A 144,179-nucleotide genomic window follows, 5' to 3' on the forward strand; every position below is an offset into this window, starting at 1 on the left:
GTGCCCAAGAGGAAATGGAGAAAAAGCTGTGCAGCATCCTGTAACTCGAATGGGCTGGAGTATTCCACGCGTGGCATCATATTTATTTGGATGCCGTTTAGAATGGCAGAATATTTCTATAGAGTACTGGGTGAAGAAGTTATTAGGACAGACCATCGTTAGCTTTCTATAGATGTTTGGGCATTCAGAAAGTTCAGTGTGGCTCCAGCGGCCATTTTTAGTGAAAATCAAAATTATGTTCAAATATTTACAAGGAAAATATAAAGTTGGATTTAAAGACACACACACAGCTTTGTGAACTGAAAACAGAGCAACGAATGCCTTTTAGCTGCTTCTCCTGGTTTATTCCACCTTTTCCTAGTCTATTTAATGCTCTTTCTATGACTCTAGCGTCACACCAACCCTTACTCGTTGGACCACTGCCATATGCAGAATAAGGGAATTTGCTGTCTATTCCATATGTCTATGGTACCCTGTCTTATATGCATTAGCTACCCCTCACATGGCCGCGTGCAGCTGGGAACCAGAAATATCGCTATAGCCTCACTGCTCATCTCAGCTACTTCTGCGTCTCACTTCCGTTTAGGATGCGTATGATGTCATCGTCAGTCTCAACCAATAGCCACCGGCGGCGGCGCATTCGAACAGAGACTTAGAGGTTGTTACTGACGGATGGTCTGTTGGTTGATCACCTGAGGACTGGGTGAGTCATGACGCTGGACGGGGTCGCCTCTACACACGTATCTCTCCCCTGTCTCTGAGAGGTAACTCTGCCGCTCTTTCTCTCGGTGTTTCTTCAGGGCGCTACTTTTGAGATGGGATTTTGCCGAGATGTGTAGAGTTTTTGCTGCGGAAAGCGCCGGCCTTTTGCTTCCTCTTCGTTCCTCACTAGAGACTTTTACTTTTGTTATGGTGGATTCTGCTATTCTTCTAACGGGGGCGGGGGGAATAGGGAGGACGTTGTTCTTGTAGTGACTCAAACTAAGTGTCGTTAATTTCAAGCGGATATCTTATGTGCTCTTCTGCACCCCCCCCTCACGTGTAGCGGACCAAACCCTACTCAGCCCTAAGACGTGCTCTTAATATTTCTCTTAAAGGGATTAGATCCTCCAGATGTTGTTAAACTACAATTCCCGTCATCCCTAACTAGTGGTTGTACTGGCCAGAGCTGATGAGAACTGAACAACATCTGTTGGGCTACAGGCTCTCCACTTCTAACTCTAGGGTACTCTTTCTGCAGTGATATTTAGTTCATTCTAAAAATTCTGCTACTTATAAATCTAGCCGTGTTAGCAAACTGGAGCCTCCGTGTACAGAGGTAGTATACCTTTGAATACCATCTGGTGGGAATAACAAGGGATAGCCATTAACTTCATGTCTCGCTTATTGGTGCCCAGGGGGATTTGGTTGACAGTTTTTGGAATGAGAACTAGATTTATTTATTTATTATTGCATTTATATCCTGCCTTTCCTCCAAGGAGCTCAAGGTGGCGTAGGCAGTTTGATCTATTGATAGTGGTCTGCCATAATAGAAGATACAAAATTCATATTCTAGTGATAACTCCCTGTCTCCCCTGTTAGTGTTGCCCTGGTATGACTACTATATTTGTTTCCTAGCCATATTCACTAATAAATTACAGAATTCCCACCTCCCTTTCAAATGGCACATATACTGAAATGGTAGAAATATTTATCCTCCTGCCTACGCTCAAACAGGCTGCACGTCCAATCATTCACTTGGTCTATACCTTGCCTTTATTTTCCAATGCTTACTAAGGTGGCTAAAAGCATTAAAACAGCAACAACAAACAAAACAACCCTCCTAGCTGGATGCTGCTGGGTTAGCTCCACCTGTTGAAACCTGCAGCAATCATTGGAAGCACTGTCAGAAAGAAGTTGCTTGAGGGAACTTGCTTGCTGCTCACCCCTACCTGCAAATCAAGTCACCGTAGCCAAGCTGGAATCTCTTCCATCACTTCTAGGCCGGTACCTCGCCCACTTTGCACTGCCCTTTCCCAACAGCTGCAGCTGAATAGGGATGGGATTTGTACAAGTTTCTGAGTAGGATAACCTGAACTGGATTGATGGCTAGAAGTGGGCAGGAAGAATGTGGGTTTCCCTTGGCGACTTTGCACCAGTCTACTCACAGCACCTGATTCTCATATGGGAAGAGAATTTACACAAGATGGGCAGTAACACGTTTTTCCCCTCTGGCAACAATAGTGCCAACTAATGGGAAGGGCTGGATGGGGCAAGAGCTCAGCTACAAATGTTTTAGCAATGTTGTTTCTGGAGTTCTCCTTTCATCACAGATCCTGGAAAGATCCTACCCTCCAACACCAACTGTCAAATAATAATTTAAAGTAATGGATAAGTCTTATTTAAATAATAGATTTAAATCGACCCTTTATCTTAGGAGGATAGTACAAATCTTTTACTCATGTAGTTCAGTTGTCTTTTTTGCACTACAGTATGTATGCTTGGAGGCAAGGAGGCAATGTACAGATTAATTTCTGTGTGGCTTTCTGTATGCATGCAAGGACTCTAAGGAAGATAATTAACTTGATGTCAAAGATCAAGATTTAGATGTTCTGCATTGTAAGCCTAGTACTCAGAACTTTCCTGAACAAAAGCTGATAATGATTTTTGAACAAATCAGTTCTCTATGAGATGGAAAGTAAATGTCCATGCTGCTATTTTTATAGTTGTAAATATTCATAATTTGCTGTAATAACAAATACAATACATGATCTGGTATATCATAATAGAATATAATAGAAAGTAAGTAAAATATTTTTTCTGTTTTCCCACCTTTTCCATAGAAATACATGGTTTCATTCAGTTATATTTGATAGAATGGTATTTAATGGAGTTTTAACTGTAAAATTGATCATGTTTTATGGAATTCAAATTTCATTTTGAAACAAATTGTGCTTTTTAAAAGTAAAATTTTGTGTAACTGAAGTTTAAACAAAATCAATTTGATGTTAAAATATAATCTAAAAATCTATTTAAAGAAATTATTTGAAATGATGCTATAATCCACCCTGCGAAGAAGGCTTCACCTTCTGCATAAGAACAGCCTGCTGGATCAGGCCAGTGACCCATCTAGTCCAGCATCTTGTTCTCACAGTGGCCAACCAGATGCCTACTGAAGCCTCCAAGCAGGACCTGAATGCAACAGCACTCTTTCCTCTTTCTGTGGTTTCCAGCGCTTGGTATTCAGAAACATTGGTATTCGGAAACATACCAACATAGTGGAAGTAGAACATAGCTATCATGGTTAATAGCCACCGATAGCCTTATCCTCTGTTAACTTGACTAATCCTCTTTTAAAGCCATCCAAGTTGGTGGCCATCACCACTTCTTGTGGTGAATATAGGAAACAGGATCTGGTATATTACCCACATGAGAATAGTTGAGTATACACTAGAATAACAATGGTTTCTTCTTCTTTTTAACAGATCCCATGGCAATACACTCTGCCTGTATTATAGAGAAAATAAGCTTAGAAGTTGAGTATACCCTTCAGGAAGAGCTTGTGTGAGATCATTTTGGTCCTTCCGTTGCAGCTTGCTTTAAGCCTCAATGCCTATCTACACTATTCCTAAGAGAAACCATATTAGTGCACTTGATGGTTCTTCACAAAAGTATCCCCCGGAAAATGTCCTGGGTAGAAACAGGTTTGGACAGCAGTGTACCTCACATGTATCTGAGACTGAGAGAGGCAATCTGCTGTCACAGTCCCTGAGTAAGACTAAAGAAATGAATACAACCTATGTGCTTTCTGCCTGTAACAAACTGGTTGGTGCCTCAGCTGTGCCTGCAATTGAAGGCAAGCCAACTCTCCAAAGAAGAACTGTGACAAGCAAAGAACAATCGGATACAAATACAACACACAACAGTGAAAATACACAAACAGAAAAGAGGTTGACACTACAGCGCCGCATGAGGACTGGATCAACTGAGAAGCACAAAACAAATATCCATGAAGCTAGAGTAGAAAATGCAAAGCCTCTTCCACAGAAAAGTGGAAAAACTTTGTTTCAACCAGAAGCCAAGAGCATTGACGCCCCATTTGTTAAGACTAGTCTTCTGTCACTTAAAGGACTTGCAGATGTAAAAAAAACCCCTGATGTGAAAAGGGACCAACTTTTTAATCATAATGGTTCAGATAGTACTGGTAGCTCCACACCTTTGAAATATAGGACAGTTGTTGATAATTCTCAGAGTAAAAACAAGGTTCCTAGATCATCGCTCTTAAAAATAGCAAAACTTGACGACAGGATATCTGCATTAAAACTAGCTGAAAAACATAATTTCATTAAGGAAAATGGAGATGAAAGTCTGCAAAATAGATGCATTAAAAATGAAAATTTGGAAAGACTGAGGACACCAAGAAAAGATTCAACAGAAAGAATTAAATTTGCCAATAGCCCTGCTGTCTCCATCATAAAGAATAAGACACTGTGTCCTCAAACAATATCAACCAAGAAAGCCAGTACTTTTAACGAGTTCCCTCTAAATGGGATGCAAGAAAATACCATGTATGTTCAACAAATAGCTTCACTGAAAGAAGATACTCTAATTCAGAACATGTGTGGTAAAGAAGACCCTTTCAAAATAGAAAACAGCAAAGTGACTGTGGCTGTGAGAGTACGACCCTTTAGTACCAGGTATATCACCATTATTCTTTAGGATTCATGTCTGAAATTATAAAAGTTGTTATGACCTTCTACCAAGATACTGAGTTGCATAACATACTCTCCAAACACTAAATCAGGTGTGGAGAACCTTTGGCGTTCCAGATGTTGCTGAACTACAACTCCCATCATCTCTGGCTATTGACCATTCTTGCTGGGGCTGATGGGAGCTATAGTCCACACTTGCACTACATAATATTACCTAGTTTGATTTCTGTATAAAGATTACTGTGCTGTCTGCTTTGTAAGGCATTGTTTGTTCTGATTAGGGCTGGAGACAACTGAGTAATTATTAGATCTTACATTTTCAAAAATGGGGAGAATAGTTGTTATTACTTCCTTGTCCCAGTAGCCCAGGGTCTATTTTGCATCAAGTGAGGCTAATGCAAGTACCTCTGCATAACTCCTTGACTCTATTTTAATGAACTGCAGACTTTGGGGGCAACAATTTAGGACTATGTGCAATATTACTGTTCCACTAGCACAGCAGACGTGTGCTTGTGCAATGGAACTTCCCCTTCCTCTCTTCTGCAGCTCTCTGCACACACTATAAATCTCCAGAAGGCTGGAGAATCCTTTGGAGCAGATTTTGAGGGCTTGTGGGAGAGGAAGGGGAGGTCTCGTTGCATATGCAGAGCTCTGCGTGTAGAGCGTTGGATACAACCCACAATGTCCAGCTTTTTCTCCCCTTCCCTTATTTTGTTTAATATTTAGCCTGGTGAAGAGTTTTTGAGAACTTGAAAGTTTGCTTACAGTTTGTGAGGTTTTGGTTGATCTTAATTTAAAAAAGGATTGCTTTGAATTTTTTTATGAGCTGTTTTCTGATTTTTAGGTGCCAGGTCTGCAGAAGGCTGAATTATTTCTATAAACTACCAGATGCTAGCTTTGCATTTTAGAAACTTGGCATCTGCAATGCTTTTTCAACCCCAGAGTTTATATTGGTAACTTAGCCTTTGATCTTGGAAAGTATATTCTATATCGAAATTTCTGTTACTGTAATTCTACATGTGGTTATATTGTTGCCAGTCCTACTGATTTCAGTTTTAGTTACACATATGTTAGCATCGGAGTCTAAACAGTATATTAATGAATTATTTCAATCTAGGACTATTTTGTACAGCAGTGCAGTGTCTAAAACTTCAGTATAGCTGATCAATATAACTGTTATACTGACATTTTGTATATAATGAAAATTAAAAACTATTTTAGGAGGTAATTAGCATAGAAAATCCATGTTGGCTAATGCACAATTAACAAATACTATCACACAACATCAATTAGACGATTTAAGATTAACATTGATTTATTAGATGGTTATGAAGCCGAGTATGTTCAGTGTCTTGTTCCTTTGCCTCCGCTATAAGTAACATTTATTTTATGCTTTTATTCAGAGATAAGAATGAAGAAACATTCCAAGTGGTTTCCATGACTGGACAAGATACTGTTGTGCACCATCCAAATACAAAACAAATATACAGTTTCACTTTTGACTTTTCATTCTGGTCTTTTGATAAATGTCATAATTTTGCAAGCCAAGAGATGATATATCAATCCTTGGCAGTACCTCTCTTAGAAAGAGCCTTTGAAGGATACAATACCTGCCTTTTTGCATATGGACAGACTGGTTCTGGAAAGTCATATACGTAAGTTGGATCAGAAGTGTTGCGTTTTTGTTGTTGCTGCTGCTAGCACTGAATATATGTTGCCTCCAAGTGCTTCCTTGTATGTCTGTTAAGTGAATGAAATACTTAATGGAATGTGAAACTGACTTCAGTGAAGCCAAAGTAACAGTATGGAGAGAAATCTACTCAAATCTCTCTGGAAAAAATTATATTAAGTGAATGAAGAGGTTTTAAACTGAAATATCACCTATCTCCCGGACTGTGTTTTTCTAGTGAGCTAGGGTAACACGGTGTCTAATAGACTAAGCTCCAAAGCAGGAATTCCTTGGTTCAAACCTCATGTATGCCATGATCTCACCGGGTACATAGGAAGCTGCCTTATACTGAGTCAGACCATTGGTCCATCTAGCCCAGTGTTTTCTCCACTGACTGGCAGCTGCTTTCCAGGGGTTCAGGCAGGGCTCTCTTCCATCCCTACCTGGAGATGCTGGGGATTGGACCTGGGACCTTCTGCATGCAAAGCAGATGCTCTACCACTGAGCTCTGGCTCTTCCCTCAGACAAGTGACAGCTGTAATATATATATATATATATATATTAAATTTATATACCACCCTTTGGCAAGAGACCCAGGGTGGTGATAATGTTGGTCTATGTAGCAGGGTGGTTGTAATAATTGCTGAGATGATGTATGAAGTGCTTTGAAAGTGCTATATAAAATGTTGTGGGATTATGAATCATATCGCTCCAATATCTTCTGCCAGTAATGTAGCATGGTGTTACATGACCAGAAGCCACATGGTAGCCAAAGTTTACCACATGATGTGGATTGTCAGGACTTCAAACTATGCAATGAAATACACCATAGTCTTCTGTCACCTTTCTTAGAGAGGCTGCAATGGGCTTAACCATGCGGCTATGGGTAAGCGGTAAGTCATACTCTAAGTTATCTAAATCCTCTTAGATATGTACCAGCAAAGTCATATTTAGTAAACTTGGTTGTATATAATTTGACAAATTCTTTCTGTATTGTTTCTAGGGTATGCACATGAACTTTGTTTTTCAAAAGCTCTTATTTTTGCTATTACACCAATTTTCATCAGAGGTGGAGAGAAAGTGGCTAAATATTCCTGGCTGGTCTAATGAACGTGACTAATAAGTTTTCAAAATATTATTGGGTTTTACAACATTTTACACCTGGTGTGGGGAACTTTTAGGCCTCCAGATGTTGCTAAACTATAGCTCCTATCACCACTGGCTGTTGGCCATGCTTGTTGGTTGCCTTTTAAACCTGGTACCTCCTGCATATTAATGCTAGGTTAACAGCAAAAGCAGTCATTTGCAGAGTTAAAATCTGAGTCTGTAATTGCAGTATTTGTCATTCCAGTATGATGGGATTTGATGATGATGAACGAGGAATAATACCAAGATTCTGTGAAGATCTCTTTACTCAAACTGCAGAAAAAGAAACACAACAGGTATTGCTGTGGTATGACCTTTCTTCTTGTACTTACTGAGGACTGTTCCACTTTATCATGGCAGCCCTCAAACTTGCTTCAGGAGCACATGGAGACTCTTTCAGGTTCATGGTTGGGCATCACTGTTGTGGAGGTACTATTAATGTGAATCTATACTTCCTCATAGCTGCTGTTCATGTGACTTATGATTTCCATAATGGCAGCAATGCTTTTTGGAGGTATTCTGCAACCTTTGCATGGGGGCTGTGAGAATAGATTGTTAAAGGCTTACATGGCTGGGGCTGATTGACTCATTGCTTTTCCTGAGAGCAGAGGTGAGGTTGGGGTAGAGAACAGAACTAGTTTTTTATATTCTGCCAGGAGCAATCAGATAGGGTGAAAGAGAAACCTGCAATTTGCCCATCCTTGTGGCTATGTCATTCACCCATGTTCTCTTGCAGAGTGGGATCTCGCCAAGTTAAAGATAGCTTTCACGTGGCTGTGTGTAGATAGCATGTAACCAAAACATTTTTCTAAAGAACATAACTGTTTTTTTAATTAGACTGCTTATCATGTTGAGATGAGCTATTTCGAAGTCTACAATGAAAAGATTCATGATTTGCTAGTCTTCAAAGCTGAAAATGGACCAAAGAAACAACCTGTAAGTAACTACTTATATTCTGCACATTTTAATTCTGACTGTGGGTTAGTCTCATAATTGTCAGGAATTAGATTGTTTCTGTTCAGTGGCTGCAATCATAGAAAGATGTGTATCTGTTCCAAGGCTAACGTTAGAGCTTCAGTGAATTATGTAGACAGATGTAAATAGGATGTCCAGCTTTGGATCTCAGTAGCATTTTTGCTGCACGATGCAACACCCCCATGTGGGTCTTCCAGCTGGCTAGGAGTCAATTTAAAGAGCCCCTACTTGGATGTCAAGATTTTAGCTTTTCTCCTCTATTTTGTTCTAATTTCCTGTTTTTCTTTCTTTGGTTTTGTTTCTTCAAGCTTTGTTTGCATACTACTTGGCCTAATATGATGCTTGAAGTGAAAAGTTTTGGCTGATTTTTTAAAATGTAGTCTACAGCTACATTGCGTTGTTTTGAGGGTTTTCAAAAGTTGCGTTCTAGTATGTAAATTTTTAAAAAATTATTATTTTTTTGTTAGCGATTAGTTTTCACACTGTTATAATAAAACAGCACAGCCTCTTGTTTTCCTCTGTTCCATGCCCCTTTTAGCTACACCATTTTCATTTCAGACATTCGGTCATTTGGCATGGTATTTGGTGCTCAGGTTCACATGCTCAAATAAGGATTAGGCTGTGAGTGTCAGTGCTGTGCTGGGGTCCCAGATTAACAAATACTAAAGAAGATTTGGTCCCTGTGTTGTGCCTTAGTAAAGAGTTCCAAAAATGTGCTCCAGATCTTTTGTAAGCTTGTAAGGCTGATTAATCAGATTTCTAATCAGCATTTTTCTGATTAACAGCTTCGTGTAAGAGAACATCCTGTGTTTGGACCCTACGTGGAAGACCTCACAGTGTAAGCCTTTACACTTTTGTTTTTTCTACAGATGTCTGTGTTCTGACTTGCCTTGGGCTTGTTAGTTATTAACATAACTAAAGGCCTACCGTCAAGGAATATGTTGGTTGTTTCAAATAAATTGTGAAATTAACCCTCACCCAACCAAACTGCCTTTGACCCTACAAGGTTTTTTACAGTATTGTCTCTCATGAACTCTTTCTCGTTTACTACTTTTCTTTCTCCCATATTGTTTCCTCTACCCACTGTCCTCTCAGACTCTTGTTTCCCAGTCGACTGCCTGTGCTGCAACCTTCCTTCAGCCACCCTGTCCCTGCTCTTCTTAACTTCATTTTCTTACTCAGTTTTTCAGTCCTTAGTGTGCCCCACACAGACTCTTCTGCTCTTTTGTCTAATATTAATCCCAGTCATGCCATTTTCCTATAGAAGCAGGACTGCAAACGTTCTGCTCATTCTCACATTTTGTAACACTGCTAGAGATCTCGCCCCACAAACCAAATAGAATATCGATTCCCATGTAATAAGAGCATAAGAATAGCCTGTTGGATCAGGCCAGTGGCCCATCTAGCCCAGCATCCTGTTCTCACAGTGGCCAACCAGATGCCTGTGGAAAGCCCACAAGCAGAACCTGAGCGCAAGAGCACTCTCCCATTTTGCAGTTTCCAAAAGCTGGTATTCATAAGCATGCTGCCTCTGACTATGGAGGCACAGTGTAGCCATCGTGGCTAGACATGAGTATAGCACTCTCCCCTCCTGTGGTTTCCAGCCACTGGTATTCGGAAGCGTATTGCCTGTGACAGTAGAGGAAGAACATAGCTATCATAGTTAGTAGTCATTCATAGCATTGTCTTCCATGTATTTGTCTAATACTCTTTTAAAGCCATCCAGTGGGAGCAAATTCCAAAGTTTAACCAGAGCTTGGAAAAGTTACTTTTTTGAACTACAACGCCCATCAGCCCAATCCAGTGGCCATGCTGGCTGGGGCTGATGGGAGTTGTAGTTCAAAAAAGTAACTTTTCCAAGCTCTTTAACTATGTGCTGCTGAGTGAAGAAATACTTTTATTTGTCCTGAATCATCCAACATTCAGCTTCATAGGATATCCATGAGTTCAAGTGTTTTGAGAGGAGAAAAACTTTTCTCTATCCACTTTCTCCATGCCATACATAATATACACTCATATCATGCCACCTCTTGCTCATCTTTCTCTACAATAAAGAGCCCCAAATGTAAACTCCAGTGAGTTTCTAAGAATGTGTGGGGTGTCATTCTTGGAGGTGTACGTACCTGGGCCATGATACTGCTGGAAATGTGTGGAAAATCCATCTTTTCTGAGGTATCTGTGGGCTTCACTGAAGCTTCTTGGTGTATAAATGTAAGCTGAATGCACTGTAGGTCTGGGTCTGTGTTTATATGCTTAGATCTTGGTTCCCCTCCCAAAAGATTTTTCTTCTTCTTCTTCTAGGAATGTTGTTCACTCTTACTTGGATGTTCAGGTGAGATTTTTGTTGTATGAGTATGTATTAAAGTGTGAAATTATATTACTAGTTTTCAGTGATGGTAAATAAAATATAGAGTAATGGAGTTTTTCAGTGATGGTAAATAAAATATTATAGAGTAATGGAGTTTTTCAGTGATGGTAAATAAAATATTATAGAGTAATGGAGTTTTTCCATACAAGTAACTACTAAAATAGTTGAACTGGCAATTAATTTTTTTGGTAGATCCTTGTACTAATAGATACTTGGAGGATCAATACTTCTGGTTTTACCATTTCCCCCAGCATCCCTGTGAGAAATTATCAACCACTTTGTTTTTATTTATGTGTTGTTCAATTATTTGAGGTGCATCTGTTAATGACAGAAGTGACATTCAACTAATTTAAATACAAATAAAATAGAACCCAATAGAAAGCACCCAGCCATTTCTACAATAAAATCAATATTGCCAAGAGGGTTTTGGGGTTGCAGTTCAGATAGAAATGTCTATTCCAAAATAATGCAGGTTGTAATTTGGCCACCTCTGCACATTTATCACTGTGTGCAGAGCTTTCCCATAAAAGATAGTACAGTCCTTTGCTTCTCCACTGATTCCTACTGGTGTGTAACAAGATGGCCATTCTAAGTCCTTCAAGGTGAGACCTTCTACACCTGCCCTAGACGTATCTAGCAGCTTGCCATTCCCCAGGAACCTGATGTACAAGATACCATTGAAAAAGCAGAAGCAGAGCCATATGCAAGGCTCTGGCGAAGGATGAGTTGCTGGGAGATGTGCAGAAGGCCTCACCTTGGAGTGTACAGTCCAGGCACATGACTAGCAGCTCAGCAGCAACCCAACAGGGGAGGAAAGGGCTGTACTAGTTTCTGTGAGGTTGATCCACTTACTGATTTACATGTGCAAGGTCAGCAAAATTCTACTGCACATTTAGTGGCTGGGGATGAGCAAGGGATTCCATCAATGATTTCAAATGATGTGTTTGTTTTTAATATTTAAGTATCCTACTGTATCAAATGTGTTCAGCCTTTTTAACCTAATGGCAGCTTGAAAATCTAGATAAATCATAGTTATTTTTTTGTTAGCTTGAGCTGTTCTAGAGACTTAAAAAAACCTCATGATGTTCAATGTACTTTTTCAAAATTCTCTCATCCTCTCTTTTTATCAGAATTGGCTCCAGTTAGGAAATAAGCACAGAGCTACTGCTGCTACAGGAATGAATGACAAGAGTTCTCGATCTCATTCTGTTTTTACCCTGGTGATGACACAAGCAAAGGTACTGTGTGGGTGTGTTTTTTTAAACTTATTTTTTTAATGAAGTTTTGTAACGTAGGTTTTATAAACTCCCACAAATTCCCCTTCCCTTTTGCAAAAAGGGAACAATTTTTAATAAAATGGATAATAATCCATTTTAACAGACATTGACTAGAAAATTCACTTATTTTTATATAACCTAGGAAAGAATGCTTTGGATCTCAAGGTGTCTGGGACAAGTGGAAAGGCTACTTGTACTAAGATGCCCCTGCACTCTCATTTTGTGACTGTTCTAAATCTATAATCAATGCAACCTACTGGTTTTTTTATTGCAGTCTTCTCAAATGAGTAATATTTTCCCCATCAATATCAGCCACCAAAAGCAATCTAAATAAGTGATAGGGGAGAGGGAGGGCAGAGTAGGAGAAGGGCTGGCCCTTCATCAATATGGGCACCTCTTACTAATGTAGAAAAATAGTTGGGATCAGCCCAAAATCACACCGGGAGCTCCACATTTGTTTTTCATGCTGCAAGAGTATTGCTCAGGTGCTCACTTTTATCTTCTGGAGCACAAAAGTGATTGCGAGGGACAGGGGAGGAATTGGGCTGTGAGGATGCTTACCCTGTGGGAGCAAAATTCTCACAATTGGCTGAGAAGGAGGGTTACCCCTTTGTCTTGAAAGGCAGCGTCCTCTTTGATCTATGATGGATTATAATTGTGTGTCTTTCTTTTGAAAAAGCAACAATCATTGTTAATTGACTTTATTGAGCATCAACAAAACTTCTTTAATGTGCCAAATGGAAGAATGCATACATGCATTTTATGCATGGGCAGGATGACTGCATTCCATACTTCTAATGTTTCTTTATACTTTCATTTTCTAGTGTAAACATAATGTAAACATTAGCTTCCCGTTGATGCTATTGCTATTTTATGAAAATTTAAACATTGCAGAATTAGAGCATGTTCAGGAGAAATTTGTGCATTCTTTTAGGTTATGAAAATATCCATGGTGATGTTTGGCTTTGATGTTGAATTTACAGACTGCATATAGGGTACAGATATCTAATTGTAGTCATTTCTTTATCTTAGACAGATATCGTGGAAAAGGAAGAACGTGAACATAGAATTATTAGTCGTGTTAATCTAATAGACCTAGCAGGTAGTGAACGGTGTTCTATAGCTCAAACCAGTGGAGAAAGGCTGAAGGTAAAATGCATATATGATATTCTGCTGGGCCTTATATTATCAGAAAATTGGCACTGGGCAACTGCCCAGTGGAATGAGCTGTGTAACTGGTCCCCATGTTTAGCAAAGCTTTCTGTAGCATAACTTGTAATGTTGTGGCATCACCTGAAAGACAAGAAGGAATACTCAAGTCATCTTATACAGAGTCAGACCCCTGAATTGTCTAGCTCAGTAGCATCTACTCTGGCTCTTCAAGGTCTCAGTGGGGTCTTTCCCAGGTCTGCACAACCTAAGATCCTCTTAAATGGAGATGCCAAGGATTACACCTGAAACCTTCTGGCTGCAAAGCATGTGCTTTACCATGCACCTGTGCTCCCTGTTTGAAAATCCACTATATATGCACAGATCAGGAGCATATTTTCTGCAGTGGCAATTGGGTATATCCCTTGTTACAGCTTCCTGGCACTATATCTCATTTCTCAATCAAAATTAGGAAAAACCCTATGGGCCAGTTCAGCTGTCTGAAAATGTTTTTGCACAGAACAGCCCAAGTGTCCCTGGGACACATGTTCCCTGGGCATATAGCCATGGGGAGGAAGTAATGTCCCTAGTTATCTCTACTGTTCTTCAGTAGCAGCTCCTGTCAATACAGTGGCTGAAATATGTGATTCTGTGAATTGGTATGAAGAAACCATAACAAGGGACATGCCAGAGTGCAACTTCAGAATATATGCCCCCTGTTCATGTGCCCATATGTAGTGGATTGTAAGACACTGTTCTTCCTGTACCAAATGTGTGAACAAGATTCATTAAGTGTATTCCATCCGTGCACATTCAAATACAGAAAATAGTATTGTTAGATATAGATAACAAGTTGGGTATTGGAAAATATTGATAGTGAGGTAAGTAGTGGGATGTCTTCATCATATTTAGGCAATAAATTGTGAATAGTAGCCTAGAATTGAATATAAATGGAGGGGATGCTCCACCTCTCTGGACTGAACAGCAAATGGAAATGGATGTCCAATGGCTTGGTGCAATATTGTAGCTGGGTTTAGGCACGTTTGACATGTCTATACTGCAGAAAAGCATGACTATGATAAATATTATGAATAAGAAACATATAGTTGGTATGCCAGTGATGTTAGCCAACCTATTCAGGTCTATGTGCCATAACAAGCGAAGAGAATGGCGACTTGTGGTGCCTGTAGAGAAACTAGGCCATAATATGCTGATGATATTGACGGTTTCTTTCCTCTTCTATTTAGGAAGGTGTAAGTATAAATAAATCCCTATTGACTCTGGGGAAAGTTATTTCTGCACTGTCTGAGCAAAATCAGAGCAGGAAGAAGGTGTTCATTCCATATCGTGAATCTGTCCTTACATGGTATGTACATATTTTATATACTATGGGACAAAAGGGTTTGTTTGTTTCTTTAAAAACTGCTTGGTATTTTGTAATTATCCTTTCTTGGTGGTATTGAATTATTACTGAGACTAGCAGCTCTTCATAGGAACACAGCTTGTGATAGCAAACAGTGGAATTATATACCCTCTAAGGTTTTGATGCAGTTATGACTCATTTAATCAAATCACTCCCCCCCCCGTCATTTTTGCCTGCTCTTTTTCTATTTCCTGACAGCGGAACTGAGCTAATACACAGAAACCATGAATAATTTTACTGTTCCATTTTGCAGTTGGTTGCTGATAAACAGGGAGGTTTATCGTTGAGGAGGGTAATTTTGGGGACATATAGGTGAATTGGAGATCTTGACTGGTGTCTCTCATTGAAAAAAACTAATGAAGAAAAAATGAATACCTCAGTACCTCCAACAGACATGATGCTATCAAACCTAGCACTTGTAAGACTTCTTGATTTCAGTGGAAGAGATAAGCATGTGTTTAACAGCAATCTTTTGCATGTTTGCTCAGAAATAAGCCCCACTCTGTTCTGTAGTCCTAGACTCATTTACCTGGGGGTAACTCCCATTGAACTCCGAATAGACCTATTATAGAATTATATGTTTATTCCCATTTAAATCAGATGGATTTAGGGTTTCAGTTTGATGTAATAGTACACCATGTTTTTAAGGGAAAACAGGTTGCAAGCAAAATAAGTATAGGTTAATGAGTTTGTTTTTTGTGGGTATTACAAATTATACAAAGTAAAACTTTCATAGTAAAAATAGTTTAGTTTGAACTTCAGAGGGCAACTTCTTCAGCACTGAGGACTAGAGCTAATCTTTATATATTAGATACCCAAACATAATTTTCAAAGTGATTGTGAATTATACCAGAAGGCATAAAACTACAGCTGGTAGAGCACAATTATCTTATTCTGAATGGATTATTCGTACACATAACAAAAATGGATAATGCCTTAATATCTGGTAGATGAACTTTAGAGTCGATGCTTGCACCTAACTAGCACTAGCAACCAGCCAATACTTCCTATTTCTGAAGGTTCTTGAAACATTTCTTAAGTGCTGGGAGGGTGAGGCAATGCTCTGTTCAGCCTAGGCTGTGCTGTTTACTGAACAAATTCTTGGGAAGCAGCAGAGGTCAAGTTGAATGAAGTATGCCTAACAGTTGTTCACCAAGTTAGGTTGCTTACCGGCTCCAACTTTCCAGCCTTTTGAAGAGAGATATCCAAGGGCCCTTTGTAATGATGCACAGGCTTCTGGGCATCTGTCTATTCCACTACTGGGAGGGATGCTAACTGAAGTTTAAGAGTCGTCTTAAGAGATGCCCCCAAAACAACCAGATGCCTTTGGCTCATCCTCTTCACTAGCTGACAGGATTCTCTAGTCTGGAGGGCAGTGGAAGATGACATCATGGCTGGGGGGAAGCCACTTATTTATTTATTTATTTATTTATTTGCCGATTTATAACCCGCTTTCGTTCACTGAATTCAAAGTGGCGAACAGTATAGTCTCATACAATATAAATAAACTCATAAAATCGGTTAACATGTCCATTAAAAATCAATTAAAATTTTTAACATTAAATGAAACAGTACCGTTTACATATTAAAAGCTTGGCGAAATAAAAAGGTTTTAACATGTCGACGAAAATCTAAGAGGGAATTAGAAAGCCGTATCTCCAGTGGAAGAGTATTCCACATACTAGGGGCCACCACTGAAAAAGCTCTATTCCTAGTGCCCGATTGACAGATGGTAAAAGCCCCACTTGGGTGGGGAGGTGCAGGGCATGGATCTGATTCCACACTTGAAGAAACTGGGCATCCTTATTCTGATCTACACAAATGACTGTATTCTGTAAACATGTTCAAAACAGGTACTTTGTTGTAACTTCAGAAAATAAATATAGTCTTAAAACAAATTCAGATTGGGAAAAGTCATTGTCCCTTTATTGTCTTCCAAATGAAGGCTGTTAAAGGAAAGTCTTGGTGGAAATTCAAAAACTGCTATGATTGCCACCATTAGCCCTGCTGCCAGCAATATAGAGGAAACGCTTAGTACTCTTCGATATGCTAAGCAAGCTTGTTTCATAATCAACATTGCCAAAGTCAATGAAGACATAAATGCTAAGTTAATCAGAGGTAAGCTTACCAGTAATTTTGTTTCTTACTTAAAGTGCCATTTCACACCCTATGCTAGGATGCTCCCAGATTTCTCCCAAAGTGTACATTCAACAGGGAGTGATCAGAAAGAAGGCTGCATCAATTCATGAACTAAAGTTTGTAGCAAGTATTTAAAGTAACACTTGCTCAATAATTTGCTTTTAATGTTATTTGTTATTTAATTTTGAGAATTGTGTTTTTATTGATGTATTATGTTCTATTGATGTATTGTTATATTCATGTTTTTTTTGTAAGCCGCCTTGAGGGCCTTTTGGCCATAAGGTGGGGTATCAATTTAAATAATAATAATAATAATAATAATAGTTGAAACCAACCAAAAGTGCAAGAACCTTTATTTTATATGATATTGTGATAACACTGCCTCAGTGCAATGCCTGCTCCAAAGACTTTTTATCAAGGGAAAGTATCTAACATGCTCATTGGTAGCCTGCTATGCAAAATACTTTCTGATAGCTTGGAGTTCACCACAGCTCCCTGGCAAGTGTATCTGTGTGATACACATGTTGGCAAAGATGTGTTGTTTACATACATACTTTACATTTTTAGGTGTACAATGGAAATATTGCATTACAATCAAATAATTGGTTTTAATGCAAAGACAACCTTGAAACTGCAAATATAGTGGCTCTAATCAAGTGTACAGCTATGCAAACATAGATTTCCTTGTTGATTTCAATGGGACTTAAATGCAACTGTGCTGGATTATGGCCTATATCATATTCTATGCCCACACAGCTAGATCCTGTGCATTCTTGGAAATAAATCCCAATGTATTCAATTGGACTTAGCTTCCTAGTAAAAATGGTTAGTATTGCAGCTTTAATGTGAGAGTCTACATATCATGATAAGCCATGGTTTGTTATAACCATGGTTTTTTCAACAAGCCATGAGTTGTCTTACAGACAGACAAACAAGCCGTGGTTTGTTCTCTAGCTGCCCTTGCCTTGTGTCTTTGTAAGTTAAGGAAGTGTCTGAAGCAAGGTGGTCAAACAAATCATGGTTAAGGGCAGAGCTTGGAAAAGTTACTTTTTTGAACTACAACTCCCATCAGCCCAATCCAGTGGCCATGCTGGCTGGGGCTGATGGGAGTTGTAGTTTAAAAAAGTAACTTTTCCAAGCTCTGGAAGCAATGTTGTTGTGTTTGGGCATGATGCCAAACCATGGCTTTACATGAGGGGTGGCTAACCTGTGGCCCTCCAGATGTTCTTGGACTACAACTCCCATCAGCCATACCCAGTATGACCATTGGTCTGGGAGGATGGAGTTATATGTCAACCATATCTGGAGAGCCACTACTTAGTTACCCCTGCTTTATATCATGGTTTATTGGCAGAAAACAAGCCACATTGAGTCTGCTGAGCTAGGTTTGCATGGACAAACAGATCATAGTTAAGTTTTGCACACCATGGTATAGCATTATGCACAAGTTGAACAGTAACCAGGGTGATCTAAAATAAAAATGACTTCCAGTGCAATCCTTATCACATCTACTCAGAAGTATTCCCACTGAGTTCAGTGGTGCTTACTTCTGGGTAAGTTGGGTTAGGACTCCATGCTTCCTGTCCCTGCTTAATAACATAAGTGTGGAGCAAAAAGTATATTACGTTGGATCCAATGAACTAAAGGTAGAAGGAAAATAAACTATTAACACTGTGCCAAAGAGTTTGTACAAGAAATCATGCAGTGCTGGTATTCAGTGCTTTTCATACTCAGTCAACACATTGAAGTTAATAGGCATAAGTAACTTAGGTTAATTAATTTTAATGGACCTACTCTGAGGAGGAGTTAGGGTTGTATTCAACTAAGTCATGCTTAATATTATGATGAAAAGCCTATGTGAACCTTGGGCTTGCATACTCCCCCTTCCTCCTGAGCAGCCACAAGGTAGAAATCTGAGGCTTCCACGTCTGCTTCATAAACTACAGTTTGAAGTTTGCTTGTTTTAGTAAATAAGAGTTAAGACAAAATGCAGTTTGTCCATATTTGGATATAACACTAAGTGATTAGTTAAAAATGGAAGCAGCTTCTAAACTCATGGTGACTACTGGGAGGGGAGGAGTCTTGCAGAGGCTAGTCCTTATAGCACTACGCCAACGTTTACTGTTATGTTCAAAGGAGAGCAGTGATTTGTATACAAGCTTTTGCACAAGCATGAGAACATATTTGCATTTAGAGCATAGTCTAAGTTCTGTTGAATTCAGTGGTATAGGTATAGGATTGCAGCCCTTGTTATATTGCTTTGTACAATGTTCGAGGATAAGGTGTGCAGCAGACCTTCTGTGAATAAAAACTGCCTTCTGCATGCAGACGGGCATTTTTTGGAATTAACCCATTCATTGTTTTAATCTTGCAGTAATTATTTTCAGTAGACTTCTTAATAGGATAAATCTTCACATACTTCCCACATATATTAGTAAATCTTCCGGTAAACTTTGACTAGTTGCTGAGCTCTCTTGTTAAATTGTAGAATTGAAAGCTGAAATTGAAAAATTGAAATATGCTCAGAAGAATTTTCAAAATGTTGATCCTGAAAAACAAAGACTTTATATGCAAGAAATAACATCTTTAAGAGTGAAGCTGCACCAGCAAGAGAGGGAAATGGCAGAGATGCAAAGGTAGTAGTACTAATGGTATTCTGAATAACATAGATTGCTAAAGGAAAGTCTCCCCCATATCCTGTTTTTGTACCATTGTAATCTATACAGTTAATTATTATAAATGGATAAAAATTACACATAATTAATAACAAATGCACTGGCTTGGAACTAAACTATTGGTTGCAACTGCATCCCATAGTGAGACTGTAAGTCATGGCTAACTTTCCACATTAATCTCAGTGGCTCTTAAGTGCAACTAAAATTTACTTGTAGTTGTTATGTAGCATAAGGGTGGAGGCTTCCATGAGTGGAAAGTGAACCACTAATTCTCCCCTTTCCTCTGGGCCCCCTGCGAATCTGCTTGCCCATCCATAAGCCTCTGCTGGATAAAAGAGTCTTTTAGCAAAAATGGACACAATTGGATAGGATGTGATTATAGAATGGCCTAGGTCTTGCACCCAAATTCTCATAAAATTCTTCACTTGTTCTATTTAATAATGATGGCTTAGAAAGATCTTACCAGGTTTTGCTATAGTTTTTTTATTGCTCAGTATCTTTTCAAAAAGAGTTGGTTCTCCAAGGCAGAACAGTTCTTGTAAGTTTTGTAGTTTTTAATCTCTAGATAGCGATACTATGTTTTACTCCTATTGACACTTTTAACAGTCTCCCAAGTAAAATATTGGTGCTATTGGCAATTTCAAATTCTCTTTATATTTATCCAATGTTCTTATTAAATTTCCTGTTATGATGATGATCTTTAATTGCTTAAACTTTGTTGCCAATAGTATGTAAGGATATAAAGATTGTTCAGTGTTAACTAGGGTGGAATGATCTGTTGATTTCAAAGAACTGTTTTTCATCTTTCTAACCTTAAATTTAGTTCTCCACATTTCTGCACCAATTTGCATTTTTTTTAAAAAAAAAACCTCATGAAAATTCTTCAACATTTTAGTGTTAATTTCTCCTAATACATTTTTTGTATGCAGTTCTGAATAATGTACACATCTTTTGCAAGCAATTTCTCCTAATATAATGCATTTTTGTATGTTATTTTCACCAATATATTTATTTTGCTCATTCTTTCCCCTAATATATATGTATTTTTGTAAACGCTGCTTGGTTGGGAACTACATCACAAAATCTGTGTGAGTACAAATTTTGAAGGATGGCTGTGTTTCAGTTCTCTCATTGTTTCAGGAAGTGAGAATTTGATAAATTCGGCTTTAAATGCAAAATGAACTGAATTTCTCCTCCATCCCTAGTAGTAACTCCAATCTTCTTTAGATTATGTACTCATTTTGTTAGCCTCAAAATGACATTTGCAAAATAATAACGTTTTCTGTTGGGTAATGCTGAACCACCATTTTATTTCCCTGATAAATAAAGGGCCTGGAAAGAAAAACTTGAACAAGCAGAAAAAAAGAAATTTGAGGAAACAATGGAGTTACAGGTACCATTCTTCAAATAAATTCAGTTGTGGATGCAAAATGCTGGAGTTTTCCAAAGTCTCCTTCCTTGCCTATATTATCTTCCTACAAACAGCAAGTGAACAGAAAGTTCAACTTTCTCTAGCATATACATTTTGGCTACAAACGAAGGGCTCTGCCCCTGCCCACGCCAACCTCTCCCTCAGGTCGCCAAGGTACCTCCCCCCTTTTCTCAGGTTGCTAATGCACCTCCCCCCACGGCCTTGTGGTAGAGACATCAGGGTCTCCCATGAAGTGGCTCCACAGGTTGCCCAGGCCACCGCTTGCTCTCCTGCTGCCCTCCCCTCCATCCTTGGCCACCACCTGCTCACTCTCCTGCTGTCTGCTCACCACCTTCCTTCCCCTCCCCTCAGCCTTGAGCCCAGCATGGCTGTAGCTTGTAGCACCACCTGTCTGTGGCCAACCAAACTGCAGCATGATGGCTTCAGCTCTTACAAAAATATTATATAGTTGTTATTTATTAATTTTACATCCTGCCCTTCCTCCCAGGAGCCCAGGGCAGCAAACAAAAACACTAAAAGCACTGTAAAACATCCTAAAAACAAAAGACTTTAAAACATATTAAAACAAAATATCTTTAAAAACATCTTAAAAAGCAATTCCAGCACAGATGCAGACTAGGATAAAGTCTCTACTGAAAAGTCTTGTTGAGATAGATTAGTTAGATAGATTTGAAATACATGTCTTACTTTATGAACGCTTTATTTTAGAAAGCTGGCATTACATTCAAGGTGGACAACAGTCTACCTAACTTAGTCAATCTCAATGAAGATCCTCAACTCTCGGAGATGTTGCTATACATGATAAAGGAAGGACAAACTACAGTTGGGAAATGCAAGCCAAATACACGTCATGATATTCAGCTGTCTGGTGTCTTGATTGCTGATGACCATTGGTAGGTTTTTCTCTAAATTAGTTTATATAATAATGTGCTATTTGCTCAATTTCTCAGGCTAGTATGGCATCATAGTGCAACCACAGAAGTAAGTATGTGCATTAGCTTGTGTAGCCTTACAACCCAGTCTAAAACAAATTAGCTGGATGTAAATGGGGCAGAATTGCTGTGTGTAGGATGATGATGGCTAAAGGGAGTTAGATTCATGGAGAGATAAGCTGATCAATTACTATTAGTCATGGCCATCGGAAACTTCCATTTTAAGAGGCAGTATGCCTTTCAATACCAATTGCTGGGGAGCAACAATGAACAAGGGATTATTGCCTTCATGTCCTGTTTGTAGATTTTCCACAAACATCTAGTTGGCAACTTCAGGAAACAGGAAGGGCATACAGAGGGAAGACGGAATTGGTGAAAAAAGTCTCCCTCCCTCTGCTCATGTAAGCCTGGTCCAGCATGAGTGCTCTTGTGTTCTCTTGTTATCTTTGTAATGCAACATAATAGTTCATATTCTTTAAGTGTCTTGGTTGTTGTGCTGAAGCTTGAATATGACTATAATCCAAAGAACTGTGAAACTAGTTCTGTGAGTCCAGGGGGAAAAAAAAGACTCTTCTCTCTCTGCTGCCCCAAAGACCGGCTTCCCATGAAACAGAGGCTTGTTTTCAAAGCAGGATATCATGATGTGGCCAAGTCGTCAAAAATTCCACTGAGACAGGCCAGGAACTAAATAGCCGATTCCCAAGTGTGTATCCAAAAGTGATCAACATTTTTCCTTATTGAAAGCTTTATTGAGACAATGTATTTCTTATTTGTAGTGTTATCAAACATGTGGATGGGGTCGTGAGTATTACTCCACTAGGAGAAGCAAAGACATATGTTAATGGGAAATGCGTTTCTGGCCCTACATTTCTGCATCATGTGAGTTGGTTTATTTATTTATTATTTGATTTATATCCCGCCCTTCCTCCCAGCAGGAGCCCAGGGCGGCAAACCGAAATGCTAAAAACATTTTAAAACATCATAAAAAGACCTTAAAATACATTAAAACAAAACAATGTTAAAAACATTTTTAAAAAAGCTTTAAAAGCATCTTTAAAAAAGGGGGAGGTTAAAACATATTAAAGAAAACATATTAAACGCAATTCTAACACAGATGCAGACTGGGATAGGTTGTTGAAAGAGGAAAGTCTTCAAAAGTTGCCGACAAGATAACACAGATGGCGCCTGCCTAATATTTAAGGGAAGGGAATTCCACAGGGTAGGTGCCGCCACACTAAAGGTCCGTTTCCTATATTGTGCAGAACGAACCTCCTGATAAGATGGTATCTGCAGGAGGCCCTCACCTGCAGAGTACAGTGATCGACTGGGTATATAAGGGGTAAGATGGTCTTTCAAGTATCCTGGTCCCAAGCTGTATAGGGCTTTGTACACCAAAACTAGAACCTTGAACTTGACCTGGTAGCAAATGGGCAGCCAGTGCAATTTGTTTTAGCAGCAGGGTGACATGTTGGCGATACCTTGCCCTAGTGAGCAGCCTCGCCACCGCATTTTGCACCAGCTGCAGCTTCCGGACCAACCTCAAGGGCAGCCCCACATAGAGTGCATTATAGTAATCCAGCCTGAAGGTTGCTAGTGCATGGACAACAGTGGTCAGGCTATCCTGGTCCAGAAACAGCTGCAGCTGTCTTATCAGCCGAAGCTGGTAAAAGGCACTCCTAGCCACGGAGGTCACCTGGGCCTCTAGCGACAAAGATGGATCCAGGAGCATCCCCAGACTACGGACCTGCTCTTTTAGAGGGAGTACGACCCCATCCAAAGCAGGCAACTGAACAATTATCTGAACTCGGGAACCACCAACCCACAGCACCTCGATCTTGCTAGAATTCAGGCTCAGTTTATTGGCCCTCATCCAGCCCACCACCGAGTCCAGGCAGCGGTCCAGGGCTTGCACGGCATCTCCTGATTCAGACCCACAGGGAGGCCCGGAGGGTAGTAACAAGATCTAGGGCCTTCTCAGTGGTGGCCCCCGAATTATGGAACAGTCTCCCTGAGGAGGTACGCCTGGCGCCGACACTATTATCTTTTTGGCGCCAGGTTAAAACCTTTCTCTTCTCTGAGGCATTTTAATCTAAGTTATTTATGTAAATGTTGTAATTGTTATTTTAAATGATGTACTTTTATATTTGTTATATTGATCTTGTAATTTTATTATTGTATATGCTTCTATGTTTGCCGCCCAGAGAGCTGTTTGCTAGTCGGGCAAAAATAAAATAAATGTTATGGAGAAATAGAGCTGGGTATCGTCAGCATACTGCTGACACCTCGCCCCAAATCTCCTGATGACCGCTCCCAAGGGCTTCATATAGATGTTAAACAGCATGGGGAACAAGATGGTACCCTGCGGCACCCCACAGCACAGTTGCCGGGAGGCCGAAAGACAGTCACCCAATGCTATTCTCTGAGACCGACCTTGGATCGGAACCACTGTAAAACAGTTCCTCCAATACCCATCTCACCAAGTCGGCCCAGAAGGATACCATGGAATGGTATCAAAAGCTGCTGAGAGATTAAGTAAGAATAACAGGGTTGCACTCCCCCTGTCCTTCTCCCGATAAAGGTCATCCATCAGGTTAGAACAGAGATTTATTTACATGTGGAATTGGGGCAAAAGTTTAAATTCATGTGCCATATAGTGATTTAGTGTTGATTTTGGATGACAAAGCATGATATTACTTGATTTCTCCCCCCCCCAACACATATACACTGAATTCATTTATAATATGAATCAAACATCTATCTTCTGGATTTTATAGGGTGATCGCATCATTCTTGGAGGAGACCACTATTTTCGCTTTAATCATCCAGTAGAAGTTCAGAAAGTAAAAAGTCTTTCTTGTGGTGCTTCCCTTCCTGAGAATGGTCCAAATGGTTTTGAATTTGCAAAAAATGAACTGCTGGCTGCACAGAGGGCTCAGTGAGTAGTAATAGAAATTCTGGCTTAAATAGTAAATGCTTATGGCTTGAATGTTGTGTGCTACTTTCTAGAACTTGATTTTTGTATAGGTTGTAGATATTAAAATGGATAGACATTTGTTTTCTATGTAATAAAGGTGTATTCTGGAATTTTCATCCAATAACTAGAAAACGTGTTGGTGCTGAAAGCTTAGGTTATATAGGCTGTTACTTCTATAGTTAATCCGTAGTTTTCACTGCTGTTCAAGCAAAAATTAGTGTTAAATTTCATTATGGTCCTAACAGAGCTACAGCAAAGCAGACTTGCTGTCAGTGGCAAGATGAGCTACATTATCTGTTAGCCTCTTCATTTTTCTGGAACATGTGAGTCTCCTCATGCCAGAGAACAATTAGGTGAAAATTTGAAAAACTATTTCCTTCTCTTTTGGAAGGATAGTGGGTTTCAGATCTACATTTAAACTGTAATGTAAGAATTGTTTAAAGGTCCTGTACATCATATTCAGAGGATTAAAGCTCCTGCTTTCAGGTTTGTGTGCGATTGGGGGTTGGAAAACACGTTTAGGCTGCAATCCTATACCCCAACTGAATGGGTTTTATTTCAGGGTAGACGTATATAGGACAGTGATGGTAGTGATTTTGAATAACCAGTGTGTTTCTGTAGTTTTTTTCCCTTGTGTCAAAAAAAATTGTATAAAACAGCCATAGCTGCCTTGGGTATAGGTTATAGCAGTTACTTTACTTTTAAAAACACCTGTAGACTTGAATCGGAAATAGAAGAAGCACGGCTGAAAGCTAAAGAAGAAGTGATGCAAAGTATACAAATTGCAAAAGAAATGGCTCAAGAAGAACTTAGTTCTCAGCAAAAAATTTATGAGAGCCAGATAAAATCATTAGAAGCACAGCTGGTAAGTCATTATTAAATAATTTTAAGTAAATAGCCTATTGGAAGTGCACTGAATTGGAGGAGTTGGTTCACATGCCATTTGCGTCAAAAGATGCACCTGCTCTGTTCAAGAGGCATAAATATACATTGGAATCTAGATGAGGATATACATTGAGATGTGTATCCCTATGTACACACACTGTGTGCATATAGATCTTGCGGAAGGGAGAGAACAAATAAAGATGCACTCTGCAGTCTTTTATGGTGTATCGCCTCTGTCCTGAAGCTGAAGACTAGCTGAATGAAATCTGCTTAAATCCAACCGCTTTAATATAACTGGTAATGGATTGGGCTGCTAGTGAATGGCATCTAATTTGTGTAAAAAAAACCCTCTTAAATGAAGCAATCCAGCTATCCAGTCTTCATTTCCCATTATGCCAGCCACTCAGTTGTGCAATATTTAGTTATCCCAGTTATGCCAACATAAGCCCTTCATCCCAGCTCAACCAGAGGTCTGCCAGCAAAGCCCAGCCTGCCACAAGGGGAGCCAGTGGAAGCCAGCAGAAGGGGGTTCTGGAGGCATGTTAGAGGATGGGCTGGGGAGAAGACTTGTGCGATATCCAGGTACTGTTTGGCTCCCTATTGTGGCCCTCCGTCACAGCAGCCGGTACACTGGGAAAAGGGGTGGTGGAAAGAAACATGTATTTTCTTTCCTTTCGCTGTGCCCTGCCTGCGCAGTCACCATTCTGTTCTTCATGAGGCCTCTGAGTGGCATCTGGATGTGGCAGCCCCTTCTGCCAGCTCTGCCTCCATAGATACCCTATTGTCTGTAGGTGGTCCATTTCACTATAGACCTGATAGGCACAGGACCACTGTGCAATATTTAAAAGGAAAGTGGGAAAACAGAGTGAGAGTGGAGATGAAAAAGCTGGCTTCAAACATCCTTGTGAAAATTATATGCATATATATGGTAGAAGATTTATAGTATTTTGACACATTTAAGATGTCTTAAGGAATCATTATTATGGTAAACTAAAAAAAATGAAACAGTGTGACCCATCAGGTTATACAAGACAGAATACTCCCATTTTGTTGTATCAAGATGCATATGAGATAGTTTTCTTACTTTGTTATATTGAGGTGTTTAAAGTTTACCCATAACTTTGTAACAAGTAACATTTGCATGATTATTAGTACATTTTTAAAAAGGAAAGAAATATATGGGAAAAGAGTATTGTTTGTTTCGGGGGCAATGATTTTGGTTCGGTCAAGAATATTTTTTAATTGGCGCATATTATTCAGTCCTTTGTTTTCTTAGGAAGAAGAATCCCATAGGAAACAATTGCAGGAAATGAATAATCAAATGGCTGTAAACAAAATTCAAGAGCTACAGAAAGCAAAGCGAGGCCTTGAGCTAGAGGTACACTTCAACAAGAAGCGCTTAGAAATGGAGACATTGGCTGCCAGAGAGGTAAAGTTAACAAACAAAATAAAATATAAAACCCAGCATCTTGTCTTATCAATAGGACAATGTACCCTGATGTAATATTGCTTCTCTGACTTTATGTTCTGTACAGTATGACTTAAAAAAAAATGTCACAGGTGCCCTCTAGGTCTACCCTTCCATGAAATTGGTATCTATGGAATGAGAGTTTATGTAACTTGGGTGCTCTGCTGATATGCTTGTCACAATTGGGGCATGGAAAGGCATACCTTGAGGCTGTATTGTGTAACCACTCTCTGGAATATTAAAGATTTGTAATAATATTGGAATGAACTAAGTCATCTTTAAAAATTGTTCTTAACAAATGTGAACACCAAAGAAAATAACAAATATCCCTTCCATGTGAATGAAACATTAATTTAGGATTAATAGTTGCAAGTTTGGTTTGAGTCAGATATCTGTAATGCTGAAGTTTAAAAAATTTAGATTTGCTTTGCTGAAACAGATCAGAGTTGGTCATACCTCTGGAAGGTTGTAAGCCAGGAATAAAAGAAACAGCAGTCCTTTTTATTTTGTCCCCATCTTCTGGTACTTAGAAATACAGTGCCTTAGGTAAGATAGTCATAGTTTTAATTAGCTGTTTATAAGTCTGTACATTTTATTTATTTATTGTACTTATATACCGCCCCATAGCCGGAGCTCTCTGGGCAGTTTACATTTTCCCCTCTAACCTGAATGGATGCAGTCTATATGTTCTAAGGATGGTGGATAAGGCAAGGTAATAAATAGAATTTATTTAATTTAGAATCATCAGTCTGTATCAAGGAGAAGTCCAAACAGAATTTTAGATGTATGGTGTTAAATAGCACCCCTCCTTTTCAGAAGCTGTGCAGCTTTTTCTGAACAAGCTCATGAACTCTTGTTTTATGTTAGGTTTTAGAAGATCATGTTATTCGCCGTGCCAAGATTCTTGAAGCTTTGGAAGTTGAGAAGCAGAAAATTGCTCAGGAAATGGAAACTCTTCAGCAGAGTCGTGGAAACAGAAATAAAGGTATGATTACAATATAATATCGCTGCCTATATGGTGGCTGCCCACAAACAAATATTAATGGATTTATATACAGAACATTCTTTCAACAGGAATCCAGGAAGGGCCCCTTCTGTTCCACTCTATACTGAAAATATATATTTTCCCTCGCAACTAGAAAGAGAGTACATCATGACTTCATAAAGATTTATGTATTTGCTTGGATGACAGCCCTTTTTTATATATCTTCTCCATTCACTCCGGAGCTATTGGATGCATTGCTCTTCAACTTCTTTCCAAACCTGTTCTGAAGGCAGACTTGGGAGGGAGGTAGAATTTGCCTGAAATTGTGCCTGCTACTTAGCATGCAGTATGAATGCCCAACGACTAAATCTGTTTTTGTTCATACCTCCATATGCACAAAAATAATCCATCTTTACCCAGCGCATAGTTAAACTATGGAATTTGCTCCCACAAGATGCAGTAATGGCCACCAGCTTGGATGGCTTTAAAAGAAGATTAGACAAATTCATGGAGGACAGGGCTATCAATGGCTACTAGCCATGATGGCTGTGCTCTGCCACCCTAGTCAGAGGCAGCATGCTTCTGAAAACCAGTTGCCAGAAGCCTCAGGAGGGGAGAGTGTTCTTGCACTCGGGTCCTGCTTGCGGGCTTCCCCCAGGCACCTGGTTGGCCACTGTGAGAACAGGATGCTGGACTAGATGGGCCACTGGCCTGATCCAGCAGGCTCTTCTTATGTTCTTATGTTCCATGTTGTCCAGGATCTGTGTGGATTTTTTTTATAATGTCAGAGATTGCCAGTACACTGACTGATTGCATAATTATTAACCAGTAATTCTAGAAAGAAGCTAATTATCTTTCTCTTTAAAAATATATTTTTAGCAGAGACAAACTGGAATTCTTTGAAACTGTCCATTATGATCAAGGAGGCAAACACCATAAGCAGTAAATTAGAGCAACACACTGTTTTTTGTAGGTAAGTATCTAAAATACTAGAAGTTGTACTGTATAAGCTTTTTATATTGCTGTGATTTGATTACTTCCTTTGTATATAGTTCTCAAAGTAAAGGGGAGAAAGCAATTTGATTTTGGCATTTAGGAATCAGATTAATGACAATTCAGTGAGATTCTTAGTGCTCATTATTTTTGAAAATGCTGCCATAATGTTCCTGGCTAATTGCAAGCTTTTTAATTCCAAAATTAAGGACCTGTTTGTAACGTCTTATTTGTGTGTAAAATCCCCCCCCCCCATACATCAAGGGACACATCTGATAATTACTGATACTTCATAGTCTGGAGGTAAATTGTTTGTTCTTGGGAGTAAATTCATTTGTTTTTTCTGTCAGGCATGATGTAATGGATAAAAAAAATGGTGCTCGCCATTCCTTTCAAGTGCAGGTCCGCAACATCAGGCTTGGCGTTGCAACATTCTGGAGTTTGGAGAAATTTGAAGACAAGTTGGCTGCAATGAAAGAAGTCTATGAGGTTTGGTTAGGAATGAAAAATTATTTGCTTCCTAAAATACTGCTTTTATGTAAAACAGGCACTTTCAGACTTTGTCAGTGTAAACCTGGCTTCAGAGCCTTCACATCTGGTCCCACAGTGGAAATGTCCTGTTCATGTTACCTAAGGCTGCTGACACAGAATTGGTGGTTAAACATGGATGCTGGACAGCCATCAGTATTCCTGGAAGCCATTGAGGGGTCCGGTTTGGACAGCTGACAGAACAGTCTAGGGATGGGGGCGTGAGGAGGAAGGTATGGCCTCAGGCAGAGCATCAGGAGAAAAAAAGGAGAGGAGGAGGAGTGGAGGTTGGGGATTTGAAGAAGGACAGGCAAGGAAGTGGTGGAGGAGTAAGCAGCAGTGAAACAGGGTGAAAAGTATGTAGAAGAAAAATGGGATCATTTAGAAAAGATAGTCCAGGTGAGTGTAGAGAAAGAAACTCTTTGCAGGGAAGCCTTGCTGCTGAGGATCTTGCCAAAGGATCTGGTGGGGGTGAGGGTGAGGAAAGAGATAAGAATAGACAGCTTCCCCTTGAGGAACTGGTGAAAACTCTGGTCCCTATCCTGAAGTTAAGGAAAGTGAATGCCTTTTTCTTTCCTATTGCGTGTGGGTACTTGTGAGTTAAAAGTGCTCTGCATTTCCCACACCAAGGCTTAGGGTTGTAGTTGGCAACTTATTTCCAGACTGATGAATGAATGGACCATACACATGGCAGGATTTGGAAAATCCTTCCCCAGAACTTCCGATCACCAGTTTTCTTAAAACCTATTTACTGGTCTTGCATGTAGTATAAGAGTTCTTTATTGAGCTAACTCTTTCTTATTAAATTAACTCACTCTACTAGCCCACATTACCTCAAAGTCGGTACACGTCATTATGTCTTATGTTCACTCTGATTAGTTGCAGTTGCATGCCAATCTCAGATTTAGTTTAGCTGATTCTGATCCATTTGCAGCATAATGTAGAAGCAGCTGCTTCTAGGGTTCTTGATGTATACTCCAGAGGTCTGGGATATTTTTTTCTGTCATATTGTATGAAGCAGTATTTTACCCTTGCTTAGAAAGAGCAAAGAGTATTGAGTAAGACCTGTGCAATTAGTCTATGGGCCTGAAGGGATAGCCTTTTGAAAATAATCTATTACCCTAGAAAAATACCAGCTATATTGGCCATTGGTAATGAGTAGCTTTCACTGAAAACAAAACCTCAAGTAGCCTTAAGCATATAACATCCTGTTGGTGCCTGTGTTTCATACTTTTTGCCCAACCTGGGCCCAAAAGGGCACAAATCTACCAGGAAAGATATACTAAGAACTTGTAGAACAGACAATGCAAAATCTGTAAATGCAAGGGGGGGGGAATTGTGTTTTAGATTTAATTTATGAACTCCATTGTTCATAGAGGCTGAGATGTGTCCTGTCTTCTGCATATTATACATCCACATTTCCTCATTTAGCCTGCTATCTGATACTGATCAGTGACTGATTAGTTCTCTACTGAGATGACATTGCTAGTATAAAACAATACTCTGCTCCCTACATCTGTCAGCACAGTTGTTTCCAATTATGTGGGCCTTATGTGGTGCTCAGTATCATCTTGAGGGCTATTTTTTTTTTTTTAATAGCATATGAACGTAGTAAATCTATTAGCCACAATGGCTGTTAATAAATAGCTCTCACTGAAAAAAAACACCTTCATTTTGTAAAAAAATAAAAAAGCCAAAAATAAATATTTTCAAATGTGAGCAACAGAATGACAAAACAACAAATGCAACATATTCTGCGTGATTAAGTCACAGAAATTAAAATGAAACAACTTGACTCCATATGAATATGTTGTATGTGTCGTTTAATCAGTTTGTTGCTCATATCTGAGTGGAAACATTTTTCAGTGAATGTAAATTACTTCATCCCAGATTTTTAGACCCTGTTTAGGCCCATAAAGTAAGTGTGGTGGAAGAGGCAAATCTTATTAACCAGTGGTTAAAGCTGGTCTTTGTTTTAAACTCTGGAAACCCATTCATTAACTTTAATGAAATGTCTTTCCCCCCCTCCCTTAGATGAACAGCACTAACAAAACTGATGAGATTTTCTATGATCCCACTGATGAATGGGAACCTGATTTCTCAAATGCATCTGTTTCTTCCTTTTCTACAAGGAGGTAAATAATTTCTGGTTTGACTTTAAAGTTAAATACTATCTCTGTGCAAAATGTCTATAGAGAAGAGTATAGTAATGGTGAGTACAAAGGAAACATGACCACATTTTGGAAATGCGGTAATGATGGGAACCTTAGCTTATTAGCCCCTCTCCCTCAAACAGGAAGAAGCAGGAAATGCATGTGAAGAAAGCCCCTCCAAGATAGTCCTTTCCCCGCCCTCTTCAAAGGGCAACCAAAGTGTTTGTTGAGGGAGACAGAACAAGCACTAATTGATATATTTAGCAAGGGATGGTTTCTAGCGTTTTTAGAATTGTTACTGTGTTCATCCAGGAATGTAAATGAATAACACTTATCACTAGAGACTCAGATGTATATACATTTATGCATGAGTTTCAGAAAGTTAGTGGAAGTCATGAAAGTTAAAAAAATTGTCCTGTTTTGTTTTGTCGTCGTCCCCCCCCCCCGCCCGCCCACACCGTTCTTGCTCAATTTCGGTAGAAGTTTGAGGAGAAGCAAAAGAATTTCTGGATGTTTGTCTGAGGTAAAGATGAAACTGCACAATTCATACCTACCAGGTGTGTGTGTATTTATAATACTGTGATCTTCAAAAATTATATTTAATGTATTCATTTTTAGTGGCTTCTGAGTTTTCTTAAACATAGGTGTTTTAAAAACATTTTTGTATTTATAAAGAATAGTATTTTATATAGTTTGTGAAGTGTGTGATATGTGATAACACATGAGAGGGCATTCTCAGTATTGGCACCCTGATTGTGGAATTCGCTCCCTTCAGAGGTTTAACTGGTACCAATCCTGATATATATTTGGCAACAGCTAAAAGCACACTTATGCACCCAGGCTTTTGATTAAACTGGAAGTGGAGTAGGCAGCCTGCCCTAGTTGATTTATCAATTTATTGAATGTAGTGGTAATCTTATGTTTGCTGGTTTTGTATAACTGGTTTTACTGTTAATATGTGCTTACTTTTTATATTGTAACCTGCTCTGGGATTATTTTAAGGACTGATATATATTTTGCTCTCTTTCAAATCATATTTACTTTGGTTTACCGAGGAGCTAAGAGTGATGAAGCAAGAAAGGAGACGGCTGGAGGGTAAATGGAGACGAACTCCCGACGGCTGTAATTATGCACTTGTGAAGGCCTCCACGAAACGCTATGTGAAGGCGGTGAGGATGGCGAAGAAGCAATACTTCGCTACCTCCATTCAGTCATCTTGTAACCGCCCAGCGGAACTTTATAAGGTTGTCCGGAGACTTTTACACTCTGGTTCTCCGGATGCAATATTACCATCAATGGCCCGCTGTAATGAGTTTGCGAGGCATTTTCAAGACAAGATCATAAACATCCGTCGGGACCTTGACTCCAATATTGTAACAGTTGAATCTAATGAGGTGTCCAGAACACAGTCTTGTCCTGTTTTATTGGATGAGTTTCAGTTGGTACAGCTCGAGGATGTGGACAAGGTGCTTGGACAGATACGGGCGACCACTTCCGCTCTGGACCCTTGCCCCTCGTGGCTAATAAAAGCTAGCAGAAATGGAACGGCTGGCTGGGCCAAGGAGGTGATTAATGCCTCATTACGAGAGGGAGTGGTCCCACCTTGCCTGAAACAGGCGATAGTGAGACCGCTCCTAAAAAAGCCCTCCTTGGACCCTGATAACGTTAACAACTATAGGCCGGTAGCAAGTGTTCCATTTCTGGGCAAGGTTCTAGAGCGCATGGTCGCTCGCCAACTCCAGGCTCTCTTGGATGAAACTGATTATCTGGATCCATTTCAATCCGGCTTTCGGCCGGGGTTTGGTACAGAAACATCCTTGGTCGCCCTGTATGATGACCTCTGTCGGGAGAAAGACAGAGGGAGTGTAACTCTGTTGGTTCTTGATCTCTCGGCGGCTTTTGATACCATCGACCATGGTATCCTTCTGGGGCGACTTGCGGATTTAGGAGTTGGAGGCACTGCTTGGCGGTGGCTGTGCTCCTATCTTGGGAATCGTCTCCAGAAGGTGATGTTTCGGGAACATTACTCGAGTCCCTGGGTGCTCCAGTATGGGGTCCCGCAGGACTCAGTTCTGTCCCCCATGCTTTTTAATATCTATATGAAGCCGCTGGGTGAGGTCATCAGGAGTTATGGAGTGCGTTTCCAGCAATATGCTGATGATATGCAGCTCTATTTCTCCTTTTCATCTTCTTCAGGTGAGGCTGTTGCTGTACTGAACCGCTGCCTGGCCGCGATAATGGACTGGATGAGAGCGAACAAACTAAAACTCAATCCTGACAAGACTGAGATGCTGTTAGTTGGAGGGCCCTCTGCTCAGATGGTTGATGTCCGACCTGCCCTAGATGGGGTTACACTCCCCCTAAAGGAACAGGTCCATAGTTTGGGGATCTTATTAGATCCGCTTCTGTCACTTGAGGCTCAGGTAGCCTCGGTGGCACGAAATGCGTTTTACCAGCTTCGGCTGGTAGCCCAACTACGACCCTATCTGGACAGGGAGAACCTAGCCTGTTATTCATGCTCTGGTAACCTCTAGATTGGATTACTGTAATGCTCTCTACGTAGGGTTACCTTTGAAAACGATTCGGAAACTTCAGCTAGTGCAGAATGCTGCGGCCAGAGTTCTTACTGGGACGAAGAAATTCGACCACATAACACCTATTCTGGCCCAACTGCACTGGCTTCCAATATGTTTCCAGGCCAGATTCAAAGTGTTGGTCCTTACCTATAAAGCCCTTAACGGCACTGGACCGCAATATCTGATGGAACGCCTCTCTCGCTATGTTCCTACCTGTTCACTCCGCTCGACGTCTAAGGCCCTTCTCCGGGTCCCAACCCATACAGAGGCCCGGAGAACAGTAACAAGATCCAGGGCCTTTTCGGTGGTGGCCCGCGAATTATGGAATGCCCTCCCAGATGAGATACGCCTGGCGCCTTCCCTGTCATCTTTCCGGCGCCAGGTAAAAACCCACCTCTTCACCCAGGCATTTTAATGTATTTTATGCTTTTAATCTTATTTATTTTATTTCTAGTTTTCTTTTACTTTGTTTATATAATGTTTTATATTGTTTGCGCAATACACACTTGCTGTATTTTAAATATTGTGGTTTTATCATGTTGTACACCGCCCTGGGAGCTGCTAGCTATAGGGCGGTTTAGAAATGCAACTAAATAAAATAAATAAAATAATACTTTTAAATAACAAAAATAATTAAATAGCAAACTTAATTTTTAAGAAGGCTATACTTATTATTTTATTTATTATTTGATTTATATCCCGCCCTACCTCCCAGGAGGAGCCCAGGGTGGCTAGTCATACTAGTCATAACTATGCTCGGTTTTTAAAAAGATATAGGACAAAAGAACCATCAGAATACTGACTTATTCATTCTCAGTCAATGGAGGAGTGAAGCATATAGGAAAGTGTTCTCAGTGGAATTGTTATGTGCCTTCAAGTCGGTATGATAACCTTAATTTCATCATTTTAGCTTCTTTGGATACTCTGTTCATGGGACTTTCGTGGTAAGAGGTATTCAGAGTTGGTTTACCATTGCCTTCCTCTGAGTTTGGATGCCTTAGTCTGGTGTCTCAGCTTTGACCATTCCACCTTGGGTGACCCTGGTAGGAGTCTTACCTTTTGGTCTAGACTCCTGACGACATTGCTCTCAGCTTCAACGCTTTCAAACCTCCTCTCCACGTTAAGGTGTGACCCTCAGGAAACTCTTTCTTTCTGCCTCCTTATATGAGATGTTAACCCTCTCCCATGTACTCCACTCTCCACTGACTAGAGGAACACTGTACTATGTCCAATTTTCCATTTTACCTGTCGGTCTGTCTATGACTTCATGAAGCTCTTTTGTTATCACAGACTCAACAAATAAATTGGGTGGTCTGAGCTCAGACCCACCTGAATCATTTCTCCCTGATATATGTAAGAAACTGATAGATTCAGCTTTGGCCGTCTTGGAAGAGACTCGTGAAGAAGAGGAGAGCATTGCACAAAGCCTTCTAGCAACATTGTTCACCATTTATACTGGAGTCATTGCTTTGACAAAGGCTTATGAGCAAGCTGAACAAAGTCAAGAAAACTGTAAGATTCATTATATTAACAAACTTTTTACTGCTTGCCTTTTTAAAAATGTGAGTACAGGTGTTATGTGATACATAATCTAGTCATTGTTTCCTCAGGACTGACTTGGCTGACAACAGAACACCATGATCTCGTGCAGAGACAGCTTCTGCCTCTGCTTCCTGAGATCCTGTAACTAAATGCATTAGAGACTGAACCCAGGATATTCAAAGTGTTCTGCTACTGAATTAGTAGTCCCTTTTTTGAGTTCTAGCTTCGAACATCATTACATTTATTTAGAAATAATTAGACACATTTTCCTCAATCCAATATAATTTGTTTTCTTTCTATCTTTTTAGTTTTCTCTGTTGATCACACTGCTCAGTCCTGCAGCATCAAGATTAGTTCAGCTTTTGAACAGCTTGTAGTTCTAACCAGGCATTGGCTGAACTATTTTCAAAAAAATGATGAATTTATAAAAATACATGATGAACTAAAGGAAAGTGTAAAGCATTTGGGAACATATCTGCAACTGCTGTTACAGGTAATCAGTCTTATTATGAATGCCCTTTAAAAATGAAAGAAGAATTTATACAGCCACAAGAGTGGCTGTATACTATATCCAGCGTGGATTTTTCACATTCTGCAATGTTAAATTGTGAATTCCCCTCCTTCCCATAAGCTCATTTCAAAACAAAGCCTTACAAAACTTATAGTCCTGAACTCAGAAATGCTTGCTTAACAACCCCTGTAAATTTTCATGGTGATACACAAAACAGTCAGAGGGAATTGAGAGTTCAAAGTCTAAAAAGAGAGGGGAAAAAACCCCAGATCCCTTTTGAACTTTTTTCTGTCAGAGTTCTCATAATCTGCTGAAATTCATTAAAAATCAGCCATGTTCACAGAGTACCTGTAATCCTGATACTGACCTTGCCCCATACTCTGACCTTTATCCTCCGCAGTTTAAAAGTTAAAAAAAAAATGCCTGGCTGATTTTTAATTAATTTAAGAAATTTTGGCTCGAACTCAATGATAATGTCAGGCATGCTTAGTTAGAACCAACTCTCAGTGTTCTAAAAGCCAGATTCCCAGCTGCTGAGCTTAGCTAATTAGGGGGCCACACCCACACCAGATCTTGATTTCACATGAGACAATCTTAGCTTCCCCCAAAGAATCCTGGGAAGTGTAGTTTGTGAAGGGTGCTGAGAGGAGACTCCTATTCCAGTGGCCAGAGTGGTTTAACAGTCAGCCACTCTGACTGAAGCTCTGTGAGGGGAACAGGGCATCTCCTAGCAACTCTCAGCACCCTTCACTAACTACAGGATTCTTTGGGAGAAGCCATGACTGTCTAAAGAGAAATAGTCTGGTGTGGATATGGCCAGGGACTGCTTTGGTTAAATTTAGGTGGGAGGCTTCATGTGCCTGCTGTAGAATAAAAAGGTGGGGGAAATGCTGGAAAGCAATGATACTGTTCACAATGTTTTCCTTTTGGAAAGGAAAAGGGCTTTCCCTTTGCCCAGTGCCCGCCCATGCAATCTCCTCCCCTCCCCACGGTCAGTTTTACCTATCTTAAGCATGATTGCACGGGAGTAAATACCGCTGAACTCAATAAGCATGCATATGATCAAACCTGCCTTCCCATCCCCCTTCCTTTGCCCCTCTCTCTCCAATCCCCCCCTTTCCCCTCCCCCTCCTTCTGCTCTCCTCTCCCCTCCTTTTCTCCTTCTCTCTCCTTACCCTTCTCCACCCCCATGGTCAGTTTTACGTATCCTAACCAAGATTGCATAGAAGTAAATCCCATTTAACTCAATAGGCATGCAAATGATCAGACCCGCCTATCCTCTCCTTCCCCTTTCCTCTCCCTTCCTCCTCCCCTCTGCCTTCTTCCTCCTTCCCTGCCCACTCCAGCTCTCCCTCCCTCCCCCCCGATCAGTTTTACTTATCCTAAGAATGATTGTATGGGAGTAAATCCCACTGAACTCAATAAACATGCAAATCATCAAACCTGCCCTTCTCTTCCCCTCCCCTTCTGCCTGCTCCCATTCCCCTCTGCCCTCCCTCCTCCACCTCCTCCCCTCCTCATCCCCTGTAGTCAGTTTCACCTATTCTAAGAATGATTGCAGGGGGGGGAATAAATCCCACTGAACTCAATAAGCATGCAAATGATCAATCCATTCTCAGCAAACTTGCACAGAATCCCATTTCTTACCTCCTGGATTAAAAAGCAGACAAATTCACTAATAGGCAAAAAAACCCTTGTGGTTTAAGAACGTACCTATAGCCCACAGATATTTCTGTCAAACTTTAAAAGGCAGGGAAATTGGGCAGCTATGGTGAATGCACAAGGGGAGCGGGAGACCTGACCTCCTCTCTCAGATATTGTACTGCTCTACAAATTTGTCAAACAGCAAACACAATTTGAGTTGGTCTTTCACAGTCCAATTGTCAGGCCCAGGATGTGACTCAGGAACTAGACCAACGATTGTAGTTAATTCGTGTTTTATTAGGGTAATGTCCAAACAAAGACTGCGTTTTCTCATGAAGCAATACAGGGATACAGGTCCTGCGGCATTGGGAGAAAGTTGACAGAGCAAGGGACTTCTTCCCGCCTGTTCTTTAAGAAGGGGCCAAACGGGCGCGCAATCTTTCGCTCCTCCTTAACTGCCCCTCAGGTACTGCCCGCCTTTCCCCCCTTCTCTCCTGTCTTTTCAGCTGTCTGCGTGTGCGCGGTGAGGGGGGAAGCATCACCCCCTCCTCTTCTGAAGTTTCCGATTCCAGGATGGGGGATAGGGGAGGGGCTGATGGTAAACTGCCTCCCCGCTTTTCGGCTGTGAGCAGCCCTCCCTCTTCCCCCTCTTGCTCTGAGCCTGAAAGAGGGGGAGGCGTGAGAATGTCCAGGGAGGGCTCAGGCTCCCCGTTGCTAAGCGACCTTATCACTGGCAGTTCCTCTGTTTCGTCTTCGCTCCAAAGGGGGGAAGTTCCTCCCCCTTCCCTCTGCCATCCATCCGAATACTCTTCTCCCAACTCTCCGGGATCCAGCTCCCCGGGATTGGGACCCCAGCTCTGCCTTCTGACACCATCCCCCCTCCCAGGCTGTGCCCCCCTCCCCTTGTCTGGCTTGGGACGGTGGGGAAAACGTTGATGGAAAAGTTTTACCAATTCTGGAGCATGCACATCAGCTGCATCTTCCCATGATCTGTCAGCCACCCCATAGCCTTTCCAGTGAATCAAGTACTGCAGCTTGTGGCGTCTGATCCTGGAATCTAAGATCTCCTCAACTTCAAAATCAAGCTGCTCATTTACCAGGAGTGGAGCTCCGGGAGGTTCCTCCAGCCGTAACTCACTGGGAGAGGCGGCTTTCGTTAAGAGGGATCGATGGAACACAGGATGTATTTTAAACGTGTCAGGCAGCTTCAGTCGGTACGCCACAGGATTGATTTGAGTTTCTATTTCGAAAGGACCCACCCTCTTGTCTTGTAATTTTCTACATTTGCCCGGCATCTGGAGGAAGCGGGTGGACAGCCATACCTGGTCTCCCGGTTGAAGGGGGGGGCCCTCCTTCCTGTGCAGGTCAGCAACTCGCTTGTACTCCGTTTTGGCTTCGTTTAACTGCTGTTTCAGTGTCTGTTGCACCGCTTGCAATTCCTTAAGGAAGTTCTCAGCTGCCGGTACCAGCATTCCTTCTGAGCTGCTTGGAAAGACTTTAGGATGGAATCCATAATTAGCGAAGAACGGGGTTTGTTGAGTGCTGGAGTGCAGAGAATTGTTGTAGGCGAACTCTGCAAAATGCAAATATGATACCCAGTCAGTCTGTTGATAGGACACATAACTTTGTAAATATCTTTCCAAAACGGCGTTCAAGCGTTCCGTCTGCCCATCTGTCTGGGGGTGATGGGCGGAGGAGAGTTTTAATTCCGTCTGCAACTGTTTCCACATTGCTTTCCAAAATTTGGCTGTGAACTGAGTTCCTCGGTCTGAGACTACGCTGTTTGGCAATCCATGCAGCCGGTAGACTTCTTTTATGAATAACTTGGCCGTTTCTTTAGCCTCTAAGGCCCCTGCACAAGGAAGAAAGTGTGCCATTTTGGTAAGTAGATCCACCACTACTAAGATGGCTGTCATTCCTTGGGACTTGGGTAGATCAGTTATAAAATCCATGGAGAGGTCCTTCCAGGGTTCGTGTGGGACAGGCAACGGTTGTAACAGTCCTGCTGGTGTCCCTGTTTGTGTTTTTGTCCGCAGACAGACAGAGCAGGACTTTACATAACTCTCAATATCCCGACGCATTTTAGGCCACCAGAAGTCCTTGGCCACGTTCTGAATGGTCTTGTAAATCCCAAAGTGTCCCGCTGTGATGGAATCATGACACTGGCGTAGGATTCTGAGCCTTAATTCCCCTTCTGGCACATATCTGGCTGTTTTGAACCATAACAGTCCATTTCTCCAGTGAAAGGTTACTTCTGAGTCTTGACCTTGTCCCGTCTCCTGCTGATATTTTAGCATGTCTGCATCTTCTTGTTGTGCCTTTTTGAGTTCCTCTTCCCATGAAGGCTGGCATACTCCCAACGTTAATTTCTCTGGCGGGATTACGTACTGAGGCTGGTCCTCGGATTCACTTTCTTTGTATTGTGGCTGTCTGGATAAGGCATCCGCTCTCTGGTTTTTGGCTTGGGCATGGTAAGTAATCTGGAAGTTAAACCTAGTGAAGAACTGGGACCATCTTATCTGTCTCTGGTTCAGCTTTCTGGCTGTTTGGAGGCTTTCAAGATTCTTGTGGTCGGAGCGCACTTCAATTCGATGAGAGGTCCCCTCTAGGTATTGTCTCCAGTTTTCAAAAGAGTCCTTGATGGCCAGCAGCTCCTTCTCCCAAACTGTGTAGTTCTTCTCTGCAGGCTTTAACTTCCGAGAGAAGTACGCACAGGGGTGCAGCTCCTTCCCTTCTTGGTCTAATTGTAGCAGGACCCCCCGATGGCAAAATCTGAAGCATCTGCTTCCACTACGAAAGGGCGGTTCGGATCAGCAAAGCGCAGAATGGGCTCAGTAGCAAACCTTCTCTTCAGCTCCTCAAAGGCCTCGGTGGCGTTCTCTGTCCATTGAAACTTCTTCTTCCCCCTTAAACAGTCAGTCAGAGGAGCTGTTAATTTGGAAAACCCTGGAATGAACTTTCTGTAATAATTGGCAAACCCCAAAAACCGTTGTACATCCTTTTTGGTGACAGGTTGGCCCCAGTCCAATATGCAGCTTACTTTCCCTGGGTCCATCTCCACGCCTTCCGCTGAGATTCGATATCCAAGGAAGTCTAGAGACTTGAGGTCAAATCCACATTTCTCTAATTTAGCATACAGGTGATTTTCTCTCAGTCTCTTCAACACCGTCTTCACATGCTGGTCGTGGTCTTCCTGGTTCTTTGAGAACACCAGGATATCATCTAAGTAACAGATTACATACGTGTCCAACAAGTCTCTAAACACGTCGTTCATGAATTTTTGAAAAATTCCTGGACTTCCACAAAGCCCGAACGGCATGACCAGGTATTCATACTGTCCGTAAGCGGTCAAGAATCCTGTTTATCATTCATCTCCCTCCTTCATTCTGATCAGATTGTACGCTCCTCTCAAATCCAACTTCGTGAAGATTTTTGCAGAGCGCAGTCGGTCCAGCAACTCTGAGATCAGGGGCAGCGGGTAGCTGTTGGGGATGGTGATCTGGTTCAATGCACGATAGTCGTTACAGGGTCTGAGTTCCCCCCCTTCTTTTTCACAAACAATAGTGGCGCTCCAGCAGGGGATTGTGAGGGGCGTATGAATCCTCGCCTCAGGTTTTTATCCAGGAATTCCTTCAGGGCCTCCCTCTCATTCTCTGTGAGAGAGTAGATTCTCCCTGATGGGATGCTGGCTCCTGGCACTAGATCAATCGCACAGTCGTAAGGGCGGTGGGGGGGTAAAGTCTCTGCCTCTTTTTCATCAAACACATCTTTGAATTCTTCATACTTTGGCGGCAGGGTCACTTGCTCGATCTCTTGCACTGCCCCCGCTAAGGTGTTCTTGATTCCTTCAGGTTGACAGTTCTCCTGGCAATACTGTGAGGTGAACCACACCACCGCCTCCTTCCAACTTATTTTGGGTTCATGCTTTGCTAGCCAGGGCATTCCCAGAATCATCTCAAAGTTCGAGAGATCTGACACGTATAGCGAAATGAACTCTTCGTGCCCAGGGATTTGAAGTTTCACTTCCTCCGTGGCTTGTGTCACCCCTCCTGACTTCAGGGGTCTCCCATCGATAGTCTCCACAGCTAGGGGAGCGTCCAGTTTCCACCGGGAAATTCCATGACGCTTGACTAACTTTGCATCAATAAAATTTGTGGAGGCTCCACTGTCAATTAAGGCAGTGGAATTAAACACCACTCCTCTGGAAGTTGTAATCCGAATAGGCAAGACCAACACCCCCTTTGAGGGAGGTTGGATCGTTGGGGGGCCTTTATACAACGCTGCCCCCAGTCCACCGGCCTGCACGTGGACTGGGTGTTCTAGTTTCCCGACGGCTCGGCTTTCCCTCCTTTCAGTCCACAGTCTCTGGCCACATGGCCCGGCTTTGAACAATAAAAGCATAAACGTTCCCGGCGTCGTCTTTCCTTTTCTTCTTCCGACAGTCTTGGCCTAGCCCCTCCCTGTCCCTCAGTTGCATTACCTGCCATCCCTGCAGTGGGAAGGGTCTTGTTACGGGATGCCGAGGCTGAGTATCTCGGGACCTCCTGCTTCCTTTCCAGGCGCCTTCCTTCCATCCGGTGATCTATCTGTAGGCATAGCCGGATGAGCCCTGGTAGGTCAGCGGGGGGGGAGGTCCTGGCCAACTCATCCAGGATTTCAGCATTTAATCCACTCCGGTACATAAACATCAGGGCGGCGTCATTGTAACCAGTTTCCTGGGACAGAATTTTAAAAGCGTTAGTGTACTCGGAAACAGTCCCTTTAGCTTGCTTCAGAGCGCCTAGTTGCCGCGCTACTGTTTCAGCCCTTTGCGGGTCTTGAAACATCTCGGTCATCTCCTGTATAAATCCTCTGTACCTTCCTAAGACAGTATCCTTTCTCACGAGATACGGAGTCACCCATTTTGCAGCTTCTCCCTCCAGGAGGCTAATCACGAAAGCTACTTTAGCCCCATCGTCTGGAAATTCCGTATGCCTGACATCCAGATATAACTCACATTGAGCCACAAAGGTTGCCAACTGATCACTTTGTCCCGCGTATTTTGGGGACAATCCAATGGGAACCTTTACTACGGCAGCTGGAGGGGCTGTTTGCATTTGGTCTATCGTGGCCTTCAAGGTTTGATTATCCGTCTTCAGCGCCTTGACTGCTGCTAGCAGGGCTTGAACATCCGTCTGCAATTCAGCTACCTTAGTCATCAGGAGTTCCACTTCTTCCATCTCAGAAGTGGGGTTCGTCCCCCCCGCTGCTCCCTTTGACATCTTGTCCCAGTCAAGTGAAGAGAGCGTTGAGGGTGATTTAGGTGGCTCTGTCAAGCTGTCAGGCCCAGGATGTGACTCAGGAACCAGACCAACGATTGTAGTTAATTCGTGTTTTATTAGGGTAATGTCCAAACAAAGACTGCGTTTTCTCATGAAGCAATACAGGGATACAGGTCCTGCGGCATTGGGAGAAAGTTGACAGAGCAAGGGACTTCTTCCCACCTGTTCTTTAAGAAGGGGCCAAACGGGTGCGCAATCTTTCGCTCCTCCTTAACTGCCCCTCAGGTACTGCCCGCCTTCCCCCCTTCTCTCCTGACTTTTCAGCTGTCTGCGTGTGCGCGGTGAGGGGGGAAGCATCACCCCCTCCTCTTCTGAAGTTTCCGATTCCAGGATGGGGGATAGGGGAGGGGCTGATGGTAAACTGCCTCCCCGCTTTTCGGCTGTGAGCAGCCCTCCCTCTTCCCCCTCTTGCTCTGAGCCTGAAAGAGGGGGAGGCGTGAGAATGTCCAGGGAGGGCTCAGGCTCCCCGTTGCTAAGCGACCTTATCACTGGCAGTTCCTCTGTTTCGTCTTCGCTCCAAAGGGGGGAAGTTCCTCCCCCTTCCCTCTGCCATCCATCCGAATACTCTTCTCCCAACTCTCTGGGATCCAGCTCCCCGGGATTGGGACCCCAGCTCTGCCTTCCGACACCAATCCACTTGCTGAGTAGCTTGGAAGAATTTGGTAACATGTGCCTCTGAGCATATGGTGAGTGGTGGCAACACCTGTAATCAGCCCAAATAATAGAAAGAAGGTATGTCCTGTGCTGATCTTGTTTTAGCCAGGAGGAAGCAACATTATTAAGACAGTTGATATAGTTGAGATGGTCACTTTAAATATGTCTGATTTACTTTGCAATTTTAGTGAAGTTTTCTATAGGAAATCATTTTCTTTTGTTTTTTTTCTATGAATATGTGAAGTACAACAACACTTTGCAAAATTTATACTAAAAAAACTCCAAACATAATTGTGGAATAATGGCACTGACTTCTGCAAAATAGTCTCCAGTGGACCTCAGAAGTGTCTCAATTTGCACAAGATAAAACAGTGGGAGGTGAAATATATTCTAGCAAAATTCTAGGTGTGCTCTATGTTTTTAATTGATCGTGAACACCTTGCCTTAAATGAAGTGGTTTAAACATAGCAGGCTGAAAACATGCATCCTCTTTTTTCCAACAACTAGAGTCATTGCTAAAGTAGCAGCATATTGTAATCAGTCTGATTTTACATTAAACTGCAGTTTCAGGTCCAACTGTTTAATGCACCCAAAATAGAAATAGACCATAACCACCTTGTCTTAAATGAAGTGGTTTAAACATAGCAGGCTGAAAACATGCATCTTGTGCAGGCTAAGTTTGTTTTTTCCAACAGCTAGAGTCATTGCTTAAGTAGCAACATATTGTAAGCAGTCTGATTTTACATCAATCTGCAGTTTCAGGTTCAACTGTTAATGCACCCAAAATAGAAATAGAACATAACCTCCAATTTGAAATGCAAAAAGCTGTTTTCACCATCATATGACATTGACCAATAAAAAGGCTTTTGAATTAATAAACATAAATTTGACACAGGTTTCTAGGATCAATAATGAGGGAAATAAAATTTTCTAGATTAGATTCTCTGTAGAAACAATAGTAACAAAGGAAAGAAGCAAAGTAAGAAGAACACCAACAAACATACAAACATGTAATTCTTCATCTTTGGAGATAGCAGGTGTTGCCACCCCTCACCATATGCTCAGAGGCACATGTTACCAAATTCTGCCAAGCTACACAGGAAGTGGATTGGATTGTGAAAGACCAACCCAAATTGTGTTTGCTTTTTGACAAATTTGTAGGGCAGTACAATATCTCAGAGAGGGGGTCATGTCTCCTGTTCCCCTGGTACATTCACCATAGCTGCCCAATGCCCTGCTTTTTAAAGTTTGATAGAAATATCTGTGGGCTGTAGGTACATTCTTAAACTGCAAGGTTTTTTGCCTACTAGTGAATATTAGCTAAAGTTGTGTTATAAGTAGGGGTATATCACAAATATTGTGATGTCATGATGCTGATGCTGGAACAATAACACAGGGTTTTATTCAACTAAGTCCTGTTCAGAGTAGACCCACTGAAATTCATGAACCTACGTTAGTTATATCTGTTAACTTCAGTTGGTGTACTCTGACTAGGATTAGCATTGACCACCCAGGGCATAGTGTACTATTGTCATTGTATTAACTGGAATAGATTATGAAGATGCCTGCAATGAACAATTCCTAACACTGTATTTTTGTGTCTCAGGGTGGTTGTTCAGACTTGTCTTCAATAGTAGCAGAAGCACAAAAGAAAATATTGCAGATGTTGAAACAGATGGCAAAATACGTAGGACACTTGTTGGCAGTTACTGGTTCAGGCCTTCATCTTGCAGCACAAAATCAAACTGATGAAAGCAATCCAAAGGAAAAAGTGAGTAAAAGAGAGAGGTCTGGTCCACATGTCACAGCAAGCCAAACCATGGCTTCACATGAGTGTGCAGGCTCCTCGAGGGGAATTTGAAGTCACTTTGCTCCTCCATGGTCCTTTTTACTGTTGCACTGAATTAAGCTAAGGTTTACTTTAGAGTGTTGCCCAAATCTGGGTTTGTCATTAAGCTCTCTCCAGGCTAACCACAAGTTATAATCAAGGTTTGGCTTGGTGTAATGCACCAATCAGGAGAGAGAGAACAAGAATCTTTAAGATGATTATGGGTATACTAAGGCATGACACCCTAACCAAATAGATTTCTATATCTGGTCTTTGAATCATTCCAAGGGTGTGAAAACTGGAAATCAGAAATGTGAAAATTTGTGATCTGAAAACTGGAAATTTGTGAGCAAGATGGTCATGGTTTTACAACTATCCCTGAATTTAATTGTGGCATATATTCTTAAAATAGCTCCTACCTCTTCAAATTCCTGATGGGGTGGGGTGATAAAATGAATAAAGTACTATAAGACTCTATTGCAAGGATGGGGAATCTGTGGCCCTCCAGTTGTTGGACTTCCATCAGCCCTAGCCAGCATGGCCCATGGTTAGGAATGATGGGGGTTGTAGTCCAACAACATCAGGAGGTTTCCCCCTATCTTTGCTCTGCTGACAAATATAAATACAGAGCAGTAAGGAGCTACAAGGTTTAATGGATGGCTTAAACAGCAGAAACCTGTTTTAATGATTGGGGCTGTGACTTAAGGGCTTCTTTTTTTTGAAACTTTTTTGGTTCTTGTGTGTTGCTGTAACAGAAAGAGAAATAGAGATGGCCTCTTCTTCCAACAATGAGAGGTAATTTAAATTTTAACCAAAACAAATTCTTTTTTAGAGTTCAACAAGGTTGCTGAAAACTCAGGAGTTAATGAAGGAGGCAAGGCCCACGTCCCCAGCAATCACTCTCAAAGAATAGGTCTAGAGGCTCAGCAAACCCTACTACCAGCTGAAGTGACATACAGACAGATATTAACTAAAAATTACTTTATTGATTAACAAAAGAATGATTTATTAGAAGAAAAAAACAGACACACACCCTTTTACACAGTAAGCATTAAACACTCTACTTACCAACTCAGAAGCAAGAGTATACAAGCAAAGATTTCACTGGTGGACCCTCTGCTTAGATCGCAGCTGAATCTGCTCAGAAGCAGGTGTTCAACAAAACCCAGACTTTGTTTTTATACCCTTCAAATTTCATCCTTATTTCATAGCTAATCAATTTCTGTGTCAAATCTACTAATCTAATTGACCAAATAGCATTTCATATTGTAAAAAAGGGTCATATCCTATTAATCTATCTCTATGCCAAAAAAGGTAAACCAACAGGCTAAACGATATCCCTATTCCATATCAGGTAATAAGAGACCCCTAGAGTCAACGTCCTGTTTCCTTATGTCCTTACCACACCATAGGGTCTGACGCATGTTCTTTGACCACAAAATGTTTTAGTAGTCACCAAAGGTACTGTGGTTATGGCTTCTATACTTGTTTTCTGTCACAATTCTCTGAAGCTTTGTATTTTGGGATCTCTTGCAGATGGTATCTCCTTTACCCTCATTTTCACCTATCATAGAGTTGGAAGGGGCCTTGTAGGCCATCGAGTCCAACCCCCTGCTCACAGCAGGAAATCCACAGCTAGAGCATCTCCCACAGATAGCTGTCCAGCCTCTGCTTGAAGACATCCAGCGAAGGGGATCCCACCACCTCCCTAGGCAGTCGGTTCCATTGCCGAACTGCCCTTACTGTCAAGAAGTTCCTTCTAATGTCCAATCTGAATCTACGCTCCTGCAACTTAAAACCATTAGACCTAGTCCTACCCTCTGGGGCAGCAGAGAACAAATCTGTACCCTCCTCTATGTGACGGCCCTTCAGGTACTTAAAGAGTGCAATCATGCCACCCCTCAGCCTTCTCTTCACCAGACTGAACATGCCAAGTTCCTTCAACCTTTCCTCATAAGATTTGTTCTCCATACCGGCTATCACCCTCGTCGCCCTCTTCTGAACCCGCTCTAACTTGTCTATATCTTTCTTAAAATGAGGCGCCCAGAATTGAACGCAGTATTCCAGATGAGGCCTGACCAATGCAGAATATAGTGGGACTATTACTTCCCTCGACCTGGAAACTATAGCTCTGTTTATGCATCCCAAAACGGCGTTTGCCTTTTTTGCCGCAGCATCACACTGCTGGGTCATGTTCAACTTGCGATCCACTACAATTCCAAGATCCTTCTCACACGCACTACTGCTAAGCCGGGTATTTCCCATCCTGTACCTGTGCATTTTGTTTTTGTGGCCTAAATGCAGAATCCTGCATTTGTCTTTATTGAATGTCATTTTATTAATTTCAGCCCAATTTTCTAGTCTATCCAGGTCCCTTTGGATTTTATTCCTGTCTTCCATTGTGTTAGCTATCCCTCCCAGTTTCGTATCATCCGCAAACTTCATAAGGATTCCCTCCACCCCATCATCTAAGTCATTGATAAAAATGTTGAAGAGTATCGGCCCCAGGACAGAACCCTGTGGCACTCCACTGGAAACCTCCTTCCAGTCCGAAGCAGAGCCACCGACGACCACTCTTTGAGTACGGTTTTTCAACCAGTTGTGAATCCACCTGACAGTATTTCCATGTAGTCCGCATTTGACGAGTTTGCTAATCAAAAGGTCGTGGGGGACATTCACTTGAAAACATACATTTGCCTGAAGACCTTTAGAAGTCTTAGGACCCCAAAAAGACAGGGCTCAACTTAGGGAAAAAGTCAAACCCTCATGCTCTTAGCGTATACTATTAAGTAATACTTTTCTTAAACTAGATATATCATGATCTATATAGCTAAACACCTAACCAAATATCATGATTAACATGTGTAAAGTACTAGACTGCTAAGTCTTCTACTTTGAAGCTACTAAGCAGCATTACTGTGAAATTCTCTGCTTTAGGGTTTTATAGTGCTTACAGAGAATTTGTAAGCACTATAGAATACTAGGACGCATATACCTTTGCCAAATCACAAAATCCCTAATTCCAAAAATCCTAACACCTTCCTTCACTATCTCACGTGCTGAGATTTGGATAATGCTCACATTTCAGCAATTGAACAAGTTAATCTGCCATCACCTGTCCTATGAGAAGGATTCCGCGGGACAGAAGGAGGCAAGTGAGGACTACTTCAGAGTCTGCTACTGCTGAACTTTCCCCTCCCGCCCACAGGACTATCTACCATCAACTGGGATACTGATGGCTTTTTATTGTTTGTGCTTTGTTGTTCAATGTTTCTTTTAAGCCACCTTGGAAGAACTTGTATCCTGAATGGTGGGATAGAAATAATTGTAACAAACATTGTCTTAACCCAGGAGCTGCTGATATGGTGGGGCAGTGCTGTGGAGAAGCTCTCTTAACACTGGCATTGCTGGGAGGGGCAGGTGCAGTGGCAAAGTCATTCTGGCAGACCTGTTGATGTACCTGCCCTGCCTCAACCTTGCTACTGCCCTGCCCCTGCATCATCCCAGTAAGCAACAGCGATGTCATTGTTGAGAGGGCAGATTTGTGGCACCGCCCCACCACACTTGCTGCTCCTGCCTTACCCTAATCAGACATTTATGTAAGCAACTAAGTCCTCTTCATAAAACATCCTGAGCAGTTTGGGTTTACTCTAGGAAAGCACTTTTAAAGACTCACTGTTGGAAGTTTTTGAAGCTATAACTGGCTTTAATTTTTAATTGTGTTTAAATCTCTCTTGGTTTTAGAAGCAGTTCATATCAGACATCTGTGATGGAATGGTTTCCGGATTGGAGCACCTTTTAGAATGTATACAGAAAAAATCTAGGGCAATGCAGAATGAACTCTTAAAATGGTATCCACAAAATGAGGTGATGTGTGGGTAATGATATGTTCTTTTTGGCATGAGGAGGGAAACATATTTTTAATTATGTCACAAATTAATAGTGAATTTTAAACTTCACACTGATTACATTTGTGAAATCCTGAAATATGTTGGTGATTCTCATATACATTTATTGTGTATGTGTAAATTATCAGTGTTTGTGCTTCACAGCTGCTTACACCACGCAAAGACATGGGATAATGAAATCGTTGCTTAAAGTTTAAACTGTTTACTTCTTTAAACCAGAAAAAAATAGTTTATATAAAGGTGTCTGCTACAAGGGCAGCAGAAATGAAGATTTATTTTAGACTCCTACCCTATAGTGCCAAATAATATTTCATTTTTTCAGTATTGCCTTTTGCAGGCACACTCTAATGTTAAGAAGAAATAACAAAATGTTAATTTTAAATGTATGGAAGCTTTTTATTTAATTACTTCCTAAAACTAACAAGATCAATATTTTCTTGAATAAAGTGGCTCTAAAAACACAACCCCCAATTTAATAAATTGGACTTCTCATTTAGCCATTAATTTTCAATTAACCTGTGCATGATTGTTACTTGGAAATATAATATAAAAAGTGGATCGGGTCCTGAGTAGCTCTTTCACTGGTGGAAAGGGGGAGGCAGATATTTTTCTTGAATTCCCCCCAGCAGCCTCCCATGCCATCTCATACACTGTACTGGAGGGCCCACTGACACATTGGAGCAGATCTGTGGGGCTGCAGGGGGAGTTGGCAAAATCACCAACATATGTATCCCATGATTAGAACTTTGCTCACCAGATCTTCGGATCTAAGCTAATGATATTTAAGCACATCGTTTGTGAACAGAGTTCTATATTTATTTATTAGATTTATATCCCGCCCTTCCTTCCAGGGAAGGGTTTCTGTTAAAAGATACCCACTGAGGCAAATCATAGTCTTAAACCAAATTATGATTTGATTTCCATAAAGTAAATACAGCTGCACTCTTCTTCAGCCTGCACTATTACTAAGAAACGTTATATCACTATAGCTAAGAAATGTAAATGAAAGAAGGACATGGAAACAACACAGAGGCTCAAGTCCAAAAGTTTCCCTTCAAGTAACCCACTTAAAAAAATAATAGTTTAGAGGTTCAAATTAGACCTGGTAAAAAGTGGGCAGCTGGAACGTGCTTAAATCTACTACTCGAATTCTGGCTTGCCTTAATTAAAACTAGCATAGTATCAGCCAGAGAAGAATTGGTTTAACTGAGAGATGGGGGGATAGAAATAGAGTACACCTATGTTGTTCTGGAGACAGTATTATGATAGACTTATGGATTTTAATCATGATCATTTGTGGTGATACAGATTCTTGGTTGGTTTGCTATCTAAACCCATGGTCTAGTCATGCATAATAGTGATTCGCACAAGCAAGCAAACCTAGGGGTTCCCAGGGAACAGGTTATAGCTGCTTTGTTCCTCCTCTGGTTGTTCTGCTGCTGCTGCCCTGTGCTAAATCACAGTTTGGCTTAGTGGGTTGTCTGAACCTGGACTCATGGTTTAGCCTCCCAGACTAATCACAAACTGTAAACCATAAGACAAACTTACAAGTTCAGGTTCCGATGGCAAGCTAAGCCAAAAGGTTTAGCACAATGCAGCAGAGAAATAGAATGACCAGAGGTGGAGCAAAGCAGCTACAATCTCTCTTATGGGAGCCTACTTGTTTGCACTAAGCCATGGTTTGCCTTAGCATTGCACGTGAATGAGATCACTGAGTGGTGCAATCCTCTTCATATGGTGGAGTAGTACGGGTAACCTTATTTTTTTTTACCTCTATCACACAACTAATGTAATGTCTGAAATGGGTTTTCTTTGTGGATGCCCATATGTGCAATGCTCCAATATACTCTATTCTCCCTTTTCCCTATATACATTACATTGTTGTTTGTTGGGGGCTAAAGGGAGATGGGCTCTGCTTGACTACGCTACATCCCAAACCTTGTGGAAGCTAGTATGCATGAACCAGGCTAGTATATCTTGATTTGTGTAAGAAAAGAAACAGTTTTATGTTTATGGTTTAAATTTAGTAAATATATTTTAAATGTCTATATATTTTTCTTTTCAGGTTCAGAATCAAATAAAGAATAAAGCTATGGATTTGGCTAAATTCCTTGAAAATATAGTATCTGATTGTAAAATGGTAAATAAAGGTTCTTGCTTAGTTACATTTTCACTTTGGACTTGGCACAGTAGCATCATGTCAGTGTCGGTTACATACTGCAATGAAGTTTAAATGAAATTCAACATTTTCCCCAGGTAGCATGCCATCAGGTGGGTAGTAGTTCCACCTGGTGTCCAAAGGCAGGAATGCACAAGAGTCAAGACTTCAGCTACTCCGTCTGGTTTGACCAAAGACTATTACTGCCTTTGTCCTAGGGGGATCCTTTCAGCCTTACCTCTCTTTTTAGAGTGAGTCTAACTTTCTCACTGTTTCTCTGTTCCTCATTGTTTGTTTTGTCTGTCTCTTGATATTTTATTTTAAAATCCTTTTCCCGAGGCTTGCTACTGCAGCCTCTTTTTTTACCTTCTTAACCAGCCGGGGAGTTTGCTCCTGCAGCTCTGGGCCCTGGCAGCCTTGTCTTCTTATCTTGTGGCCTTGTGCTCCCAGAGCCCACGGTCTTTCTTCCTTATGCCTGCCGCCTCTTGGAACTCACAGCTGCAGCCCTTGTCCAGCCCTGAGGCCCCTTCTGGCCACTTTTTCTCCAGGCTGCCGCTCCTTTTTGGAGTTCTCTCCGGGCTCCCTCTTCCTGCCTTGCCCACCTTTTGGAGCTTGTGGCTGTGGTTCCGCTCCTCTGCCCACCTGCAGAGCATGTGCAGGGCAGTGGGTTGCCCTTACCAGGGCCGCACATCTTCAGCGGTGTGGCTCTGCTCCCAGGGCTTTCACCCAACCTTCCGACCATTGCTGCCGCACATCTCTTGGAGGCTTGCAGCTGTGGCATCAGTGGCTCCACAGTCTATGCCTTCTCCCTACCGCTGAGCTCAGGCTTTCCTCCATTAGGGGCTTCCCACCATTTCCCCACCCCCTTCTTCTCTGTCCACCATTTTTATTGCTGCTTTTGCTTCATCCGCCATTTAGTTTGCTGTTTAGTGTTACCAGTGCCTGTCCTCTTCTCTCTTCTTCCCTGTCTTGGGCAAAGGAAGAAATGTGGAAAAGGAGGAAGCAGAGAAAGTGAGGAAGTAATAAGGAGTACTTTTAAAAAGAAAGACAGAAAAGGGGACTTGGCTGCATTTTGAGGTCAAACCGCTTCCCTCTACCAGGTGCATTTTACTGCTGGCCTCCTTCAATCCACCGCACCCCTCTACTTGAGCGTGTGTTGATTGGTTGTTCACCACTCCCCGCAGTCTGTGTGTGTTATTAGACTCGACTATTTTATTGCCTGGTACTGCTCCTCTCTATCATGTGTGTGTTACCATGGCTGGGCTGTCTTCCGCTGCATCTGTGGACGTGATTGCTGAGCCACATCCGCCCCTCCATGATATATTACAAGCATCTCCACAGCCACTGTGGCCTGTGTCTAAAGCCAAGTTGTCTAAGCACAGTTTCCAAGCACATTCCTTCCAAATGTACTAAGTCACTGCTCTCGGCTAAACAGAAGGCCAACAGATGAGCTTGCTATACCAGTCTCCCTTGATCACTTGCTGATCCTGAAGAGGGATGGCAGAGACTGTAGGCTCTTTTCCATTCACCTGCTGTGTCTTCGGAGGAAAAAATTGAGGGTTTTCAGGTGGTATCTCCTCACCAGGGGAGTCCCCCACGTGCATCTTCTAACCCCTGAGCCTATACCCTCAGCTGAGCAACCTGGGCCATCCACAGCATCACCCCACGTGGGGCCATCTACCATCTTGGATCAACCTCAGTTGTCTTCTGTTCCATGGGCAGCCTTGGATCCTCTCACATCTTTCACTCCCTTGCAGGGTCTTCTTCTAAATTAGGCCTTCCTGTCTCAGTTCAGAGACACTCTGCACCCTTCTGATGCATAGAGATGAGGGTGGGCCTTCACAGTTCAGATGAGATTGAATCCAGCAATGTACTTTAGAGGCTGATGCCGATCCACTCAATCCTTTCATCACTCCTGAGGGGGATGAGGCTATGTGGAGCAGGGGGTCAGAAGAAGAAGAGGATTGCTCACACCATTTGTTTCAGTCTTTGGACTATCTTCTTATTTCCAAGTCCCTAGCCACATTGGGATTTGACATGCCAGCATCTGAACTTTCATCTGCCCCTGTCAAGGGGGCTAAGGTGTTGAAAGCTCCCACATCTTTGGTTCATTCCTTCCCAAGTTCCTGATCCTCTCGATAGGATGGTGAAGGAGGAATGGGGTTATCCTCTTCATGCACGCTGAGTGACATCTTTCACTAACAAATTTTATTTGTTAGATCCCGAATTCATGAATTTTCTGAAGGTGCCAGCAGTGGATGGCCCCATTTCAAGTTTAGGTCTCTCCTTCCCAGAAAGGGGACTCTCAATTTAAAGATGCATTTGAGCAAAGACTAAATTTCGCTCTTAGGAGGACCCATGATGCCTCGGCGTATGCCATCTGAGCCTCTTGCACAGCCTCTTCGATCACCAGGGCCTCCATGATGTGGCTTGATGAGTTACTGGACGATCCTCAGCCATACCTGGCTAGACTCCACAAGACAGTCAAACTACAGAAGGCTGTAGCATATGGCAGATGCAACACTGGACATGATGCAGTTTGCCTCTAGGGCTATGTCCACAGGTGTGGTAGCTCACTGTATCCTTTGGCTATGCTATCGGGATGCTGACAATACAGCTCACACCAAGCTTTCCACAGCCTCCTATTCAGGGTCCCTGCTGTTTGGGGATGAGGCCCTCATAGCAGTGCAGGTTGATCCCAAGGATAAGAGGAAACCCGTGTTGGACATGAATATAAGAGACGATGGCAGAGCTGCCTGCAGATAATCTTTTTACTCCTACCAGCAGTCCTTTCAGCCACTGCGACCTGCAGGTAGGGGCCATGATTTTTGCTGCTCAAGAGGCTACTGGAACAAGCAGCACTTCTTTGGCTATAACCAGAGTCAGTTCTCAGGATGCCTGAGGCATACCATACCCTCTGGCCATGGGGAACGTCAGCAGTGCCAGTACTAATGCCATTCCAATAGGTGACAGACTCCTTCATTTTGCCAGTGCTTGGAGTCTTGTGAGAATCTGTGAATTCCCAGTTGCTCTATAGAATTCCAGGAGTTTCCTCCTTGCAGGTTTCTACCATCCTCCCTGTCCGCCTCTCCCTAGAGGTGAACACTCATGACAGTCACTACACTTTGCTTGCTTTCCATAGGTGTAATAGAGCCGGTGAATCCCACCAAATTTTACTCAGGTGTTTATTCCATTTTGTTCGAAGATCATTTGTGGAGAGCAATCTTAGACCTCAACACTTCAAGATGGCGTCTCTGGCATCGATTGTGGAGGCTCTCCAGAAGGGGACTTCCTGGCTTCTATTGATCTGAAGGAAGCCTACCTGCATGTGCCAGTCTTGCCTGCCCATTGAAGGTTCCTGAGATTCACATATGGCCAGGCTCACTTCCAATACCAGGCTCTACCTTTTGGTCTTGTCCGCTCTGAAGGTGTTCACGAAACTTATGGTTGCTCTCGTGGTGCATCTACAGCTTAGAGGGATCCAAATCTATCCCTACCTGGATGATCTCCTAGTGCGGGCACACTCCATGCCACAGGCATCCACCCACATACATCTCACCCTTGAAGCCTTGAGGGACCATAGCTACCTTGTCAACCTAAAGCAGAGCCACTTGACTCCTACTCAATGTCTTTAGCACCTTGGGGCCACATTGGACACGGCTTGTGCAATGGTGCTTCTGTTCCCATAGAGGATAGCAGCCACCACCCACACAGCTCGCCACCTGATGGCTCAAAGGATGGCGAATATTATGTTTCTGGCCAAAGCACTGGGACTATTCATATTCTCCATTGACATCGTTCCCTGGGCTTGCCACCATACCCAACCACTCTTCTGCCCTTCCAGCTGGACATCACCAATTCCAGATACAGGAATACAGCTCCCCCCGTTCCTGCGGTCTTGGTTTTGCTGGTGGATGGTGACCTTAAATCTGCAGAGAGAAACCACCTTCAGAGAACCCAGGAGGACTCTGATTACAACCAATGCCAGTTTCCTGGGGTGGGGTGCCTATTGCAGTTCCCACTTTGTTCAAGGGACGTGGACAGCTGCTGAGCAACCGCTCAGCATAAAGTTGCCGGAGTCGTGAGCAGCACGTCTGGCCCTCTTCCATTTTCATCAGAAGTTACATCTGACCAACATTCTCATCTGGACCAACAACATCAGTGTGAAAGCACATTTAAACCATCAAGGAGGCACATGGTCAAGGGCCCTTCAAGCGGAATCAACTCTCGTCTTCAATTGAGCTGAATGTTACCTACACTTCCTGAGGGCAGAGCACCTCAGCAGCAACCTGAATATCACAGCAGACTGGCTCAGCAGACAACAAGTTCTTCCTTGGGAGTGAAAACTGCATTCCTCATGCCTGTCACTTCTGTGTGTTCCACAAGGACTCTGTGCTGTTAACGTCCTGATCCTGCATTTCTCTTCTGTTTTTCTCTTCTACTTGTCATTACAGTCAGGATATTGTCTTACCTTTCTTTTGTCCACAGCCAACTCATCCCCTCAAGAAGGCCTGGCATTCTCTAGATATACATGGAGTCCTAAAAGTTTACCTGGCCAGGACCCGGGACATTCATCTGACTGAGTCTCTTTTTGTCTTGTTTCATCGGAGGACCTTGGGAAAGAAGGTCACCAGCTCAACGCTGTCTCGTTGGCTGCGTGCTTGCATCACTCTGGCTTATGAGTCTCTTCGGATTCCAGTGCCTCTAAATGTCACTTTACAAGGTTGCTGGCTGCTATGGCTGCCTTTGCAACCAATGCACCCATTACAGATATTTGTAGGGCTGCTGTGTGGTCCACACTGAATTCTTTTATTAGACACTATAAAGTAGCTTGTTATGCATTTTCTTCTTTTGGCAGGCATGTCTTACCACAGGTACTGTCCTCCTCTTAGGCAGCCTGGGCCCACCCTACTGGGACTGATTTGGTACATCCCACTTGATGGCATGTTATCTGGGGAAAATTGGATTGTTGGTCTCACCTGAAAGGTGGTTTTCCCATGTATCATGCCATCAGGACCCTCCCTGTTGAAGGGGGCTGCCTAGCTTATTCTGGAGGTAATTTTTTCTATTGGTTAGCGACTCCTTCATTTTGCTTCAACATAATCAGATTTGAATTACATTAGCTTCATTAGTCATGTTATTGCTAAGACTGTTCTTAACTGCTCTGTTTGTTCATATTTCCTTTTTGGAGTCGAGGCTTATGTTATGCTGGTTGCTGCTCCTTGTATTCTTTTCTGTCTGAGAGGTGCATGCATCCAGTGTACAGTTCATCCGGAATAGATTGGGGTCAAGCTGGAAGGAGCAGCTGAAGTCTTGACTCCTGTGCATTCCTGCCTTTGGACACCAGGTGGCACTACTACCCATCTGATGGCATGATACCTAGGAAAACCACTTTTCAGGTGAGACCAACATTCCATTTTCTTGATATTCTTTAGGTATGCCCCAGAGGGTGCACTCAGAAATTGTTTGCTGATACTAATATGCAGACAAAGATTCATAGGTTTCCAGTATTTGTTCACATCAAGAACTGGTAGCCTGTGGCTGTCCATATGTTTTTGGGCTCCAATTCCCATCAGCCCCAACAGCAACATCTGGAGGGCCAGCCGTTCCCCCTTGGTTTAAATGTTATGGGTCCAATGGTTTCACTTTGCTGATGGAAAGCACTTTAATCCAGTGGAAGCTTTCAGCAGTGGAAAAGGGAGGGAGGTAATTTTTGCTGATTTCCCCCTTTCTCTGCAGCCCCAAATGCACATACCACCCCAAATCTGCTGTAGATCACTAGTGGACCCATTGGAACAGCATGGGAGCTAGTGTGAGCAGTTCCATGGGGAGGGGAAATTGCAAAAATAATTCTGCTGTTAGAAACTTTAGTTGGAGTTCCATGTCAGTGGAGAGACACCATAAGATTGTATCCAAGCTCCTGTTCTGTATTTGTGTAAGAATGTCATTGCAGTGGAGGGGCAGGCCTCATCTCCATGCAAACATGTAGGGGGAGGAGCAAAGTGGAGATGTGGGCTCCAAACTATGTCTGTGCATACGCTAGGAGATCCTCTCCTGCCCTGGCAAAACAGTGAGGGGAAAAGTGGAGATTTAAAACAACAGGAGAGGTCTGAATAAATTAGGAAGTAAGGAGCACTGAGGGTTTTTTTAAGGTTTTAACAAGGAGAAATAGTACAGGTACAAGAGAGAAGCTAACACCAAAAAGCTAACATGGGTACAATGGACCGTTTCCCAGCTCCCTTCTTGCTCTATACAGCCCTCTCCTATTGTTGAAAAGCGACACTTTTTTCCTCAGTGTTCTTCCATCCCTGCTTTACTCAAACCTCTACCATTGGTTAAAATGGGTTGTGTGTGGTCTCTGTGCAAGGGGGAACTGAGGAAAGGAGGGAGGAAAAAAGGTACAAATGTGAAAACGGAGTGTCTGCAAAGGTGGGCTGCAGGATAGGAGGGAGGAGAAGGCATGGAAGTGGGGGTGGTCTGTGTCCAAGGGGAAGTTGAGAAAAAGAGGGAGGGGGAGAAAAAGAGGCAAAAGTGAAAACAAGGGGGCAAAGGGGGTTGCAAAAAAGGAGGAAATGGGGATGAAGATGAAAATGGGTTCAAAAGGGGCTGAAGAATAGTGGTAGATTCATAATTGGGCAGAAAGTGGAAGGGGTGCTTGGAATTTGAAGGTGAAAAGGGTGCTTAGAGGAGGAAGATGCAGAAGGTTACCATGCGGGTGGTCACTGTGCAAGGGGGACTGCAGAAAAGGAAGGGGGGAGGAGGAGGCATGAACATGGTGAAGGTGAAAACAGGTGGAAAGAGGGGCTTCGGAATAAAATAGCAAAGTGACTTCAGAAATGAGGTTGGGAAGGTGAAAAGAGAGCTTAATAATTGCATGGTTTGGGAAGGGGACACTCTAGAGAGTTATCACGGCAGGAGTGGTGGGGTTGGTGAGCAGAGTGAGCAGTGGTGTGGCCCCTAGTATTTATATATACACCTAACAATGTAATATGTGAAGAGGCCTTTTATTTGTAAGCACATTGTATTTTTATGGATCTTTAAAAGACCTTTATAGTTCTTGAATGCACTTGTTTTCCAAAGGCAGTATGAGAAGCAACTATGAGGGTTAGCACTCTAACAATAATACAGTATGCTACCCCCACTGCTAAAAATGTTTGTATTGTCTAACACCTTCTGAAAACTGGTTATTAATTAACACAGAAAGAAGTAGCAAATATATTGGGGAGAGAAGAATGTGTTGATCAGGAGCTAAAGAAAGCTACCAGTAAAGCTGCTGCATTCTTGGAATTACACCATTGTCTAGATCAAGTCTACCAGATTGTTACTTCTTCACTACAGGGTATGTTAATTCTTCTTTATAAGGTATTTGTGCTAAGTTACTGAATTTTGCCATTCAGCCAAACTTCTTTAAGAATGTGATTAAAGAAACGCATCCGTTGGTGCTGGAGTCCTCTATTTGTTTTATTATATCTATGATGGAAACTAGACATTGTGATCTTTTCCTTTTAAATTTCCTCCCTTGATTAAGGCCAAATTGACACTATCTCTTTGGCACTGTTGTTGCAGAACTGCTTTTCTGCAGACATTCCCCCATTTCATTGGTAACTTGTAAAGGTGCCAGTAGCTTAGGTTGTTTGAATCATGTAGTGCTTCTGGTATCAATGTCAGCGGCTGTGGTGGAGATATGGAGCTGACAGAGGGTGTACACACTTGTGTGTTTGCATACTACTGATTCAACTGCATGAGAAAGCAGTTTTGCAGTTAGAGCTTCACCAGAGAGCCATGCAGCAAATGGAAGGATAGACTTCTGTGAGGATCCCATGGTATCCAGTCCAGGAACATCATTGTTGCTTCTACAAGCAATGTGCTTAAAAGTTAGGTGCCTGCAGTTCTTCTCACTGTGTCCATAAACTTAGATTTCATTATTATATTGTTAGGTTGATCTCTAAGTAATATACGTATATGGTTATTAAGGTCTGTTCTATTTGGGAAGGATTTTGTCCTTAATCACTTTCAAGAACTTCACTTTGTTAGGCATAGGCAATCGGCTCCCATGTGTTTCCCTTTTGGTAACTCAATTGTTCTATGACTGTAGTGGCGAACCTCAGTCCTGGGAGCCAAATGTGGCCCTCCAGGACTCTATCTGGCCCATGGGACTCTCCCCAGGCAACACCCGTCACTAATCCCACTGCACACCTTGCTTGAATGTGCTCTCGAACTGTGATAATTCCTCTTACATGCCTGGATGGAGGCTGGAGCGGTGCCAGGCCTTCAGCCAGGGTGGAGCAAATGAGGCTGCCCCCCCAAGAGCTGTGCTTCCCCCCCCGTGCTTTTTTGGGGGGGGAAATGGTCATGTTTTTAATTTGTGACATGACAGACAATGACAACCATAAATCCCTAGGAAAAGTCAACCTGATATCAATCCTGGGAAAAGTTTGGAGCAGATTATAAAGCAGTCAATCTGTAAGCACCTTGAAAATAGTGCATTGATTACTAGAAGCCAACATAGATTTGTCAAGAACCTATCCTGCCAGACTACTCTTATCTCAATTTTTAACTGGATAACCTCCCTGGTAGACTGTAGGAATGCTGTGGACATAATATATCTCAACTTCAGCAAAGCTTTTGACAAAGTGCCCCATGATATTCTGATTAGCAAGCTAGCTAAATGTGGGTTGGATGGAACAAATATCAAGTGCATCCACAGTTGGCTACAGAATTGTACTCAAAGAGTGCTTATCAATGGTTCCTTCTCAAACTGGGGGAAGGTAATGATCGGAGTACTTCAGGGCTTGGTCCTGGGCCCAGTGTTCTTCAACATTTTTTAATGACTTGGATAAGGAGGTGCAGGGAATGCTTATCAAAACTGTAGATGATATAAAATTGGGAGGGGTAGCTAAAACCCTGGAGGACAGAAAATTTTTTTTTCAGAGTGATCTTGATAGGCTGGAGCATTGGGCTGAAAACAGAATGAAATTTAACAGGGATAACTGCAAAGTTCTACACTTAAGAAAAAGAAGAAACCAAGTGCACAGTTATAAGATGGAGGATACTTGGCTCAGTAATAATACATGTGAGAAGGATCTTGGAATTGTTGACCACAAGCTGAATATGAGCCAACAATGCAATCTGGCTGAAAAAAGGCAAATGCTATTTTAGGCTGCATAAACAGAAGTATAGTTTCCAAATCATGTGAACTACTAGTTCCCGTCTATTTGGCACTGGTTAAGCCTCATCTTGAATACTGCATCTAGTTCTGGACACCGCATTTTAAGAAGGATGCAGACAAACTGGAACAGGTTCAGAGGAGGGCAACGAGGATGATCAGGGGACTGAAAACAAAGCCCTATGAGGAGAGACTGAAAGAAGTGGGCATGTTTAGCATGTTTAGAAGAGAAGACTGAGGGGAGATATGATAGCACTCTCCAAGTACATGAAATGTCACACAGAAGAGGGCCGGGATCTCTTCTTGATCATCCCAGAGTGCAGGGCATGGAATAATGGGCTCAAGTTACAGAAAGCCAGATTTCAACTGAACATCAGGAAAAACTTCCTAAGTGTTAGTGCAGTGCGACAATGGAACTAATTATCTAGTGAGGTGATGGGTTCTCCAACACTTGAGGCATTCAAGAGGTAGCTGGACAGCCACCTGTAGGATATGCTTTAAGTTGGATTCCTGCATCAAACAGGGGATTGGACTTGATGACATTATAGGCCCTTTCCAACTCTACGATTCTATGATACCTCCATTTAAAGAATAATAGCTTGTTTTAAGAACAAGAGCAATTTAAGAATATGACCCTCTGAAAAATTCAGTGAATAAAGCAATGTGAGTGCACAGCAAAAGCCTCATTTGGAAGAGCCCCCAAATGTCTGCTCACTCAAGACTTTCCCTAACTGAGGATAGATTTTTCATGATCATAAGCACCTTAAATGATTATGAAAAAACAGGCTGTATAGTAACATGATCTTCAAGAGTTAAATATTAGAGCTTTGTATTATGGGCTAGAGTTTGATTCCACCCTTTGGACTTTCCTTTGCTCTGCTTTTCATTTTCATTTTCAGTTGTGCTGTCAACTCAGCCAGTAATAAAGAAGCACATTTGTTTGCCTGCAGTAAGAAGAGACAGTATGTTTATTCTATAGTTATTATAATGAGTAGAGCAGGATTGGGTGCTTATTGCTAAAAGGTGAAATAAAGATAACTTAAAGTGATCTGAAAAAATGGCTACCCTTTACTTTTTTAAAGCACTCACTATACTCACAATCATAATGGCTATTTTTTCTCTTGATTACTTGATGGCAAAGGATGAAAACAGAACTAAAGGAACAGAAATATTGTTGTGAACATTATAGTTAGTTTGCTGACTGGCTGGAAACTTAAGCTGTAACTCAGGCCTAACTTCTGATTTTCCCAATATGTGCAGCTCAGCATGAGTCCTTTCCAGGATCCCTGGACAGACAAATCAACCTAGCAACCAGTAAAACAAACAAACAATTGCTTTACACGATTAGTTTCCATTTGCTTAGTTTGTCTTTTATATAGCAGCCAGTTAAAAAGTTTTCCCTTGGTTATCCAAGAGGAAAGAAAACCTGAAGGCCAGGAACAAGACCAGAAGGAGTTAACAAACACACACTATAGTTCTTATTTTCTCTCTGCCCTGCCCTAAACTTGTAGTGTGGACAAGTTTGTTTTTCAGGTGGAATCTAAAACTGAGATACCTAATGCAGCATCAAAGCCAAACCCAGGAGCTCACTGTCTTTACCAAGTAGTTCTGTTCATGAAGAATCAGACCACAGGGGACAGTAGCTATAGGCAGTCAAGCGTTTGAGTCTGGTATTCCTGGGGATCTCTCAAAAAAGGGTGAGACAATTCAACAGATTAAACTTCATTAATGTAAGTTAACATACTCTCGATGGAGGAGTGACAGGGAAGCTCGCTGCCTTTCCCTTCCCCTGGCCTGGCCACCTCACCCACCCCAAATGCCCCACCTAACAAGGAAGGCTGTCTTCAGGGCTGAGCGGTGCTTGTGTAGAAACCAGCTTTGTGTGGATGGAATGTACAAAAGTAAGAGTTGCATCTGTTGCTCCTATGCCTACTTTTGCTTCCGGACCCACCCACTTTTACCTCTGGCCCTGCCTATCACTAGCAAGCTGCTCTCAGAAGATTGTTTATGAGGGAATGAGGCCATCAAGCTGAAAAAGATTCCCCATTCCTGCTCTAAAAGAAGTAGGTGCCCATCTCCCTTCTTAACAACTAACTTAAAAAAAAAAGAAAAAAGTATATAGTAGAATAACATATACCCGACCAAACCTTATATGCATTAATATTTTCTGGGTGCCTTGAATTCAGCACTTCATGTTTTGTCAGTGGTTTATTCTGCCAGTGGAAGCCATGAACATATCCCTATATTGTGGAACAAATTATAGCAAGGAAAACAATCATCCTTCTGCATTCTCTAAGCCTTCTGATCATTTTCTAATGGAAAACAAAAATAAACTGCATGCATAAATCCATTTTTCCTTTTTGAGTATCTTCAAATAAATTTACAAATTATTCAGTTGTTTCTTGCTATTCTTTCTAACCTTTTGGATTTTGCTCTTTGTTTTCCACAGGATCATACAGAAATAGAAGTCCACTCAGGTATTTTATAGAAAAGATTTGCGCCTTAGCTGGGAATTTTAACACTCTCTGCAATCCATCCATGTTATCCATTGGTACAGCAGATAATCCTATCCACAAAATCCCAGAGCCTCTTGTGAACCATAGTGAATTGGAATCTGTAGCAAAGTCACTCATTATAAGTTTTGAACTTGAACAGGGACAGAATTCATCGAAACCTCAGGATAATTGTATGCAAAACACTCAATTTGAAGGAAAACAAGGTTTTGAAAAAGGTGAAGCTATAACTCTTTGGGAGCAGAAAGGAATACCACAATGGGACTATAAACTTTGGTCTCTACCTGGAAGCTTAGGGGAATCTTCACCTAGTGGAATTCATTGGGTATAAATCATTGCTTGTGGAATACAGAATGCAGGAAATAAACAGTGTAAAGTTTATATTGGCTGCTGGGTTTGTGTCAGAAAAATGGAGACTTGGAATGAGAAATCTTTGGGCCAGTTCACATGCTCACCCAGCCAAGACTGCCCTTATGTGGTGAATTGCCTTTAACTAGGCCAAATATATTAAAAGTGAAATTCTTTTCTTGGAAAATAGGGACATCATTGGTTAAGGAGTGATGTACCATTTTGTACTAATCAAAAAGGAAAATGCACTCTTGTTTTGCAGCCATTCTTTGAGCACAGTTATAGAATAAGAGTTTCATTGGCGATACCTTACTGCTAGTGGAAATGCATGATGGTTGGCCACCAAAGAGGCTCATATCTGCACCCATGTAAATTACTTGCGTGCAGCACAGGTGTGTCTATGTATATGTGCCAATTTTCCTTCCAGCCGTAGCCCTTTATTTCTAATGAAAAGCCACTTCAGAGGACCCCCAACCTGTAATTGTCCAGGGGACACAGAAGAGTGCGTTTAGGAAAGCAGGTGGGAAGACTACCCTTTCCTTTAGGTGCCATTTGATTGTGTGGTATAAACTGAGTACGAGATATGGTGATTAGGAACCAGGATTTAAAAACAAACAAACCAAAGCAGGGTATTTTCTGAATATGGTTAGTTCCCTTTGTCTGAATTTGAGAAAAATAAGATTTTCATTATTTTGTAATTTATATGCAGTACTTTTTTTAAAAAATAAAAAGGAATAAAATGTTTAATTATTTCTAGCAGAGTTTTTCAGTATAACTATGGTTTGCCAACAGAGGTTTTAGGACTGTTGAAAGTACTTTTTATTTAACTGTATAATGCACAATACAACAGAACTGATTCATCATTTATTAAAAGGATTTAAAATTATCTTTGGCTTGACACAAACTATTTCATTTGCTGAGAAATTTTAAAAATCCATTAAAACAAATATACAGTGTTGGCTTTCACATTTTTATAGTATTGGATTTGATCGACACTTGTAAATGTAACTGTTCCTAATCATGTACTGTCTATACATATATATTTATATGCACATACTTGTATATAAAATGCTTATGAAGATTAGAGATGGAACTGTACAGATATGCAAATAGAGCTTAAGGAAAATGCAAACATTAGTGGGTATTTTTGTTTTGAAAATCTGCCTTGACTCTTACGTATTGAGTGAAAATTTAAAATGCTGTACAAAAGTAATAAACTATTCTATTCAAGCATATATGTGTTTAGAGCTGTCTTTTTCCTTATGTATTCATATTTTAAAGCTCACCTACACACTTTTTTGTATTTTGATTTTATTCCTAGTGGTTTATACATTTATTTTTTATTTAGTCAGACAGACACTGGGATTTTGCTACTGTGTGGACTCTATAAATGGTGATGGGCTGGTGATTTCCCCCCTTCTGTGGCCATTTCTCCTGCCTCGTGGGTTTACTTGTTGGGGAACCAGCGGCAAGAGTCTGAACAGAAGAGGGATGCTGAAAAGCCCCTGGGTTTTGCACTGCATATGGCTCTTGGGTTCCCATACACTGACTACCTACAATATATAATTTTATACACTCACACAGCAGGCAGAGTTGAATTAGATTCCTCTGTTTCAGGTTTTAAAGGATCTCTCGCCCTGCCCCTCTTGGGAATTCAACACTTTTTAAGCCAGTAGATAAGATTGCACTGACAGAAGATGAGCTCATCTTTTAATACAGAATTACAGGTATCCTATAACAAACAAGAATACTACTTTATACAGAGTCAGATCATTGGTTCTTGACTGCTATTGTCTACTCTAGCAGCATTTTTCTAGGATGATGAGCAGAGGCCTTCCTAGTCCTATCTATAAAATCCTTTTTTTGCCTGAAGAAACGAGGGATTGTTGACGGAGCTATGGCCCCTCCCTATAATACAAATTTCTGTTATTGTATAGCCACCTTTAACATCAAATCTGCAAAATGCCAAACTTTGTGCTTTACAGTCTCGGCTGTTTGTTTACCCCTACATGCCTAACTCTTGCCTATTCTCTTCCTTCCTCTTGAACTAATGCTGACCTTTCCTGACAAATTTTGCCGAAAACATTCCCAAGCTATCATTCTTGTTCTGTTCCCCTCAATGAGTAAACAAACTGCATATTAATGCTCATTGTTATAATGGAACTTAAAAGGGTTCTGGAAATAGTTTCCCCATACTAGGTTAGGAGGATATAAAGGAGTTTTTATCCTCAGATCTGTGTTTACCTTGATGGGCCAGTTTTCATGGGCACATGGAGTATTTCTGCCACTTCAGACACTATTAGACTTGGTTCTCTCAGAAATATAATTTATTGCATTTTGTATCTTATGGCAGTTTTTCCCCCTCCCTGACACCTTAAGAGATAGATTTGGTAGACAGCCAAGTGTGGCTTCGCAAGCTTCATGCCTGAGTTTGAATTTGAACTCATGTAATGCTAGTCTTGGTTCCACAAAATACCACAACTACACACTGGCTCTAAAGTTCCAAACAAACTCAATGGTGCAACCTAACCCAACATCCAGACTGGCTCTCTGGATTTTGGGCTAGGTTGAAGCACTAAGTTTGTTTAGAACTTTGTACATGAACTTTATTGTTGATTATAAAACTTTTTTAAAAAGAATAAAAGTATATGGCTAACTACTTATGTTCTAGGTGGCTAGTGCCTCACAACCCAATGGTTTAAAATTCTGCAGGTGTCTTGAGTAATTTGCTTCTATTTCATTCATTTTGAAATGGTTACAATAATTTTGGAGCACCTTCTGTTATAGCATTTTAAGAATGCCCTACAAGGAGACCCCTGGAAACTATATGCATTATATTGCTCTATAATTTATAAATTTTATGCATTTTTTAAAAAGTCTTAGCATTAAGGCTGAGAAAATATGCTTGTTTTCTCCAAAGAATACTAAATTCAGTATGCATAGATGGGATGCACAGCTTCAATTTTTCACTTGGTTCAATAATGGCACCCACAGGTGAGAGAGAGAATTACAGTTATTTCACTCTCCTGCAATAGGATTACTTAGCTCTGTCATAAGCACATAGATGTATACTTTACAATTCATTTTCTAATCTACTTCCAAATACAATGCTTAGATTTTTTTTCCTGCGTAGAAAAACTATTTTTGTTAAGTTGGCTATTTAGATTAGTGTTGAAAAAACTCACAAAAGCAAGGAAAACTTGCAAACTTTGCTTTGGAAGTAGCCATTTAAATTACAGGGGTCTCAACTTATTTATGCACACGGCTATAAATTGGAAAGCAAAGAGCAGCATTTTAACTCTACATTTCTGTCCAGTTTTGCCGTGCATGTATGTGTGTGCAATATGCATACAAATATGTCACACACTGCAACATACTGCCAGTCCTGCTCACAAAGGCAGGCTTCTGTGCACTGATTGTGCATACAGGCCCTGTGCCATCTGTTGTGCATAGGATTTCAAGCCAATGATTGTGTGAATTGACCCAAGGTAATGTTCTTAAACAACCAAAAATTTCTGACTGAAAAAAATCAGTCAAGCTCAGTTGATCCAAATTAGCACACTTTTTCATTTTCTTTGTTCTTTGTGTAAGAGAAGTGGTTTGTAACAGATCCCAAGATAAATGCTGGAAATACAAGCAATAGTAACCCCCCTTTCCCCACTCTGCACTATTCTTGGTGTGTTTTTGGACAACACAGTACCTTTTACTTGATTCTCTAGGGTGGGAACAGTTGGAGGGCCTTTCTCACTGCCTTCCAAAAAATCTGAGCACCCGACAAACCACTTAACTATGTGAGGGGAATATGCAGGACTTGTTCAGATTTGGAGATTTGGATTGGATTCTGATTTACTTTAAAAGGTTAAAATCTTGGTTTGAGTTTGGTTCAGGTTCAAGTTGGCCTCCTTCATTAACATTCAGTTTTCTTCATTATAAAAGAGGAGAGAAGCATTTTTCAGGTGCAGGAAATACAGAAAATTTTTAATACAGTCATCCCAGAAAATGAGCAAAACTAACCCTTCTTTTTTAGTAATGTTACTCAATGCTTACAACCCTGAGGGTGGCTAGGTGGTTATGTTTCTTTTTACAAATGCTGAAGTGCAGCTGGTATTCCTTAAAAAATTAGGTTTGCAGCCACAAAAGTTCAATCCTGGAAAAAATTACTGGGAAATGCAAGGATAGTGATGTCATGTATTTGTTTAAAATGCTTTTACATTCAAGGGGAAAGCATTCATCTGCTTTTATTTCAAGTCATTTTGAAGTAAAATCAATTTCCTTTTTGGCAAGCCTAGCATGAGCATTTTTAAACGTAAAAACTGGTACTTCTAATTAATGTAGAACCTCTTGATGGTTATGTTTCTTTAATGATAATTGCATGGTACTGATGATAGTTTACAGCTACATCTACCAATGAGTATCTTCTACACAAGCCAAAAAGAGGCCCAAATCCAGTAATGGTGGACAAGGTTGTGGTTTTACAGGGCATAGGTGGGAGCTGCATTTTGTAGGAAAAGTCGGCCAACATTGTTCCTTTTTTGCTTTGCAGTGGCTGATAAAATAGCTGGGTTCCAGATCTGCAAACTGACCAGTACTTATGCAAGTTTTCAAAAATGTGTTGTGCAAGATCAAATATATTTCAGCGACAAAATGTTTTAATTTACTTGATATCAAGAGGCAGAAAGGGGCCCCAAACATTAAATAAAACACATTGACAGACCCCATTTGTCAGGCCCAGGATGCGACTCAGGAACCAGACCAGAGGTTGTAGTTAATTCGTGTTTTATTAGAGTAATGTCCAACAAAGACTGCGCTTTCTCATGAAGCAATACAGGGATACAGGTCCTGCGACATTGGGAGAAAGTTGACAGAGCAAGGGGCTGCTTCCCGCCTGTTCTTTAAGAAGGGGCTAAACGGGCGCGCAACCTTTCGCTCCTCCTTAACTCCCCCTCAGGTACTGCCCGCCTTCCCCCCCTTCTCTCCTGTCTTTTCAACCGTCTGCGTGTGCGTGGTGAGGGGGGAGGCATCACCTCCTCCTCTTCTGAAGTGTCCAATTCCCCTATGGGTGATAAAGGAGAAGCTGAGGGTAAACCATCTCTCCGCCTTTCTGCTGTGATCAGCCCTCCCTCTTGCTCTGAGCTGCAGAGAAGGGAGGGCCTGGGAATGTCTGGGGGGGATTCTAAAACTTCAAGGCTCTCAGGCTCCCCGTTGCTAGGCGACCCTATCTCTGGCATGTCCTCTGTTTCGGCTTCGCTCCACAGAGGGTGAGTTCCTCCCTCCTCCCTCTGCCAGCCATTTGAATCCTCTTCTGACAACCCCCCAGGAGCCCAGCTCATCCTCCCGACACTATTTCATTGGCATAAATATATGCATAGACAATCTGAACAATATGAATACAGTCCATGTATACTGGAAACAATAGAGAAGTAATTTACTTATGTTAGAATGTCACTCTGCTTCAATCATTTAAAGACTGACTCATCAAACACAAAAAAGTGATTTGATTTAATCAGCACACCAAAGCAACTTGCTTGGAGGAGGGGGAGGATCCACTATGCGGAGGTGGGCTTGAGGTAAGCTTTTGAAAAATGATGTAATTAGAAGAATTTTTAATATTTTGCCTTCTTTCAATGGCATGCAGTTTCCACATCTTCCACTAGATGGAAGTGTTTCACAATGGTATTACAATCTCTATGTGTTGTAAGGAGTGTTTAATATTATTCAAGGTGTGAAAATAACCAATGCTTGGTAAAAATAATCTTTTTTTCCCAACAGAAACTAGAAAAACAGTTTCTCAATAAAAATTAACTCCCAAATAAAACCTTAAAATTTCTATATTTAGCAGATGTAGACCTTTTCTGAGTTACTGATAATTGCATGGATCCACATGCCATTCTACACAGAAAGCTGCCTTCTCTCATGTAATGCCATTTGCTCATCTGACCAGAGACTCATCTACTCTGATGTACAGAAACAATTCGGTGAATGTTGATCCTTCTCCTGTTTAAGGTTTTATCCACTGAAATAAATGAGAGTTGTGCAAAATCACTATGGTGTCCTTGCATAGTTCCCTGCATTTTGATCAGTGTTGCAGATGAGAACTTCCCAATGGATGCTGCCTTTTTCATTTGTAAAGAAATGCATTACTATACAAGACTGATGTCCTCAGGCCTAGTTAGGTTTTACCAGCTCTAACCTGTAGTAAGGAAAAATGAGTTTCAAAAACTAGACTGATGAAGTTGTTTTTCATAGGATCTTAATTTAAAACATACAATGTGATTCCTGAGCTACCAAAGTACTTTTATCAAAAAATTAGGCTGCAATCCTATATTCACTTATGTAGGAGTAAGCCTCATTGAACTCAATGGGAGTTATTTCCAAGTAGCTATGTGTAAGTTTGCGCAGTTCAGCAAATACTCAATTAGGAACAAATTGATTATTTTCTTAGAATGAATTAGTAAAAAAAATTTGGTAGTTTACTGCAAGAGTTTACTGCTCCATTTTTTTTTAAGTTTAGTGTTTTCAATTTTAAATGTTTCATTACTTATTCTGTGTGTCAGTACTGAAATCATTGTTCAACAATCAATGTAATGAAGCTGTATTGGTGTACAAAGCCCTATACAGCTCAGAACCAGGTTATCTGAAAGACCGTCTTATCCCTTACATACCCAGTCGATCACTGCGCTCTGCAGGTGAGGGCCTCCTGCAGATACCATTTTATCAGGAGGTTCGTTCTGCACAATATAGGAAATGGACCTTTAGTGTGGCAGTACCTACCCTGTGGAACTCCCTCCCTTTGAATATTAGGCAGGTGCCATCTCTGCTATCTTTTCGGCGCCTTTTGAAGACTTTTCTTTTTCAACAAGACTTTTAAGTTGAGACCTATCCGTCTGTCTCTGTGTCAGATTTGCTTAATGTGTTTTTAATGTTAACATTTTTTAAAAAGTTTTTAAATGTTTTTAACTCTGTTTTGTCTTAATGTATTTTAAGATTTGTTTTTATGATGTTTTAAAGTGTTTTTAGTGCCTTGTTCACCGCCCTGGGCTCCTGCTGGGAGGAAGGGCGGGATACAAATCAAACAAATAAATAAATAAATATTATAAAATAACGAACACTTTTTGCTAGTGAGTTTTAAAATCTAGGAAATAGTATTTATCTAGCAACAATGCTATAGGACACCTCATGCAGAACATGGAGGTGATATAGTCCCCATCCAGAAGAATGTAAGTATATTTAGAATTGCAGCCTTACAGTGTAATCTAATATATATCTACTTGGAAGTAAGTCCCATTGAGTTCAATGGGGCTTACTCATTGGTAACTGCATTGCAGCCTCAGTGTCTACAGGCCACAATATGACAATATTAGGACCAACTAGAGCAGCCTTTTTCAACCAGTGTGCCTCCAGATGTTGTTGGACCACAACTCCCATCAGCCTCAGCCAGCATTGCCAATGGTCAGGAAAGATGGGAGTTGTGGTCCAACAACATCTGGAGGCACACTGGTTGGGAAAGGCTGAACTAGAGTGACAAAAATTTGTGAATAGGCTCTTGAGTTCTCCATAACTCCTTTTTTTTTTAGGCTGGGTGTTAAGCAACAAGAGAGTGGGGAGAAGCTAGGCAAGATAGGAAAAGCCCCCAGATCTGCTGCTTTGTAGTAAGGTGAAGTGGTGTTGTAATAGATAAAAACTTAATTAGAATATACCATGTAGGAGTAAAACTGATTTCAAGTTGCACCAAGGACTTCTGGGATTTAAAAAAAAATCATAAAAGCTAGGAGTTGCTCAGATTTATTTTCAACACTAAGAAAAAAAAGGGTCTGTCCCCCACACATGCACTTTGTTTTTCTCATGACTTTGCAACAGTTTATGTAATCCTAATAAAGGTATCACTCTACTGCAGCTTTTCCCAATGGACTAAGAAGGCTACTTATGATTTTTGCCTGTTGTGCAGATTATGCTCAATGTGTAGTTTATTCATCATCATATCTGTTGAGAATTTAAAAACACAGCTAGGAGATATTTCTCTTCCAGGAAATTGTGCATTTGCATCCAATACGTCATCTAATTAAAACAGCATCCACCTCCATAAGTATCTGACCAATGAAGTTTACATCATAATTATGTAATTAATCACAGTATTTCCAAACATTCTCTTTATGTAAAGAGTAGCACTAACTCTGAAAGAAAAGATATTTCCACACATAATTGGTATATTCCACCCTAAAACAAAGATGTAACTTAACCTGCCAATGGATATAGCTTCAGAAAATTGGACTACATATCCATCCACGGGCCAAATTACACATGAATATGTACAGTATAAGAAAAACCCCAACAGGCAGATATTTCTAAGGAGGAGCACCTTCAGGAGTGTGTGTGTGTGGAGACTTATGGCAGGAGCAAGAGCCATCTTCATCCGAGGCTGTCTTATTGAGACGGTTATGGGTTTGGGGTTGAGATGGATGGTTTCTATGAGTCCCCTTCCAGCCTTGGATTTGGAACCCTGCAAAATGGAAATGGACTGCCTTCAAGTCGATTCCGACTTATGACCCTATGAAAAGGGTTTTCATGGTAAGCGGAATTCAGAGGGGGGTTACCATTGCCTTCCTCTGAGTCTGAGCAGCAGTAACTGGCCCAAGGTCACCCAGTGAGCTTCATGGCTGTGTGGGGATTCAAACTCTGGTCTCCCAGATCGTAGTCCAACCCCTAAACCACTACACCACACTCAGCTGGGGGTGAAAAACCCGCTCTGCTGGTCAGATGAGTTTCCTTTCTCAGTCTAATAGAGTGGCCAGATGAGTTAATGGGCCTATCAAGTGCCCATTAACTGGGCCAGAGAGATCCTATTGTTACTGAAACTCTTCAGGAGAGTCCTCCTCCCTTCCTGAGGCCAAGGAGAGGCTTGTGTTGAGTGGGGTCCGAAAAAAGGCTGGGAACTGGAGGCAGCAGAGAGGCTGGCTCTCTGCACCATGGCTTTAGGGTGCCTCCTGTAAGCCTGATGGAAAATGCAACATCTGTTGGACTGCTGATGCCTTGAACTCCTCCATCTTAAACTCAGGTTGGAATGTGTGTGTCAATAAATAAGCCATATTTCATAAAGACACCATAGTCTCCGCTGACCTTCTTTCCAAGGAAAGCAAATCCCTGGGTGAGCATAGACACCCCTGGAAATCTCTCACCGCTCAGAGATTGGGGTGGCGCGCAACAATACTTTTCACTGGTCAATTTTATCTTGGTCTAATGCTATTCTACTCCTCACACAAGTTTTGGTTTTAGCAGGTTGATGATTTGTACAGAATTTATTACTGGCGTACTGAGGGTGTTTCTCCCCATTTTGATTAATCTTTCCAAATTGCAAACTGACTTGTGTCCTAGAGAATGTCCTTCTGGGCACTAATTTTCAGTGCCAAAATAGCTGAAAGCAGCATGTCCTCTTTGTAAGCGAGCCACAATTTTGGCTGACAACTCATGACAAAATGTTCCCTGAAGTTTAATATTGATGCAACTGTAAATTACTTGTTTGATTGAGAGTACTGTAAAAACCAAGATGGCTGCCAATGATCTGAGGGCAAGCAACCCTACACTATACAGCGGGGGAAATGTTCTCATCCATAACAGCCCCATTCACACAGCTGCAAATTGTGGATGAGAACAGGGGTGTCATCATCTAGGATCTCGGGAGCTCTTAGACCCCTTACTTTTTTGGGAGCCAGGTCCCGGTAGGGGCCCTATGTCTCCAGCATCCTATGAGCCAATCAATATGAAACAGGAGTGTGTCAGTCACTGAGAAGAGTCTTCTGACTTGTTTCCTGCTGATTGGAGCCAATCAGAGTGCAAGGAGTTCCTAAATGACAGTCAAATAGTGACAGTAATTCAAGTCTGTCCAGATTATACTGTAATCTTAGAAGATTGCATTATTTTAGAAGGGGCTGTGACTATCATGAAGGGACCCTACACTTCTGAATTTGCCACTCCATTACTGGATGGGGGTGAGATTCAACTCACTGCAATGAAAATGGTGACATGCATTCCTAAGCATTGTCTTATGGTGTAAGAATGTTGTTTCATACAACTATACCTGCATCTGAGTCAGTGAGTGGTATCATGGCCATAAGCACTTGTGGAGATGCATCATAAACTGGTTTGAGGGCTTACTCTTAGGTTAAGAAAATGGTATTTTGACTACATCTCTAAAAAAGCCTGGCTCAACTTACAGTATCCAGATGTGTGTGCATGTGCGCGTGTGCATTTTCAAGCAGCCCCAGCGACACATCCAGGGTCTTGGAACTCTGTCTAAAACAATCTGGCTTTTCAATAAGGTCATAACATAATGCACTGATTGTAGGAATCTGGCAACAGGCACATGATTTGCTCTGACTTTAGATTGGCTAAAAATCTCATAAAACCACTGACAGATGTAAGAAGAGCACTGGTTCTTTCCCTCTGCTGTATTTGTTGAGTTTCCTTTAAGAGAGGCAACCCGCTTCATTATTATAGGAAAGATTGGACTTTTATTTAATGCTCTTAGCTTATAGCAATGGGCCAATAAGGATGAGACTATGCAGAGAGATACAATTCATCTATGGATCTCATTGTAGGGAAGTGGCTCCCACACCATTGTGTGTATATGTGTGTAAGCCAGGAGACAATGAAACTTGGCCAGACTGCACAAAATCTTTGAAAGGTAAGATACTGATCTCTTGGTGGACTTGGAAAAGAGGTTGGACAATTGCAAAGTAAGATGGGGGAAATAAAGTTAATAATATAGGGTTGTATTCAACTAAGTCCTATTCAGAGTAAACCTATTGAAATTAATGAACCTAAGTTAGTCATGTCTATTAACTTAAATGGATCTACTCTGAGTAGGACTATCACTGAATACCACCCACAATTTCAGTCTATGGGTAATGCAGCCTTTCCCAACCTTTGGGTCCGCAGATGTTGCTGGACTACAGCTCCCATCAGCCCCAACCAGCATGGCCAATGGCAGGAATGACAGGAACTGTAGTCCAGCAACATCTGGGAACCCAAAGGTTGGGAAAGGCTGGGGTAGTGTATCCTAGGTGATTCTAGGATAACTTAGATCTTTCCATATGGGCAATGCACTTGCTATAACTACAACAGATGGAAAACAAATTTTTAATAAGAATGATAAGTTTTTGAGGAGGACAGATATTTATAAGCAAATAATCAAAATCTATTACTCGTTTCTTTCAAATTCCTTAACGAAAAAGATTGCAGCAAAATCTCTCCCCCTTCACCAATAAATGCCCATTTGTCTTTGCTTTTCATCCGTTCTTATAGAAAGATATAAATCCTAGAGTCTATCAATGGGAGCAAAATGAGCATCATCATGCAGATACAATATATGTGGATCTTTTGTGTTGTGTGTGTTTTTATAGTTAGTCCCTATTTTATTATGCACTTTTTGGTTTTTGTTTTTAAACCAAAAATGATTCTTTGAACAGCAGGCTGTGCTGTATCATAATCTGCCTGTGAGGCGCTGTCAGTTTTAAAAGCAGTTTGCCAAGCGGCACAGGGCAGGAGGGGGGCTGCTGTTCAGAAAACACAAGCCAATAGCTGTTTTGGGAATGTGAATTAGCTGTACTGTGCTTGGGATCCCAGCCATAGCGCTGCCTGCACCCAGAGTGCTTTAAAGCAGTGGAAAAGACAAAAAGGCAGGCCCTGGCTCCACAGAGCTTGCAGTCTTGTGAACTTTACACACACTAGCAGCCCTAACATAAAATTCACCAGGATACAGAGGGATCTTCCATGGATTTTAGGTGGAATGTAATACCAGTATATGTGACACAAATGTGGCTGACCTCTGATTAAGTACTGTGTTGGAACACTTACTCATTCCTCTGGATGTCTGCTGAGTTGGTGGTATGTAAACAAGAGTCTAGTGCATAAATTGCCTAGGAAACTATGTTAAAAAGCACGAAAAGCAGCATGATTTTGCAATACTATCTTTACAAGTCCTCAAAGAACAATTCTGAGGAATGAGCAATGCCCCATAATTGCCACTATATGAACCCACCTCTTGAGAAAGGACAATGCTATCCCAACCCATTTGTTCTATTCCTGTCATTTATCTAAAAAGCTACAAATATAAATGTGCACATAAGATATGATGGATGACTATCCAACAGGCAGTTAACTGGATAATTATTCTGAAATTATGTTTTTGGCTAGATATTTAATTATGTAATTAAAAACAATACTGATACAATTTGGAAGAAGACAACTATATATATAACTTGTGCTCTGATAAGCTATTCACTTTGAAATGTATGTTTGTTAAATACATAGTCAATGAATGTATAGATCACAATAGGTGTGGGGAGCCCGTTTTGCCCAAGGGCTGCATTTCCTCTTTGCCAATCCTCCAGGGTAGCATGGCAGCAGCGTGCACGGTCACACATACCCATGCACACAAATACATGACACTCCCACGCAAACCACACCCATCCACAAACCATACATACAGAGCACATAACGCACATATAAACATATACAACACACACCAGATAAGTGCATATGCATATATATGTACATTTATACACCACACACACTCTCAAGCCACACACAGTATCAGTTCGGTAGCAATGGAGGGGGTAGAGGTGAGAGGGAATTAAACCTTTCCCCAGTAACCAGTACACCACACTGTTGGAGGGTGGGCAACCTAGCTGGAATCCATCATCCATTGTAACATTGCACATGGCAGGATTGCCTGAGCTTCTAGTACAGAAAACTGGTTCTGAGACACAAACCTGTTAGTCAAACCCCAAAATTAACAACAGAGCTATGAAAAGGGAGCTGTAGGAGGAGCATTGCTTCTAATCTAGTCTGAATACAGGCAATGCTGCTCTGATGTTCTCTAAGCACACTGGAAGCGCTCTGAAAACATTGTCAAGAAGGGTGGAAGTTGCTACATTCTAGTGCAGATAATGTTCCAGCTGGACTTTAAGCTGCCTGGTGCTGCTGCCAAAGATACCACCTCAGCAGGATTATTTTTAGTGGTAAATGCTGCTGCCAGCATCACAGCTGTTGATCCCACCAATAAATATGTGAGGAGACTAATGGGCCACTGTGGAAGGCTTTGTGGGCCACCAATTCACTATTCCTGCATTTCAAGTAACGGTACCTCTAACATACCACCTTCGACACTCTGGAAAAAAAAACCTATTGTCTGCAGCCCATAATTCAGTATATTCAAAATATGGCAGTGATTACACACTGGGCTAACAGTGCTCCATGTGTAATCGCTGGCATATTTTTGTGATATTATTTTCATAGCTTTTCCCAGAGTCTTAATTAATTTCCTTACATACCCCTAGGATATATTTTTAATGACTCTCTTCATTCTGGCTAGGGTAAAGGTTAGCTTGTAATTTAGTCACAGTAAACAGATGGGATTTAAGGAGCCTACAATGAAAAGTCTGTAGGAACACGTACAAGAAAGTCAGACAAGCACCATTTGTGTGAAAACAAGACATTTTACAAAGAAACGGTGAGTGGGACAAAAGGGTCCTGCAAGGTAAAGACTTGTGATATTTTAAAACAAAAACAAAATCTAAGTATTACGTTAATACTTCTAATATTAGTGGATTGCAGTCTCTCTACTGTTTCCTCAGATGAACAGTTTTTCAAGGCTGAGCAGTCAGTTTTTTGAGAGTTGGAGTGTGGTTGACTTGGTGGGCCTGCTGAGATTGGAATTGATTAATGGGTGTTGTGATAAGCAGGGAAACAGATCAGTGGTGGCTCATCCTGCTCTCAGCTGTCACAGCTGTGCCTCTTCACTCTTCGTCTAACCCTATCACACTCGGCAGCCTTTAAAGAACCTCTTCCCCTCTGGATTTTTTTGTTTTTTGCAAATCATTTAATCAGATGCCAAGATACCCCAGAAACAGCTGGTTCTTTGGAAATTTGCTTTGGGCTTACATATTTGGTACAGGTAAGAATATTGCTAGTGGCAATCCCTCCCGGTGGAAACAGTGAATGGAGGGTCTTGGAGCCCTGAGCAGCAAGTTCTATCAGAGGGCTGTAGTATGAGGTGGAGGTCTAAAAAAACCCGCCAGTTGTTCATCTTCTCTGCTGGATCCCCCATAATATGTTATGTTATGATATGATGTGATATGATATAATATAAGCATATCACTAAAAATACATAAGGGACTTCCAGCTGCACATGTGAAATGCCTGCACTGAAAACGTTGGAAGAAAGGTTGGAAATATAAGGAGGTAGGATATAAATGTAATAATAATAACAACAACCTCTATGTGGTTTACCAAAAATAAAATAAACATCAAAATTGTAAATAAAAGACGAAGTCAAAAACAAATATTTTTAAAAATTCAAAATATAATTAAAATCAAGCTTTGCAAGTTAAGCTTTGCATATGCCTTGCGCCTATGCAAATTTGTATTATCTTTTGTGAGTGGGATGGAGGACTAAAAAAAAAATCAGGAGCCACAGCCTAGTAATAAGTTGTCTGTCAAGAAAGAATGTCAATAGATGAAGCTTTTCCCAGAATTGTATGTCCATACTAGAAAAGGCTTAACCCGTTGTATTACTGCCTTTGCACAGCTAATAAAAGCACAAAAGCCTTGCTGTTCTCAAATATCAACCATGAAAAGAACATGTTTCATGAGTTGTAAACTAATTGTGCTACTGTAGGTCTTTCATCTATTGATCTTCAGCTGGAAATATTACATTTAGTGCATGGCCAGCCATGCTATTTCATATGGCAGTGATCTGGTCAAAAGAGATTTAAGATTTACAGCAATCAAGTTTAGATGGCTATGCCTGGATATATTCAAGATGAAATGGATAAAAAGCAAGCAGTGTATTCTAAGAGCATTTGTTGTGTTTATTATTTACAGCAGTGGACGAGAAGAGGTGGGGTGGCAATGCTCACCAGATCTCCATTTGCTTGCATTGATGCTGCATACCAGGAGGTACAAGGGGAGAGTTGAGGTGACCACACCGCCCTTCATGATGCCTCACCCCTCCCCTATCTACCGCCCAATAAGCAGCAACAATGCAAGCGATCAGCGGTCAGGTAACCACCCCACCAAGCCATCGGCTACTGATTATACTTTCTAATAACTACAGCAGTGTTATCACAGGTGAAAGAGCCACTTTTTTCTTTTCTTTCTTAGAAAAAAAAGATTTGAGCCTTTGACCTGAATATACCCGTTTAAGTGTTTCTAACAGCAGCAGCAACCCACTGCTAAGAAACCACCTATTTTTCCTTGATGTGTGGAAAAGCAATTAATCACCCCTCCCCCATGTTGCTGTTACAATCAACCCAACTCCATTTCCCTTAAAAAATCCAGCAAAAAACCAATATACCAAGACACTGAATAACAACACTGGACTACATGGCAAGGTTGTCATACACTACCCTCTCTCTCTCTCTCTCAGCCCCCCCCCGCAATATTTGTACAGCAACACTGGGCTGCTTTGCAGGGTTGATGTTAAACTATGCTTTCTTAACCATAATATCCACTTCCTTGCAATGGGTTTTTAGCTGAACTCACAAAAAAAGTTTGGAGGGGTTTTTTTTTGGTAAGAAACAAAAGTGGAGCTAGAAAGAGCAAGCACTCCTGTATTTACTGGTACCTTTTGCTTTACGGTGGGCATACTGTTACCCAATCACAGCTACACTAAAATCCTGGGGTTGTATCCAACTAAGTCCTACACAACATAAACCCACTGAAATCAATAGGCTTAAGTTACTTGTCTTCACTGACAGTCCTGGTGCCAGCATGTGGCTAGGTTGGGCACTGGCATTGATGCTAGCATAGATTGAGGAGCTGAAACTACCCTCCCAGACAACCCCTTTCCCACACTGCTGGCGCAGGTTGGTCATGCCACTTCCTGTGTTGCCGTCAGTGCACTGCGTGTGCATGCTTACCATTGCCCAAGATAGTGGCAGGATGTCAACACGCCCCCTGCCATCTTGGGTGATGGCATGCATGTTGACCCAGCTGGGTCTATTTAAGCCCTTGGTTGTGGTGGTAGGGTTGCCAGGTCAGAAGCATCTCAAACCCTGAGATTTCAGGGGTAGGCCCTAGTGATGTCCCAAGGGTGGGCCCTAGTGATGACATGGGATGAGCCCTAGTGATGTCATTAAGCATGATACCTTAAGCACCAACCACAGTTGCTTGGGCTAGATTTTATTATCTTGTGTCCAGATTTTTAATATTTATTGTATCTGTATGCTTATTTTGTACGTTGCCCAGAGTGGGTGGATAGCCAGCCAGATGGGCGACTAAGAAATTCAATAAATAAATAAATAAATACTACTGAAACAAAAAAAAAATTCTCTGATTGGAAATTTAGAAATCCCAGATCCAGCTGAAGTGGTGGGATCATTCCTTCTCACCTGTTTAGGGAGCCTGGGTAAGGAACATTTAACCTAGCCTACTTGCTTCTGGCAAGAAGGGTTTAAGTGCCCTCAGGCCAGGCCATTCACCAGAACGCTGTTGTAGGAAGAAAGCCTAGCATTATGGAGATGTTAGATGGGAGCACTTAAGAGTAAAGAAGGCTGCAATTCTAAACACACTTACTAAGGGACTAAGCCCCATAGAACTCAACAGGACTTACTTCTGATTAGATATGTTTAAGATTGTGCTGTTGATAAGACTTGACTAGGGATTCTCTGCAAAGATATCCATATCAAAGCAGGATTGGCAAACCCCTGCCTGGAATGCCCTGCCTGCCTTTTAATGTGGATGCTCCAAATTTCTTTTCAGAGTTGACCCTTCACTACAGAGAGAGGACTGAGAAATGAGTAACAGTTAAGAAGATTCTCTATCCTTTCCTGCCTGCCGTGTGGGCTGCCATAAACTCACTTTGACAGCCAACCCAATTCCAATGAGTAATAACTGAGAGAGAGAAAACACACATGGTTTGGTCTCCCTTCACAAGCAGAAGCTTGGGAGCAATAGCAGTTGAAGCCACACTTTGAAGTGTGTGAATTCTCTTTTACCGCTATTGGGCAAGAAACCATCATGTAAACATCAAGATGCATCATTAGTGGGTTTAATGGGATTGAGCTGAACCACTGGAACAACTGTTGTTGCTTCTATGGAACCACTGTTGTTACTTCAATGGATGTAAGAGAGTGAGGTCAGAGGTAAATGAAATGCAAATAGAAAAACAAAAACAAAAGACTGTGATGATTTCCTAAATGCAGTAGTATACCAACCACAAAAGATTCCTACAAATAAGGCAGAAAACTCAGCATCCCATAACCAGTCAGCGTTCCTAATGAAAACTAAAACAATCCTGGCAGCCAGGCAGCCAAGGTCACACAGAAATCCCCATGCAGCACAACCTGACCTGGGGGCTGCAGTTAATGCAGAATGATGTAGCACGATTGTTGACGTGAATGAGACCCTATCAGTACATAATACCTCTGGTCTAAAATCTGTACTGGTTGCTGATTTGCTACGAGGCCAAGTTCAAGGTGTGCTTTCGATGTTACAGGTGCCACATAGTACTTGTTCTGCTCTTGTAAGAAATCAATTGTTTAGTGTGGCAGCATTGACACTTTGGAATTCCCTGCCTATTGATATTAGATGGGTACCTTCATTGCACTCTTTTTGGCACCTGCTGAAAGCATGTTTTGTTTAGGCAAGTATACTGAGGCATGTAGAAGCTATTATGTTTTATATCTGTTTTAAACTCATCGTTGGTTTTATTATTTTGAATGTTTTTAAATACCTATCTTTAACTGTTTTTGCCAATTATTTTATTGTTTTAATTCCTTCTGTAAATTGCTTTAAGGCTTTTTATAATAAAGCGGTATATAAATACATAAATAAATGTCAGAGTCATTTTAGCCCTTGGGTCTGTTTCCTCTTTTAGGAACAAAGGAATCTACCTTATACTGACTCAGGCCATTTGATACCATCTAGCTCAGTACTGATCACATGGACTAGCATTGGCTCTTTTTCCAGAAACTGAATTTTAGATCTTTGCATGCAAAGCATATACCGTGCCACTGGGCTACAGCCATTTCCCTGTTTAAAAAAGTATCTTTTAAAATGGTTCTTTTCAATTCGCTAATGAATGCACAGCATACCTAGGGCAGATCCACATCATTCATTTAAAGGACATCACATTTGAAGCACGTGAATCCGCCACCATAGAATCATGGGAATTCTAGTTTGTTAAGGGTGGTGGGAACTATAACTGTGAGGGGGAAAGTACTCTTCCCAGGATTCTTTAGGGGAAGTCATGCACTTTAAATGTGAGTTGGATGTGTTTTAATGTATTGTGTGGATCTACGTAATAAACTTTGCAATAAACAACAAAGGGGAACCATGACCACCAAAGGAAGAAGGGCACACTTAAAATGTAGAGGTAGTAATAATGTACAACCATAGTGTGAAATCATATACTTATCAGGACATAGTATGAAGAAATATATAAGCATGACTGTCAAAGATGTTTATTATGTACACAACCTGTAAAGATATTTATAGTGCAATCCTATGCATGCTTACTCAGAAGCAAGTCCCAATGTATTCAAACAGGGAAGCGTGCACAGGACTGCAACCTCAAATGATAAGGAACTTCACTCACCCAACGCAAAATTAAGAATCATGCCACTTTCAGTTGTTTTGCAACTGTTTTATACTTGTTTTATGGTCATTGGATTTTAAATGGATTTATTTCTTGTTGTGAGCTGCCTTGGCTTCCAGTCGGCAACCCTACCTCACAGTAGGGATCAACAAGGGTCTCATGAGACAATAGAAAGTTAAAAAACACAGTCTGAAAGAGTGTGGGAGAGGCGCAGGCAGGTTGGACCGCACAGACACTGTCTGTCACTGTCAGTCACACAGTGACACACACACATTTAGCACAGAGTGAGCGAGAGAGACACAGCCCATGGTTAGCTCAGGACAGCAGCAATGAAAGAGGGGCGGGGCAAGGCAGGTAGCATGGGTCAGTCTCAGCATTGTAATGTTTCCCACACAAGAGATTCAGAATGCTCTGAGATATCTTGTTTGAAAAACATGACGTTGCAGGATGATTTGACAATTAACATTGAAGACATATATAACCATTTCTTTTACATTATATCGGGATAATAACAATGTTTTTGTAATATATAATGGACAAATAGAAATCCTGTGGTTGACACAACACTTTAATTATGAAAAAAATTATGTAAAATAGGGGGAGGATTTTGAAAAAAAATTCTTGCCAATTGCAGTTGCAGCTGCAAAATCCATGCTGATTATAGCCGCGGCCTGCCACAATAGATTGGTACTGCTCCAAAGGGCTAGCGAACTAGCGAATTCAGTTTGGATCTGGTACCAGGTTCAATTTTGTCAGTTATTCTCCCCCATCCCTACCTCTCAGGGTTGTTGGAAAGACTCTATATACACTCACACACTGGAGATTTAAAAATACATACACCCCATATTATCAAAACCAGTTGGTCATTACAGAATATTTTTTTAAAATAAAATCAATATTAGTTTCCTAGAAAATAAAAGCAGTGACACCTAGGTAAGCCCTGCCTAATTGCTTTAAAAATAGGATTGGAGGAGAAGAGAAAGATTTATAACACAAACACAATCCTTTGCTATATTCACTCAAAAGTCCCACTGATTTTCAGCATAACCCTAACCATTTCTACTCAAAAGTAAGTCCTATTGAATTCAATGGGGTTTACTTCTGGTATGTGGGATTAGCATTGCAGCTTTACTCCCAGAAAAGAAAGTATAGGATTAAGCTTCATATTGGGAAGGTTTTCAAAACAGGCTATGAATTAGACAAATAAACTGCCCTCTTCAACAGCCCAGGAAAATTTAAACTTGTTTCACTCCTCATAATTAGAAAAGTATAACGCATTGTAATCATAAGCTTTTGCATGTACATTTCTTTTAAATGTCTGTTCAAATATTATTTGAAAGATAAAAATGTATAGTTTACTACTTTTGCAACTAATTTTTAAAACCCTGCATGTACACTTTTAATATAATCATAACTGAAATTGTTTATAGTAAACAATTGCCTACCAAGATCCTGCTGTGATTTTTTGTTCTACAGCTCCTGCACACAGAAAGAAAGGGATTTTTGCTACTGCTGAAAGCTATATATTTACTCAATTCATGAGATTTTCAGACAAGCAGGAAAATAAAACAGTTTTTTGAATTTGCAATGGGTTCTAGCTATTTCCTGCAAGTCAACAAATCCCTTGCCAATCACAACCCTGCCTTCACTTATTGGCTACAAACCTGAAAGTGCAGAGTTAGAGCAGCTAGCTACCAGCTCATTTAAGAGAAGTTGCAGCAGGGCAGCTGACGTTTTGGTGTATATCTCTTGAACCAGACCACCCAGAAACTTAATTTTTTTTAAAAAGAAAGCTGAGAGTCCAGAGATTAGGGTGACTCACCCAGAGAGGACCCAAAAAATCTAGAGTCTAAGTGGGTGAAAACCAGAGACCTGGCAACCCTAGGTGGCAGTGGTAATGCTGCTGCATCGCTGCCGCCTTTGAAGGCCCTCAACAGTTTGATTTCAGCCCTGTCCATTGATTTCAGTGGGTTTACTCTGAGTAGGACTTAGTTGGATACACCTGGATTTCTAAATTCTCCAACATTTTCATTTAGTAATAATAACTTCTCTAGGGAAGAAGAAAAAAAACCCCACACAACAATTTCAGAATTAACAACGTAGTCCTCTGTTGTCTGAATCTAGAGAGAAAATTTAAGAGTGATACATACACCAAGGAAAATCCAAAAACTTCCTGGATCATATTGAATCTATTCTGGGGTTTTCTCTTGGACTTATATGACTCGAAATTTCTCTCCAGCACTCTTCAATTGCAGCTCTCACTTCACTCATTGATTAACCACTCGAAGGTGAGAGCAGACTCGTATCTCGCAAAGCAATTGCTTTGAACGGTGTCTGTATAATTTTACTTCATAGTTTTTGTTTTACAAGTGCTAAGGACTTCCTCTTGTTTTTTAAAAAAAGAAAGTTCAGAGTCTGGGCTGCCTGCTGCTGACTCTGGGCCCTATCCCTTGTACCCTCTCTCAGTGGCCCAGAATAAAGTAAGAAATAATGGATGTGATCCAAAGAACTGCTTAGGCTCATACAACAGAATGTTTAGTATTTTTTTTCTTTTTCTGATGCTAGACTTGCCTTCCTTACTACAGTGAGAAATCTGAAACAATTTTTGAAACTGTTTGGGACACAGGTGAGTTCTGAGTTTGTGATGAATTTGGAGAGCTTGGTGGAAATGATAGCCCTGAAGTACATGTTAAGTGTAACGGACTGCATCATTTTCACAGATTCTTTAGCTCTGACATGCAGTCATATGCAAGACTTAGTTTGTATTTATCACAGTTCAATATTATGGTAAATATGAAACAGCTTGTAAAATGCAAATGATGGTGAATTTGTATAAGTATACAAGATGCGTATTTTTAAAAAATTGATTTAAAGTTGGCAAGCATTTTCATCACTATCAGCAAATGTTTTTTTAAAAAGAGCACTTCTGTAACAGGATGGAATCTAAAGAATCATGCAATTAGTAGACTTTGTTTTGCTGAAAGTGCCCATTTCCAAAGACACGTAGCAAACTGCTTTTGAACCTGACACGACTGGGGTATTTCAAAAGCAGATTCTTATATGGCATGGCATGGCAAGGATGAGTGATCATTTATTCAAAAAAAGTAAAATATGTTTATGAATAAGGCCAAGCTTCTGTGCACAATAAATTACTTTGAGTTATTTAAAATTAAGGACATGATCCGTCCAAAGTTGACCACTTTGATATTCCATTTATTCCAGTGGGAAAGCTGAGCATATCCTTACATTTATCCTACTAAAATTAATGGAACTTGCTTTCAAGAGCTTCATTTTGGCTGTATTGTGCCTTAAGATTTTAATCAAATAACACAAACATCTTGCCCCTACCAAACCTAATTCAGATTGAGTAAAGCCTGATGCCCATTCATTCACTACAGATTTTTGCTGCTGTATAAGGGGCAGTGTCAGAAAATATATGTGGAAGATTGCTTGTTAGTTTTTCCATAGCGTATGCTAACACTTATATATGACAAAACCTACTTTGGTTATTTGTAGCTGAGCACGACACATTTGACGGAAAACTATTTCTGCATCAAACAAGCGAATAAATCTTAGGCTTTAAAGAATTATAAAAAAGACCATTGCTCTACAAAACATATCTAAGAGCCTTTGTGTTTCAAAATCAAACTATTTATTTATTCAACAATACTACCATGTGTCAGCCATGTCTTGTAATGTCTTCTGTCATTTAAAAGCAAACAAAGTCATGTTACATTAATGACTTGTCTGAGATCATATGACTGACTGGCTATAATTCCATGCCCCTTTGCTATTATAAACATGACCCTGAATCTTAAACAGCATTTGAATAAAAACACCTACACTGTGGACATGGTTAAGAACGTTCATGCAACCATTTATGATTTTGTTGTTTCTGTGTTTATTTGAATATTATTTCATGCTTCCTATGAATGTTGTTGAAACTGGATAGAAATGCATATTTTCCTTTAATAGATGTGGAGCATAGTTCTTACTAAGAATTAAGTCCTGCAGAATTTAGTATGCCTTTAGTAAGTATGCATAGGAGAGCAGCCTTAGGGTTTACATGTTTTTAAAACAGTACAAAATCCAACAAACTCTTTTTACTAGAATAAAAAATGCACATCCTATGAGCAGCGATCCCTTTTCAAACTGCTTTCATCTTTCTGGAAAGAACAGTTGTCCGTCTCTGTCTCTCTGTCTCTTAGGACTGAACTACACATTATGTAGAATCTTGTGTCACTTTCTTCTGCAGTGAGAAAAGTAGCTTTGCAAGGGGAGGGAGTGGAAATGATTTGGAGAGGAACAACAGCCAGCCCGGGACAGATACAACACTACTCTTCATACCCATCTTTCCTCTACACTGTACAGTCTTCAGTGACTATTTCTTAAGAGGAAAAAGCTCAAGAGAAGGTTACTTGGAATCAGTGTAATGTGTAGTTTGATCCTAAGACATACAAACAATTATTTTTTTCTAGTGAACATTCTCAGCTTCTAAACAAACAAACAAACAAAACACTATATATCAACTTAAAGACATGGCATGTTTCAGGAAAACACAGCAATGTTCACATTTGGATTAATTAAATTAAGATGTTAGTTCAGAGTACCACAAACTAACACCGCAAATCTCATGTTTGGTCATATGAATTAAAGATGTTGGTTTTCCAATATTTAGGTCCCTCAATAGGAAAACTATTCTTTTAGAAGTTCTCAGTCATGGACTTTTGTACTTCCTGCTATTTCCTCCTCCCCGCCGTTACTGCCCCAAGAGATTGTCCACTTTGAGATAATTTCCTTCAGTGCGAACAGCTTTTATTCTCTTCAACAAGTGTTTATAGGAAAGTGTTGATGCTTATTAATCTGTTTCTTGTCTTACAAGTGTGCTTGTGCATGATTTGTGGCAAAACTGGCATTTCTGATGGCTCTCAGTGAATTCTGCATGGTTCTACAAGACTGTTACATTGAACAGATGTGGTTTGGAATTGTTGTTCTTTGTAATTACCCTCATTAAGTGAAAGTGCATGTCAATCAACTTTATACTTTATACACACCAATCACTTGCAAGAGATTTACATTTGAATTTTCATCTACCCATAATATGTGAAGCATATCCAAAAAGTTGAAGTATTTTATTAAATTTAATAATTTGGCAAGCATATACAAATGCTGGCAAACAATAATAGTTTCTTGCGATCTGTTAAAAACTAACTCTCAGACAGGCATTTTCTTTTAATGTAGGTTGTAATCTTTTACCCATTACATACAAAGAGTGTAAAGGGGATCCTCTAAAATATACCCATGCTGAATAGGGGAAATGTACACAATCCTACACTGCAGCAACATCCACTATGAAGCTACAAAGCATCCACAAATGTGAGATCCATTGCTAAGCTAGATAGTGTAGCGGTTCAATTATAAGTACTTTCTGGTATAAAGTGTATAGTTAAGAACATACCAATAACACGTGGCTTCCTTATGAAGGTGAGAGTCAGTGGTGTATTGAAGGGGCAACATAGGGACTGCAACAGCAGGCCTTTTTTCAGGGCAGGAGTGATGACATCATTTGCCTGAGCACCAGAATAATTGATAGACTCTCCTTGCTTTGGCAAGTGAATGAAGTTAAAATCAGGCTTCAGGTTTGTGCCAGACTTGAACAGAAGAAGTCAGAGAATGAGGAAAATAAGCAGAGGTGAGATACATCTTTCCTTTTCTTTGATGGGATCCCTCCTTCACACTAGCAGTTTAAATGGTAAAACCTCTTTACAATATTATTTGCATTTCTAATTAAAATCTAAAGGTTGCATTTTAGCTGGCTAAGCTCTTTTGTTAAAGCTCAATGTACTTTACAAGTTGAACCTATGTAGCTTCAGGAGGTGAGAGTGCTCTTGCATTCAGGTCCTGCTTGTGGGCTTCCCATGGGCATCTGGTTGGCCACTGTGCGAACAGGATGCTGGACTTGATGGGCCACTGGATGGATCCAGCAGGCTCTTCTTATGTTCTTAAGAAAGCTCCACTGAGTTCAATGGAGTTTATTTCAAGGAAGTTATATATAGGATTGCAGCCATGCTGTGCCCAATCAATGGTCTAGTGCTATGTAATTCTGCATTTTGGTGTTTATGTGCACGGAATGATCATAAAAGCTGCCTGCATGTTTGGAATCTCCTTGGGATGTGGCTCATCATGACAACTCCCACATTTCCAAATTTATTACTACACCACTATTGCGGGATATTCTGGGTCAGCATTTGTGAGAGCCACCCTAAATGGCACACAATGGAATCAAAGGGAAAATAAGAGCCTAAGCAGAATGGATCTCACCACTACTTAATCATACAACTAGGCCGCTTTCACACTGCACTTTATTCCATTATTCAGACGATTTCTTACCTGGTAATTTGCACATTATATTTGATCTTTCACACAATGCACAAGCTAGCTCCGGAATGTAGTGCAAATTTAGCGCACACTTCTGTTACAAATGATACCAGAAATAATCTGTTAGCAAGGCTGGAAACCTGGAAAATTGAGGGAGTTCTTGTGCTAGCTGCAGCCGCTGACATGACAGGCATTCCAGCATGCAGTGTGTTCCCGCCCTTTAGTTGCATGGGTTTTTTTTTTTTTTTTGCCTGACGAACGTTGTACTGGTATTCTGGCATTGGCACAGATAGCAGCAGCATTTCCCACACACCCCCGTGTCGATACAACAATTTAAAAAGTCAGATCCTTAAAGGGCTTGCATGGCAATGGAACAAGATATTAGACCTCCTACTCAGTGGGGAACAGTGTGCATGTTTATAATGGGTGAAGGACAGAAACAAGCCTTGTGAAAGACAGTTGCGGAAAATGCTGGTATATCAGCTGAAAAAGCTGCTGTTCCTTAACGCAACAGGTACTGCAGTGTGAAAAGGATTTTAGAAATCGGGACAGAAGCGCTATCTTTTAAATCCGTTAAACTAACGCAATCAGCTCCATGTGTGAAAGCAGCCCTAGTCTCCCCTTCCCCAAGCCTTCCAGAAACATCTCTCCAGTTCCATTTTCCTTGTTCAGCCACAGAGTCCTGATGAATGTAACTTTGATTAAAGAGTTGAGCACTTGTTTGACTTTCTCCCATTGTGTGCCAATGGCTTGTGTTTTAACGCTGCCTAGAACATCCTCTTTGTTAAAAGCCAACTACAAAATCATCCTTGTGAATAAGGATATAATCCCTCTGTTTTTACAATTTGGAAACTGAGACTGAGAGACCACAGGCTGTTCTACACAGGGGTTAACTGTGTGTCTGGTGCTCCTTGCATCCCCTTTTAATTTGCATGGTTCACATGATGTTACTGGCAAACAGAAGCTATCACATAGTTTCCCCCCTGTAAATCCGTACTAACCCAATCCTCTGATAATCCGAAAAGGGAAGGAAAACGTCTTTACTCCATATCTCTAGGGCATCCTTTCTCAACTAGTGGGCCACCAAATGTTGTTGGACCACAATTCCCATCTTTCCTGACCATTGGCAATGCTGGCTGAGGCTGATGGGAGTTGTGGTCCAACAACATCTGGTGGCCCACTAGTTGGGAAAGGCTGCTCTAGGGCTTGCAGACACTGTGCTCCAATGCTTTTAGGTGGGTGTGTCAATCGTTCCCCTCTCCACGCCCACTCCCTCCTCCCTTCGTTCATTTCATTTCCTGTGGGCTGAAGAGAAACTTCCACTGCTCTCTCCCATTTTGCAAGCCTTTTTTATGTTGCTGCAAAGCATGCCTTTATTTTATTTTCCCCACTAACTTGTACACAAAAGCATAACACTGCTCAAAGATTTGTATTTCAGCTGTATTGCACCAGTGAAAATACAAACAATCGCACTTCTGGGTTGTTGTTTTTTAAATGAAACTTCATGGTAGAACAAACTGAGCATGCTCAGTTGCCAGGTAACCAGATGGAGTGGAAATGTTAAATTAGAGGGTGTGGTCTTTAGGAAACTACGTGATTGATGCTTCCCCTCAAGTGTGACTACAAAACACCATGTTTGCAGCTAGCATTGAGCCCTTACTGTGGATGGTGCAAATGGAAAAAGGAGGTAAAACAGCGTCTTTAGCATGAAGTTATGCTCCCATGTGGATAAGCCCTGCGATTTCCTTCAGGCTAAGGTAGAGGCTGGATCCTTGTTCCTCCAAGGCCATTAGAGATTGTGGGTATACTTTAGACATAAACTAGTTGTTGCCTTGCACCAAGGGGCCTTGGGAAATGCAGTTCTAAGAGGTAGATTAGGGATCTCTACCAGAACTCTTAGTTTCTGTTATTTGGAGGGGAAGCCATGATAGTTAAACACAATCAAACTGATATATATTCATAAGAACAACAGCCAGATGCCTATGGGTAGCTCACAAGCAGTACCTGAAAGCAACAGCACTCTTCCCACTTGCATGATTCCAAGCAACTGGCATAGAGGCACACTGTTTCACACAATAGGTTGGAACATTTGTCAAAATGCAACAAACAGAAGCCTTTTATTGACACTCATTTTTATACAACTGAACACATAAGGTAGGGAAAGGGAAAGGATTGTATTTGCTGTCCCTGCTCCTGAACTCCAGTTCAACAGTACTGATTGCATGAAACTGGCATGCATACACTGTGGAGGAGAAGGTGGCAGCAAAGCCACTTTCCTTTCCTTTTATCAATATCTTCTTTCAAATTATCAATATTTTCTTTCAAAGGCTCCATTGCCTCCATCTCTGCTGTGACTGAGGCTGGTCAGCTTTCACATTAGCAAGCAGTGATTGGCTGTTTTCCTTCTGGAAAGGAAATGAGGAAAGCAGCAGTGCCCCCTCCTCCTCGGCAAGCCTAGAGTCCTTAATGTGAGCCAGACTTGGCTTGCTTCCGCTTGGAAAATATTCTTTTAAAATATTGATATTTTCTTTCAAAGTAGTTATTTTTATTTATCAATATTTCCTTTTAAAATATTGATATTTTGAAAACTATTGATACAATATTGATATTTTGAAAAATATTGGTATTAATATCAGTACTTTTTTGGGAGTGGAAAAAATCAGATAGGTAAAAGTAATAGAAAGAGGACAAAGAGCGAACTCAAATCGATGCTGCCTGTTAGGTCCACAGAATGCTTTCAAAGTGGTAGCAGCCAATGGATCTCATCCCTATCAGATTACTCATCTGAACAGGGATGGTGGATATGAAGGTACATAAATAACTAAAGACAGAATTCACTTTGCTCTTGCAGCTCACTTCAGTGTATGGCACAGATGGTTAGGGTTCAAAACAATGAATATGAATGCATTTGAACCTTAAAGCCCTAACGTTTATACTCAAATTTGAAAGAGATGTAATGCAGCAGACTCATAACGGAACTCTTTTTAAACTTTAAAGCAACTACAATGGGCTCCAATTTTGATCAGAGCAACAATGGGGGAAGAAGTATTTAATCCTTTACCCTTCTGCACCATTTTGCTGATCTAAATTGCTCCCCAAAGCTACTATTAGCTAGACAGTGAAAAAAAATACAAGTACCTGTATTGTGCCTGTATTTTATTCCCCCTATGGGACTCTTAGCAGCTCATTGATTAGGAAAACAGTGCAGAGGCAAAGGGTTAACCGTTAAATACTGTATGCCCACTGCCCCAGTGCTGCTGCTCAGATCAACATTGGAGCCTCCTGTAGTTGATTTAAAGGTTTTAAAATCTTTTTAAGATCACGGATCTTCAGTGTCACATCTGTTTAGGTTTGTCAGTGAAGCAATATATTGCAAAGGTTTCTCTTAACCATAAACATCTTTAAATGTTTTTGCATTGTCATTTTAATTATTTCTGGCACTGGGACTAAATACGTTATGCACAAAGGTGTGTTATGGATCTCTGATACCACATTAAAAAAAGAAAGAAAAGTAAATTGGATAGAAGGGAGTGATTAACCCTTTCTCTGCACTGTTCCAGTTGCCTTGCCCTTCAATAATCTGTGGGGTTCAAAATGCGTGTTCAAAAATGGCATGTATGACCCAGACAAAAGCAGCTGCAGCCTCTCCGTGTGACCTCCGCCTTTGGTTTTCTTTGTAAATGAATTATGCATCAGCATCTCAAGTTCAATCCCCAGCATCTCCAGGTGGGACTGGGAAAGACTCCTGTCTGAAAACCTGGAGAGCCGTTGCCAGGGGCAGGGAACCTCAGACACCCTCAGCCAAATGCGGCCCTTCAGTTCTCTCAATCCAGTCTTCAGAACCTCCCCCAAACAAGACTTAAAATAATTTCCCCAGATCTGAGGGGAGATCGAATGAATCAGAAATTTAAAAATTTCTCTTCTAATGAAATGATAGTTGTGCTGTTGTCCGGTTCTGATAAAGACATCACTATTCAAGCCGCTAAATTTGTACATGCAGCCCAAATAATTCGTGCTTCCTTTTAATGATTGTAACTCTGAGCTTTATTTTGCTTTTTATTATGTCACATGGCATATCTCTTGCTCTTGTTGTAATTTCTTTTTATGTGCTTACTCTGGGTCTTTGACTGTAATAAACTAAACTGAACTGACTCCTGTTCTGCACCCTCCTCCTCTTGCTTGCCTAGACAGAGGATGGAGTGATTATGTGCATGTCTGCGTGCATCTCTCTGTGTGCATGTATATGCAGAAACCTCTGGATGGAATGGAATAGATGGAATGAAGCCTGCTGTACAAGGTATGAGGCACATCTTTTGTTCCATTCCCTTTTTTTCTTAGACCCCAGCAATATTTTGTGTTTGACTTCACCCACCACTGACATGAAGCCCTAAGAAGGATGCCCATAAAGCAATGCAGTCCTCCGGCTGAAAAACATTCCCCACCTCTCTGGTGGAGACAACACTGCGCTAGGTGGACCAATGGTCTGATTAAGTATGAGGAGACAGCTTCCTGTGTGTGCCAGATTTATATAATCTTGGGCCCCTCTAATCAGCTAAATGATGGCTAATACCCTTGTCATCACAAAGGAATGAAAGGTGGAAGGAAAGCCTTTGAAAAACACACAAGATACTCCCTCCAGTCAGTGAGTGATAGACAGATGAATAGGTAGAAAAAATAGGCAGACAAAAAAGAGTGAGATACATAATTGCAAGTACAGTAGGGCCCTGCTTTTCGGCGGCCCACTTTTCGGCGTTTTACTAATACGGCGGCTAAAATTAGAGTAAAGACAGATGCCCCTGAAGGTTGCAATTCTAAACACACTTACTAAGGGACTAAACCCATAGAACTCAACAGGATTTACTTCTCAGTAGATATGGTTTGGATTGTGCTGTTGGTAAAGCTTGACTAGGGATTCTCTGCAAAGATATCCATATCCAAGCAGGATTGGCAACCCTCTGCCTGTAATGCCCTGCCTGTACCTTTTAACATGGCTGCTCCAACCTTCTTTACAGATTTGACCCTTCACTTCAGAAAGAGTTTTGAGAATTGAGTAAGACAATTCTCTGCCCTTTTCTGTCTACCTTGTGGGCTGCTATAAACTCACTATGACAGCCAACCCAATTCCAGTGAATAATAATTGACAGAGAGAAAACACACATGGTTTGATCTACCTTTACAGACAGCAGCTTGGGAACAACAATAATTGCAGCCCCACTATGTGAATTATCTTTTACCACTATTGGGCAAAAAACAGTTATGCAAACAACAAGGTGCATCATCAGTGGGTTAAGGGGGTTGAGCTGAGCTCATGCAACCACTGTTGTTGCTTCTATGGATGAAATGAGGTTAAAGGTAAATGAAATGCAAACAGGAAACGGATAACAAAAGACAGTGATGATTTCCTAAATGCAATACCATACCAAAAACAATAAAATTCTGATGAGTGGGCAGAAAACTCAACATCTCACAACCAGTCACGATTCCTAACCAAAAACCAAAACTAAAAAACTCCTGACAGCCAGACAGCCAAAGTCACAGTAATCCCTATGTAGCACAACCTGGCTTGGGGGCTGCAGTTAATGCAGAATGCTGTGGTACGATCACTGACAAGAGTGAGACTCTATCAGCATATAATATCTCTACACTGGTTGCCGATTTGCTACCAGATCAATTTCAAGGTGTGCTTCCCATGTTATGGGTTCTCCATAGTACTTGTTCTGCTCTTGTAAGAAATCAGTCCTTTAGTGAGGCAGCACCTATGCTTTGGAACACCCTGCCTATTGTCATTAGGCAGACACCTTCATTGTACTCTTTTCAGCACCTGCTAAAAACATTTTTGTTTAGGCAAGCCTACCCAGGCAGGTAGAAGCTATTGTGTTTTTTATCTGTTTTTATCTCATTGTTGGTTTTATTATTCTGAATGTTTTTAAATACATGTCTTTGACTGTTTTTGCCAATAATTTTATTGTTTTAATTCCTTCTTTAAACCCCTTTCATATTTTTTACAATAAAGTGGTATATAAATGTTGTAAAAAAAATACATAAATAGATTTTAGAGTCACTGTGGCCCTTGGGTCTCTTTCTTCTTTTAGGAACAAAGGAATCTACCTTATACTGACTCAGGCCATTTGGTGCCATCTAGCTCAGTACTGATCACATGGACTAGCATTGGCTCTCCAGGATTCCAGGCAATAGTCTTTTCCAGAAATTGAATTTTGGACCTTTGCACGAAAAGCTTATACCTGCCACTGAGCTACAGCCCTTTCCCTGTTTAAAAAAGTATCTTTTAAAATGGTTCTTTTCAATTCACTAATGAATGCACAGCATACCTAGGGCAGATCCACATCGTTCATTTAAAGCACATTAAACACACATTTGAAGCACATGAATCCCACCACAGAATCATGGGAACTCTAGTTTCTTAAGTGTGGTGGGAACTATAACTGTGAGGAGCAAACTATTGTTCCCAGGATTCTTTAGGGGAAGTCATGCACTTTAAATGTGAGTTGGATATATTTTAATGTATTGTGTGGATCTACATAATAAACTTTGCCTGTATGTAAATCATTTTAATTAATTTTTAAAAATGGAAATTAGCTATAAAGTGTAGTGGGTTACCATGGGCTACTCACCATCTCTCAGCCTAATCTGCCCCTCAAGATGAAAACAACAGAGGGGAACAATGATCACCAAAGGAAGAATGGCACACTTAAAATGTAGAGGAAGTAATAATGTACAACCATAGTGTGAAATCAAATACTTATTGGGACATAGTATGAAGAAATATTTATATAAGCATGACTGTCAAAGATGTTTATTATTTACACAACCTGTAAAGATATTTGCAGTGCAATCCTACGATTGTTTACTCAGAAGTGAATCCCAATGTATTCAACACTTATTCAAACTGGGAAGCGTGCACAGAACTGCAGCCTCAAGTAATAAGGAACACTCACCCAACCCAAAATTCTGAAACCCATATAATAGTTTATTATCAAAACCAGTTGGTCATTGCAGAACATTTTTTTAAGAAAATAAGATCAGTATTAGTTTCCTACAAAATAAAACCAGTGATGTGTATGTAAGCCCTGCCTAATTGCTTTTAAAAATAAGATTGGAGAGGGAGAGAAAGATTTCCCACACAAGCACAATCCTTTGCTATGTTCACTCAAAAGTCCAGTTAATTTACCTCACAATCCTAACCATGTCTACTCAAAAGTAAGTCCTATTGAATTCAATGTTGTTTACTCCAGGTGTGTGGGATTAAAGCTTCATATTGGGAAGGTTTTCAAAACACCGCCCTCTTCAAAAGCCCAGGAAAATTTAAACTTGTTTGACTTCTGCACACAAGAGAATAAAAGACTTTTGGTACTGCTGAAAGCTATATATTTACTCAATCTATGAAATTTTCAGATAAACAGGAAAAACAACAGTTTTCTGCCTTTGCAATGGGGCCTAGGTACTGCCTGGAGGCCCAGAAATCCCTTGTCAATCACAACCCTGACTTCACTTATTGGCTACAAACCTGAAAGGGCAGGGTTAGAGCAGCCACATTTCACATAACTTGTGGGAGGGGGGAGCTGACATTTTGGTGTATATCTCATGAACCAGACCACCTAGAAACTTTTTTTTAAAATGAAAGCTGAGAGTCCGGAGATTAAGCTGACTCATCTGGAGACCCATAGAGGACCCCCAAAATCCAGAGTCTCTGGGCAAAACCTGGAGACCAGGCAACGCCACCCAGAGTCTGTATTGGGTCTGTTGTGTCCCTCCCCCCTGGCCACCTACTGAGGGCTTAACTGCACCATGGGGAAAACATTTAAATTCAGAAACTGGAACAGACATAACCTCCCTCACCTCACCAAGTTTGATTTTAAAGAGAAAAAAAAAGGTTGGGCCATGTTATGTCTGTTTCAGCCCTTATTGTCCCATTGTTCAAGCACTCTTAATTCTGTGGCTATTGGACAGAATGTTTCTAAATAAACTTCAGTGTGTCTTTGTTATAAGCAGGTTATATTTCATAAAGTAATGAACAGGTTTCAGGTTTGTAGAGGTTACAGAAATTACACAGAATATATTTTTAAAAAGAGGCAGTCTGGATTGTTCTGATGGCTGACACTGGTGCATATTCAGTGGCAAAATAATTGGGAGTGCAGAGAACAAGAGGTTAGCATTGCAACAGAAATGTAAAACGTAGCAATGTCTGTCATTAATAGGCGAACAGAATTTTAAAAAAACCCTAACCAATGGATGCACAAAATCCTTCATGTAATTTCCTTTTTTTTTTTTCAATAATTTTTATTCAGATTTTCATAAAACATACAAGACAAAATCATAAAACATTCAAAGACAAAAAACAAAATCAAAAATAGTTAAACAAAAAAAAAAAAAGAAAAAAAAAACAAAAATAAAAAATAAAGAGTAAAATATTGACTTCCCATTTGTCAAAGATCAAATCAGTTATAAGTCTATAATATATAACAATCCTGTCTCTTAAGTCATATTATAAAATCACTTTCCTCCAGTAGTTATCTTACTTAATCATCAAATCTCATAAACATTACTTTATTCTTTCCACAAAAAGTCAAAGAGAGGTTTCAATTCTTTAAGAAATATATCTATCAATTTTTTTTTTCCAGATAAGCATATCGATTAATCCATCTCATTACTAATTATGATAATCTTATTGTCATAACCATAGTCAAAATAAACATTTCAATTAATCCATCACATCAGAATCTGTTAGGTTCAGTAATTTCAGTAGCCATTGTTCTATTATCCCTATTAGTTCCATTTTCCATCTTCCATCTTCAGTAGTCTTGTTAAGTCCAGTAATTTCAGTATCCAATCTTCCATTATCAGTATTCCATAATAATCTTGCTGTCAGAGCCATAGTCATATAGTAAGAGTCTGATGGGAATTACCTCTATCCCAAATATTTTCTTGCCATCCATTCTAAATAGGTTGCTGAAATACTGCTGTAAAATCATATCTCTGTTCTTTTTTTCAAAATACACTGGGTCATCTCTTGAAAGTTTTTCCATTGTCACATGGCTGCAGTTAATTCCATAGATTTTCTCTATATTGGGCTCCATCACATCATTCCAGTCCAGAAGATTATCCATGCCATTGATAACTTTATCTCTAGAATCTTCATTAATTTCTTCAGAGATAACATTGAGTTCCAAACAATAGATTTTATTTCTAAAGTCCATAGACTCCAAATCTTGTTCCTGTTCCACGTTTGTTCCAATCTCCGGGATCTCCTCTCTCACAGGGACCCCTGTTCCAGTCTCCAGGGTCTCCTCTCTCACAGGGACCCCTGTTCCAGTCTCCAGGGTCTCCTCTCTCACAAGGACCCCTATGTCTTTAATCTCCTGTGTCTCCAAACAATAGATTTTGTTTCTAAAGTCCATAGACTCCAAATCTTTTTCCTGTTCCACGTTTGTTCCAATCTCCGGGGTCTCCTCTCTCACAGGGACCCCTTCCAGGGTCACCTCTCTCACAGGGACCCCTATATCTTTAATCTCCTGCTTCATTTTACTCAATTCAATTTTCAGCTCCTTACAACCCTGTCGCAGGTTTTGTTTCGTTATCTCAATCTCATCCATTATTTTCTGAAACATAGTTATTTCCAGATTCTCAGCCACTTTCTTAATTGCCATTTTAAAAGAAAAATATAGGAAAACCACTTCTTATTTCAGCAACAATTGGGTTAATACTCCAAACTTGGTGACATCACAGTATAAACAGAGCAGACAGCCTTATCTCTCCATGCTTAAGTAAACAAAATGCAGTTCCCAGGATCGAAACAATTAATGGCGGTCGTCAGGAAACAGATTCGTCAAAATAAAATAGACCAAAAAGAGAGTAGTCTCAGACAATATAATATTCTTCAAAATAAAAATCTGGAATAGAAATCCCTCTTCTGTGTATATCTTTAGAATGCAAATCCAGGACAGCTTTTTGCAACAAAAACAGAGATAAGCTATTAATTAGTGAGTAGCAGAGAGAAGTTATGGCTCCCCAGTGAGATGTCGAAAACCGATCAATCTGGCAAATCTCTTTTAAACAGCAACAATTTAAGTCAAGTAAAAGAAAAATATAGAAAGAAGGGTGCTTGCCTGTTAGTGCGTTCTCTCTTAGAAGATAAGATGAACGTTCGCTTTATCAGATAGAGCTTGTTGTTGAAAATCCGTCCCACCTTCGTCGGCTGGACCTCGTCCCATAAATTAATGAGATCTGGTCGTCCCAACAAAAATAGGCTTTGAGGTTAATCTCTTCGTTTCTCCCTACCCGGGAGAAGTTTAATCAGTCAAAAAAAAAAAATCTGACTGATATATCTGAATAAGCTTCTTTTGAGGCAGGAGCCCGTCTCAAAAGCAGGCACAGGCTAAGTCACCCTTCCCGGAAGTCGAATCCTTCATGTAATTTCCAATGTATTTCAGAAGTAGGGGAAATCATTCATGCACTATATCCAAATCATATAAAGGCTACTTTCCACCCACTATTTGGCTAAAGGTACGTGTGTCACTAAGTGAAGTTCAAAATGCTTCTTCCCATATGGTGGATGCAAGAGGAAGTTAGCATTTATGTGTCTAAGTAAATAGTGCATGGGAGATTTTCCCTGATGAAGACAACACCAAAACATACATTGGGCAATACTTAACAATACTGAAAACACATTGTTATGACCTCCTTGTCGTTCTTGCCCCATGGTTAAGCTGGGATTTGAAACTGAGTCTCTTCATACCATGTCCACTATTCTGTCTGCTCCAGTACACTGGCTCTCTAAAAACAACCCTTTGGATTTATAGTTCACAATTCAAGTGTCCAATGTGCTTCACAAACATTATCTCAGCCGAAAATTTTGTGTTTTCAGTTTTTGATGTTGTTCCTTAGATGGTCTAAACTGTGACTACTCCAGTAAGTGCATTTTTTAATCCTTAAAAATAAAAGACAGATAAAAGAAACAAAGGGAAAAATATTAATTTCTTCATCCTCACAAGCTGTGTGCCAGATTGAAACCCAATAAACATATATGAGAGCATATACGGGCCCTTCCACCTTAATACTTCATATATTAATTAGATATAATACCCATAGTTACTAATATGCATTCTTTCCTGAACCTCTTTCTTCTTATTCTGTTTCTCTAGCGCAGAGCTACAGATAAATTCATTTGGAATGTTGCATTTACTCAGATAGGATCAGTTCAAAATATGTACCAGATATATTGTGTTGCAAATTGCAAATATGTTGTAAAAATCAACACAGTGGGACCACTGTCCCCTCCTGGGGTGCATATATAATTCCTATTAATGTTAATGAGAATTACGGAAATACAGCCAAAGGAGAATATAGCCCAATATATGTTTTATGTACTGGATATTAACATCTTTGCCAGACATATATGTGCTCTTGGACATAGTATAGATTATAAAGATGCACAAGGACTTACCCTAGGCAGTGACATTTCTTTTGTTGTGTCTCTGATTTTATTCTCCTTGGAGTATAATTAGTTCTTTCTGACAATCCTTTGTCTTCTTCTCTTTTTTTGGTAGCATTTACATGTGCATTGGTGCATAATCAACAGTAGTTGCTAAAAATAACCAGAGAGCCAAAGGAAAATTAAATACCAATTTTGCCCCTTGTATGCTAAACATAAGTCTTAATAAGCATTTTTGCTTGCGCTGGAAATCAATTTCCCCCCCCTTCCTCATAAAATGGAACATAACCACGTTCTGTGTCTGTGCTTGCTTATGTGCAGTGCACTGTAATTATCTCCAAGGATCAATCAAGAACCTGGCTACTGTTTTTAAATTTTAGTTCAAGAAAGATGGTCACTTAGGCAACTAGGTGGTTTAAGTTGTGTTTCACAATTAGAAAGATGCTTCTGTATGTCTGTTCCCATTACCTGCTTGCCTCCCCTCTCAAAGGATAACAGTACTTGACAATAACAGGAGGACCACAGGAAGAGATGAAATCCTATATTTAGAAAACATATATTTTTAACATGTACTGTTTAAATGTGTGCACCTCATCCTGGAGGGAACATCTGTTTCTAACTCGTTGTTCCTCTTGGTTGCTTTTCAATTGGATTTCCTCGAGCAGGTCCAAAGCTTGTCACCTTAGCCAGGGTCTGTTAGCTATCACCACTGGTCCTACATTAAGTAGGAGGTTCAGGGCTAAGCTAATAACTCTTCTGCCTTTCTGACTGATCACAGCATTTCTCGCTGTGGCTACTTATCATGCTAGGCTCCTCAGGGAGGTTATCTTCTTTGTCTATACCTCTGGGTAGAAACTCCTCCACCCCTCACTCCCTCCATCATTCCTAAGGTTGCATAAAGAAATATTGAGAGCATTGTTGCTTGTATGAAGCCACTGTCGGATCCTTGTCTGCTGCTTGCATGCCACTGGAGTCCAAATAGTGCTCCGTTTACATCTAAATTGCTTGTGTACCTATTTCTCCCTTCTACCTCTGCCGCCGCCTTTTCCCTCCGTGGCTGCTTATTTCCTGAGGACAGAATATATCCAAAGAAAATGGAGTGGCTTTGCAAAGAGAACATGGCTTTCTCTTCATGAAACATCGTCAGTGTAATGCTGACTACACCTTATTTATTTATTTATTTATTTATTTATTTATTTATTTAATTGTACTTATATACCGCCCCATAGCCGAAGCTCTCTGGGCAGTTTACAGTAACTAAAAACATTAAAAGAAATATACAAATTTAAAAACACATCTTTTAAAAACAATTTAAAACACAATTTAAAAATTTAAAACAATTTACATGGGCTTTTGTTTTACTGAACTGCTTAATTTAGTAAAGATTGGATTCTGTCTATCTGTCTATCTATCCAGAACTTTAAAAGAGAGTTATGGATACCTCACAAATGAAACTAAAAAATGTTTGTAATTTTGATATTTCCACATCTTTTGAATCCTACTGCTATCCCTGTCCCTTCAGGCCAGTTCTGCCTCATTTCCTTATCTGAGGACACAGTAGCAAGAGAAGTCAGAGCCAGGGGTTAGCCCTACCATTAGGTACTGAGCAGGCTGTCTGAGGGAGCTGGGTTTAGGTGTCATTAACAATTTCTTTAATTTATTATTGTTTGACTGCCAAGGTGAGGGAGATATGCTTATGAGGTTTTCACACCTTGAACAGGGCAAGGGAGGGCAGCAAGACGCCATTTGGTGTTCCGTTTCAGGCAGCAAAATATCTTGGACTCTACAGACCCTCTCCCTGCTAATACCAGTGTTTAAAACCATAGGAACTAACTGTGTACCTACTACACACCATACAGTTAAAGCCCATGACTTCCTCCCCAAAATCCTGGGAATTGTAGTAGCCCTGTGAGGGGTAAATTACAGTTCCCAGGATTCTTGGGGGGAAGCAATGTGATTTAAATGTATGGTGTGTACAGGTCAGAGTCCAACATTTAGAATAACAAAAGCAAAGGAGGGCAGGAATTCTGCATGTTTAACAGCTGGGTAGAAAACAGGTGCTGCTCATCATGTAAAAACCCATACCTGCTGAAATTCCCCTTCTGCAAAACTACTAGATATGCACACATCTGTTCTCTGTAGCTGTCCGCTTTCTTTAAAGTAACACGTATCTCCCCTGCTCACTTTCCTCAAATCCCCTCATTCCTCTCACTCATTGACGTTCACCTACATGCTTAAAACAGATTTCATCTCCTTCTAGATTCCCTCAGGGACAGGGTACACACATTCTGATCACTAGGCTGTGTTGAGGTCTGGTCTATTATACGCATGCAACAGGAGGAGGTGGTAGAGGAGACCTGTGTGTGTGTGTGTGTGTGTAGTAGGGATGGAGTTCGCTGCCTAGTTCCACCCTGCTTGTATTCTGATAGTCCGTCATTTGATCCCGATCTGCCCTTTTTGTGTTCCTCCTTGCTTTGGCACTTGCCGATTCAATCTGCTGTTGTTGTTGGTTTGGTTGTGGAAACAAATGTGTAATTTTTAATGTAAATGTCTATGTAACTGATCGCAGTGTTCCACGTGGTTTATTTTTTTCCTATTTATCACACCTACACTACACACAAATGCATCAACTGAGAGGAAATTGTGAAGATAATTACATAAAATTGGGAGGGAAATGAAGAAAACATCCGTACAGATTACAGCTGCAGCGCACAGCAAAAAATCAGTGCCAGATAGCGGACTGTCAAATTCAGTTGGAATCCGGTACTAAGTACTATTTAGCAGATAGTCTCCCCCATACCTAGTGTGCAGGACATTTTTTAATGCTCTGTCATTATTTTTTGTTTTTTAAAATAAAGAAATCTTAGAGCCAAAATCTTGTCAGAAGCAGAGATGTCCTAATAAAGAACTGCCTTCTCCTACCCTTAGGATGGGGAAACTGTGGCCCTCCATTTCAAATGTATTAGACTTTGACTTCCATCAGCCTAAGCCAGCATAGACAATGGTTGTGTTGTTTCTTGCATTATGGAACAATGCTAGAAACTGTTATAAGCTAACAAATGTTTTTTGAATTTTAATACATGAGACCTCCATCTTAGCTAACCTTTCAGCATGTGCTGCTGTTACACGCTCTGCAACTGCCCATACTCCCTTCACTCCTTGTTCCTTTCAATGGTGAGGGATGATGGAAGTTGAGAGTCCAAACTAAGGATGGGCGAGAAATTAGACTCAGCTGGCATTTCAAGTCAAACCTATTTAATTCACACTTTCCAAAACAATATGAGAACTGAAACACTTTTGCAGTTGCCTGGGTATAGACAACAGGAGTGGTCAGTTGCCTTCATGCTCTGCTTGTCAGATTCCCATTGGTATCTGGCTGGGCACTGCCGTAATCCACCAGGGATCTTCTTACATTCCTAGTCTGCACTTGGCCCTGAAGGAGTAGCAGATATGGCTGAGGGAGGATGCAGATTGATTTGGGCAGTGCTTTCTCCATTGCTCCACACTCCTCCTCCTCCTCTGATGATGTACTGCCTTCAAGTCGATCCCGACTTATGGCGACCCTATGAATAGGGTTTTTATGGTAAGCGGTATTCAGAGAGGGTTTACCGTTGCCTTCCTCCAAGGCTGAGAGGCAGTGACTGGCCTAAGGCCACCCAGTGAGCTTCAGGGCTGTGTGGGGATTTGAACCCTGGTCTCCCAGGTCGCAGTCCAACACCTTAACCACTACACCACACTGGCTCTCACTTAACTCACACAGCGCCTTGTGCTGATATGGTTCCCCATCTCTCTTCCCTTCTCTGCCATGACCACAGTTCTAAGCACCTGTGGAGCAGTGTGTGAGCCCAGCGAGGGAGCACAAGCGCTGGGATCACATTCCAGCAAAAGTGGGAGGGGTTGACGGGCCCTACAAAGAATAAGGAGGGTTGAGAAGAACAGAAAACATGTCCCTAAACAAGGGTGGGGATTGGAGGGTCAGATCCAGTAGCAGATCAGATCAATGCTCTGTAGGCCACTTTGACAGGTGGGTGTGGCCGCCCACTATCAATCACCTACATCATATGACTTCAGGTCACTGAAAGTTCAAGCCATGGTGGCATAGAGCCTTTATATCCCTGGCTTGTATTTCACCTGGTGATGCAACGGACAAACTGGGAGCGTACTTAGCTTCTGATTCCTTTTCCTGTAACTGCAGTTTGAAATTTCAAGTCACAGATTGAACTTTCTCATACTTGACCCAGTGCCTTTTTTTGGTAAAAAATGAGGTGCCGGTACTCATACCTTGATAAAAGAGCTGTGGGTGCCAGCACAAAATGGTTGCCATGGGCAGCCAAAAAAGAGGTGCCAGTACTCCATACTGGTGAGTACTACCATCCTGCCTGACACTATATATACTATCAGATCAAGACATGGCTTGCCCAGACCAGCTTACAGGGCCAACCTCTTAATCTTGGCAGCCTTAATTAGAGCCATGGGCCAGAGGTTCCCTACCCCAGCTCTAAACCATTGCCCAGTCCTAAACCACCTCCCAGTCCTTCCTCTATTTTTAGAATCTAGATTACTGTTACACTGATATTGAATATTAGTCTTTAATTCTTGTACTGCCCAGTTGAAAAACAATCATGTTCCAAAAACATGGAAGTTTTTCCCGTTTGTTCTAGGGAGCATTCAGAAGTGTTATCTGCCATTCACTTTCTAGCATTTCAAAACTCTATCATTTCAATCATGCACAGAGCTGCTGTAATGCCCTATGTGGCAGCTGTTCCTATAGGGTGAGCCGTTTACGTTCAGCAACTCCCAGCAACACCATGTCACTTTTCTTTATTGCCATTTGTGGTGCCATGGTCAAAAACATGGTCTTTATGGTGGTGACCCACTTCAAGCAAAAGTATCATCATGCAGTAATGGCTCCTATGAAAGTAACTTAGGCTGTAAGCATGTTAGTCACCAGAGCAAAGCATTTCCATTATCTGTGCCTTGAGGGGGAACAGGTTGATCTGCTGATCAGTTGCGAAATCTCTTTGAAGCTAAATTTAAAAAAACCCACATTCAAGCTTCTCCACCAGATTTTACAGTAAAAAGAGGTGAGGTTTGCCAAGCATCGCGTGCCCCTGTTTTCAGAAGAGAGAGGTGGAGACACACTGGAACTGGCAGAGAAGTGAGTGTGTTCCTAACCCTCAAAGTGGTCTCCACATGGTAAACCAGCCTTCCCATAATCCCTTCACCCAAGCTCCCTATGCTGCCTTCCATCCAAAAATATGGAATGGTTCCAAAGCACCGTCTCAATCTCGTATATTAAGCAGAGTATGTCAGAGTATCCCCTCTCAAAAAATCCTGAGTAAATAATTTAAAATAAATACATTTGCATCTATTATTTCTCATTTCTTGATTGAAACTTTATTTTTACCCCGCCCTTTTTCCAAACTGGAACTCAGGGCGGCTTACAAATAGAACTACATGTAGTTAAAAACATAGAAAAACATACAATTAAAATACAATTAAACTATGCACAACCTTAAAACTGTAAAAGGCACTTAAAAATCTAAAAACAATTAAAAAATACAAATAAGCACTAAAACTTTCTTGCAAAAAACTAGAGGGAGAAGAGGTACTTTTCAAAATAAATTCAGGCAGGGATGCCAAATTTTTGGAGGGCTGGTTTTACACATACACATACAGTGGGGAGCCCCTCAGCAGAATATGTTTTTATTTTTTTTAAATGTTACTTTTTTAAAAAAATTGTCAAAACACTCAGGGGGGAGGTTGGATCCAACTTACCCCTGCTCTGTGTCAATGGTGTTCTTGGACAACAGCAACAGCAGTCCCTGAGAGTGCTTTTACATAAATGCTAACCAATCAGCTTAAGCTGCAGTGCAAATAGGTTGTCATGGCAATGGCTGACCCAAAAGGAAAATAACTGAACAACAACATTAATAATGATAATGTTGGTGATAATAAATAAATTAATAAATACATTTTGAAGGACAGGCCTTGATGAGAGGCTTACATCCTGAATGACTTTTAGGATGTAGTGTTTTTGTGTCACATTTCTAGTCACCCCTTGTGAATGAAGCCAAGAGAAGGTTTTTGATAATGGAACCAATCCATGTAACATTCCGCAGTACTGAAACATACATTGTCATGTCTAGAGCTTACTTCGTCCAGTAATTGTGTAGACCGAGGCGGGGACATGGATGCTATGGGTGTATTGCCAGAACAGCCTTCACATCCTAGCTGTAATATCTAAAAGTGCTTGCCATATGAATTGGTGCTACTGTGGTCTAAATCTCTGCATGCTCATCCTATGTCCTCAGCAGCCACAGGGAAGAACATGGCATGAAGCCAACCTATGTGGTGAGTATTTATAGAGGTTACAAAGACAGATTATTTGTAACCTGTACCAGATGCCTGGGATACAGAGACGATTTTCCATTGGGAGGCTGATATCAATAACGTCCCTGTGGTGACCAACATGTGTCTATGGATCTGAGCTCCAGATTCTTTACCCCCAGTGCCTCAGCTTCATAGTCTGAGGGCTGGTCCACATTACTCGTTTGCACCTGTTGAACGTGACTGGACTTTTTAATGGATTTCGGCATTGGTCTTGTGAATGCTCTCTAACACATATCCAGACAGCAATTTATTGCATCTTTTTATATGCCACATCCTGCTGTATTCAGTTATGCAAGCTATATACAATCAGAGAGAGAGAAGAAACAATGGATTGAAGAAGAGAAGACAGAAAGAAAAAGGTGTTAATAGGGCAATAATGATATGAAGTTTATTTGAGGGGTGAAGTAAAACTTAATGGTTCATAAATAGTGAACCCATTATTCTCAGGTTATATTAACACCATATAACAACTTTATAGTACCATTAGTACCATTTAATCCTGGGCTCATCTTAGAAATAAGCATTCTAGATCTTTTTTTCAGAATTAAATGGCCAAATATATTTGTTAAGAAAAATAAATATTACCTACAATTGCATGGGCAATTGGACATAAACAGTCTTCTGTTTGCTTTATGATGTTCTGTTAACACATGACTTCTTTAATGCAAATAAATTCATTACTTTTTAAAAGGCCACATCAAGGTGAAAAAGTCAGAACCTCATGCAGTGGGATGATTCATCATGAAAGCTATTTCTCACTCAGCTCCAATTAATGAGAGAGGAAACGTTAAGACATAAAAATGTGGAATGGTTTGTTAAATATTCATTTACAAGGTGTTTTCATCATTACCAAATCCTATGTTAGCACAAATTTTAATCTTCAAAATACATAATAAGGTTGCAACTTTTGATTTAAAAAATTCTGGCTTCTTGTGTTAGGCCAGGGAATGAAGGACCAGAGCAGAACCTGAAGGTCATTTGTAGAACAACCGCAAATTTGGTAGGTGTACAGCCTGAAGGAATGTGGAAAGTAAAGGCAGAACTAGGAAGCAATCTGCTGTATCAGACATGGACCTGGTTACAGAGAGAAGAGACCAGCAAAATCTGAAACATAATGGCTTGTAGAGCCTAATAGATTACCCAACAGAAAACCTAGTTTTACTGGTTGGGGCACTAACATTCCAGGTATATATTAGCAAGCCTAATGAGTACTAAACATTATTTGAAAGCAAAACACACATATACATACATAAACATTCGATGCTCTGGAAGGTTAAGTAGAATGTGCCAAAACGTTTGCTATTAATGTGCTTTAATTATTCTAAAGAGTTCTGCATTGATGTTGGTTTCAATAATTCATTTCTGCCTTCAGGTCATTATAAAATAAATACTTGCTTGGGGAGATAGCCTTTTCAAGGATGATTAATGATAACTTAGCTCCCCGACATGCTGTGATAATACTTAACACTCTTGAGTCTTCTCATCTGTGTAACATGACAACAGCAAGACTGCATTGTTAAACAACAATAAACCTTTCATTTTGAAAATTGTTGTTGCAGAGTTTGGTGATACTGGATCTTCGTTTCAGTATGCAATCCCTTATATCAGAGACAGCCAACTATTTCAGCCTGTGTAGACAGCTGCCCCCAAGGTAAGTTGCTTGAGGAGGACCAGACTTTCCCCTGGGCTACGATATCACCAATGCCTCATGCTTCCTGGTGCTGAAGGACCTATAGGCAACACAGAAACCACTGTAATAACATAAAATCCAATGGGAAGAGTGCCAGCCAAGCCGGAAGTTTGTTCTGGCTAGCGTCATTCTCTGAGTAAGGTTACTCAAGTAGGGGCACTGGCCAGGCCCGCAGCTTTATTGGGACTGGGATGGGTGATTGGGGGGTGAGAAGAAAGGGTGGACCATGACAAATCAGAAGAGGGGTTGGTTGCAGTTTGTGGGTGGACCATGCCTCTGTAAAATTGTTTGAGACGTGCAGCTAAGAAAGGAGTTTGCTTGCTCTCCTTCCTAACTTTGGTATTTGCTGAACTTCCATTTGTGTAATGAGCCATTTTGTAAACTAAATAGTAAGCACTATATGAGAGGACCAAGTGTGACAGAGGAGTGATTTGTATTATAGGAGACTGGGAGCTTTCCAATGAACCATGTAAAAACAAAATGTTTATGTGCTTGGCTACTTAATGCAAAGAAAGCTTTCTTGCTGTCTTGCTTATAAAACCCAGGCAACCTTTGGGCAGATGTTAGAGATGTGCATAGGAAATAAGTTAAATGTTTAATCCCGGTTAAAAATCTCTACAAAAATGATTGAGAACATCTTCAAGGGTGGAGAAGGGCTGTAGTGGTAGAACATCTATTTTGCATGCAGAAGATCCTGGGTTCAAGTCCCAGCATGTCCAGGTAGGGCTTGGAGAGAGACCCTTGTCTGAAACCCTGGAGAGCTGCAGCTGCTCCGTGTAGGCAATACTGAGCTAGATGGACCGACGGTCTGATTCAGTATAAGACAGCTTCCTAGGTTACCATTATAGTAGTATCTATTGTTGTTACTTTATAGACCCCAAAGCAGTAAACAGCATATTTAAACAAAATATACAGTACAATAAAATGCCATAAACCAATCAGCAAGTAAAACAATACAAGACAGCAACATCACAACACAGGAGGGTCCAAAGAAAGCATTCCTAAGCTAAAAGCTTAAAAAGTGTTCTCACCAACTGTACATCACACATCCTTAGGGGCTAGGAACCTGAACAGACTATGAGAAATGCTTACTCCAGTTAGAAAAATTAAGAATTATTGTTATATTGTTGCTATATAAAACCAAGATGCAACTGAATATAGAATTTTCAGATGATTGTGCTAGAAAACAGAGTTGGTTTCAAGTTTTTGTAGCCTGTAACTCGGCAAAAGACCTGCCTTATTACAGAATGGTTGTGCCAGATATTCATTTACCCAATAGCCCCATTCATGCATTCTCCCCTCTCCATGATTACCAGGAAGGATGTGGAAGGGTCAGGTCAACAGTGCCCCAGGAAGGGGATGGGACTAGAGAACACCACCCTGCTCTCTGTTCTGTTACAATGGTAACTGAATGTGAGAGAACGTTGGAAGAGAACATTATACTGTACTGTCAATAACATAGGAGTCCAACGATCTATGTAGTCCAGTATCCTGTGTCTGTGGTCAGCCAGATGTCCCAGGAGGGGCTGAAATTAATCTAATGCATTGGTTTTTTTAAAAAAAATCTTCATCCGAGTTACTGAATATCTTGTGGCAGTGAATTCCATAAGTTATATATGAACTCTGAGAAGTACTTTGTTCTGAATATATTGCTAATCAACTTCTTGGTGTTATAAGGCTAAACATATCTCATTCTCAATTATATTTTTTATAATTTATGTGATATCCTTCTGTGATCATCCTTTTTTCGAAAACAAAACTCATGAAAGGCTTTAGCTTTGCCTTGTAGAGAAGATGCCCCAACCCTTGGATCATTTTTGGTTGCCATTTTATGTACCTTTTCCATGTCTTTGACATCTATTTGACACTGGGTGGGGAAAAAGAAACTGCACTACCCCCCAAAAATGTGACCATATCGTAAATGCATGTAAAGGTATTGTAGCACTGGCTATTTTATTTTTAATTCCTTTCCTAATAATTCCTAATATGGAATTAACTTTTTTCATTGCTGCTGCACACTGAAGTTATGTTTACTCTGTATATACATAGGTATGTGTGTATGTGTATATGTATGTTCATGTATATGTGAAAGAGAGAGACTGAACCTCATTCATCATTTTATTGCTATTCAACTAGTCTGGAGAAACCCCCTTAGTGGTGTTCAAATTCTGCTAAAGATTTCACGTCTGGTTTCTTGCTTTTGATTATATAAACATATTTTATTTTTTGTTTTTATGTCTTTAGCAACAGGATCCACACATTTCTTATTTGCGTGCCATATTATTAACTTACAGTTGTTATGCCAGAATTTGTGTAGGTTGACTATAAGGCATGCAAAGATGGAATTTGAGAACATGTTGCTAAAAGCATAAGAATGCACCTCTTCCTCCCCCTGCTCCTGAAGTTTGAATATAAGTGTGGAAACACTGTTCCTATCTTATTCAGTTCTCAACCAGATATTAGAGAGGTAGAGCTCCACAACTCTCCATACTTTTGTGTTGACTTCTAAAAATAAAATTAAAAAGTCCAGGATTCAGAAGAGCCAGGAAGACAGCTGATGCACAAGTAAAATTCCAGCTTGAACAAAGCCTTTTACAGTAATTCCTGTAAAAAAACACTCCAAACGGACAGGCTGGATGAAATCAGTCTAGTAGCTGGGTAGGGATCCTTTGCTGCCCAGGCAGCAGGGCTACTGAGGGTATTCTGCGCTAGCCCTGGTAACTTGCAATTCTATGCCATATTTTGAATCATACATCTTAAGATTTTACTGAAACAGGACATTTAGGCCTTTACTGTTTATTATTTGAGAACGAGGACAAAAAGTTGTCCCAAACCTAACTTCTAACTAGGTTAGTATCCAAAGAAAACAAGTTAATTATACATATTAAAGAAGTATATCTGATGGCTGATAGGGCCAGACTGTGTCATAGAGTAGGCACCCACTTTACAAAGTACCGAGGGCATTTAAGCCAATAAAAAGTTACTAATGCAGCTAGAGATTCTATTTATTTTATTTATTTATTTAATTTATTTATTATTTTTATTATTATTTATTTATTTTATTTTATTTTATTTATATACCGCCCTAAGCCCAAGGGCTCTCTGGGCGGTGTACATACAATAAAGCAATCAAAATATATAAATACAATAATACAATAAAATCAAACCAACAAAGGTAAACAAAATAATCAAACAGTAGCAAAATACATCAAATACATATACTAATACGCATTAAAATGCCTGGGAATATAAAAAGGTTTTCACCTGGTGCCGAAAAGATAGCAGCGTCGGCGCCAGGCGCACCTCATCGGGAAGACCATTCCACAGTTCGGGAGCCACAACCGAAAAGGCCCTATTTCTCGTCACCACCCTCCGAGCTTCTCGATGGGATGGTACTCAGAGGAGGGCCTTAGATGTTGAGCGCAGTGTACGGGTAGTTTCATATTGGGAGAGGCGCTCCACCAGGTATTGCGGTCCCATGCCGTGTAAGGCTTTATAGGTCAAAACCAGCACTTTGAATTTAGCCCGGAAACAAATAGGAAGCCAGTGCAGACGAGCCAGAACAGGTGTTATATGAGCGGACCTTCTTGTCCACGTCAACAATCTGGCTGCTGCATTCTGGACTAACTGTAGTTTCCGAACTGTCTTCAAGGGCAGCCCAACGTAGAGCGCATTGCAGTAGTCCAATCTAGAAGTTACCAGAGCATGAACGACTGAGGCGAGGTCGTCACTGTCCAGATAGGGACGTAGCTGGGCTACCAATCGGAGATGGTAAAAAGCATTCCTTGCCACTGAGGCTACCTGAGCCTCAAGAGACAAGGAAGAGTTGAAAAGAACTCCCAAGCTACAAACCTGTTCTTTCAAGGGGAGTGTAACCCCATCCAGAACAGGGTGAACATCCACCATCTGGGCAGAGAAGGCACTCACTAACAGCGTCTCGGTCTTGTCTGGATTAAGCTTCAGTCTGTTAGCTCCCATCCAATCCATTATCGCAGCCAGGCAACGGTTTAGTACGTTAACAGCCTCACCTGAAGAAGATGAAAAGGAGAAATAGAGTTGTGTGTCATCAGCGTACTGGTGACAACGCACTCCAAAACTCCTGATGACCGTACCCAGCGGCTGCATATAGATGTTGAAAAGCATGGGGGACAGTACCGATCCCTGTGAGACTCCACAATGGAGAGTCCAGGGTGTCGAGCAGTGTTCCCCAAGCACTACCTTCTGTTGACGACCCACCAAGTAGGAGCAGAGCCACTGCCAAGCAGTACCCCCAACTCCCAACTCCGTGAGTCTCCCCAGAAGGATACCATGGTCGATGGTATCAAAAGCAGCTGAGAGATCAAGGAGAATCAACAGGGTCACACTCCCCCTGTCCCTCTCCCGACAAAGGTCATCATACAGGGCGACCAAGGCTGTTTCGGTACCAAACCCAGGCCTAAAACCGGATTGAAACGGATCAAGATAATCAGTGTCATCCAAGAGCCCCTGGAGCTGGCCGGCCACCACCCGCTCCAGAACCTTGCCCAGGAACGGAACATTCACCACAGGTCTATAGTTGTTCAAGTTATCTGGGTCCAAGGAGGGTTTCTTCAGGAGTGGTCTCACTACCGCCGCTTTTAGGCAGTCAGGGACCACTCCCTCTCGCAAAGAGGCATTGATTACCTCCTTGGCCCAGTCGGCGGTTCCGGTCCTACCAGCTTTCACCAGCCAAGAGGGGCAAGGATCCAGCACAGACGTGGTCGCCCGCACCAGTCCAATGATCTTGTCAACATCCTCAAGCTGCACCAATCATTCTAATCTTCAGATGGTAGAGAGTTTACTTCTTGTGAGGACTGGTCCAACAGAATGGTGGCAGCTAACTTTGCTACAGTTCCAAAAGGACTTGAAATAATGGGAGGTTTAAAAGTGCCTGTTGCCAGACCAACCATCAAGTTTCTAAATGACCACTCTCTTCTCATCCTCCTTGAATGAACATGGACCATCAATTTCCTCAGAAGGTGAAGGAAATGTAAAGCAGTGGTTTACCATCCAATACATTATCTTGCTTTTATGGTTACAAATAGAGCACTTATGTGCATTGACCCATGTCTCATACCAGTTATTGGTCGCCAGATTCAGGTCATTGTTCCAACAGTGTATTAGGGCCTTAAAATGAAATGTGGTCTCAAATTTATCTAATGCAATTACATGATGTGGACAATCTTGTCATTATCGGGCTGTGGGAGTACATTGTGGCAAGGGTTAGCAAGACTGGAACAGAATGAATGCATGAAATTCAAATCTACCTTCCATGAAGTTCCAAATCCCTGAAATAATTTTCTCTGTTTGTTTTTATTTAATATTCATCCTTTCGCCTTGCAAAATTTAAGACATGTTAAAGAGGGGAGGAAAAGGCATGTTAAAGAGGGGAGGGGAAAAAAACAGTTTTTACCTTCTCTGGGTTTCCCCAAACCCTCTCAGCTCTAATTGCAAACTTAAAATGGTACTTGGTCCTGCAGCATATCAACTTGATGTCTATAATTGATGGGCAAACATTTTTTACAGCCTGCTAAATGGTGAGACTAAAATATAATATATATAATGTTGATTAAAGTACTTTTGTACAAAGGGGTCAGAGACATTAGGAAGTTAAAAGACAGTGCGAGCTCTGGTGTTGCACTTTTAACCTGCGTGCTTTCTGCGTTTCCATAATTGATCCCACATGCTGACTTTTTAAGCATTTCTTGTCAAAATCCAAACTGCAAAAATCAAATTTATTTAGAAAGCAACACACGTTTCATTGGGACACTACACAGAATGCCCAGCAATGTAGATTGCTGGTATTATAATAGCAGTGATTGTGAAGAGTGCAATTTAAAGGGCCACAGTAGCGTATAATTGCCTGACCTGATATCAGATCTTTAGGTGTAAAAAAAAAAAAGGACCCAGGTTAACAGTAAATCTGAAATGGATTAAAATGGACCCCCAAATGATAATTGCTACATAATTTTGTTTCGGTTGTAATTTGTGGTGTTATTTTTATGGCTGACATGAGACATAATATATTTTCAGAGTTTTGCAATTGCCAGCCGACGAATGGAATCTGTCACAAAGTATTTGCAGCTTCTCCCTTGTGAAGGTTGTAATGCGTGTGGAGCACAAGTGCATATTCCAAAGTATTTAGTATCTAGATCCGTGAAATGTTTCCCTAACAAGGTAATAATAGCTAGAGTCATACATAGTATAACAAGTCCCATTCCTGCTTATTGTCATTATCCAACAGCAGCATCTACATTCTACAAGATTTCTTACTTGTACCTCTTTCATTCTGCAGCAGAAGCATTCCTGAGATACACTGGAGCTGATGCAAACCCTGGGAAAAAAACAACAGATGTAGTCCAGAACTATTCAAATTAAGAGACGTTTTGACGCTGATATCAGTGAGATATGGTTTGCCTGATATGACTGAGATATGCGGGGCTCACACCTCCTGAGAAGAAAACCCAGCCCACAAACACCAGATAAGTGCCTATGCTCAGGAGCATACTGTTATCCACAACATCAAATGCTAATTCACCTGTTCATCTTCTAATGTGATATATGCCAGCAGTGCCCTTCTGCATTCTACATATGACAAACAGACCAGTCTCTGTGCAAAAGAATAAATGGATACAAATCAAACATCAGAAAAGGTAAAAAAATGGAAGAACATTTTAACCTCCCAGGACACTCTAAAACTGATCTTAAGTTGGCCATGCTGGAAAAGAAGAACTTCAGAGGGAAATTGCAACATGAAACTGCTGAATTACAGTGATCAAGAGGTTCAGCGCTATCACGAGTGTGGATTGAATCGACACCATAGATTTGCATCAGGGACTACATGTGTTAATTTGCTTACCATGCTAGGATACTTGTGTTACCAGTAAAATTGTTTGTTGTGAACAAATAGTTAATTACATAAACATCTGTATCTTTTTTTATCTCATTTCCCTCTGACCTCACTGTTTATAATTCCCTCCCCTCCTCTCCCAAAGCATGCGTATGTATGCTTGCAACTGAAGTAACACTTCATGCATCTGATGAAGTAGACTATAGTCCACAAAAGCTTGTGTGTGTGTTATGTGCCTTCAAGTTGATTACGGCTTATGGCGACCCTATGAATTGGTGACCTCCAATAGCATCTATCATGAACCACCCTGTTCAGATCTTGTAAGTTCAGGTCTGTGGCTTCCTTTATGGAATCAATCCATCTCTTGTTTGGCCTTCCTCTTTTTCTACTCCCTGCTGTTTTTCCTAGCATTATCGTCTTTTCTAGTGAATCATGTCTTCTCATTATGTGTCCAAAGTATGATAACCTCAGTTTCATCATTTTAGCTTCTAGTGATAGTTCTGGTTTAATCTACTGTACTGTACTGTACTGCCTTCAAGTCGATTCCGATTTATGGCGACCCTATGAATAGGGTTTTCATGAGGCTGAGAGGCAGTGAGTGGCCCAAGGTCACCCAGTGAGCTTCATGGCTATGTGGGGATTCGAACCCTGGCCTCCCAGGTCGTAGTCCAACACCTAACCACTACGCCATACCCAATTATTTGTCTTTTTTACAGTCCATGGTACCCGCAAAGCTCTCCTCCAACACCACATTTCTAATGAGTTGATTTTTCTCTAATCCACTTTTTTTACTGTTCAAATTTCACATCCGCCATAATAAATTTGTTATTCTTTAAAATGTCATAAGATTCTTTGTTGGTTTTCCTGGGGAAGACTAATATGGCTTCCTCTGTGGGTGTCGGAAGGCAGAGCTGGGGTCCCAATCCCGGGGAGCTGGATCCCGGAGAGTTGGGAGAAGAGTATTCGGATGGATGGCAGAGGGAAGGGGGAGGAACTTCCCCCCTTTGGAGCGAAGACGAAACAGAGGAACTGCCAGTGATAAGGTCGCTTAGCAACGGGGAGCCTGAGCCCTCCCTGGACATTCTCACGCCTCCCCCTCTTTCAGGCTCAGAGCAAGAGGGGGAAGAGGGAGGGCTGCTCACAGCCGAAAAGCGGGGAGGCAGTTTACCATCAGCCCCTCCCCTATCCCCCATCCTGGAATCGGAAACTTCAGAAGAGGAGGGGGTGATGCTTCCCCCCTCACCGCGCACACGCAGACAGCTGAAAAGTCAGGAGAGAAGGGGGGAAGGCGGGCAGTACCTGAGGGGCAGTTAAGGAGGAGCGAAAGATTGCGCGCCCGTTTGGCCCCTTCTTAAAGAACAGGCGGGAAGAAGTCCCTTGCTCTGTCAACTTTCTCCCAATGCCGCAGGACCTGTATCCCTGTATTGCTTCATGAGAAAACGCAGTCTTTGTTTGGACATTACCCTAATAAAACACGAATTAACTACAGCCGTTGGTCTGGTTCCTGAGTCACATCCTGGGCCTGACAGCTTGACAGAGCCACCTAAATCACCCTCAACGCTCTCTTCACTTGACTGGGACAAGATGTCAAAGGGAGCAGCGGGGGGGACGAACCCCACTTCTGAGACGGAAGAAGTGGAACTCTTGAGGACTAAGGTAGCTGATTTGGAGACGGATGTTCAAGCCCTGCTAGCAGCAGTCAAGGCGCTGAAGATGGCTAATCAAACCTTGAAGGCCACGATAGACCAGATGCGAACAGCCCCTCCAGCTGCCGTAGTAAAGGTTCCCATTGGATTGCCCCCAAAATATGCGGGACAAAGTGATCAGTTGGCAACCTTCGTGGCTCAATGTGAGTTATATCTGGATGTCAGGCACACGGAATTTCCAGACGATGGGGCTAAAGTAGCTTTCGTGATTAGCCTCCTGGAGGGAGAAGCTGCAAAATGGGTGACTCCGTATCTCGTGAGAAAGGATACTGTCTTAGGAAGGTACAGAGGATTTATACAGGAGATGACCGAGATGTTTCAAGACCCGCAAAGGGCTGAAACAGTAGCGCGGCAACTAGGCGCTCTGAAGCAAGCTAAAGGGACTGTTTCCGAGTACACTAACGCTTTTAAAATTCTGTCCCAGGAAACTGGTTACAATGACGCCGCCCTGATGTTTATGTACCGGAGTGGATTAAATGCTGAAATCCTGGATGAGTTGGCCAGGACCTCCCCCCCCCGCTGACCTACCAGGGCTCATCCGGCTATGCCTACAGATAGATCACCGGATGGAAGGAAGGCGCCTGGAAAGGAAGCAGGAGGTCCCGAGATACTCAGCCTCGGCATCCCGCAACAAGACCCTTCCCACTGCAGGGATGGCAGGTAATGCAACTGAGGGACAGGGAGGGGCTAGGCCAAGACTGTCGGAAGAAGAAAAGGAAAGACGACGCCGGGAACGTTTATGCTTTTATTGTTCAAAGCCGGGCCATGTGGCCAGAGACTGTGGACTGAAAGGGGGGAAAGCCGAGCCGTCGGGAAACTAGAACACCCAGTCCACGTGCAGGCCGGTGGACTGGGGGCAGTGTTGTATAAAGGCCCCCCAACGATCCAACCTCCCTCAAAGGGGGTGTTGGTCTTGCCTATTTGGATTACAACTTCCAGAGGAGTGGTGTTTAATTCCACTGCCTTAATTGACAGTGGAGCCTCCACAAATTTCATTGATGCAAAGTTAGTCAAGCGTCATGGAATTTCCCGGTGGAAACTGGACGCTCCCCTAGCTATGGAGACTATCGATGGGAGACCCCTGAAGTCAGGAAGGGTGACACAAGCCACGGAGGAAGTGAAACTTCAAATCCCTGGGCACGAAGAGTTCATTTCGCTATACGTGTCAGATCTCTCGAACTTTGAGGTGATTCTGGGAATGCCCTGGCTAGCAAAGCATGAACCCAAAATAAGTTGGAAGGAGGCGGTGGTGTGGTTCACCTCACAGTATTGCCAGGAGAACTGTCAATCTGAAGGAATCAAGAACACCTTAGCGGGGGCAGCGCAAGAGATCGAGCAAGTGACCCTGCCGCCAAAGTATGAAGAATTCAAAGATGTGTTTGATGAAAAAGAGGCAGAGACTTTACCCCCCCACCGCCCTTACGACTGTGCGATTGACCTAGTGCCAGGAGCCAGCATCCCATCAGGGAGAATCTACTCTCTCACAGAGAATGAGAGGGAGGCCCTGAAGGAATTCCTGGATAAAAACCTGAGGCGAGGATTCATACGCCCCTCACAATCCCCTGCTGGAGCGCCACTATTGTTTGTGAAAAAGAAGGGGGGGAACTCAGACCCTGTAACGACTATCGCGCATTGAACCAGATCACCATCCCCAACAGCTACCCGCTGCCCCTGATCTCAGAGTTGCTGGACCGACTGCGCTCTGCAAAAATCTTCACGAAGTTGGATTTGAGAGGAGCGTACAATCTGATCAGAATGAAGGAGGGAGATGAATGGAAAACAGGATTCTTGACCGCTTACGGACAGTATGAATACCTGGTCATGCCGTTCGGGCTTTGTGGAAGTCCAGGAATTTTTCAAAAATTCATGAACGATGTGTTTAGAGACTTGTTGGACACGTATGTAATCTGTTACTTAGATGATATCCTGGTGTTCTCAAAGAACCAGGAAGACCACGACCAGCATGTGAAGACGGTGTTGAAGAGACTGAGAGAAAATCACCTGTATGCTAAATTAGAGAAATGTGGATTTGACCTCAAGTCTCTAGACTTCCTTGGATATCGAATCTCAGCGGAAGGCGTGGAGATGGACCCAGGGAAAGTAAGCTGCATATTGGACTGGGGCCAACCTGTCACCAAAAAGGATGTACAACGGTTTTTGGGGTTTGCCAATTATTACAGAAAGTTCATTCCAGGGTTTTCCAAATTAACAGCTCCTCTGACTGACTGTTTAAGGGGGAAGAAGAAGTTTCAATGGACAGAGAACGCCACCGAGGCCTTTGAGGAGCTGAAGAGAAGGTTTGCTACTGAGCCCATTCTGCGCTTTGCTGATCCGAACCGCCCTTTCGTAGTGGAAGCAGATGCTTCAGATTTTGCCATCGGGGGGTCCTGCTACAATTAGACCAAGAAGGGAAGGAGCTGCACCCCTGTGCGTACTTCTCTCGGAAGTTAAAGCCTGCAGAGAAGAACTACACAGTTTGGGAGAAGGAGCTGCTGGCCATCAAGGACTCTTTTGAAAACTGGAGACAATACCTAGAGGGGACCTCTCATCGAATTGAAGTGCGCTCCGACCACAAGAATCTTGAAAGCCTCCAAACAGCCAGAAAGCTGAACCAGAGACAGATAAGATGGTCCCAGTTCTTCACTAGGTTTAACTTCCAGATTACTTACCATGCCCAAGCCAAAAACCAGAGAGCGGATGCCTTATCCAGACAGCCACAATACAAAGAAAGTGAATCCGAGGACCAGCCACAGTACGTAATCCCGCCAGAGAAATTAACGTTGGGAGTATGCCAGCCTTCATGGGAAGAGGAACTCAAAAAGGCACAACAAGAAGATGCAGACATGCTAAAATATCAGCAGGAGACGGGACAAGGTCAAGACTCAGAAGTAACCTTTCACTGGAGAAATGGACTGTTATGGTTCAAAACTGCCAGATATGTGCCAGAAGGGGAATTAAGGCTCAGAATCCTACGCCAGTGTCATGATTCCATCACAGCGGGACACTTTGGGATTTACAAGACCATTCAGAATGTGGCCAAGGACTTCTGGTGGCCTAAAATGCGTCGGGATATTGAGAGTTATGTAAAGTCCTGCTCTGTCTGTCTGCGGACAAAAACACAAACAGGGACACCAGCAGGACTGTTACAACCGTTGCCTGTCCCACACAAACCCTGGAAGGACCTCTCCATGGATTTTATAACTGATCTACCCAAGTCCCAAGGAATGACAGCCATCTTAGTAGTGGTGGATCTACTTACCAAAATGGCACACTTTCTTCCTTGTGCAGGGGCCTTAGAGGCTAAAGAAATGGCCAAGTTATTCATAAAAGAAGTCTACCGGCTGCATGGATTGCCAAACAGCGTAGTCTCAGACCGAGGAACTCAGTTCACAGCCAAATTTTGGAGAGCAATGTGGAAACAGTTGCAGACAGAATTAAAACTCTCCTCCGCCCATCACCCCCAGACAGACGGGCAGACGGAACGCTTGAACGCCGTTTTGGAAAGATATTTACGAAGTTATGTGTCCTATCAACAGACTGACTGGGTATCATATTTGCATTTTGCAGAGTTCGCCGACAACAATTCTCTGCACTCCAGCACTCATCAAACCCCGTTCTTCGCTAATTATGGATTCCATCCTAAAGTCTTTCCAAGCAGCTCAGAAGGAATGCTGGTACCGGCAGCTGAGAACTTCCTTAAGGAATTGCAAGCGGCGCAACAGACACTGAAACAGCAGTTAAACGAAGCCAAAACGGAGTACAAGCGAGTTGCTGACCTGCACAGGAAGGAGGGCCCCCCCCTTCAACCGGGAGACCAGGTATGGCTGTCCACCCGCTTCCTCCAGATGCCGGGCAAATGTAGAAAATTACAAGACAAGAGGGTGGGTCCTTTTGAAATAGAAACTCAAATCAATCCCGTGGCGTACCGACTGAAGCTGCCTGACACGTTTAAAATACATCCTGTGTTCCATCGATCCCTCTTAACAAAAGCCGCCTCTCCCAGTGAGTTACGGCCGGAGGAACCTCCCGGAGCTCCACTCCTGGTAAATGAGCAGCTTGAGTTTGAAGTTGAGGAGATCTTAGATTCCAGGATCAGACGCCACAAGCTGCAGTACTTGATTCACTGGAAAGGCTATGGGGTGGCTGACAGATCATGGGAAGATGCAGCTGATGTGCATGCTCCAGAATTGGTAAAACTTTTCCATCAACGTTTTCCCCACCGTCCCAAGCCAGACAAGGGGAGGGGGGCACAGCCTGGGAGGGGGGATGGTGTCGGAAGGTAGAGCTGGGGTCCCAATCCCTGGGAGCTGGATCCCGGAGAGTTGGGAGAAGAGTATTCGGATGGATGGCAGAGGGAAGGGGGAGGAACTTCCCCCCTTTGGAGCGAAGACGAAACAGAGGAACTGCCAGTGATAAGGTCGCTTAGCAACGGGGAGCCTGAGCCCTCCCTGGACATTCTCACGCCTCCCCCTCTTTCAGGCTCAGAGCAAGAGGGGAAAGAGGGAGGGCTGCTCACAGCCGAAAAGCGGGGAGGCAGTTTACCATCACCCCCTCCCCTATCCCCCATCCTGGAATCAGAAACTTCAGAAGAGGAGGGGGTGATGCTTCCCCCCTCACCGCGCACACGCAGACAGCTGAAAAGACAGGAGAGAAGGGGGGAAGGCGGGCAGTACCTGAGGGGCAGTTAAGGAGGAGCGAAAGATTGCGCGCCCGTTTGGCCCCTTCTTAAAGAACAGGCGGGAAGAAGTCCCTTGCTCTGTCAACTTTCTCCCAATGCCGCAGGACCTGTATCCCTGTATTGCTTCATGAGAAAACGCAGTCTTTGTTTGGACATTACCCTAATAAAACACGAATTAACTACAGCCGTTGGTCTGGTTCCTGAGTCACATCCTGGGCCTGACAGTGGGAAAAGTATTCTGAGTAGCACTTCCTGTATAAAGTCCTGTTTAGGTTTGCCAGATGTCCAGTTTTTGCCCAGAGACTATGGAGTTTGGGAGTCCTCTCTGGGTGAGTCACCTTAATCTCTGGACTATCAGCTTTCATTAAAAAAAAAGAGTTTCTAGGTGATCTGGTTCACAAGAGATACACCAAAACATCAGCTGTCCCCCCGGAACTTCTGTTAAATCAGCTCATTGCAGGCTGCTCTAACCCCACCCTTTCAGGTTTGTAGCCAATAAGTGAAGTCAGGGCTGTGATTTGTTGACCTCCAGGCAGTGCCTTCACCCCATTGCAATGCCAGAAAATTGTTGTTTTTTCCTGTTTATCTGAAAGTCTCATAAATTGAGTAGGTATATGGCTTTCCGGTTTTTTCTCTCGTGTGCAGAAGTCAAACAAGTTTAAATTTTCCTGGGCTGTTGAAGGGGGCAGTGTTTTGCAAACCTTCCCAATATGAAGCTTTAATCCAGTACTTCCTTTTCTGTAAGTAAAGCTGCAGTGCTAATCCCACATACCCAGAGTAAACCCCAAATCTGGGTCAAATCTGTAAAGAAGTTTGGAGCAGCCATGTTAAAAGATAGGGGCAAGGCATTCCAGGCAGAGGGTTGCCAACCCTGCTTGAATGTGGATATCTTTGATGAGGATCCCTAGTCAAGCTTTACCAACAGCACAATCCAAACTATATCTACTGTGAAGTAAGTCCTGTTGAGTTCTATGGGGTTTAATTCCTTAGTAAGTGTGTTTAGAATTGCAGCCTTCAGGGGCATCCGTCTTTACTCCTGAGTGTTCACATCTAATATTTCCATAACAATAGGCTCCTTTCTTCCTACCATGGGCTTCAGGTGACTGGCCTGGTGACTGAGGCCACTGAAGCCCTTCTTGCCAGAAGCCAGTAGGCTTGATTAAATGTTCCATACGCAGGCTCCATCTTTTCGCTAAGATTTCTATCTTAATTTCCAGTCAGATAAATGTTTTTGCTTGAATTGTATGCTCTAAGCACCTGTGGTTGCCTAATGTATCATGCTTAATGACAACACTCAGGCCCGCCCCGTGACATCATTCAGGCCCACCCCTGTGACATCACTAGGACCCACCCCTGAAGTCTCAGGGTTTGAGATGCTTCTGACCTGGCAACCCTATGGTTACTGGGCATACTGGAGTTTTTCAGTTTTCAACACTCACCCATGTCTCCCACATCTTCCACTCCATTTAGAAAGATCTCAGGTGGAAGGGTCTGCATGAGACCCATCAGACTAGACAATGAGGCCTCGTGTTATGCCAGTTTCCTCATTGTAAGACACTTCTTCATAATTCCATTGAAGCATGATGGCTGATTGCTATATTACAATAAAAGTGAGTGGCTGACTGAAGTCTCTATCTCCAGCCTATGATGCGCAGTGCTTGATGGCTGAAGCCATCAATCCCAGCTGTCTACACCTGGCTATGCAATCACCACTAATCTCTTCAAACACTGAGCATAAAGTTGACTGGGTCTGAGTTGCAACTATTGTTTGTTCATAGAAGTCTAATCAGCTCCATTGTAAGAGTAAACATCCTATTAAATATTTTTACATTTTTAAAAAACAAATAAATGGAGATAAGAGGCAGAGAGAAGACTCCATGAATGTATAGTGGAATAGGCTTAAGTCAGTGATTCTTGGTTTGAGAACAGGGGTAAAATACATAAGATTGTCCCTGTTTTTATTTGTGAAATGTTGGAGGAGATGAAATTAAGGCCTTATAACTTGCCATTATCCAGCAAGAACTAGTTCTGTGCAATCTTCATTGGTTTCAATGGGAGCCACACTGAAACCCCGTTGTATGTGATAGGGATTGTATAGTATATTTTATTTATTTATTTATTTATTACATTTATGCCCCGCCTTTCTTTTCATCATAGAAACCCAAGGTGGCTTACATATGGTTCCCAGGAGGTCTCCCATCCAGGCACCACCAGACCTGACCCTGCTTAGCTTCAGCAGGATGCTGGCCTCATGTGTCTTCAGACCATAGCCTGGGACCAATATATAGTATATATATATTTAGCTGTGCTCTAGGGTTGCCAGTTCAGAAGCATCCCAAACCCTGAGATTTCTGATGTAACGGGGCAGGCCCCAGTGATGTTATGGGGCAGGCCCCAGTGATGTTATGGGGCAGGCCCCAGTGATGTTATGGGGCAGGCCCCAGTGATGTCATGGGACAGGCCCTAGTGATGTCATTAAGTATTAATACCACTCAAACAAAAAAAAATTATCTGATTGAAACGTAAAATAGAAATCTTAGCTAAATGAGAGTGTTCCCAAGTCCAGCTGAAGTGATAGGATCATTCCTTCTCACCTGCTTAGGGTGCCAGGGTAGGGAACATTTAATCTAGCCTACATGCTTCTGGCAAGAAAGGTATAAGCGCCATTAGGCCAGGCCAGTCACCAGAAGGCCATTGTAGGAAGAAGGGAGCCTAGTGTTGTGGAGAGGTTAGATGGGAGCACTCAGAAGTAAAGATGGATGCCCCTGAAGGCTGCCATTCTAAACACACTTACTAAGGGACTAAGCCCCATAGAACTCAACAGGACGTACTTCTCAGTAGATATGGTTTGGATTGTGCTGTTGGTAAAGCTTGACTAAAGATTCTCTGCAAAGTTATCAAAGCAGGGTTGGCAACCCCCTGCCTGGAATGTCCTGCCTACCTTTTAATGTGGCTGCTCCACACTTTTTTTACAGACTTGACCCTTCACTGCAGAGAGAGGGTTGAGAAATAAATAAGAGTTAAGAAGATTCTCTACCCTTTTCTGCCCCCCATGTGGGTGCTATAGACTCACTTTAACAGCCAACCCAATTCCAATGAGTAATAACTGACAGAGAGAAAACACACATGGTGTGGTCTACCTTCACAGGCAGTAGTGTGGGAACAATAACAATTGAAGCCACACTTCCCAGTATGTGAATTCTCTTTACCACTATTGGGCAAGAAACAAACTATAATGCAAACAAGGTGCATCCTCAGTGGATTTAAGGGGGTTGAGCTGAGCACATGGAACCACTGTTGTTGCTTCTATGGATGTAAGTGAGTAAGGTCAGAGGCAAATGAAATGCAAATAGAAAAAGAAAAAGAAAAGACAGTGATGGTTTCCTAAATGCAATACCATACCAACCACAACAAGATTCCTACAAGTAAGGCAGAAAACTCAGCATCCCACAACCCGTCAGGGTTCCTAACCAAAACTAAAAAAATCCTGTCAGCCAGTCAGCCAAGGACACAGAAATCCCCAAGCAGCACAACCTGACCTGGGAGCTGAAGTTAGTGCACAATGCTGTGGCATGATTGCTGACATGAGTGAGACCCTATCAGCACATAATACTTCTGCTCTGAAATCTGTACTGGTTGCTGATTTGCTACCAGGCCAAGTTTAAGATGTGTTTTCCATGTTAGGAGTTCCACATAGTACTTGTTCTGCTCTTGTAAGAAATTGATCCTTTAGTGTGGCAATGCCTATGCTTTGGAACTCCCTGCCTATTGACATTAGGCAGGCATCTTCATTGTACTCTTTTTGGCACCTGCTAAAAACATTTTTGTTTAGGCAAGCCTACCCAGGCATGTAGAAGCTATTATTTTTTTATCTGTTTTAACTCATTGTTGGTTTTATTATTTTGAATGTTTTTAAATGCCTGTCTTTAACTGTTTTTGCCAATAATTTTATTGTTTTAATTCCTTCTGTAAACTGCTTTGAGGTTTCTTACAATAAACTGGTATGTAAATGTTGTAAATAAAATACATAAATAAATTTTAGAGTCACTGTCGCCCTTGGACCTCTTTCCTCTTTTAGGAACAAAGGAATCTGCCTTATACAGACACAGGGCATTTGGTACCATCTAGCTCAGTACTGATGACATGGAATAGCATTGGCTCTCCAGGATTACAGACAATAGTCTTTTCCAGATATTGGATTTTAGCTAACCAAATGTGGACTGGATGGAACAACTATCAGGTGGATCCACAGTTGGCTACAGAATCATACTCAAACTGGGAGGAGGTAATGAGCAGGGTACTGCCTGGCTCGGTTCTGGGCCCAGTGTTCTTCACCATTTTTATTAATGACATGGATGAGTTGCAGGGAATGCTTATCAAATTTGCAGATGATACAAAATTGGGAGGGATAGCTAATACCTTTGAAGACAGAAACAAAATTCAAAGGGAACTTGATAGGAGTATTGGGCTGAAAACAACAGAATGAAATTTAACAGGAATAACTGCAAAGTTCCACGCCTAGGAAAAAGAAACCAAATGCACAGTTATAAGATGGGGGATACCTGGCTCAGCAATACTACGTGAGAAGGATCTTGGGATTGTTGTTGATCACAAGCTGAATATGAGCCAATAGTGTGATGTGGCTGCAAAAAAGGCAAATGCTATTTTAAGCTGCATTAACAGAAGTATAATTTCCAGATTGGATGAAGTTATTGGTTCACCTCTATTCGGCACTGGTTAGGCCTCATCTTGAGTACTGTGTCCAGTTCTGGACACCACAATTTAGGAAGGATGCAGACAAACTGGAACGGGTTCCGAGGAGGGCAATGAGGATGATCAGGGGACAAGAAACAAAGCCCTATGAGGAGAGACTGGAAGAACTGGGCATGTTTAGCCTTGAGAAGAGAATACTGAGGGGAGATATGGTAGCACTGTTCAAGTACCATTGAGAAGAAGCCAGGACAGCTTTGTTCAGGAGTTATGGGGCTATGGCATGTCTTAGTGTATTCCACATTTGGTGGAATTTGTGGAGTTTTAGCTTCCAGCAATGAAAGTTAAAACTTTAAAACTTTTAGAGAAATATGTTTTTATTCATTTGCCAGAACATTTCAAGTTATTTTTTCTGTTGTTGGGATTATGTTTTGATATTTCTGTCGTTGGAGCTTATTATGAATTGTAAGGGTATTGTTTCAATTTATTATATATTTCTTAATGAGATGTTTTCTGTAACTTATTGTTTGACTTTTTGAATTTTGTTTTGCAACTGATTGAATTATGTCACTGTTTTTCTTGGTGTGAGCCTCCTTGAGCATAGATTCCTATGGAAACGCGGCATACACATAAACTGTGATGATGATGATGATGAAGTACTTGAAGGGTTGTCACACAGAGGAGGGCCAGGATCTCTTCTCGATCATCCCAGAGTATAGGACACAGAATAATGGGCTCAAGTTATAGGAAGCCAGATTTGAACTGAACATCAGGAAAAATGTCCTAACTGTTAGAGCAGTATGACAATGGAACCAATTACCTAGGGAGGTGGTGGGCTCTCCAACACTGGAGGCCTTCAAGAGGCAGCTGTTGGGTATGATTTGGATTCCTGCATTGAGCAGGAGGTTGGCTCGATGGCTGTATGGGCCTCTTCCAACTCTATGATTCTATGATTCTATGGACCTTTGCATGCAAAGCATGTGTCCTACCACGGAGCTACAGCCCTTCCTCTTTTTAAAAAAGCATATTTTAGGATTGTTCTTTTCAATTCACTAATGAATGCAGGGTATACCTAGGGCAGATCCACACTATTCATTTAAAGCACATATTTGAAGCACATGAATCCCACCACAGAATCATGAGAACTGTAGTTTTTTACGGGTGGCGAGAACCATAACTGTGAGGGGGAAACTACACTTCTCAAGAATTTAAATGCGGGTTGGATGTGCTTTAAATGTGTTATGTGGATCTCCATTACTTTGCCTGCATATAGATCATTTTAATTATTTTTAAAAATGGAAATGAACTATAAAGTGTAGTGAGTTACCATGGGCTACTCACCATCTCCAAGCCTAATCTGCCCCTCAGGATGAAAACAACAGAGGGGAATCATGACCACCAAAGGAAGAAGGGCACACTTAAAATGTAGAGGTAGTAATAATGCACAACCATAGTGTGAAATCAAATACTTATCGGGACATAGTATGAAGAAATATTTAAGCATGACTGTCAAAGATGTTTATTATGTACACAACCTGTAAAGATATTTATAGTGCAATCCTATGCATGTTCACTGAGATGCAAGCCCCAATGTATTCAATGGGGCTTACTGCAACAGGGAAGCATGCACAGGACTCCAACCTCAAGTGATAAGGAACTTCACTCACCCAACCCATAATATAGAGTCATGCCACTTTACGCTTTTTGGCAACTGTTTTATATTTGTTTTATAGTTATTGGATTTTAAATGGATTTATTTCTTGTTATGAGCTGCCTTGGTTTCCAACCCTACCTCACAGGGTTGTTGGAAAGAGTCCATATACACATAAACTGGAGATGTAAAAATGCATACACCCCATGTAATAGTTTGTCAAAACCAGTTGGTCATTGCAGAACATTTTTAAAAAAATCAGTGTTAGTTTCCTACAAAATAAAAGGAGTGACAGCTAGATAAGCCCTGCCTGCTTTAAAAAATAGGATCGGAGGGAGAGATAAAGATTTACAACACAAACACAATCCTTTGCTATGTTCACTCAAACGTCCCATCAATTTACAGCACAATCCTAACCATTTCTACTCAAAAGTAAGTCCTACTGAATTCAATGGGGTTAACTCCCGGTATGTGGGATTAGCATTGCAGTTTTACTCCCAGAAAAGTGAGTATAGTATTTAAAGCTTCATATTGGGAAGATTTTCAAAACAGACTATGAATTAGACAAATAAACTGCCCTCTTCAACAGCCCAGAAAAAATTAAACTTGTTTGACTCCTCATAATTAGAAAAGTATAACACATTGTAATCATAAGCTGCATGTACACTTCTTTTAAATGTCTATTCAAAAATTATTTGAAATATAAAATGTATAATATGCTATTTTTGCAAGTAATTTAAAAAAAACCCTGCATGTACACTTTTATTACAATCATAAATGAAATTGTTTACAATAAACAATTCCCTACCAAGATCCTGCTGTTTTTTTTGTTTTACATCTCCAGACCTCCACACAGTTTATGAGATTTTCAGACAAGCAGGAAAAGACAACAGTTTTATGGCCTTGTAATGGGTTCTAGCTGTTGCCTGGAGGTGAACAAATCCCTTGTCAATCACAATCCTGATTTCAGTTATTTGCTAAAACCATGAAAGGGCGGGGTTAGAGCAGCCAGCTACGAGCTCATTTAACAAACGTTGGGGGGAGTGGCTGACATTTTGGTGTATATCTCTTGAACCAACCAGCTAGAAACTTTTTTTTAAAATAAAATCTAAGGGTCCGGAGATTGGGGTGACTCACCCAGAGAGGATCCTAAAAAATTGGAGTCTCCAGGCAAAAAACAGAGGCCAACCCTATTGTGCACATAGACACTAGAAGCCTACAGCAAGAAAACTGGATGGTTAGTGCAAATCTATATGCCATATTCAGCCCCATCCAATAGCTTTTGGGCTTCATTGTTCCTTAGGGCTGCCAGATAGCAATGCTGAAGTGCAGGGCTGGCATCAGTACCTGGCAGCTATAGGCAACTGATGGGGTCCATTGCTGACATGTGCCTTGAATTTTCTCCAAGTAGTGCTGGGTGGCTGCTGGGCCTAGGTGCTATTTAAATTTCTCACAATGCCCTAAACAGTACTAAGTTGTGGCAACAAGACTCATCTGTTTAGCTGGTTGGCACCAGTTAAATTCACTGGGAGCCACTGATGGACATGAGGGCCCACCAGGGGACACTTTGCCCAAGGCCTCCTCTAACAAACGTAGAGTTGGCTCGGCTGCAGTGAGAGGAAAAACTACAACTAGCAGGATCCACTGTTTCTAGGCCTAGCAACTGCTTCTTTTAACTACCCTAATCCTGTGTAGATGGTCAAATTAGGGATAAATTTAAATGAGGGCGAATAGAAGGGAGATCAGGATGGTGTCTGCAGAACTTCCACATAGCTGCCTATATAATGTGTGCGCGCATCCCAAAATGTTTAGGTCTTTGTACAGAGGTTTTTAACAACGGGCAGAGGTCAAAGCTGGTGCCAACAGGAGCAATCAGGGGTATAGCCACGGGGGGGGGATAGATCTTGGGGCATGCCCCTCTCTTGGATATTCCAGATCCCTGTCCAACTCAATTACTCGCTAAGAACAAATAGAATTAAATAACTTTAAGCATATTAGGCTGTCTGCATTTATGTTCTGGCAGGAAGAGAGAGAGAATCTCTTCACGTTCTAGGGAAGAAATCGATATAAAAATCTATGACTGTATGTGAGGATAGGATTGGGCAGAAATACTAAGATTGGCACTGCTGCCAGCCTCACCATTGCCCTGCCCTGCCTGACTCCTGCACCATGCAGGTAAGCAGCAGCAACATCACTGTTGGAAGGGTGGGTTTCATGGCGCTGCCTCACTACGCCAACCACTCCCATGTGGGGATTAAAGAAGGAGTGGCAATCTTTGCCTTCCCAGGTGAGAGAAGTAGAAGGGAGTAAGAGAGGAGACCAAGGTGAGAAAGGGGAGGAAGGCTGCCTCAGGTGAGAGGTGTGACTGCCACGCAATATGTATAGATTAATTGTGGACAACCCCACGTTGCCTTTGTGGAATGGAGATCTATTTGGCCTTGTCGGTTTTTATTTCTGTGTTAGGATTTTCCCATCCTATTACTTTTCAACTGTGGTTTTAGGTCAATTTATTTGTATTGTTTTATTGGAAGTTGTATGGATTGACATTTTTATTACATATTTACTTATTGATGCTATGGTTATTTGAAATTGTTCCTGTCTTATTGTTCTTTATTGCTTTTATTGCTGTTCATTTGATATATTGTGAGCCTCTTTGGGCACAATTTTGTGGAAAAGTGGGATACAAATAAATGGAAAATGACAGCTGCTGCTGCTGCTGTTACGTGCTGATCCAATAGGCCACCTCACAACAAAAATTCTGGCTATGAGCCTGGATGTTACATTGAGCACTCTGCTCTCTCTTCAAACATAAGGTAGTACCCACCTAAGTCATACAGCAGACCCATTGAAATTAATGGATTTTAGTCATCATGATAATTTAAGTTAGTTTATGTTTACTGATTTCAGTGGGTCTGCTTTTTAAGTATGACTAATCGGATATCATCGACTCAGTTTATGCCTCTGTCTTTAACAGCTGCTGAAAATGGAAATGGACTGCCTTCAAGTCGATCCCAACTTATGGCGACCCTGTGAATAGGGTTTTCATGGTAAACCTGTTTCACCCTGTTCTGGATGGGGTTACACTCCCCTTGAAAGAACAGGTTAGTAGCTTGGGAGTTCTTTTCGACCCTTCCCTGTCTCTTGAGGCTCAGGTAGCCTCAGTGGCACGGAATGCTTTCTACCATCTTCGATTGGTAGCCCAGCTACGTCCCTATCTGGACAGTGATGACCTCGCCTCAGTCGTTCATGCTCTGGTAACTTCTAGATTGGACTACTGCAATGCGCTCTATGTTGGGCTGCCCTTGAAGACAGTTCGGAAACTACAGTTAGTCCAGAATGCAGCGGCCAGATTGTTGACGCGGACCAGAAGGTCCGTCATATAACACCTGTTCTGGCCCGTCTGCACTGGCTTCCTATTTGTTTCCGGGCTAAATTCAAAGTGCTGGTTTTGACCTATAAAGCCTTACATGGCATGGAACCGCAATACCTGGTAGAGCGCCTCTCCCAATATGAAACTACCCGTACACTGCGCTCAACATCTAAGGCCCTCCTCCGAGTACCATCCCATCGAGAAGCTCGGAGGGTGGTGACTAGAAATAGGGCCTTTTTGGTTGTGGCCCCCGAATTGTGGAATGGTCTCTCTGATGAGGTGCGCCTGGCACCGACGCTGCTATCTTTTCGGCACCAGGTGAAGACCTTTTTATATTCCCAGGCATTTTAATGTGTACTATTAATATTTATTGATGTATTTTGCTGCTGTTTTGATTTTTGTTTACGTCTGTTTGGTTTGATTCCATTGTATTATTGTATTTATATATTTTCTGATTGTTTTATTGTTATGTACACCGCCCAGAGAGCCCTTGGGCTTAGGGCGGTATATAAATTAAATTAAATAATAAATAAATAATAAATAAATAAAATAAATAAACCGTATTCAGATGTGATTTTACCATTGCCTTTCTCTGAGGCTGAGAGGCAGTGACTGGCCCAAGATCACCCAGTGAGCTTCATGGCTGTGTGGGGATTCGAACCCTGGTCTGCCAGATCATAGTCTAACAATCTAACCACTATACCACACTGGCTCTCCTGAGCTAAGACATTTTGTTGCGGGGGGGGCAAAGAACAAGATGATGTCGCTCATCCCCCTTCCATTTGCAGAAGCTGACTGGACTGGCAGTTTAATCTTACTTCAGCACTGGCAGCAAGAGAATATTGTTCACCACATCAGAGGGCAGCAGGAGATTTATGGCAGGCTGCATGGCACAGTCAGTGTTGTTCTCCCACCACTTTACTGCCGCTCCCTGTCTCCCCCAGAATCTGCTGCTTGAGTCCTGACTCTGCCTTATAGTAGGGCCATCTCTGCCAGCCTCCCTAGTCCCCTCTCTCCCTCTTTCACCAAACCTTCTTACCTCTTTTCCCTATCTTTCTGCTTTTATCCTCAAGCAACCCACCTTTCCTTACTGTTCCTATTTTGCAATCTGTTCCATACTCTGCACATTTTCTTCAGCTTCCTTGTCTCTGCCCCCTTTCAGGACATCTTTCCAGTCTTCAGCCTGCCTCTGTGTGAAGTTTTAATCCTAGCCAAATGAACAATTTTCCTTCTCTCACAAAAGTTGAACTGCAGACTATTTAGTTCCTTAAGTAACTGAACTGAATCAGCTCAATTAATTACAGTCAGAGGCTTTACAAGCACAACATGGGGAGGGTTAAATTTTTACGATGAATAGCCTATTACTCTGTACTGGAACTGTTTTATTGTTTTATTGTTATATTGTATTTTATGATGTATTTTATTATGATGTAATGTATTGTTGTTAAATTGTACGTCGCCTAGAGTGGCCATTGGCCAGATAGGCGACCCACAAATTAAATTATTATTATTATTAACACACCATATATAACAAAAGTGGGGGTTGTTGTTCATCACCATGATATCTATCATAATATTGATTTGTTACTGGAAGAAATTTCTAAGGATGACTTTTGTTTATGCACATGATGAGTGCGTAATGATGAGGAACCATGCACAAACTGTGGCATGCTAAAGATATATTGAAATCCAACCTAACCATGTATCCATGAACGGATACTGGATAACAGAAATATTAGATTTGAAATATATAACTGACACTGATGGTACACAAGCATTGAATAAGTATAATAGGCAGGCAGATCTTATTGTTGTATATAGTTTTATTCTGTTAATTTTACTGTCCCATAGGTGTCTGTTTTTATACAAATTTATTTTGCTTTATTTGGAATTTATTGTGAGCTGCCTTGAAAACCTGTTGTGGTCAGAAATAAATAATGAATAAATATAAAACCTGTAAATAAATGTAAATTGTGTGTGTATGCGTGTGCAAAGAGAAAGATTGGTTTGTTTTAATTTTAGTGGATATTGTCAATAGTTCATAAAAATAAAACAAATATAATCTATAGTGGCAGTTATTTTTCATCATCATCATCATCATCATCTATTTATTAAGCTCCCAAAACAAAGTGGGTGCTTGTATAAAAGACTTAAAGTCTTTTGCATTTCAAATAGATTTATCTTTAAGGCCAGAACAGCTTTTCTCTATTTATCTTATACTGTTTTGCCAGTTACACTTATTGAAAATTAGTTATGATTCCAACTGAATAATTTCCAGATCTAAAGGTCATTAATTCAGTCATGATGCACTTTGGCAGAAGTTTCATTTAAGGGACAAGAGCGTTGAAGTCAGAAACATGTTTGTGTCTTTTTTTTTTCATGAATAGCCCATGTCTATTCTCTATGAAATTGATGTCAAAAAAGTATTATATATTTTCTGTGGGAAATAGAAGGCTGCCCTCTACTATCCTTGTCAGGTCGTTGTATCCTTTTAATCATACTTTTCATTTCAGTACATTGAAATTTCCGTTACCAAGGACAACATCATAAATAAAAGTGTTTGTGAAATTTTTACCTGCAGCTTCCTAACTTTGTGCATTAAGCATGAGACTAGCAGAGAGGTGGTCAAATGTGAAAATTTATAATCATTTATTACGTACGGCTGAAGCGAGAAGGGAATAAAAGCGTGAAGGCATACATCTATAAACTGGAGCAGAAAAGCTTAAATGAAAAGTAAAGTGAATTTCTGTGTCTTGTCATAAAGTAATGAGAAGCTAGAGCTTTTATTCATAGCAACCCAAGATGCATTTACTCTCAATCTAGCTTTAGCAGTAAATGCTCCTCTGATGTATTGCTTCGGACTTACAAAGAAATATTTGTGCTCTACATAATCGTATAGTTAGGAGAATTACTGCACGGTTGAGAAGATTCTATAAAGGTTTATAGCTGGTGATGTTACTGTAATTTAATCGCAATGTAGCTAATGTAGTACTTTAATATCATAGGTTACTTTTTTTATTTACCATTTATTAGTAACTGACAGAGTCAATCATCACTACATCATAAACAAATCACAGAGAATTCTGCCGGAACCCTACAGTCCCAGAATAGATGTACTGTAACGTTTTTATAGAAGGCGTTCTATAATGAGTTACCCATCAAATTATTATTTAACTGAGTAACTGTATAAGTCAGGCTTCTTGTTCTCAGTCCATTGGCCAAAGAAAACCCTGATGTGTGTTTTACTCCATGAATACAATTAGTACTCTGTGCGGTACCAACATACCAAAACATGTTGTCAATCCATTATTGGTAATGCTGAGAGATGTCATCTTGGGAATATTAAGCATGCTGTAGTAAAGAGGAGATTGTAGATCCCTTTCTTTTAGCATTTTGATGTGTTTAACCAACATGGGCAATATGCTGCCTCAGTGCTAGCTGACACTCTTTCTAGCAAGGAGAAGAGAATGTGCTTGAAATTTCACAGACATGACATCATCTGTTTGGGTATCTTATAATGCCCCAAATACTCCCTGTGATCTACTCAACATAGGAGCCATTTAGCTGATAACATAAACTGATACCTATAAGATGCTATTTGCAGCAGCTGTTGTAAAAGTTAAATCACCCATGTCCATCACCTGACATCACCTTTACCAGACCTTTAAAAAATCACACACTAATTTAATGTTTTACTAATATTTAAGTCACAAATGTCAAAAAGTGATTTTCAACACAAAGCATAAAACCAATGTCACCTTACAATAATTGATGTTGAGTGTGTTTCAGAATAAAATATCATACAGAACGAAATTACAATGTACCATTTGTAATTCAGTAATATGAGAGCATTGGTCAGGGGTCTGAATACTTTTGCAAGGCACTGTAACTATAAGCATCTTTCAGCACAGGAACTTATTTCTCTAATAAACAGTTTTATTAGGTCATTAATATTAGTTGCATATGTTAAAGTGGTATTTGTTTGTATCAATAGTTTATTTGGTAAGGGTGAAATCCTGATTTTGTATGTTTCCTTCCTATTTTATTTTTAGTAATTGAAAAATGTAAGCATTAAAGTTAGAGTTGTCACCTGCTAAGAGGCTTTCAAGTGTGTCTCATTTTTAACTGATTGGCCAATTAATGAACCAATTAAAATAGATATTGTTGCAGCATCTCAGATCAAGTTAACTTCTTGAAGATATCTAATAAACTTCAGACAAGCAAATAATTTGTCTTTTAGATGATATTTTTAAAGGTGAGATTTCAAAGAACAGAAGCATGGAAACAGTTTAGAACCAATGGCGCAATCCACTATCCATTTCTTAGGAGCAGATTTCCTTTCAATGTTTGAGAGTCTTTCTGGAACAACTTCAGCTCAGCGGCGTCTGCATAGCAGTGGCTCTTGGTGGTTTGTGCCCAGTATTATCAACATTACACCATCCTTATAAGAACACCTCTGCAGGATAAGACTAAAGACTCATCTAGCCCAGCATCCTGTTCTCACAATGTCCAACTAGGGCTGTGCACACATTATACATTTAAAGCACATTTTCCCCAAAGAAAACAGAACTGTACTTTGTTAAGGGTGCTGGCAATGGTAGCTTTGTGAGGGGTAAACTACAGTTCTGGGGTTTCTCTGGGAGGAAAATGTGCTTAAAATGTATCATGTGTATGTAGTGTCTATGCCTGTGGGAAACCCACAAGCAGGACCTGAGTACAACAGCACTCTCCTCACTTGTGATTCCCAGTAATTGATACTGATAGGCATACTGCCTCTGACAGTGAAGGTTCCCATTGCAACTCCTTATGCCCTCCCAAAAGCTGCTCCAGAAAATCATGGGAACCCCCAAGAGCAACCTCTGATATAGCACAAGGGACTGTAGTCAGAAATCCAGAGAGGGCTGGAAGATGTTGAGTGCGTGCATAGGGCTCTTTTATTTCTCATCCACTGAAAACTTTGAAAAAAGAGAGCTCAGATTAAAAATATGGGGTTTTAATCTACAAATAATAAACTGCTGTTTTCAGTTAACAGAGACTTAATCAAAACTACATAGGAGGATATATTGCTATATATATATGCACACACACACACACCATACCCTGACCATACTCACACCTTCAGCAAGGTGGTAGCCTCAAGTTTTCTCAATGTTTTTGCCACTCAGTTATTCAGAAAATGTCTTTATACTGCCAAAATTCCAACCCATGCCAGCCATGCATTTCAATCATATGCATGTTTACTCAGTAATATGTCCAACTCAGTTCACTGGTCTTCTTTCTCAATTATATATGCATAGAATTGTAGTCTTAGAGCCATGTTTTTGGAGGCTTTTGGTAGAAGCAACCATGATATCCTTCTGGGACATCTGGTTGAGATAGGTACACATAGTTCCAATAATCAATGGTTTAGTTCCTAATTGAAGGCTAGACTCAGAAGATAGCCTGGGAGGCTGATGTTCTAGTCCATAGCCTTTGGAATACAACATGGGTCTATTTTGTGTCACATGCTTTTTAGATATGAAACTGCTGGGTGAAGTCATCGAGAGGTTTGGGCTCAGCTGTTACCAGTTTGCAGGTGTCACACAACTCTGTCTCTCATTCCCATTGTCTGATTCCAGGGAGCCAGTGAAAGTGATAAAATGCTACCTGGAGCCAGTTCAGGGGGAAGGGGGTAACAATCTGAAACTTAATCCACACAAAATTGAGGCATCATCAGTCAAGAACACTAGGCGAGTTGGATCAATCTGTCTGGATCAGGATGTATCCATTACTTTCCCTGCATACTCAGGTGGTGATTATTACTATGAGTGCCTTTTATCAGCTTTGGCTGGTAAGGTGGCACAGCCTTTCTTGGAGAATTTAGACTTGACTTTAGTCATCAATGCTTACATCCAGACTGGATTATTGTAATCCCTGTTACATGGGAATGTCTTTGAAGATAGCCTGGAAGCTTCCCTTGGCACAACATGCATTTATTAATTTCTGTGCTTTAGAATAAGTGGAACTGTTCATTTTAAGGGGTATAATATGGTTTTAATTTGATGATTTTATATATTACTATATTTTTATTCCAGAATATGGTATGCTGCCTTGTGAAGGCAACTATGCCATAAACAGTGGTTTAGAAATCCTGCTAGTAACTAAATTCCTGGATGAGACTGATTATCTAGATCCATTCCAGTCTGGGTTCGAATCAGGGTCCAAATCAGCCTTGGTCGCCCTGATGGATGACCTTTATAGAGAGAAGGACAGGGGGAATGCAACCCTACTCTTCCTGCTCAATGTCTCAGTGACTTTTGATACCATTGAGCATGGTATCCTTCTGGACCGGCTCGGCAGATTGGGCATTGGTGGCACCGTGGTACAGTGGCTCCTGTTACGACACAGCCATGTGTGGCTGTGTCATAACAGATTGGTGGAGAATCAGGGCAATGATCCTGCTACCTCTTGCAGCTCTGTTTGTCTTAACATTCTGTTCATACCTACAGGGTCGTATCCAGAAAGTAGTATTGGGAGAGTGCTCCTCAGCCCCCTGGTGTTTTCACTAGAGTGCCACAGGGTACTATCTTGTGCCCAGTACTTTTTAACATCTACATGAAGCCTTTGGGAGCAGTCGTCAGGAACTTTGGAGCAGGTACCATCGGTATGCTGATGATACCCAGCTCCATTTCTCCATTACATCTGAATCAGGAGAGGCTGTGCGAGTCCTGGACTGGTGACTGGTTACAGTAGTGGACTGGATGAGGGTCAATAAACTGAGCTTGAATCTTGGAAAGATGAAGGCCTTCTGGGTAGGTGGTACCTGTGTCTGGGAGGTAGGTCAACTGCCTGCCCTAGAAGGGGTTGCACTCTATCTGAAGGAGCAGGTACACCGTTTGGGGATATTCTCAATTCATCACTGTCACTAGAGGCTCAAGTGAGCTCTGTGGCCAGGAGTGCTTGCTGCCAGCGCTGGTACACCAACTACAACTGTTCCTGGACCGTGATAACCTGACTACAGTGGGCCCAAAGAACCTTAAGGACTGCCTGACTCCCTACGTTCCATCTCAGTCACTGAGATCTTCTGATGGGGCACTTTTGGCGGTTCTCCATGCCACTAAGTTGGCCTCCACCAGGGACCTAGTGTGGTAGGCCCTGCCCTGTGGAATTCCCTACCAATAGGAACCACCATCCCTTCTTTCTTTCAAGCGTCTCTTAAAAGCTGAACTTTTTCAATAGGCCTTTTAACATGATTTTTTTCTTCCAACCAATGTAGTATTTGTTGCTGTTTTTGTTTTTTAATGTTATAATATCTTTATATGTTGTAAGACGCCTTGATGTACCTTTGTGAAAAGTGTGGCTTATAAATACTTTTAAAATAAATAGATACCTTTTAAAAAATACACAATGTGGTAGCCAGACTTTTGTCTGGTGCTTGAAGATCAGAAAATATAATTCTGAATGTATGTGGGTTCCATTGGTTTCCTATTTACTTCTGAGTTCAGTTCTAACCTTTAAAACCCTAATGGTACAATCCAATACAGGTTTACTTAAAAGTAAGTCCCACTGAATTCAATGTCAAATAATTGTGCAAACACGGCAGTCTTAATCACATAATCCTATACATGCCTGAAATGGAAATGGACTGTCTTCAAATGGATCCGATTTATGGCTCCCCTATGAATAGGGTTTTCATGGTAAGCAGTATTCAGAGGGGGTTTACCATTGCCTCCCTCTGAGGCGAGTCCTCCCCAGCTGGCTAGGGCCTGCTCGCTTGCCACAGCTGCACAAGCCAGCCCCTTCCTTGTCGGCAACTGCCAGCTGGGGGGCAACTGGGCTCCTTGGGACTCTGTAGCTTGCCCACTGCTGCTCAGGTGGCAGGGCATGTAACCCCTAAGCCACGCACTGTGGTGGTGATCTTTAGCTGGCCCTTGACACCCAGGAGACACAGGTGGGGATTTGAACTCACAGACTCTGCTCCCAGCCAGGCTCTCCTTCCCACTATGGTGTACCAGTTGCTATACATGCCTACTGAGAAGTAAATCCCTTTTCTGTGGTGGTGCAATGACACTGAAATGCTAAATGAAATTTGTCAGGCTGCACTTTTGTGTCTCTTTCACCAGAAATTGAAAATACTGTTATTTTGACATGCTTTTAATATGTAACATCTTTTACCCTTGCTACTATTAGATTTTTCTTTTGCTTTCAAGTGTTGGTTGTATTATATATTTTTTCTATTGCTTTTAGAAAATAGTACTTTTTATTGATTATACTGTATTACAATATTACCTAAACTGCAGATGTTCTTAACTAATAGTTCCTCAGTCTTGGCTATATTAAGTTATATTATTTTCAATATTTTAGACCACATTTTACAGTTACTGCTCCCAAGAAAGTGCACAATATTAAAACTATTTAAATAACATCACAAAATTAGAAAAATGTAATTATAATATACCAACACATCTAAAAGAGTTATAGCAACAGCAGAATAAACAATATATGTGTAAAGCATACAACAGAAAAGAAATAAATAATAAAACAATACAGCATAAATCCCCAGCGCATATATCAATTAAAAGCTGTTTGAAACAAAAAGATCTTCAAGGCCCATTTAAAAACCATTCATTCATTCATTGGCGATCACTCGTGGCTGAGTAAGATTGTCTTCCAAGATAAGGTCTTTAACAGTGGGTCCGTAAGTGACTATGGAGGCCAATTCTGGATCCACTCAGCCTCCCACAGTGAGGACATAGGTTTCCAATATGGAAAATTCTGCAAATTACTTTGGAAGACGGACTAATGTTAGCGTTTTGGAAGAAGCAAAGACTACCGGTGTTGAAACAACGATCCTTCAACATCAACTTCTCTGAACCGGCCAGTTGCTTGCCAGTTGCTTGCCGGGCCCAATTCAAGGTGTTGGTTTTGACCTTTAAATCCCTACACGGTTTCAGCCCAGCCTATCTGAAGGAGCGCCTCCAGCATCATCAGCTATGCCGCCTAACAAGATCGGCCTCAAAAGACCTTCTTTCTATCCCACCAATCAAAACAGCTAGACTGGTGAGAACTAGAGAAAGGGCTTTTTCAATTGTGGCCCCCACCCTATGGAACTCCCTTCCAAATGATCTCTGCCAGGCCCCCTCTACAATGAGTTTCCGCTGGGCCGTGAAGACCTGGCTCTTCAGGCAGGCCTTTGGAGTGGGCTAGATTTTAACATAATTGCTTTTAGATTTTAATGTTATTGTATTGATGTGTCATTTTATGCTATTTTGCACGTCGCCCAGAGTGACTGGTTAGCCAGCCAGATGGGCAACTAAGAAATCCAGTAAATAAATAAATAAATAAATGTTGTTTGAATGCCTAATCACCGTCTTCCAAAGCAGCTACTTTGCTCCCAACTTAAGGATGGAAAATGGAACGTCGGTGGACAGCAAAAGAGGTTTAAAGATGTTCTTAAAGCAAATCTAAAAAAATGTAACATGAACATCGACAACTGAGAAGTCTTGGCCCATGAATGTCCCAAATGGAGGTTGGCTATTATCAAAGGTGCTGTGGACTTTGAAGAAGTGCGAATACAGGGCAAACGGGACAAACGAGCTAAGCGGAAGGCACGTCAAACAAATCCTCATCGCAACCATCTTCCATCTGAAAACAGGTTATTTTAAAGAGGGGGTTACATAAGCATGGGGCCACCACTGAAAAATCCTTGTCTCATAATGGTGGGCCCACAAGCAGAGCTTTTGAGGCCAATCTTAAAGTCCAGGCAGGCTCATATGGCTGAGACAGTTCTTCAAATAACTTGGTCCCAAACCATTTAGGGCTTTAGCAATAACCACCAGCATAAATAATTATAGTTTTTGTGTGTGATTATGCTGTGTGCTGCTCTGGGTTCTTTTAGTTGAAGAGTGTCACGAACCCGCCTTTTACCAGGGACTATCCCTCCTGACACCCCACTGTTAGTTCAGGAAATCCCCACCCAGCGGGATGCTTGCCTCCACCTGGGTCAGATATGCTCTCTGCACCACAAGCTTCAGCCCTTCCACCTTTTGTCCCGCTTGTGTGCCCTGTTATCACAATAGGATGTAGGTACAGGAACTGAGTAGGACCCCGATATGGTAGCACACATGACCAGGCAGACATGGGGATTTAAATGAACCAAATAGCTGTATTAAAATACCAGATGTTAAATAGTATATTTATGTATGGTCCCTACCTTCCCCACCTGTCCTACCCCCTCTAAGCAATAGGTAAGCCACCCTTTTCCACCCAGCTCACTCCCACAACACAACCTCCCTCCTTCCACTACAGATCCCAACAACAAAACTCTTAACTGTCAAAACAAATAGACTTTTATTCAAACCTCCCTCGGAACTCTCACTCACACACCCCTCCCACCTGGCAGTCTGACATCACTCATACTCCCAGGCATTCCATTAACTCCTTCAAACCCATAACACATTTCATAACAGTTCCCAACAAGTGGTGTTGTTACAAAGAGCAAGATTGAAATATTTATCTCTTTAATTATTATTAGTAATGTTAGAATTACAAGGGAAACCCATAATCATATAAGGCAAATGTAGGGATGGGGGCATTTATAGGGTGAAACTGGTAGGCCAGACAAGGTGCTAAACTAATTGGTTGCTTACCAGCTCTTCCTTGCAAACAGTAGCAGATGGTGTGGTGGGGGTGGTGGCACTCACCTGACCTCCTGATAGCTGAGCAGCTGCTGCTTACTGGGAAGGAGAGGCAAAGTGGTGGGGAGGTCAGTGCGTTGCACATGCACAGGTGAAGCAATCCAGTGTACTTGCCAGTGTGTCTGCATTGTGCCAATCTCCCCCCTTCCCCCCTCCTCTTCCCTCTCCTCCCTTCCCCCCTCCCCCCTCCTCCCTTCCCCCCTCCCACATTTTTAGAAACCACATTTTTAAACTTGTGCATAAAATAAGCTAGCTGGTTACAAAGTGATTGCTTGCCAGAAATCTAAGGATGTGTAAACAGAAGCTGAAGAATTGTTGGAAATTATCAGGGATGAAGTGTATGTATAGTATTACTCAAACCTGCAGAGCGACATAGTATTGAACTGATGTTTCCTTTAGCTTGTAAACAAAGAAACTGGTTGAAAATTACTGCACAATATAGAAGGTTCAACTGTAATTATTTTATCTCAAAGTGCCTGCTGAACATAGATGTTGACATAGTTTCAGCTATTTTACAGTTTATGACTGCAGCTTACAAACTGTTGGGAACTTTGTAATGTTAGTTTAGTGAAGATATAGTCATGTTAAGGACTGTCATGTCAGCTTGTTGTTTCTAATGGTTACAGATGATCCATTGTGTCCCAGCTCAGTCACAGTGCAACATAATCTGAATCATGTTATCTTCTGGCTAATCAATAAACGACTCTGGTCAGTTAAAAGCAGCTGTGGGGAACCTGTGGCCCTTTAGTTGTTGTTGAACTACAACTCCCATAATCCCTACCTAGCTATTAACAATGCTTGCTGGGGATGATGGGAGTTGTAGTTCAGCAACATCTGGCGGGCCAAAGGTTCCACACACCTGATTAAAATTGTCAGCTGATACATGATATAGGGCAGATCCCTGAACCTGAACTAACATTTGCAGGAAGGGATTCTGAGGAACTGAGACAAATAGTGGTAACGAGAGACGAAGTTCTAGGCTTAATGGACAATATAAAAACTGACAAATCACCAGACCCGGATGGCATCCACCTGAGAGTTCTCAAAGAACTCAAATGTGAAATTGCTGATCTGCTAACTAAAATATGTAACTTGTCCCTCGGGTCCTCCTCCATGCCTGAGGACTGGAAAGTGGCAAATGTAACGCCAATCTTCAAAAAGGGATCCAGAGGGGATCCCGGAAATTACAGGCCAGTTAGCTTAACTTCTGTCCCTGGAAAACTGGTAGAAAGTATTATTAAAGCTAGATTAACGAAGCACATAGAAGAACAAGCCTTGCTGAAGCAGAGCCAGCATGGCTTCTGCAAGGGAAAGTCCTGTCTCAGTAACCTATTAGAATTCTTTGAGAGTGTCAACAAGCATATAGATAGAGGTGATCCAGTGGACATAGTGTACTTAGACTTTCAAAAAGCGTTTGACAAGGTACCTCACCAAAGACTTCTGAGGAAGCTTAGCAGTCATGGAATAAGAGGAGAGGTCCTCTTGTGGATAAGGAATTGGTTAAGAAGCAGAAAGCAGAGAGTAGGAATAAATGGACAGTTCTCCCAATGGAGGGCTGTAGAAAGTGGAGTCCCTCAGGGATCGGTATTGGGACCTGTACTTTTCAACTTGTTCATTAATGACCTAGAATTAGGAGTGAGCAGTGAAGTGGCCAAGTTTGCTGACGACACTAAATTGTTCAGGGTTGTTAAAACAAAAAGGGATTGCGAAGAGCTCCAAAAAGACCTCTCCAAACTGAGTGAACGGGCGGAAAAATGGCAAATGCAATTCAATATAAACAAGTGTAAAATTATGCATATTGGAGCAAAAAATCTGAATTTCACATCTACGCTCATGGGGTCTGAACTGGTGGTGACCGACCAGGAGAGAGACCTCAGGGTTGTAGTGGACAGCACGATGAAAATGTCGACCCAGTGTGCGGCAGCTGTGAAAAAGGCAAATTCCATGCTAGCGATAATTAGGAAAGGTATTGAAAATAAAACAA

At 41.4% G+C, this 144,179-nt stretch overlaps 1 protein-coding gene across 3 annotated transcripts; it reads left to right on the top strand.

Moving 5' to 3' along the window:
- Positions 1-629: 629 nt before the first annotated feature.
- On the top strand, positions 630-65,256 carry KIF14 (kinesin family member 14). 3 transcript variants are annotated; one of them, XM_061633926.1, is made up of 30 exons: positions 630-764; positions 3,465-4,676; positions 6,095-6,346; positions 7,712-7,802; positions 8,344-8,442; positions 9,267-9,319; positions 10,783-10,813; positions 11,980-12,087; positions 13,159-13,275; positions 14,523-14,641; positions 16,644-16,816; positions 19,326-19,473; positions 20,842-20,905; positions 21,653-21,837; positions 22,653-22,755; positions 24,651-24,811; positions 25,568-25,715; positions 27,012-27,164; positions 28,071-28,188; positions 29,068-29,161; positions 29,532-29,670; positions 31,744-31,844; positions 32,343-32,419; positions 35,729-35,950; positions 36,289-36,473; positions 45,717-45,881; positions 49,683-49,805; positions 51,912-51,986; positions 59,205-59,343; positions 63,620-65,256. In XM_061633926.1, exons 2-30 carry the CDS (start codon positions 3,589-3,591, stop codon positions 64,012-64,014), a joined length of 4,926 nt encoding a protein of 1,641 aa, XP_061489910.1. In that variant the 5' UTR covers positions 630-764; positions 3,465-3,588; the 3' UTR covers positions 64,015-65,256. The 3 variants fall into 3 exon arrangements, with proteins under 3 accessions (XP_061489910.1, XP_061489913.1, XP_061489912.1); XM_061633929.1 differs by having other exon boundaries at positions 32,346-32,419; XM_061633928.1 differs by having other exon boundaries at positions 658-703.
- Positions 65,257-144,179: the final 78,923 nt, after the last annotated feature.

This window comes from Rhineura floridana, chromosome 6, assembly GCF_030035675.1.
Source record: "Rhineura floridana isolate rRhiFlo1 chromosome 6, rRhiFlo1.hap2, whole genome shotgun sequence".
Classification (NCBI taxonomy): Eukaryota; Metazoa; Chordata; class Lepidosauria; order Squamata; family Rhineuridae; genus Rhineura; species Rhineura floridana.

Bases quoted from the DNA above. Each gene is read 5' to 3' on its own strand.
- KIF14 (XM_061633926.1), top strand. From the start codon at position 3,589: ATGCCTATCTACACTATTCCTAAGAGAAACCATATTAGTGCACTTGAT. The intron at 4,677-6,094 runs GTATATCACCAT...GCTTTTATTCAG, and splicing joins GTACGACCCTTTAGTACCAG to AGATAAGAATGAAGAAACAT. The intron at 12,088-13,158 runs GTACTGTGTGGG...TCTTTATCTTAG, and splicing joins TGGTGATGACACAAGCAAAG to ACAGATATCGTGGAAAAGGA.